This window comes from Pleurodeles waltl, chromosome 7 (assembly GCF_031143425.1).
Source record: "Pleurodeles waltl isolate 20211129_DDA chromosome 7, aPleWal1.hap1.20221129, whole genome shotgun sequence".
NCBI lineage: Eukaryota > Metazoa > Chordata > Amphibia > Caudata > Salamandridae > Pleurodeles > Pleurodeles waltl.
In genome coordinates this window covers 988,526,076-988,670,254 of record NC_090446.1, presented here as the reverse complement: position 1 = coordinate 988,670,254, position 144,179 = coordinate 988,526,076, and positions in this window count along the sequence as shown.

Sequence of the window (144,179 nt, the reverse complement as noted above, 5' to 3'; positions counted from 1 at the left end):
AACACAAAAAACTATTTTGCCCTGGCGCCTAGAGGTTTCTGCCCCCCTGGGGGAAGATCGGCCTAATAACAATAGGCCAATCTGCCCCCTGGGGGGGGCAGAAATGGCCTAAAATAAATTTAACCCCCCACTCCCCCAACCCCCCCCAGGTGCGACCCTTGCCTATGGGGTCGCTCCCCTGCGTGACATTGGCGCCAAAAACAAAAAATCCCCGGTGCCTAGTGGTTTGATTGACCTAAAATTGGCCAATCTGCCCCCAAGAGGGGCAGAAATGGTCTAAATACAATTTGCCCCCCAGGGGAGCGACCCTTGCCTAATGGGTCGCTCCCTATCTCTAAAAAAACAAACAAAAAAAAACACACAAAAAAATTTTGCCCTGCCGCTTAGAGGTTTCTGCCCCCCGGGGGCAGATCGGCCTAATAACATTAGGCCGATCCTCCCACGGGGGGCAGAAATGGCCTAAAATAAATTTGCCCCCTAACCCCCCCCAGGAGCGACCCTTGCCTATGGGGTCGCTCCCCTGCATGACATTGGTGCCAAAAAAAAATTCCCCGGTGCCTATTGGTTTCTGCCCCCTTGGGGGCAGATTGACCTAAAATCGGCCAATCTGCCCCCAAGGGGGGCAGAAATGGTCTAAATACAATTTGCCCCCCAGGGGAGCGACCCTTGCCTAATGGGTCGCTCCCCATCTCTAAAAAAACAAACAAACAAACAAAAAAAAAAATTGGCCTGGCGCCTAGAGGTTTAGGACTATCTGCCCCCAGGGGGGGCATAAATGGCCTAAAATAAATTCCCCCCCCAACACCCCCTTCAGGAGCGACCCTTGCCTTCTGGGTCGCTCCCCCTGCGTGACATTGGCGCCAAAAAAAAAAATCCCCGGTGCCTAGTGGTTTCTGCCCCCCTTGGGGGCAGATTGGCGTAGCAAAAAACGGCCGATCTTCCCCCAAAGGGGGCAGAAATGGCCTAATTACAATTTTCCCCTCCAGGGGAGTGACCCTTGTCCAAGGGGTCGCTCCCCATCTGTAAAACAAAAAAAACAAAAAATCCCTGATGCCTAGTGGTTTCTGCCCCCCTTTGGGGCAGAAATGGCCTAAATATAATTTGCCTCCTAAGGGAGCGACCCTTGCCTAAGGGGTCGCTCCCCACACCTAAAACAAAAAAATAAACAAAAACAAAACAAACAAAAAAAAAAATATCCATGGTGCCCCTCTGGGGGCCCCCCTTTCTACCCCCGGGGCAGATCGGCCTAATAATAGGGCCGATCTGCCCCCAAGGGGGTCAGAAAAGGCCTTCCCAAAAAATGCCCCCCCTGGGAGCGACCCTTGCCCAAGGGGTCGCTCCCTTATGTTCATTTAAAAAAAAAAAAAACATCCCTGGTGTCTAGTGGGCGTTTCAAAAGCCGGATTGCAAGCAATCCGGCTTTTGAAACACTTGGAGAGACTTCAAAGGGAAGGAAATACATTTCCTCCCCTTTGAAGCCTCTCCGGGCCTCCCCCACGTGATCGAAAGAGAAATGCAAAGCATTTCTCTTTCGATCGCGCTGGAAGCTGAGCTTCCATCGCGATGGGAAAGGCTCTGTGACAAACAGCGCGCGCTCGCTCGCTGATGTCACCGGGGGGGGGGGGGGTGGGGGGGTTGGGGTGGAAGGGGAAGGGCTTCCCCTTCCATCCCTGCCTTTGGGGGGGTGGGGGGAAGCACACAGAGGGAGCGAGAGTGCTCCCTCTCGGCTGTGTGCCAAGGACGTAATGGTTACGTCATCGGCACAGCAGCACTGTGCCGCAGGACGTAACCACTACGTCCTCGGCACAGAACTGGTTAAATACTTGACTCAGTGGGTTATTGGGGGGCTTAGAGATGTTTGCAAAGGGTCTTCGTATGACCATCAGACAGCTCATTAGTTGCTTAGCAGTACATAGCTCAGGTCTGCATGCAAAAATGTACTTGGAGTTGTAATTATTGTGATGATCTCCTTTGTTAATGTTTATCCCAGTGCACAATTTTTATTACTATTGTATTTGGGACATGTCTTTGTAGGTCTCCATTACCATTACTTGCCTCTGCCTTTTGTATTACATTTATACTATGCAGATTTCTTTACAAGGTCATCCTTGTGTGGTCAATTCTGAATTGTGTCACAGGCATGTGGTATTTGCAGGCCTGACATGTGAAGTGAACATGGATAGATTCAGTTACTCTATGGCATCATACTGATAGTGTATGAGTTCCATGCCCAGACTGTCAGGACAGTGGGATGGTAGTGTACTGTACAGTTCCACACATTTGATCTGTGTGCCATGTTATCTGGGCCCAAGTGGGTCATATTTGTGATCTTCTGTCTCTGCCACATCTTGTGCAATCCAAAAACTCTATTTTCTTATTGGTTTGATGATGATGCTATTTAACTTTTTATAGTTCACCCTGCATCAATAACATGTTTTTCAGAGGAATTACTATGTCCAACATGACATTTGTTTTCTTCACATATACTTGTTGACCTTCTTGCTGTATTTTACCAACACATCACATCAAAATACTTGTGACAGTTAAATGATGATTCTTTAAGTCTCAACCACTTTTTGTCTTGTAAGTGTTTATGCTTCATTACCAACATGCATTTGCTTTTGTGTATGTACACAGTTGTACTGTGTCCTCATTTTTATGTCTCCTACGGCAGTAGTATGTTGCATTTGCCAGTACATGAACATATTTGTCTTGGATTGGCTCATATAAAATGATTTGCTTTCTGATATTGTCACCTACGTATTTTATATATGTATTTTATTTTTGTCTAACACACAGAAAATATATGTGGTGCAACTCTCTTTCAAATCTGCATGGTTCTCCCACCCTTAGTCGAGACACATGCACCCCTTTCTACTTCATTAGCCTCTAAAGTTTCATTTTCCTTCCAAGATGGCGCTCATTTTGTTTTAAGTGTCGCCATAGTCCGTCCTCTCTTTCTACTCCTTAGCTGAACTTAAAAACAGCAGCTGATTACCGGCGCGCGATACACATGCGACGCCGGTAACAGACTTTCCAGCTCTTCGGTTGTGGGTCGGAGGTAGGTGTTTTATTTTCACTGCTCGAACTTATAAACTTCGGAGACACGCTACTGATTGTATAGCGGTCTCCGGTGGTATTTAGGGCATGGCTCACACATTTATACACGACTGTGCGCCATGCTTCCGTCTCTTGCTGCCGTGCCCTATTTAAATTCCTTTTTTCATCTTGGGCAATTTCATCTTTTACTTGCCTTAGTTCCTCATTACCTTTGATTCAAAATGTATATTTTTTGCTTAACGGTTTACGCTTTCCTGAGCGAGCCGTCCTTGCCCTGATTTAATTTTATTGTTATCCACACCTGTGTGCCACACAATCCACCCTTTAAATTACACATTAATAATGTTAAGTATTAACCTAATGTCCATCACATTAGTTTCTTAATTTTTCAGTGCCTTCTGAGCAGAGGGACATTTCATTTTTACAATTGGGACAGTGATTTCACATTCTGTGTTTCTCTAACAACCAGCAGGGAAAAGAAGCTTAACACATTTTCTTATCCTGGGGGGGATTGATATGCTACCTACTTATCTCCATTTCGGCTTTCTCTCGGGGTTTAGACCTAGTTGCATCCTAACTGTCCCTATCCTCGTTTCCCCTACTCTTGTTCTTATTAGTTAGACCTGCACTTTTATGCCTGCTTAATTCCCTCTTCCATATTTAGGCTTATCATGGTCTTCAGATACACCTTCTATCGCTCGGCATATCATCCTTTAATATACTAGCGGTTCATTGGAATTCTGAAACACCTTTGGGTACTTCCATGCTTTGGAGGTATGCTCTGTTCTACTTTTTACATTGCCCCTCATGCGCACGTCCCTTTTTTCTTTCTTCTCTTCTCTCTTGACTACTATTAATTCTCTTTCTCATAATCACTTTCTGACACAGATTCTTTCTTTAACGTTTCGCACAGCACAAGTACTGGGGTTCTCTTTCTTTGTGATTATGCTTCTACTTATTATGGCATGTCCTGATTGGCACTCTTGGTTTAAGACTTTTGACACAATTACTATAGTAATATTTTCAATTCTCATAGGCGTCACGAAAAAGGCATGCTCACCGTTACGGCACAAACATGACATGTTATCTGTCTGTAATTTTGGGCCTCTCCACTCACTCACAAGATTTATTCTTGTTAGACATTGCAATATTTGCAGACATTAGGAACATCTGTGATTGACGCTTTACATCAGTATATGTTCACAGCCTTGAAAAAGTCAACTCTGACGAAACGAAACACGTGTCGGCTGTTTGTTTTTCCGAACATGAGAATTGCATTTGCCTTCTGATACTGTGCCCAAGATGTCCTATTGGGCCAGATGTCACTTACATCCAGAGACATTATAGAAGAATAAAGTGAAACTTTCACATATCTGCGATGTGCCGTGGTTTTCTCTCTTGCTATTTAACTTGTATTTAGCTGTCACTGTTTACTCATTGCAGGGCACTGTGCATGTGTGTCAAGACTGACATAGGTGAGTAGCATGCTTACAGATAACTGACCATGGTAAGTGGAAGGTTCAATGACTGGGGACAGTTGTATTGCCCTCTGCCTGTATTATGGGGTATGGTCATTTGAGAGATAGGGTGTGGGTATGTGATGAGGCTTTACTTGATGACTTATTGAACCAATATGTTTGCCTATTTGTATAGACAAAGACTGACATGTACCTTACTTCATTAGTCTGTGGGATGCTTGTTATTCACACCTATGCTGAAGCCTTAAATTGGGAAGCATGTTGTCAACCTATGTGGAGGAGAGTTCAGTAAATGGGGTTGGGAGTTTGTCTACTTGTATAATTGTACAAACATCTGACCCAGATTCAACAGTACATGTGAGATGTGTAAGCAACAAATTTCACAGTTAACTGTTCAAATTATCTGAAAAAATGACTTGCATACATGAGATGTGGTTTAGTTGTGTTTATTTACAAGTGTGCATGGATATTTAGGGAATGGGATCAAATCATTAAGAGCACACTGTGAAAGGTTTGGTCATGGTTGATGTAGTCATCAGGGTAGCTGCTGCAACATTTGGAGTCTTAAGTCCAGTGTCCTTGTGCCATTGGAAAATGGACAGTGGTTGCAACACAGTCAACAGGGTGTGTCTGTGACAAACAAGGGGAACCAGTGAGTAGAGGATCACTTCCTGACAGTGGTTGAAGTCTTGGCATCCTCTCCTTCTGGATATTTTGGTGAACGTCCAGATTTGCTGGGGGTTCTTCAGCTGTTGACAGAGGCTGGGGTGTCTGAGGAATGTCTTTCCCCTTGCAGAGCCTCCATTCCGCTGGCTGCCACAGATGTAGAAGGGGCTGATGTTACATGGCCAATGAAAGGGGTCTGATGTTGAGGACATAACCTACTCAGGGTGGTAATAATGCCTTTCAGCACCCCTGTAAGGAAGGCCATATTAGCATTTTGGGCCTCCCACGTTTGCATGACTTGCAACTTTTGCATGATGGTTGCCTCTCTGCAGCTGCTTAATCTTCCTCATCATGGCAAGTACTTGGCCCATCATGCCTTGGGACTGTTAGAAGGCTCCCAACGCCTGGGAGATGGTGTCCTGGCCAGTTATAACCCTAGTATCCTCAATTTGCTGGCCTACACCATCCCTCCCACACACCCTACCCCCACGTTCCTGTACCATTGGCACAGTTTGCCCACTCCCACTGGTACTAGGTCCTTCATTGTCAGGGTTTTCTAGTGATGACTCTGGTACTTGCACTGGGAGACACATGATTGCTGTATCTGCCATTAGAACAGAGGTATGGGGGTGAATGGTTGCTTGGGATGTTGATGCAACAGGGCTGAGAGGGATAGATATATGCAGGGTGAGGCTGACAGTTGTAGACTGGCCAGGTGTGCCAGATGAGCCAGAGTCATCTTCAATGACCTCTCATCCATGTGTGTTCTCCTCAATGAGGGTTTCATCCACAGGGGAAATGGCTGTCTCAGGTGTCCTCTCCCTGGTCAAAATGGGTAGGTGAACTTCGAAAGGGTATATGTTTTGAGCCATGTACAGAAAGGCTTATCTTGATTCCCTGATATGACAGTGAAACCTGCTTTCAAATCTGGGGAACAGCTATATGGGATACAGGGAGTTCCAATAACATACAACTTGCTACAGGATATCAAGTTAGCTTGGCAGTTGGAGGTCTGTTGATAGACTCATATATTGGCTGATGTGTAGCTTTATAATGTTCATGTTACCTTCCAGTTAGCAATAGTTCAATATTGAGATACCAGACAGCTGCAGAATGTGAAGTGAAAACTGATCTGTACATCAGTTTAGGGGTAACCAGTCGACCTGGCCATATATATCAGGTTACATCTAGTACAGCATTCTGCAGGTATGTGTGTTTCTCCCAGGTGAATAGCTATAATTGGCTTATGGGATGTAAAAGGGCCATTTTATCATAGGATACAGCAATAGCTGTGTGTTGGTGGTATGGTACTGGCAGATGCCCATGGCATTGATGTAATTGCCCTAGACAAAGGTGGCTCCCAACCTTTTGAGTTCTGTGGACCCCCACTTTATCATTACTGGAACCTGGGGACCCCCAATGAATCATTATTAGAGTCCAGGGACCCCCCACTGAGACATTACTGAAAGCTGGGGACCTAATCTGTTAATATTATTTAATATTCTTAGCAGTCACGGACACCCTGAGGGGGCTTTGTGGACTTCGACAGTGCCCCGGACCATAGGTTGGGAACCACTGCCCTAGACTGTAAAATTGTGGATCATTCAGATGGTCGATTGTAAAATTGACTTCCAGGGCTATTTTCATTATGGTATACTGTTCTGGTTTTCTTAATGGTAGAACAGTGCCTGTTGGGAGTTGTAGTACTGTCAATCCCTGTACTACCCACACCATACACAGACACTGTGCCACCCTGTGAGTTTAGTTCACATGTGATATGCTACAGAGTGATATTTGGACAGTTGCACATAGGGGTGGTGAGTGTGTTGGCTGCTAAGATGACAAAAGGTGCTCAGTGAGCATGCAAGACAGAACTTTAGGGTGACATTTTCAGTGTTGTGTTGTGACTTACCTGACTCCACTCCCCCAGGTATTCCTGTCAAGCCCTCAGGATGCAGGATGTCCAAGACCTTCTCCTCCCATGATACGAATGTTGGGCAGGACGTGGGGGCCCACTGCCAGTGTTGACTACCACCAGCTGGTGCCTGGCGGTCATGGAGCCTATCTTCCTCCTGAGGTCATTCCACCTCTTCCTGATGTCCTCCCTTGTGCATGGACAGCTGCCTACAAAATTTACCCTGTCAACTATATTTTACCACATCTCCATTTTCCTGGCAATGCAGGTTTATTGGACTTGGGCTCCGAGTAGGTGTGGCTCTACTCTGATAATTTCGTCCACCATGACCCTCAACTCATCATCTGTGAAGCGGGCATGTTTTTGGGGGACATGGTAGTGGTGGACAACACGATAAGGAAAAATAAACGGGAGATGGGGTGTGGTGCTATGTTGTGAGTGGGTGACGGGTGGTGCCTGATGTGTGGCAAACAAAAACGTGTGATATATGATGTGTAGGTATGGGATAAGTGGTACTTTGAGTGTTGAGGGGTGCCTATTCTATGGTTCCTAATTTGTGTGATAGGCCTGTATTTTGCTGTGTGTGGTGGTTTTGATGCAAAGGTCTGTGGGGTGTGACAGGGTGTGTTTAATAGTGCAGTTTGTAAATGTGCAGAGTGTGTGGATGTTTGTCAGATGTGTGGAATTCAAACTATCCAATGCTATGTAGTGTATTGCTGTGTAGACCGACGACAGCTGCGGTTTGCACCGTGATCGGTTTATCACCATGGGAGAAAACGCTATTGTACTTTGTGGGTCTTAATTGGTTTGAAGGATTTTTGATGGGCTGGCAGTGCTGGTGGTGGAACCTTCTCTTTCCCACCCTCCAGAGTCCTGGCAGTGTCCGAATTGTGGCTGGGTTTAGGCGGTCCTGGCTGTGTAACTCATAATATGGCAGTCTGTATTTCTGCCACCATGGCCGTCTTACTGTCACACCTCCAAACTCATAATTAGGCCCTAAGTGTCCTGCTTAAGCTATGAGACCCTTTTCTGTAATAGACCCACAAAATATAAAAAATGAAAAATAATTAAATGACAATTATGCTCATGCTTCATGTTATTTGTTTGTAGGGCTGTGCAAGGAGTTCCTCTCCGCTGGCAGAGCTAACGGAATTTTTGGAGCTCCATGCTCCTCTTGGATCACAGAATTGTCCAAAAACTCCGCTAGCCCTGCCAGCAGAGCTGAGCTCATCCAGTGCGTGCTGCAGCCCAATATGGGTTGCACAGCACAAGAGCAGATAGTCTGTGCTTATGCAGTGCAGCCTATAACTGGGCTGCAGTGCGCACTGGAGCAGAGGAGGGAGGCAGCCGCTGAGAGGACTCAAAGCCACCGGTAAGCCCTTGTCTCTTTTGTTGTTGTTGCTTGTGCACACTAGTGCACAAACAAGAACTGAAACAGCCCTGGCTTGAATTCAGTCCAGGGCTGTAGGCACTTAAAGTTCTATTTCAGGCCTCTTGTGCAGTGGCCTACCCCGTGTGTACTGCACACAGGACAGGCAGGTGCACAATAGGGCTGAAACGGCAGCTTTCACTGCCTACGGCCATCCTGATTGCACCCATTATGGAAGCTCTAAGCAGAGTCGGGCCTGGATGACCAGGCCGACCCTGGTTAACGTTTTCTAAGCAGAGTCGGGCCTGGATGACCAGGCCGACCCTGGTTAGCGTTTCCGAGACAGACACATTCAGGAAGACTGTGTAGGGCACAGAACTCCGGCTTTGCAGAATTCCACAGAATTTCTTTTCAACTCTGCGGAATTCCGCGAAGCCGGGCTCTGTTCACTCCAACCAGGCCTATAAGTTTGACTAGAAAAAAAATATAAAAAATAAGTGCTATTCAAAACATTAAAACATAAAATGTAAAAAAAAAATGTGTGTGTGTTAGGGTCAAAAAGCAATAGGCGAGTTACTGCATAATGTGATTTCCATCATGTATGCTCTTCATAATGCCTTAAGTTCTCCTTTAAAGTTGGACAGACCACTGTTGTGTTAATCGTTTTTGCAGAAAGTGGTGTGGCTGGAAAAGTGGCTGCAGCTTAAGGAAAACTGCAATGCCATGGCAATGTGGGGCATTTTTGTGTTTCAGAACTATTCCCCTCAAAGTAGGGGGTTGTTTCTGAAATTCAAAAAAATCTATGGCCCTGGAAAGCCCAACCTTGAATAGGGAGGAGCTTCCACCCCACTCTAGGAATTTAGCATGGTGGTGAAAGAGTCACTGGTGAAAGGTTTCTAATGGCATAGTCAGCTGAGGCATGGTGTTAAAAAACTTGGCAATTTCCACATCTCTAAACAAGTCAAGGGCACCTGTAGTTTGACATAATGCAGTTCAGAAGGTTAGGTTTGTTTATTCGAGTCTTAATAATAAACTGATATGAGGCATGGGTTCAGGAATTCAGTGCAGTTTATCTTGACCACTTTTTTCATTGTTTTTTTCAGGACCGGGGCCCCTAGGTGTTTGCGGTCCGCCTCTGTGACAGTTTTCAGAGGCAGGGAATGCAAGTATGTTTGCCTGGATTCCTCACTGGAGTCAGAATACGGTTAGGTGTATACCCCCCTAGGTGTTCCAGAAAGACACCGTTAATGGCCTGTTGGGTATAAACTTCTCACCCCCCTCGGTCTCGTAGGGACAGCATTGGTTTGGGTGCTTCTCCTGCTTGGGTTAGGTGGGCTAGCATCCTCCCCGACTTATCTCCGTCCAGGGACCATCTTCTATTAGCGGCTGTTTTATTATGTTTATCTAGTTTGAGCCAAAGTTCATTCGATGTACGTTTCAGTTGCTCCCATTCCACCCTAAGCGCAGGGGCCACAGAAATCCCAGACCCCAGTTTCTCAAGTTCCCTTTCTCGATCAGATAATTTAATTTCAAGCACCCAACACACACCCATTGAGGTAGCAATGCAAACCCCCCCCCAGAAGACCACCTTCATAGCATCCCACTCAATTGCTCGACTCCTAGCAGTATGCCTTATCTCATTAAGATATTGTGCTAATGTCTCTTGGACTGTTGCTCGGAAGGCGTGATCTGTTAGTGCTTCTGGTTGTAATTACCATAAGGGCACCGTAGGGGGTTGTTTCTTTAATGTATAAGTAGCAAGAAGTGGGGAATAGTTAGAGAGGTACCTCTCAAGATAACGCACGTCATTGTTGGGAGGGAATAGCATGAGTAGGCACATGTGTGCGGTGATGTTGTGCCACTCATCTATCAATCCAGTCGTGTGTATGACCAGGTGAAGTGAGGCAGTCAAGCGAGGTTTAGTATTAGTTTTAGGTCCTTAATGCCATTGAGCATGAAGTTAAAATCTCCCGCCATAATTATTTCAGTTGAGGACAGAATCTGGGCTGCCCTCAACAGTGAGCTAACAAATTCTCCATCATCGGTATTTGGCCTATAGACATTAACAATACATATATGATGAGCATCTAACCATCCTTCCAGTATGACATAGCATCTCTCCCCTCATCTAATAGCGATCTGTATCGTTTTAAGGAGATTCCTGGTGCGACCCAATAACCGCTCCCCTCGCTGATTGTGAGTATGATGTGGCAAAAATATGGCCTCGCATTCTTCTCTGCAAGTATTTAAGACAGTCTCCCCAGAGGTGTGTCTCTTGTAAGAGAGCTATAGCCACCCAGCAGAGCCTCAAAAAGGTGTTGATCCTGCTTCGCTTAGTGGGGTTATCAAGACCTGGCGCATTCCATGTCAAGATTTTGTAGCTGGTCCGTAAGTCTGCCATGTGTAGTTAGGCAGTGGTGGACAGAATGCTAGTTTCTCCAATGGGCAGTGTCCCCCCATTGGACGCAATGGCATACCATGCCCGGCATGGTGTAACAACAGGAACCAACCTGCATCTGTTAAGAAAGAGCAGTATAAGCCCTTTTCAACCCTGCGGATGAAAACTCCCTTCCAATCCCACAATCCCCCCACACACAGGCAGTAGCTGCAGAACCCACCCGGTATACCAATTACCAAGAGGGCCAGAAACCCCGCCCCAAGTAGCCCTCCCGGAAACCTGAACTATAACTATGCAATAAAAAGTGTGCTATTAGAAAGTCTGTCCACGACCACTAGTGTTCCTTCGTTATGAGCCCAACCTGAGCTCAGCAAGTCTGGAGCACTCCGGTACTGAACTGTCCTGTCCCGAGCATTTTGTATGTCGCCCCCCTCTGCGCCCGTCCTATGTTACTAGTACTCTGTTGACCTCAGTTTGTGGTGGTGCTCGGTCTTGGCCATCAGTTCTCCGAGAAGAATGGGAAGGCTGCCAAGCCTTTCCCTGTTGAGGTTCTCTCCAACCAAAAGAATGGTCCCATTGTGAGAGGACTTGTGCTACCACCCAGTCCAATGCCTCTTGTGGATTCTCAAGAAGAGCGCCTTCTTAACTGGTTAAACCCTAAGTTTAGCTTAGAAAAGGAGACTATATTTGATATTATTCTCTCTCAATCTCTCTGTGACACTCAGGAAATCTCTCCGGAGCTCCTGGACTCTCTTTGTGTATTCTGGAAATATAAATATTGACGAACCCTCACATTTAGGGGGGCCTCGGGATCTTACATGTTGTAGGTTAAGATCCCTATCTCTGTAGTTGAATAAGTGCTCTGGGGCCCCACCTCTGTTTAGGCCTCAGGATGTACTCAGCCTGCGGCTACGCATGGTCTCCATCACAAGGCTAGCAGCCTCATCTCACCTACCGGATTCACCCAACCTGCGTTGCACAGTGCTCCAATGTTGGTCTCCTCTGAAGGCGGGCACCACAGTAACCTGCCTGACCGGGTTCTGTCTCCGGCCACTGCTTCTCATTGTTCTCTTCCTTCACTTGGTCCGCCCCTGGGCCTATGTGATCTTCATCGGGGGGGAGGGAGAAACTGACTCAGGTTCAATGGGGGGGTTGCAGGCAATCTATTTGCCATTTTTTAATAAGTCAGAGGGCCTGGGGGCACAGGATTATAGTGAAATATTAAACTCCAGGTGGAAACTTCGGTGGGATGCGTCTAGGCAGCCATCTTGCTAAGCCACTCACCTATACAATGTATTGAAGATGTGAACTTTGGACAACTAACTCACAGATTATACATTTTAGTATTCGTTAGTTGAAAGCCCTGGTCCAACAGTACCTGAGGAATGTCCTTTTTCACTTGCTCTCCTTTTGAATTCCACACTCAACACCAGCTTCACTTATGTGTATATGTCCAGCGCTATCCATCTATGTTGTAACTGTAACCTGCGACGAACTGCCAACATTCTTACCTGCTCTCTGAGGGGTCTGACCTTCCACCCCTTCCTATGAACTGAGTGGACCTATTCAAAGTGCTGATAAGGAAGCACGCACCTGGCCTCACTCATGGAGTTGCTATTTACCTCTGCCCAGTGACAGTCTGAACAGAGATGGTGACAAAAACGTAATTCTCTTTGCTTCTATCATGAAATAGAAGAAGAGTCTTTCTCTTTGGCATTGTGCTTTGTCAATTAAAGTGAGATCATGCCACCAAATGTCATTTCCAGTTCTTATTTGTCCTGGACCACAGATGTTTACTGACTTGGTCTACCCATACGTGCTCCATTTAGTTGTAAATCTTCTACTAATGCCCTGAAAATATCAAGAGGAAATCTTACCAAACCTCCTTATTTTTAAGATTCTTAGACACAAATGCTGCAAATATAGAGACAACCAGGTTTGGATTGATCCAGGGTAGATGCCACCTCTTCCAGCAGCTCGTATTGAAGTTGAACCTGAATATAAACCCTGCAAACCAGACCACACCTCTCCTCGGTTTCCTCTTTCATTACTAAGCCTATCCTTTTATTATGGTATCTCTCTTTCTTTATTTTTCCTAGCATCATGTTCCATACTTTCCTAGATTATAACATGACGGTTTGAATTCCTTGTGCTTTCATTTCTCCAACTTCCTTCAACTCCTCGGTACACCGTCATCTCCGTCAACCTTCATTTTCCTCTGTTTTCCCATCATAACACCCATTATGACTTCTTCCACCCACTTCTCTTCATTACCTGCAGCATATTTCTACATAGTCATCTGAGTCTTCACTCACATCCTTGTATCCCTCATTTTTAGGTCGAGCACAGCAGCACACAAGCGCTGCTTCTCCAACTTGTTGGTATCTATGTGGGCTTTGAACCACACCTACTGCACTCCCATCACTTTCACTCGTTCATGGGCTTGCCTTTCAAAAGTCCTTTGTTATCATTGGTAAATGCTGTCTGTACATTTGTACTCCTTGGGAAAGTTTTGTTACAGCCTCGGCCATCGACCCTGTAACATGGATAATTGCACGTTTGCTGACATGTTTGACTGCAAGCTAACTTCTTTTTCTTTTTGTGTCTCTCCTTCGTGCTCATGCTCATGGCGGCCATGGCGCTTTGAATGATCTCGCTTATGTCAACTGTTTTACTTTACATTTTCAATTTATGTGGCAAGGAAAGTCCAGTTAGGAATTTACAACGCTAATAGCTCTAACTCGAGCAAACGCAAGGCCCATTGTGTTGCAAATGCTTGTTCTCTTTTGGTCTCCCGCACCTTCCTTCCCATTACTATCATTGTCGTACCCTCCCCTTGGTGAGCAGCAGTGCTTGAAATGGAAAAATAGAAGTGTGGGTACGCTGTATCAGAGTACCTGCTTGTTTCTGAGAAGTGCCGGTACTCTCCAATTGAAAGTGTTACGTTTTTCTTGAGAAGTGCAGGTACTCTCCCTCTCAAAATAAAAAAGTGCTGGTACTCAGTACCGGACAGCACCGGCCCATTTAAAGCACTGGTGAACAGTATGGCAAGGAGATATGGCATGTCAAATGCAAGCCCATTTGCAGGACTTAACTCTGTGCTTCTTTAGAGGAAGGAGGGTTTTTTGTCCTCATAGAGAAGTGAATGCACAATGTCCCCGAAAAGGGTGTCCTACGTAGTGAGTACAAGGCCTGAAGTCAGGGTGTGGTGACACTGCTATCTTGGGAAACGCCGTGAACAACGACTCGTAACAACAAAGTCGTGGTTAACGAAAGTGGAACAACGCTTTCCTTAACCACGACTTCGTTGTTTTGTGCCTTAACCACGCATGTGCTGAACAACGCATATGCATGGTTAAGGCACAGAACAAGGGAATCGGCTGAGGAGGATGACGCGATGAGTCAGGTAAGTGGGGCGGGTGTGGGGGTTTTAGTTATAGGGGCAGAGTGGGGGGTCAGGGTATTTTTAGTTTTAGGGGCAAGGGTGAGGGGTTGGGGTTTTAGTTTTAGGGGCGGGGTGGGTAGTCGGGGTATTTTTAGTTTTAGGAGTGGGGGCAGGCGTGGGGGTTGGGATTTTAGTTTTAGGGGCGGGGTTGGGGGTCATGGTATTTTTAGTTTTAGGGGCGGGGATTGGGGATTTCGTTTTAGAGGAGGGGGTGTCCGGGCGATTTAGGGGCAGGGGCGGGAGGAGAGGGGTATTTTTAGTTTTAGGGGCGGGGGTGAGGGGTCCGGGTATTTTTAGTTTTAGGGGTCGGGTGGGGGTTTGGGGTTTTAGTTTTAGGGGTGGGGGGTTGGGGTATTTTTTGTTTTAGGGGTGGGGGTGGGGGTCAGGGGGTTTTAATTTTAGGGGCAGGGGTGGGGGGTAAGGGTATTTTTAGTTTTAGGGGCGGGTGGGGGGTTGGGGTATTTATAGTTTTAGGGGTGGGTCAGGGGGTTGGGGTTTTAGTTTTAGGGGTGGGGTGGGGGGTCGGAGTATTTTTAGTTTTAGGGGCTGGGGCGGGCGTGGGGGGTTGGGGTTTTAGTTTTAGTTTTAGGGGCAGGGTTGGGGGGTTCGAGGTATTTTTAGTTTTAGGGGCAGGGGTGGGGGGATTTTAGTTTTAGGGGAGGGGGCGTCGGGCGGTTTAGGGGCAGGGGGGAGGGGAGGTGTATTTTTAGTTTTAGGGGCGGGGTGGGGGGGTCCGGGTATTTTTAGTTTTAGGGGCGGGGTGGGGGGTTGGGGTTTTAGTTTTAGGGGCTGGTTGGGGGGTTGGGGTATTTTTAGTTTTAGGGGCAGGGTGGAGGGTGGGGGTCAGGGGGTTTTAGTTTTAGGGACAGGGGTGTGGGGTCAGGGTATTTCTAGTTTTAGGGCGGGGGTGGTTTTAGGTTTAAGATGTGGGCGCTGGGGTACTTTAGGTTTCAGGGATGGGGTGGGGGTTGGGGTTGTTTTAGGGGCAGGGTGGGGGTCGCGGTAATTTTAGGGACGAGGTGGGGTTTGGGGTAGTTTTAAGGGAAAGGGTGCAGGGTTGGCGTGGTTTTATGGGAGGGGGTGGGGGGGTCACAGTAATTTTTAGGGGTGGGGGGCCAGTGGGCACACATGCTCGAACCATTCATGCCTATCACTAATGCCTTTACCAGGAATGCCTTTACATAAAAAAATCGTTGTTAAGGCATTCATGGTTAAGGCATTAGTGGTAACAATGCGTCGTTGTTCCGACCTCCTTATTCAGGCATGCGTTGTTCCAGCATGCGTTGTTACGACATACATTCTATGTCGGAGTTTTAGTGGTCCAATTACTCTTTACTGTTTTTTAATGCCTTGTTACTTGGTAGCTTCCCCCTTCATTCTGCGATCTGCTTTTCAGAATAAAGTGGACACTGTGGTTCGACCCCGATCCTTGGTAGCCTAGGAGCATAAGTTGCCTTTTATCTTAAAAAAAAGCATGTTGTTCAACCCCTCACCTTGCTGTCCGAGTTGCTGTGTGTATCCTTTCTGTGAATTAAGTACGGCATTACCCTATTATTTTTCTTTGGTGTTCTCGTAGCCATGTGCCCCCTTAAACAAGACGAAGGGAGGCATGTCTCCCTCCAATTCTCTTCGGTGCCCTGCTGGTTCCCACTGCTAGCACTGATGTCAGAACTCAAGTAGATGGTGACAATGATGGGAAGGAGCCACTCAGCTTATTGTAGAACAGGGACAAGCAGGTAAACCGAATCGTGTTTCACCTTCTCACCCACCACTGACGCTTGTGGCTTCTGCAATCACTCTATGCTGCGCAGTCATCATACTCACTTGGTGGTCTCGATGTGTTTTAAGCAGCATCCTCCTTAACTCTGAAAATGACCAACTTCAAGCTCGTCTAAGGATTTTGTAACAGCAGGAGGAACAATGATGAGGGGAAGTCTACAGTGGGTAAAGTGATTCTGGTTAAAACATCTGCAGAAAACAAAAGCTCTAGCACAATCCATTTGCACCTTTACGAAAAAATACGCAAAGCACCTTTTATTCGTGAAAACAGCCGCAATCGGTATTATAAACGTTGTCTCTGAAACACGTCTAAGCTCGTTGCATTGACTTCTTATGGCAACTCTACAAACCTGATGAATGATAAATGTAAATGAGGGCGGCCTAGGCGCGCACAGCATATTAAATCAATCAAGGCATTCCTTAATGTATGCTTATTTGCATCGCAGGTATGGATACGTATTCGCTATCTCATACTATGCAAATTGCTGAATGTTTATAAATACATGCATTATTCTTTCAATGTAGACTCATCGTTTGCCTAAAATATTTACTGCTCAGCATTCACAAAGAAGCAGACAGACAAGGATCCGTGGTTTAGATATGAATACATACATCGTATGTATACATACATACATTTGCATTCATTTAAAATAGACGGCAAAGTAGTTAGCTTAATTTTCACTGTATAATATACCCCCTCCTGCTGACGAGAGGGGTATAGTAGGGCTCTGACGCTACAGTGCATTGGTTCTGATAATTCGTATCCATTTATTTAAGACTTGTGCTCTAAGGGAGAGAGACGACCACCCTAGCACCCAGGCTCCTTTCAAAGCAATTACGTCTATAATTAATTTCTAAAGCACCAAGAGGCCCCATTAGGGGTGAACACTAATACTACTGCTACCGATAATAACTAATAATAATAATTATAGTAATAGGAGGGTTCAGCCTGCTCAATCAGGCTGCAGTTGTGACTCTCGTCTACTACTAAACATTCCTAGGTCTAACTTTTTTCAGCATCACTTCCCCAATCACAGGCCACTTTCATGCATGCTTTACGCCATTCTATCAAAAGACCTCCTAACCTTAGTGGTCGAATGTCCACAATGCTAAATCAGATGGAGGCGCAAAGCCCTGATTAGGTGTAGCTGCCTTCCTACACACACTGAGTCCACCTCTTCTTGGAACTTCACTGACAAAGCTATATTTCTCCAAATTCATCACTTTCATTGGCTGTTGTTTTAAAGTTGATTTACTTTCATTTATTCAACTTGTTTTAATAGATAATACTAGCACTGTCACCTTCGCTTAGTTTCCACCTCTCTCAAATATCCTTTTGCACAGCTCCTAAAAGATTTGGAATGCCACCTAGGTGGACAATGGCAATATTATATCAACATTATTGTAAATGTCTTCAATGACAGAGAAAGACACATTCCGCTCTGGACCTCGGTTTCCTCACGACAACTCCTTGGATTGTTAAGCTTTTTTCGGTCACCTCTCGACCTTCCTGTTTGAGAGTTGATTTTAAGGTGCCCATTACCGAGGGTGCTTTAAGTAGCCTCCTTACTCAGGCCTCACAAATGCAGTATTCAAAAATGTTTAATTTTGATTGGCCACATAGTATTTCAACCTTTTACTACAGCTTAGTTATTTTTGCTCTGTATCCATTAGGAGGCAATTGTCATTTTAACTGACCTGACCTCTTACTAGAAAAGGTGCCAGGGGGAACCTAATGCTAAAATACATGAATTTAACAAACATACTCACTGCACCTCGCTCCCATACAGGTTAATACTTCTAGGTGGGGACGAACACTATCTCAGACTACATGGACTGATTACTAAATGATGGGAACTCCTTAGCATGGAAAAATAACTACAATACTGAAATACAAACAGTTTTTGTCAACATGTGAGGATCTTGCTTAACATTTCTTTTGCAAACATGTAAAGCACTCACTTGCACTATGAATCCATGGGTCATCAGCCTTACATTGAAATAAGACTCCCCATCTCTATCGACTGGTAGGAAACCTCACATTGAAGATCCAGGGACATAGCCATCAAAACACAGTCTTCTGGGGACGTTGCTGTTTCTAGTTTTGCCCTCTTTTTTCCATATTGCTCCTGAACTTTACGCCCCACCCATAGTGTCTTCTCCTCTTCCTTCCTAAAGTCCTCTTCGTCTATCCTTACCCCACTGGCCAATGGTTGTAGGTCAATATATGGGTCACAATTGATAACAATAAATAGATTTGTGCTATAAAATAGATTACATTTAGGTCAGTTTATATATATTTTCCCTCAATACAAGTCTATTGAAAATAATCATATGACAGAAACTTACTATTTTTTAGGGAAAAAAAACATATCCAATGATCAGGTAGTAAGAACTTCTGGAGGGAGTGCAAGCTTTCCTTGAAGAGAAGAACTCATTCGTGAATAAAATGCTGACTTCATTATTGTTCTAAAAGGAGGTTACATCCTTCAGAAATGTCCAAAAGTACTATTCAGAATAAAATAATCTCTGGGCTACTAGAGCTATGAAACTTAGCAACCATAAAAGAGGCTAAAGAGCACTTCAGATCAATTAGAAATGATTTCCATATTTGATTATAAAATAATACTCATACTTTCCTTATCTAATATAACAGTATCATGATTTACTGATATATGCATAAAAACAATAACACTGAAGTGCAGAAGAATGTATGATTATGTTTTGATATTTTGTATATTGTCTGTTTGGCCAGAATGTCTCCTGCATGGAACACACACATATTCCCCTACCCTAAGTGCCTGACATCTCGTAGAACTAGTATTATAACTTTTTTTGGGGGACTGGTGTCGCAGTGCTTGGACAATGTATCGAATAAAAATGTTGTGATACCAAAATTTTGTGTCATGAATATCGGGGTGTCAAAAATAGCACTGACAAGAATATCAAAGTTAAGAATATCACTATAAGTGTTGTATTTACTATTGTAAAAATATTTATTTAGAAAATATTGTTGTGTATAATATTATTTGTGTTATTTTGTATATCTTTTATTGTAGTGTATTTGATTTAGTGAGATTATTTACCAATTATGAAATGTTTAAAATTTGTATTTTTAGTTGTTTTGGTATGTAAAAATAATGTACATATACTTTTTTGAGTAGCAGGGAGTTGTGTTATAGAGGATATTGGTGGGGAGATTTTTTTTAAAATGGAATACTTTATTTTAATCACAATGTTAAATATTTTAATGGAATGCAAATTAATATTGTAAAATTTATAAAATAAGTTGTTACATTCATAATTTCTCGAAATAATATGTTATACTTTTTTGAATGTATATATTAATAATTTTAAATGTAAACACATTATTCTGAATATTTAAATATTTATATAAATATATACATTTTGCTAAACATTTAACTTTAATAATGTATAATATTTGTAACTTTAGTTTTAGAAAACCATTATATTTCATATTTTTTAAAGTACATTTTTATTTAGAACTTTTAAATTATTTTTATGGATGTTTTTAAATACTGAAAATGATGATGTAATTTTAAATAACTTGCTAAAATGTTTAATTTTTATATTCATATTTATTTAGAAAAATAAAATATTTTATGTATGAATTAAGAAAAAAGAATAAATATCTATTACTTTAGATTGGAGTGGGAATAGTAGATATCACCCCTTTAGTGACCAACACCTTTCCCTACTTGGTTTACATTGGAGTGGGAATAGTAAATATCACCCCTTTCGTGTTCAACACCTTCCTTCCCCAAATTGATTGGAGTGGGAATAGTAAATGTTACCTCTTCAGTGTCCAACATGCTTCCCTAATTGATATTGATTGGAATGGGAATAGTAAATGCCACCCCATTAGTGCCCAACACTTTCCCCAAATTAGTATATATTGGAGTGGGAATAGTAAAGCTGATCCTTTTAGTGCCCAACGCTTTCTACAAATTGTTTTAGATTGGAGTGGTACTAGTAAATGTCATCCTTTTAGTGCCCAACACCTTCTCCAAATTAGGTTAGATTGAGATGAGAATAGTAAATATCACATCTTCAGTGCCCAACACCCTCCACAAATTGGTTTAGATTGGGGTGGGAATTGTAAATGCCACCCCTTTAGTGTCCAACACTGTCACCAAATTGGTTTGGAGTAGGGTGGGAAGAGTAATTGTCACCTCTTTATTAACCGACACCTTCTCCAAATTGGTTTAGATCGCAGTGGGAATGTTAAATGTCAACCATTTAGGTCCTCATCACCAGGCTGGTGGTCTTGAGACTGCCAGCCTCACGGTGGTGGTCAGGTCTGCCGCTGCTCTGGCAGTCTGACTGCCACATTAAGACCCTTGAGGTCAGACCACCAGGGTACCGCCGTCTTTGCCGGGATCAGTGATACCGATGGGCTGACGGTGCCGGAGGTCAGAATCAGCCAGGGCAAGCGCTGCATTCAGCGCTGCCCTGCTGATTACGACCTGGTTCTCCGGAAGCCTTTTCATGGTGGTGTTACCACCATGAAAAGGCTGGCGAAGTACAGGTGCAGGGGGCCACAGGGGTGCCCCTGCACTGTTCATGCACTTGGCATGTGCAGTGCAGGGTGCCCCCTGCCCAGCACCCTTGCAATATTCACTGTCTGCTGTGCATACAATGTACATTGCGAGGGTGCTGGTGCACCCTGCAGGTAACAGCATTGCCGCTGACTCAATTACAAGCCAGAGACAATGCAGTCTCCTCTTTCCTGCTAGGCTGACTGGTGGAAACCTAGGTTTCTGCCAGTGAGCCTAGCGGGAAAGTCCTAATGGGTCAGGAGGGGAGGTAGCCAGTATGGCAGCAACCTCCATGTCGGAAATTTGGCGGATGGGTCATCCCATCCACCAAACTCCTAATCAGGCCCTTAAGTCCTCATTACGAGTTTGGTGGACCTATGGCAAGACCACCAGAGTGCGGCCCTCAAAAGATCGCCATGTTGGCGGTCATACAAATCGCCATATTACGAGTTACACATCCAGGACCGCCAAAATCCAGAAACAAAATCTGACACTGCTAGGACTTTGGAGGGTGAGAAAGAGGCAGTTCCATCACCAGCACTGCCAGCCCATCAAAAATCATTCGAACCTATTCCAACCCACAAATCACAATAATGGTTCTTCCATGGTGGAAAACCAATGGCAGTGCAAACCGTGGCTGTTGGTTGTCACCACAGTAATACACATCACCACATTGGATAGTTTGAATTTCACACACCTGACACACATCCACACACCTGGCACACCTACAAACTGCACTATAAAACACACACACCCACATCCCACAATCCTTTGCAACCAGAAAACCACACACAGAAACAGAGCACCAATACAAAATCTAGAACCATAGATTAGGCACCCCTCCACATTCAAATTACCACTCATCCCACACCTGAACATCATACACATCGCACTCATTTTACCCCCACACATCCAACACCACCTGTCACTCACTCACAATGCAGCACCCACACCTCATCCCCTTTTTTCCTCTGTTACGTTTTTTCCACCATCACCAGGTCCCCACAAATCATCCCCACTTCACAGATGATGAGTTGAGGGTCATGGTGGACGAAATCATCACAGTAGAGCCACACTTATTTGGAACACAAGTCCAGCAAACTTCTATTGCCAGGAAAATGGAGATGTGGCAAAGAATAGCAGACAGGGTGAATTCTGTAGGCAGCTATCCATGCACAAGGGAGGACATCAGGAAGAGGTGGAATGACTTCAGGGGAAAAGTCCATTCCATGGCTGCCAGGCACCAGATTGTGGTCAGCAGGACTGGCGGTGGTCCCCCACCTCCTCCCCCAATGTTCTCATCATGGGACGAAAAGGTCTTGGACATCCTGCATCCTGAGGGCCTGGGAGTCAAGAAAGTCACAACACTAGTAATGTAACCCTAAAGTACTGCCTTGCATGCTCACTGATCACCTTTTGACAACATACCAACCAACCCACTCACCACCCTTGTGTTAACAGTTCAAATAACCCTGTCTGGCATCCCACATGTCAACTAAACTCACCTGAGGGCACAGTGCCTGTGTATGGCATGTAACGTACTGGGACTGACAGCACTAAACCTCCCAGCAGCCACTGTTCTACCATTAACAAAACCAAAACAGTGTACCATAATGAAGATAGCACTGCATGTCAACTAAACAATTGACTATACACAGCTGAATGCTCCACAATTGTACAGGCCAGGGCAGTGACAGCAATGCTATATGCATTTGCCAGTACAATACAACCAACACTGTGTCCTCTGCTAAACTGGTCCTTCCAACTCCCATCAGCTGTTTGAATGTACTCACCTTGGGGAACAAACATTTATGCAGTGTGCTATACTTGGTGTAACCTCACACATATGGCCAGGTAAAATTATTACTCCTAATTTGATGGACAGGTCAGTTTCCACTTAACATTTTGCAGCTGTCTGGTCATTCAGTATTGAACCACTGCTAGCTGGGAGGTAACATGAAAAATAAAAAGCTACACAGCAGACAAGATATGTGATTATCAATAGACCTTCAACTGCCAAGATACTCTGACATCCTGTAGTGAGGTGTATGATATAGGAATTCTCTGTATCCCATATCAGGGGATTAAGCAAAGCCTTCCTATATATAGCTCAAAACACATCTACCTGTCAAAGTTTGTAACTACATTTTGCATTACAATCTGTGACTGTCTATACCACTACTTCAACAAGTCATCTAGCCACTGGGACCATGGAGAGGACCCCTGAAACAACCACTTCCCCCTTAGATGAAGCCCTCAGTGAGGAGAAAACCCCTGGATGTGAGGACAATGAGGACAACTCTGGCCCATCTGGGATACCTGGTCAGTCTATAGCTCACCCTGTCTACATCGATTCGTCCCAGCTCTGGTGCTTCTACATCCCAGGCAACCATTCGCCCCCAACCCTGTGTCCAGAGGACAGTTAATGCCAGTATGTGCCCCCCAGTAGAGGTACCGGAGTCACCACTAGAGAACACAGACAATGAAGGACCTGACACCAGTGGTAGTGGGCAAACTGTGCCAAGTGCACATGCACCTGGGGTAGGGTGCATGGGAGGGATGTGTGGGCCAGCGGAATAAGGTTGGGAAACAACTGGCCAGGACACCATCTCCCAAGTCTTGGGAGCTTACCAACAGTCCCATGGCTTGATGGGCCTGGTATGTGCCATGATGGGTAAGAAAAAGCAGCTGCAAAGGTTCAACCACCAGGAAGTTATGCAACAGTGGGAGGCGCACAATGCCAACATGGCCTCCCTAACTGGGGTGCTGAGAGATATTAACACAAACCTTAGTAGGGTACGTCCACAGCAGCTGACCCTTTCCATTGGCCATGTAACACAAGCCCTTCATCATCTGTGACAGCCAGTGTAATGGAGCCTCTGCCTGGGAAGAACATGCCTCAGACACCCCTGCAACTGTAGCTGAGGAACCCCCCGCAAACCTGGACATCCACCAAAACATCCAGGAGGAGCAGATGCCAAGACAAAAACCACTGCCAGGAAGTGATTCTCTATTAATTGGTTTCCCTTGTGTGCTACTGATATACCTTGCTGAATGTGTTCAGGTCACTCTCTATTTTCCAGTGGTAGAAGGACACTGGACTTGAGACTCCAAATGTTGTAGCAGCTACCCTGATGATCACATCCACCATGACTGAACCCTTCACTGTTTCCACTATTTGAATTGTCTGAATAATTTCTTTTACCAGCACATTTGAAAATAAACACCACTAACCTACATAATATGTTTGAGAGTCATTTTACATCTACATAAAACAATGAAAAGTGAAATGTCTTGCTTACACATAATATTCACAAATGTACCTAATCTATTGAGTCCTATCTCACGTGTACTTTTGAATCTGGGTTCAGTTTACACACAAGGATGCAAATTGACAACCTTCAATCCCCATTTATTCCACTTTCCTGCACATAGGTTGACAACATGCCAATGATTACACAGTGAAGTACATCTGAACAATTTTGGCATCCACCACAGGTGTGAATATCTAACATCCTACAGACTACTGAAGTTATGGACATGCCAGTCATTGTCTATCCAAATAGGCAAACATATTGGTTCAATGTATCATCACATAAAGCCTTACCACATACTCATACCATACTTCCAAAATGACCATACCCAATAGTCAGAGGTCAGTACAAACGTCCCTAGTCATAGACCCTTCCACTTACCATGGTCAGGAATTTGTAGGCATGCTACTCACCTTTATTAGTCCTGACACACTTGCACATTGGCCTGCAATGAGGAAACACAGTGACAGCTACATACAAGTACTACAGGACCACCATCAAACCAATGGGAAGGTTGGAGTCATGGACTGCATAGGATGACATGTGTCATAGACAGAAGACCACACACATGACACCATTGGGCCCAGACAAAATGGCACACAAGGCTATTGTGTGGAACAGAACACTGCCATCCCACTGTCCTGACAGTCTGGGCATGGAATTCAGATACCACCAATATAATGCCATGCAGTACCTGGATGAATCTGTGTCCACTTCACATTTCTGACCAGATAATCCCACCTGCCAGTGACACAATTCAGAAATGACCACATGAGGAGGGCATTGTGAAGAAATCTGCAAAGTGAAGTTGTACCACAAAAGATATATGCATGTAATGGAAATAAAGACCGATATAGACATGTCTCAAATACAATGATAATGCAGATTGTGCATTGTGACAAACATTAACAAGGGAGATCATCATGATAAAACATCATTTACTATGTTGCATGGACACCTGAGGTATGTACTGCTATACAGCTAAAGACCTGCCTGATGGTCATATAAAGACCGTTCCCAAACATCTCTAAGCCCCCTATTACGCCACTGAGTCAAGCATTTCACAGAACAACACATACCTACAGTAGGTTGAAGTACTGATTGATAAGATCTGCACGGATGTCTAAACCTTCATCCTCATCACTGTCATCCTCCCTTGGCATGTCTGCATCGTCACCTGGTGGAACTGCTGGCTCCCCTCATCTGGGATGAATGGGATCTGATGTCTCAGGGCAAGGTTGTGGAGCATGCAGCAGGCCACAATGATTTGACACACTTTGGCGGTTGTGTAGAGGAGGACTCCACCAGACTTATCAATGCTTGGACATCCTAACATTTGTCAGCAGACACACATGACATATATAACTTACCAAACAGTTAGGCCCTCTCTGTGTACTGTTGTGTCATAAGCAGCAGGATATTGCTGTTCTGTATGATGATTAGTCATAGCCAGCACTAAAGACTAGGACATTGAAATGTCTCCTAGCTTGTGACACAACTTTAAATTAACTTTCCATACCATCTAAGGACCTTAAAATGGCAGCTGCCTGACCTAATGTACTGGACATTAGGAAATGACCTACATCCTCTGGCGGAAGTAGTCATGGCGAAAGGCGGATACTACTGCGGTGGACATTGCCATTGCCATAGCTACCTTTGGCAGTCTTGGGCCAATGGCGATATCTGCCGGCAGTGACGGTCTCTTATGTGGCGGACATGACTGTCATCTCAAACTTCATCTCTTGCTTGACTCGACACTGCTGGCAGAAATAACCCCACAATCTGAGCTGCTGTGTACTGCCTCTTGGAGCAATCATGCCACGTCCTACAAGCGATAGGGCCCCTGCCTTTTCACCCGAGGAGCTGGTAAAGCTGGTGGAGGAGGTCCTACCCTTGTATGAACAGCTCTATGGTGCACCCGAGGAGCAGGTAAGTGCACCATAGGCACATATGTTGCATTAGCTCAACTATTCTTTGTTATACTGAGCAAGGCTGATTGGCAATGTTTCTGATAGTGTCCTCAAAGTCTTTAGGGTGCCAAAGTTGTGGTAGAATGTGTGAGCTCATGGGCATGTACTTATGTTTGTTGACAGATTTTGAGTCCTGAGACATTGTGGAGATTGTTTCATGTATGTTCCCTGACCCACCTTGTGAAAGTTGCACATGGTTAGTGGACTTATTATACCAGACTACCCCTGATTATTCATAAGTGTTTGCTGTCTGGTCATAGGTGATGACATGACAGGTGGTGCTGGGGATTTATGTTGTCTGCCTGTTTCCACCTCGCATATGCCCTGTGTGTAAATGCTCATCTATCAGTGGAGGGGATGTTTAAGACAGTCTGTGTTTGGCTTGTTGTACTAACTTGTTAGTAATTCTTCCTGTTATAGTGTGGTACATGTTTACATAATAATTTCTTTGTCAATATCATCCATGCACATCAATGCCAATCATAAAAAGAGAATTTTGTGAGCCATCGCCAAGAAAGTGCGTATCCTGGGGGTCCACAGCTGGCGGAGCACCCACTGTAAGAAGACTTGAGAGGTCCTTAGACGCTGGGCCTGGAAGACCGCAGAGGCCCAGCTTGTAATGTCCTCCCACGTTGGACCCTGACCCCTTAATGGCCACAAAAACATCGAGTACACTGTTCCAAAAGTTAGAAGCAGGGAAACCTAAATCTTTAGGAGCGAGAGCCCTCACACATCCAATCAGATGTCATGCTTCATCATCGGGGATGCTCCTCATCAGACCAGCGCTGCAATGTCTGACGGGCTCCCCAAAAGGGGGCTCTTTGCCGGAGATCTTCAGTAGTGACTGCCATAGTAGAATATACTCATGGACAATGCATATATGCAGACACTAATTAAACAGGAGAGGGAAATCTAAAATTGGCTCTAAACCTCAAAGAACATCACTGATTTTATTCAGCTAATATAAGGTAGTAGGCCAAGGTTACAAACAAAGTGAGAGTGATGGTTGAGAAATCATGCTCAGTCACTCTCTGAATATGTAAGAGGACGGAATTTATCACAGAACCTCTAACCAGGGGTCAACATGTTTCACGTCGGGCGCTCCAGCCGGATCCAATGACGCTTCATCAGGACCAAAAAATAACTTCTCCTAAATCAAAAAATTATATATAAATTTAGACACCAATAAGTCTCACTAGTTAATATACTAGGGAACAGTCACTTACATTTAAGCATACTGTGCGTCCTGTAAAAATTAAAAAAGAAAGATGTCCTGTAAAACAAAAATTTGTTTAGTATACATCAAAACAGCATTACATGATGTTGTTTACCCAAACCATGGCAAACAGTGCAAAAAAGGGTGGAGACAGTGCTCAGTGGTAGTGGGAATTGTTAAAAATCATGTCAAGCCTATGATAGTCTGGACAGCTCTTTCAGAACATACTCAAAATAAACTCAACTATAAACAGAGGTCAATGAGACTCACCCACTATCATGATTGTTGCATGACAATTATAATCTCAACTGTAGTCAGTGAAAAAGAGAACAAGTAATGATTATCAGCCTATTAATGGAGGGTAATTAGCCAAAAGAAATTGCACCCAAAATATAACACACTTATAAGTGTAGCTCACCAAAAAGCAGAAAGGTGACTCAACATAATGAACATCTCTGGGACTAGCACATCAGAGTAGCAAAAGTAAGTGTGAAAGCATCGCGCTTGTAATAGCCTAACGTGGTGGCGCCAGCCGCCCAAGTAATAAAGAGACTGGCGTGGCTAAATTAGCTTAAAAAAATCAGTACTCACAGATTTGGCAACAGGTCCGCACTGTAGGACCTACCCTCCGGCAGTTCTCCCAAATCCTGAATTCGGAGCGCTGTCGAAGCTGCTTATACGCGACAGAACGTTGAAGTAATGCGAAATTCTGGCTCGCGAGTCTAGAAAGTAAACAACATCAAAGACGGAGGGAGGAGTAACCTCTCTCCGTCTGGTTGAAAGGACATAAAAACAGGACTAGTGATGTTAGTGTGTACTGGCAATAACAGTCAACACTCGCAATAGGCGTGGAACATGAATAAGGCAAAAGTATGAAAATAAAAGCAACATTGTGCATAAAGGACAATGCGATGTTAAGGGACTGTAATTAAACAGTGCCCAAACAAAATTGTGCCAATCAAAAATTGCCAAATAGTTAACATAAGTTGAAAAGCAAGTTTCTTTTGTTTTCTATAATGTATAATTGGAGCAGTCCAGTCAAAGGACCATGATAACAAGGTATTAAGTCCAAAGAAACTATACAAAAATACTCCAGTGGTACACATGAGAAAGGATGGATATTCAAGGAAAACATACTGAGAGAGACTGATCCATAATCAGTCACCAGTCAAAAGTAACTATACAGGGATAACACAGTGATGAGAATGAGATACAGATAAAAATGATGAATGCAGGTAATGGTTACTTTCGGAGACTAATCCATGGTATCTCATCGTTCAATCCATGTATGTTGGTCCTTAGTTTAAAGACCCAATGCTGTTCAAGCCTAAATAAGGAGCATAAATTATCTGACCTAAATTTAGGAGCATCCAAAATCATCCAGCATAGATCGTCAGGGGTGTGGGGAGCTTCTAAAAAATGTGCACAGAGTTTGGTGGTGACACGCCCACACCAAATGTTGCTCCTGTTTTCGTTATTTCTTGTTTGCACTGATCTAGTAGTCATACCAATGTAACACAAGTCACACAGGCAAGTGATCGTATAGATACAGTTGCGAGTGTTACAATTAGTATGCTTAGTGAGACGGCATCTTCCAATAGGTTCCAAATCCAGCGTCTCCAGGTGTTTAGTCAGGGGGCAGACATTGCATTGGCCGCATGGATAATGCCCCACTACTGGAGGAAGGTTCCACAGAGTCATTTGTGTGGTGATGTTACGGTCAGCTAATGGGCGAGTATGTACCACCATGTCTTTAATGATAAAAGTCCTCTTAAATGCAAAGAGTGGTCTAGGAATGCTGACACCACCACTAACTAGGATGGACCATCTTTTGGCGGTAGCCTACCCTGAGTTGGATGGGCATTTGAAGGCAGCACGGCAGCCACAAGGGGGTTAGTACAGACCAAACTCACTTTTTTCCCTTTACCAGGTGATTGAGTGATGTACCAGATTATTAGCTCTGACAATGTGGCAAATGCAAAGTGTTGCAGATCTCCTGTGAGCACATTGATGTACAGTAGCCATCTATAGCACACAGATGTATTTAGAGACATGTTACTCAACTATGTAGTCCATCAGTACAATAGCACATAATGGTGCACACATGACTCTGTCATATGTGCACCACTATACAGCTTCTTCTACCCTGTTGATTATAAAATCACACCAAATGGTCAATCATCCCAATGTCATGATGGTAAGGTACGTAGGTCTTTGCTCTCTGTCCTCTGCAATGTGTCTAGATTCCTGTATATGTGCAACACAGAGTCAGACATATTCAAGTCATCAATAGTTTACATACAGTTTCTGAGAAGTAACAGCATCATGTGAGGCTGTGATGTCCATCTGACATGTCACATGATATACAAGGTTCATACCTCCACACCTCTTGCAAAGTAATGCCCTTGGTAAGTGAGGGATGTACATCGACTTTTGTGATGTTTCATCACAGTTAACAATGTGCATGTTGCATACCATTAAGTTGTTGCCACATTTCTATTGGGACACATATATTTGTGTTGGAGGTAGAAATGTTACTACCATGCCAATGTTCTTTAATGTGGAAAACTGACCAAACAGCATTGTCCTCTGGCATAGTGTTGTATGCATGATACATGGACAATAGTAGCCCATTCACAGTGATATTCATTAAAGATATTTGTCAGTATCATGAGTCAATTGAAATGTTCATTTACGAATCAGCATTGGAAATAGTCATATCTATCTGCAGTTCTATTGAAGGATATGTCAACAGAGTCCTAGATGTTTGTGGAACTATTTTTGGAAATGACACCTATGTGGTATAGGTGTGGTAGTTCATATACACATGTGAGTATTATTGTAAGTATATCCGGGGTTTTGGCTGGCATCATGGTTGTTGTACCTGTCATGTTAGCGTTGCATGTGCTTTGGCTCTTAGAATTCTCCACAGACAGATGTAAGTCTTGCCATGCCTGATGTGTGGGCAGTGATGTTGTTACTCAGCCAGTGGCCTATTGATGGACTAATTAGGTAGGTTTGATAGTCACCTTCCTGCACAGTACATTGGTCCATTTGTAAGGTATACATTGTTGACAAGTTGTGGCTGTGTGTGGGGCATTGGTCTGAGCTTACTTTACTCTTCCCCCGTGACACCCCTAGAAGGTCTGTTTCCCTCATCAAGGCCATCCCTTCCACCCCCAAGGTCTCCCTACACCCTGCCAGCACCCATGCCCCTCCCCCTGCCAAAAAGAAGTCCACCCTCCCAAAGAGGTCCAACGCCCTCCCAAACAAAAGCATAAACCCCCTCCCAAGCCCAAGCGCAACTCCCACCTCCTCCCCACCCCCTTGAATCCCTGAGGTGCCTGCCTGCCCCCTTGATGTCCCTACCTGAGGAGGTTACATGGCAGACAGGAGTGAATACCCTCCAGGAATGTATTACTCTGTTGGATCTGAGTTGCCAGATGGCATTCACAATGGTCGACTGAACCACAGAAATCGACCTCAGGAGGTCAATAGCCTCCTCACTGAGGGCAGCAGGACTGACAGGGGCCGGGGTAGAGGTGCCTGCGGCTAAGTAGATGCTCACCCTCTTGGGTGAGCGGGCACGGCCAACTGGACAGGGAGCTACAGGGAGGGTGGTGGTAGCAAGATGAGTGGCAGACATAGATGGTGCTGGGGTGGTCCCAGATGGGTCTGCCACTTCCAGGAAGTTCCAACTTGAAGAGGATTCCGAAGATGAAGAACTGGATCCTGTATCCCCTGTGGAGCCATATCTGATGCCTTCCATTCACAATCCCAATAGCATACCTCCCATCATTCAAGTCATGCCAGTGCTACACTTCCTAGCCACTGGGTCCTTTCAGAATAGAGTAGCCCTAACAGCAGGAATGTCTCAGCCCATGTTCAGTCTGGTTTTGAAGGTTGTACTGTCCGCATTGTGGAAACACCTGGACAGCTACATCAGGTTTCGCCAATGTGCGGATTTGGCCTGTGTGAAGGCATAGTATTATACTTTGAGACATATTCCACATGTGGTTATAGCCATATATGGCACTCATGTAGCCTTGGTTCCCCCCAGTGCCACTTAACAGGCACATAGGAACAGGAAACACTACCAATCCACAATGTCTGAGTGGTATGTTTGGCAGACCAGTACATTTCCCAAGTATGTGCAAAGTATCCTGGATCCGTCCATGATTCCTTCATCATGTGAAACACCAGTATCCCACTGCTGATGACATAACTCAATACAGAGAGGACCTGGCTGGTTGGTAAGACACATATGTCATGTGTGTCTATAAAGTGTTTTGTCACAAATGTGCATGTCCAAGATATTTGTTTGTGTTGTTGCAGTTATTCCTTACAGGTGACACTTGCTATCCAAACCTTCCTTGGCTGTTGAAACCAGTGAGATACCCAACCACGCCAGGAGAAGGCCGCTTCAATGAGGCCCACAGAAAGGACAAGGTGAGTCCTGGAGCGAACCTTTGGGCTCCTGAAGGCAAGATTTCACTGCCTGTACAAATCTGAAGGAACCCTCCTCTACTAAACAACAAGGTATGTCAAATAATTGTTGCCTTCTGCATGCTCCACAAACACAGGTTTACAAAAATATAAGATATTTATCTGGTTAAATTAAGGTCAAAACAATAAAGATTCAATAAGCACAAGTTGAGATATCACTTTTGCACATTTAAAAAGAGTCTTAAATCTTAGAAATCAACAGTTGTCTCTTGTTTGCACAAAGTACCTGGTTTGGGTCAAAATTACCAAGCACGGAGAACGCAGAGGAGGACATGCGTTGAAACAAAAGATGTGCTTCAGATTTTCTGACGTGGCACAGATGATGTGTCATTTCTTTCCACGCTGTAAGGGGCTTTACGTTGATTTCCAGTGCGCAGTCTTGGTTCCTCACTGCGATGCGGGGATCTTTGGATGCCCAGGGACAATGTTGGGAAAATCCTGGCCATGCGCAAAGAAGTCACAGGTGTTTGTTGGTCTGGTAGATGCTGCATCCAATTTTCTGTCACATGGCAGACGCTGCGTTGATTCTTCACTCAGGAAGACGGGTTGTGTTGTTCTAGCTTGGCTGTGCGTCGATCCGGTAGGGTCGTACGTCAAATTTCTGGTTGCAACTCAGATGCTGCATTGATCTGCGTTCAGGAAGTCAGGCTGTGTCGTGGCGGTTAATCTGTGCAGTGAGTTTCTCATTGCAGGGCAGGCTGTGTGTCGTTTCTGGCACGCTGTGCATTGATTTTCAGTGCACAAGGAGTTTCCTTGAAGAGATGACGTCTTTTTGGCCCTGAGGCTTCAGAAAACAGGATGCAAGCTCAATTCAAGCCTTTAGAGAGCACTTCTCAGCAAAGTCAGAGGGCAGCAGGGCAGCAGGGCAACAGAAGGGCAACATTCCTACACAGCACAGCAGTCCAGATGAGTCATTTGGGCAGTCAGGCAGTTCCTCTTGACAGGTTGCAGGTTCAGGTCCAGAGATGTCTGACATGAGGGGTCAGGGACCCCGTTTATATGCCCAAAAATGCCTTTGAAGTGGGGGAAACTTCAAAGAGTGGTTTTGTAGTGCACAGGGACCCCTTTCAGTACAGGTCTGTCTCCCAGGGTCCCAGCAGGGGGTTTGGCAGTGTGTGAGGGCAGCCACTTGCCTGTGACATATAAGTGTCAGGCCCTCCACCCTCCCAGCCCAAGAATACCCATTCAGTATGCAGATGAGTGCTGGTGTGACTGAGTATCCTTTGTTTGTGGTTGTCTGGGTGAAATGCACAAGGGAGCTGCCAACCAGCCCAGCCCAGACGTGGATTGGAGACAGGATGTAAGGCACAGATGGATTTTAAGTGCAGAGAAATGCTCACTTTCTAAAAGTGGCATTTCTAAAATAGTAATATAGAATCTAACCACACCAATAAGCCTGTTTTTGTATTACCATTCTGGCCATACTAAATATGACCAGGTTACCCCTTTCTGATCAAAACCTACCACTCAAACCAGTAGATGAGGGTAGCCCTAATGTTACCTTATGAAAGGAGCAGGGCCCACAGTAGTTGAAAACCAATTTAGGAGTTTTCCACTACCAGGACTTATAAACCACACATGTACATGTCCTGCCTTTTAGCTTCATACCACCCTGCCCTATTGGGTTACCTAGGGCCTACCTTAGGGGTGACTTATATGTAAAAAAAGGGTAGTTTAGAGCTTGGCAAGTAATTCTAAATGGCAAGTCGGAGTGGCAGTGAAACTGCACACAGTGAAGGGCGTGGCCAAGGTGTCAAGATGGCGGTCACACTTTCATAGTGCTCTGGACCCCTCTGTCATCCGCTTTCTGTAAGTAACACTATCTGTTCCCATCGGCACCATCGCTGTTCTCCTGAGGCTCTGCTGCTCCACCCGGGAACAAATAGTGGGCTCCCCGACCCACCTGGCCCAAATACGAGTGGGTTCCTGCCGCGGCCGCCGGATGAGGCCGGGGCGTGGACTGCCGGGGGCTGGGGCACGTGGGGTGCACCTGGCCGCGACGGCTTTGGTGTGGCAGAAGTGCGCCTCACTGTCAGGGGCGTGCTGCAACTGAAATCAGCCCGGGGAGGCCCGAAACCTGCGACATCATCGCCCCCTTCCCCCCCTCCCGGAGCAGAGAGGACGGGAGGGAAGAGAAGGGATTCCTCTGGCCCGTGGCCCGGACGTGGGCCGAACAACAGTCCAGAGCTGCCGAGGCCCTGGACCCGGGACAGAAATAAGTGCCTCGCCATGGAGCGCGGGGACGCCGCTAAGACCATTAGGCGCCCATTGGCCTGCTGAGAAGGAAAAGAGTTGTGCCGCCGCTGGAGACTGAATAAGATGGCGGTCAGAGGATAAGGCCAGGGTGCGGACTGCTGAGGGCAGGGGCGCGGCAGTGGATCGGACGCGCCCACGCCCCTTACCGCGGCGCTTCGGACCAGCGAAGCAGCGCGCCTCACTGCCAGGGGTGCGCTGCGACAGAGATCAGCTGGGGGAAAGCCGAAGCCTGCGGCCTCATTGCCCCTTCCCCCTCCGGGGTGGAGGGGACGGGTGAGAGAGAGGGGAAAGGATTCCTCCGGCCCATGGCCCGGACGCAGGTCAAACAACAAGGATCCAGAGCTGCCTGAGCCATGGACCTGGGCTATAAATAGGTGCCTCCACGCTGAGCGCGGGGGCGCCCAGAACGCTTCTGTGATTGGCACGCGCCCATTGGCCTGCTGAGATTGAGAAAGAGCCGGGCCGCTGCTGGAGACTGAACCAACGGGCAACTTGGAATAGAGGTGGGCCGTGGGCTAGGGCGACCACCTGGGGGTCGGGACACGGAGCCAAAACCACTGGACGACAGGGAGACACCCTCGTGATCTTCTCCTCACCCCCTCTTACCGGGGTGGGAGCCAGGCCTTGGAGGACGACGCGCTGTTGATCGCAGGGACTGGCCTTCTTCTCCCCCCCCCCCTCCAGTCTCCTCTCCACCCAACCCCGACCGGGTGTGGAACTGGAACCTAAGGTCACCCCTGGGGACGATTTGGAACACCGGTGGACACGAGGGCAACCCCCAGAGTGAGCCAACCACCGGCGGGGAGCTACACTGGCGAATGGAGGGCTGTGATTTTTCTGAGCTCTCAAAATTGCTTGATTGATCCACGATGTATGGAATGGCGTGGCGGAACTAGAACCGGACCCCAAAGGAAATCACTCCTGGCCCTGAACTAATGTGCGATGGCCTCATTGGGCTGCGCTGTTGAACCGGCTGTTGCAGCTCTTGTGGGGCTGGAACTGTGACCAGACACCATGGGCAAGGATAAGTCAGTGAAACAAACAACGGCACAAACGGGCATAGACCAGTTCACCACAGGCACAGCTGGGTCCCGGACAGAAAACCATGCCCAACCCGGACAGAAAACCATGCCCCAAGTGGAGGTGGTGAGCCACAGACGACATCCGGTTATCTAGCGGTGATCCTTCAGGCGATCCAGGCTTCCCAGGTGGCTGTAGAATCAAAGATAGGAGAAGTTAGGATGGACGTGGCCCTGGTCCGGCAAGATCTTCGCAATGTCACGGCCCGAATTACAGAAACCGAATCCAGAATCTCCGCAGTGGAAGATGATGTGGCCGCTCTCAAGGCCCAAGTCTCAGCGCTGACTACTCGCACCTTGGAACTGCACCGGAGAGCCGAAGACGCTGAGAACAGGTCTAGACGTAACAACCTTCGCATGGTGGGTCTCCCTGAAGCCACCCCAGAGTGATCCCTGGCCATATACTTGGAAGACTGGTTCCGCTCCTGGATGCCGGCGGACTGCCTCACGCCGTGGTTCGCGATCGAGCGTGCCCACATGTCACTGTGGTTAAAGACAGAGATGCGGTGCTGCAGGAAGCGCGCTCCAGAGGGGACCTTCTCTGCAATGGAGCAAAGGTCCTCCTTTTCCCTGACTACACGTATGAAGTACAACAGCAGTGCCGCTCATTCACTGAGGTGACACTAAAACTGAGAACAATGGAAATTCAGTACCGCCTCCTATTTCCGGCAAGACTCTGTGTGGTCTACAGTAATAAGACCTACTTCTTTGAACAGCCGGCTGCGGCGTGGACCTGGCTGACAGAGGAGATCCCGCTGGGCACACACAAGCAGGGGTCGAGATCGCTGCCCAAGGCACTGCCAAATCACCAAGGAGGGCAACAATCTGACCGACGCCAGCGTATGCGCTAACAGCGACGTAGGGTGCGACGTGGATCCCGCTCAGAATCCCCTCTGAAAACCCACCGGGTGAAGACGAGGAGCCCACAACCATTAGAGAACTCTGAAAACACTCCGGGGAGCCAGGGCCCACAGAGTGTGACCCAGTCCCAACTGGGGCCCCTAGAAGACACCGACTTATCCCGCAGCCCGGTTTTGTGATCCTACAAACGAGAAACATTTCTGGAAAAGAAACAGACTGTCGGGAGGACGAACACTATGCCAACTCTAACTACTTACCGTTTACTGTGAATCTATACTTGATCCAACACTATGGAGGGGTCTACCACCACCACCACTGCCCTACCAGTTGACGGTCCACCTCACCAGTTCTAGAAGTGAGATGCTATATATGGGTGACAGATGCTTCTGGGGGGAAGTATGGGGAGGGGCGGGAGTTGGGGGCACAGGAGTTCAGGCCTAGTTTCAAAGGCCAGTGTTAGGGTTTTTATGCTAGTGCAATGTTTATGCTTGTTCGTTAGTACACAGAGGCAAGAGACAAGCTTCTCAAAGTTTCTAAGCCTAATAATGAAGAGCTGTGATATCGACTATGAGAATTTTCAAAATCACCCACCCCCATGAATCAGACACAGGATATCTTATGGAACGTCAATGGTCTCCTTGACAAGATCAAACGTACCGCAGTGTTCGCCTTCATACACAGATATCGGCCAGAAGTACTCCTGCTGCAGGAGACACATCGCCTAGGAGATAATTGCCCCTTCTTGACCCACCGGGGTTTTGATAGGGTATATCACGCGGGGTTCACGTGCGGATCGCGGGGGTAGCCATATTACTACACCGTACATTCCCCATGACAAACATCCAGATACGGAGGGACAGACAGGGACGCTATGTGGCCATCACCAGCAAAGTCGAAGGTTGCCACAATCAACATAGTCAGTGTTTATGCTCCTCCCTCCTTGATCAGTGAAACTCTCCAGGCCCTCACCGAGCTACTTTCAGACTTACCCCCTGGGCTTACTGTGCTGGTAGGCAACTTCAACGCAACCACAGACACAACCTTAGATGTAGCCGGTCCACTCTCCGCGTATAGGCACACATCAGCAGAGAGAATCACTGGATGGCTCTCTGCAACGGGACTCTGCGATGCCTGGCGGATATGACATCCTAGACTGTGACAATTCACTCACACCTCAGTGGCCCATGGCTCACAATCCAGAATAGACCTGGTGTTACTCCCAAGCACAGACTGCACCGCCCTTTCACACATTGAAATACTAGCTAGAGGAGTCTCTGACCACGCCCGCTCCTGTTCATTATGGGCCCCGCTCGGTCTCAGTCCCGTCCTATGTGGCGACTAAATGCGTGGTACCTCCAAGATAAAAGTTACACTGAGCAGCTACAACAGGCACAAAGAGAATACTTTCAATTGAATGAAGGGTCAGTGACCTCTATAGGTGTTCTATGGGCGGCGGGCAAGGCAGTGATGCGAGGCACGGCAAAAAATTTGATACGAAACCAGGAACGCACCAAAACCCAGCATATTGCACAGTTAGAGCTCCGGGCGATGTGTCTGGAAAACGAGAGTGCAACAAACCCAAGCAAGGGGATGACGCGACAGCTCCTCCTAGTCCGGGAAGAAATCCGAGATCAATCCCTAGAGGCTGCGAAACACATATGGAGGGCCAGCACGGAGAAAATGTACGGGAGGGGGGACAAAACCGGGAAAATGCTGTATTGGCTGGTTTCCCGCCATCATGCCTCCATGGATTGTCCCCGAAGTTTGCGATGAAGAAGAGAACCTCGTTGCAGGACACCCCGAAATTGCAAACGCTTTTGCCAGATACTACCGTGCACTGTACCAGGCGTCTGCACGGGTAGACCTGCGTCAGGCCTGCCGACTATTAGATGAGGTTCCCCTCTTGCAGTTACCCGCAGCGAAGGTGCAGATCTTAGAAGAACCCATTAGCGCAGAGGAAATTGGGGTGGCCATCTCTGCACTAGGTACGGGAAAGACGCAGGGTCCCGACGGGCTCCCCTCGTAATACTACAAAGCATTTACAGAAGACCTAACTCCACACTTGATGCGCCTCTTTGCAGACGTGGAGGAAAATGGATCCTTCCCCCGAGAGTTAGACACCGCCACGATTGTAGTGCTCCCCAAAACCCAACCCCCTTCGCTACACTGTGCGGATTATAGGCCGATATCATTGATCAATACCGAAATTAAAATTTTCGCCTCCATCCTCGCCGCTCGTCTCAAGAGGGTTCTGCCGCAACTAATCCACCCAGACCAATGCAGGTTTATGGCAACCCTCAATACACAACACTGTATCCGTCGACTACATGTGGCTCTGGCGGAACAACGGCGATTGCCCCAAGATCTCGCCCTTTTACTTATTGACTTCGAAAAGGCCTTTGACTCAGTTGACTGGGGGTTCCTTTTTTTGGTGCTCCGACATGTGGGCCTGGGACCGAGATTCCGCCGTCTGGTCCAGGCGTTATACACTAACCCTACGGCCTGCGTTCAGGTCAACGGGGTCTTATCCTCTACTTTTGAGGTTCACAGGGGCATGCGGCAGGGATGCCCCTTATCCCCCCTTCTATTCACCCTGGCCATTGAGCCTCTGGCTCAGATGATCAGGACAGACCCAATATATTGTGGTTGGAAATGGGGCCCCTCACGAGAAGACAGGATAGCGCTATATGCCGATGACGTCCTGTTATACATGGAGGAACCCAGTATAACGGGCCCGAGAAGTCTCTGCCTCCTACGGCACTATGAACAAGCATTGGGGCTCAGGATGAACTCCACCAAATGAATTCTGATCCCACTTGACTGGCAAGACACTGGCTCAGCTTTAAATACCTGGGCATCTGGGTGTCCCTTCTACCTGAAATGACGTGGGCCAAAAACCTAGTCCCGTTACTAGCACGCATCAAAACAGACCTGCAGAGATGGCATACCCTACCGCTAAATGTGATGGGCAGAGTGGCCCTATGTAAGATGATGATCTTGCCAAGGCTCCTATACACATTTCTGAACTTTCCCCTCCCAATTCCACACTCCTGGTTCAGAAATCTCGAAAAGCGTCACGCGACGGTTCCTCTGGAGGGGTGCCAGGCACCGAGTAGCAACACAACACTGCCGAAGAGGGGTAAATGACGGGGGCCTGGGTGCCTCGGACCCCTACCTGTACTATTTAGCCACCCAATTGATTGTGATCCACGATTGGTTCACCGGGGGATGGGATGACCCGGCTTACCGGATAGAGTTGGGGATCCTGGGCTTCCCACGTATTCTTGATATGCTATACGGAACACCACTTCCCTGAGACATGGAAGAAATAACTAGGGTGTTTTTTTTGGCGTGGCGCGCTGCATTACGGTATACCCACTGGAACGCCGTTGTCACCCTTCAGACCCCGCTGTGGAGAGGGAGATGGTTAAGCGCCCCTGCAGCGCTGGAAGGATTCGCAGAATGGGACCTGCTGGGCATTTCCTTGGTGGGAGACGTATGGAAAGGGGAAACTATGAAATCATTTCAAGACTTGCAGGTAGACTTTCAGCTAAATCCGACACAATTCTTCAGATACCTCCAACTGAGACATGCCTTGAGGGTACACTTGCCCACTGTAGGCCCCATGCCAGAATTTAATCCACTTGAGGCCAAACTGCTCATGGGGAACCTGGAAGGGAAAGGTATCTCTCAAATCTATAAAATGCTAATTAACAACACCCCAGGTAATTTAAGCCCAATCAGGACCAGATGGGAGTCATGGGTTGGGGCCCTGGAGGAGGCGGAGTGGAGGGAGGCCTTGATGGCGCCCAAGGTGCTGGCGGTGTCGGCTAGACTTTGCGTAGTGCAATTCTATTATTTATATGGAGCGTATCTGACGCAGTCCAGACTGCACAGGGCGGGACTCCGTCCCCCTGCCAAGTGCCCACGATGCCCGAGCGAGCTGACAAACTTTTTCCACATGGTATGGACCTGACAAGTGATACAGAAATACTGGGACAAAGTGATCCGGGAACTGGGAAGGGCCCTGGGACAAAAGGTACAGAAATCCGTGAAATTAGTCCTACTAGGGGTAATGGAGGAGATGGGGGAACATACGCAACGCGCGCCCTGGTTGCCACAGCCTTGTTAGTCGCCAAAAGAGACATTGCTGCTTGAACTCCCCCGAAGGCTCGTCACTCCGGAAATGGAAGAGGGGTGTTGATTGGTGTGCAAACCAAGATAATTTGGTATATGAGTCCAGGGGCTGCCCACAGAGATTTGAGAAAATATGGGGACGATGGTTAGACTTACTGACATAGAATAGAAGAAAATACGGAAATGAATGCTGTAACACAACCTGATCTGTTGTCTGCTTTATGGTCCACAGTGCCATTGATTGTTAATACTGATGATGAGTTGAAGATGGAACTCCATATGGCGCATGTGTCTTCTGCTTTGTACCTTTCCTCCCCTTCCCTTTCCCCTTTTAAAACAATGGAAACTGTTTATAAAAAAAAAAGAAACTGCACACACAGGCTTTGCAATGGCAGGCCTGAGACATGGTTAAGGGGCTACTTAGGTTGGTGGCACAACCAGTGCTGCATGCCCACTAGGAGCATTCAATTTACAGGCCCTGGGCCCATGTAGTAAACTTTACTATGGACTTACAAGTAAATCAAATATGCCAATTGGGTATGAACCAATATTCCCATGTTTGTAGGGAGAGAGCATATGTACTTTAGCACTGGTTAGCAGTGGTAAAGTGTGCAGAGTCCTAAAACCAACAAAAACAGTGTCATAAAAGTGGAGGTAGGCAGGCAAAAAGTTGGGGGATGAGTACCCTAAGGCTGTCAGGTCTAACAATGGTGTATTGTATGATTGATGCCTGGCATGTCACTTCCTATTTACCACCATCTGTGAGGTGTTGGTTAGCTCCAAAGCCAATGAGTCAGGTATGCATGCAGATTGTAAGTTGGTATTGTTTATTGAACAGTGTGGTGTACAGTGTCATGATTTGTTACTGCACAAGCAGAGTCACACTTGTACAAATAATTTGGCGAAGTGATGTATGTTCACAAATATGTCCTATCCTTTATCTTTGTCAAATGCAGATTATCTGAGTATCTGTTTGGCTCATCCTCATTGGGAAATCACAGACAGTGTCAGAGGCAGATGGGATTTGCAGTCAAACATGAGAAGTGGACATGGATGAAATCAGGTACTGTTTAGCATGAGTTTGTGGAGTGTCACTTATGTGGGCAGACTGCCAAGATACTGGGTTGGAAGTTTGTTTTCCTACCAAGAAGGCCTGTTTGGTACTGGAGGTGGTCAAATGGTAACATGTGCGTGTCCATATGTGTCCGACATGTCATTATGTACAATCAGAGCCTCTACCATCACAGTGGTTTGTGTTGTGTGTGACTTACCTTGTACATAGCTGTCAGTGTGTTACTACTTTACAGAACAATGTGCCTGTCTTGGAGGACTGGCATAGATGAGTGGCAAGCCTACAGGTACCTGACCATGGTAAGTGAAAGGTTCCAGGACTGAGGACAGCAGTACTGATTTCTATCTGTATCATACTGTATGATTATTAGGAAGCTAAGATAAGGCATTACCTGGTGATACACAGGACCAACCTGTTTGCCTTCTGGCTTGTAGAAAGAGTAACATGTCCCTAACTTCTGTATCCTGTGGGTTGGCAGTGTATGGCACCTAAGCGGACATTCTAAAGTCACCAGCAGTATCACTCTATCTACTGATTTCAAATCTGATAATGAGCGTGTGGAGATGTATAGTACAGCTGATTTTGGGCAGGTTTATGTTACAACCCCATATATTATGTTTCCTGGTTATACAATACATGTGTGATGTCCATAACAAAGGTTGTACAATACAGATGGACATTTTGATACAAGAGTTGTCATACATGACAGTTGTACATGGTTGGTACATGACACTTATGCAGGACCTGACACCTGTGTTTAAGTGGTATTTATTGGGGAGTGCAAAACAACATGTGTGAATTGAAACAGAAATAACAGTAAGTAAACAGTGAATGGTTCAGTCCTGGTGAATGAATTCAACAGGGTAGCTCTACAACATTTGGAAACACTAGTCCAGTGTCCTTGCACCACAGGAAAATGGAGTTAGGTTTCATAAAAGTCAACAGGGTGTGTCCGTGGCACACAAGGGGAACCAAGCAGGAGAGGTTCACTTCCTGGCAATGTGTTTGTTCTTGGTATCTGCTCCTCCTGGATGTCTGGGTGGACGTCCACTCTTGTAGGGGGAATAACTCTGCTACACAGGGTGGGGGTCTGAGGCATGTCCTTCCTCTAGCAGAGCCTCCATTCTACTAGAAGCCGTAGATGCTGAAGGGCCTGATGACTCATTACTAGTGGAAGAAGCCTGATGTTGGTGCTCGCCCTGTTCAGGTTAGTGTTGATGTCCCTCAGCACCCCAGCAATGGAAGCCAGAATGGCATTTTGTAACTGCCACTGCTACATGGCTTCTTGTTGGTCGTTCCTCTGCAGCTGTTGGATTTTCCCCATCATGGTGAGTACCTGACCCATCATGCCTTGGGAATTTTGGTAGGCTCCCAAGACTTTGGTGACGGTGTCCTGATCAGTAGTGTCCCTTTGGGCTCCCATCCTCTGGCCCACACCATCCCTCCCATGCACCCCACACCCACATGCCTGTGCCCCTGGCACAATCTGCCCACTCCCAGTGGTGGCAGGACTATCATTGTCAGGAGTGACAAGAGGGGACTCAGTTACTTGTACTGAGGGGCACAAACTGATAGAAGCAGTCCCTGGGATACCGGTTTGGGGGCGGATGGTTGTCTGTGATTTAAATGAAACAGGGCTGGGAGGAGTCAATGTGGGCAGGGTGAGGCTGACAGTTGTAGACTGACCAGGTGTCCCTGATGTGCCAGCTTCATCCTCAGTATCCAAACATCCAGGGGTGTTGTCCTCACTGGGGCCTTCATCCAGAATGGTTGTGGCAGTCTCTGGTATCCTCTCCATGGTGGCAATGGCAAGGTTACCTGTGGGAAAAGTGGAACACACAGTTGCTGTAAGAGGCACACAAAATTATGTTTAGGTTTGACTAGTGGTGATGTTGTTTGTGATGCACACACTGCCTTAACATGATCCCCAGAAATGACAATGACAGCTGCTCCTAATTCTTAGATAGAACAAAATTAGACTCAGCTATTTCACTACTCTGCACCATGCTCAAAGCTGTTAGACTATGTTGTTAGTAATATCACTGCTGACACCCTCTTATGTCGTCTGATTACTGATATGGGTGATTACATTTTTGGCCTAGTGGAGTTCATGGCATGATACCTGGAACAAAACAGCTGAACAATGCACATGTCAGAGTTGGCACACAGTATAGAAGTAAGCAATTGACATTGCCGTCTAACTGGATGTACTACAAGTGCATCCAGTTTAGCACCTAGTTTTCCACCCCAGGTGAGTAAATGTCAGTCTTAGGAATCTTTTTTGCTAAAGGCAGTTTGTGGGGCACTCAGCTGTAGCTGTAGTTTGTTTGTAATGGTTGCGGGAGTGGGCCATTTCATTGCTGTCATTGTCATAAACTGTTTCACAGTGGAACAGTCATGATAGGTTACATTGCTTGTTAGTTTCACATGCAGGATATCTCATATTTAGAGCACTGGTCTGGTTTACTTTATGGTGGAATAGTGCCATCCGGGAGTTGTAGTGCTGTCGGATCACAGTACTTAAAATGCCATTTCCAAGGGCTGTTGACTCAGGTGAGTTTAGTGGACACGTGGTATGCCAGAGATGGGTATTTGTACATTTGGCACAGAGGGGTTGTGGGTGGTTTAGTAATTGAGGTGGGGAAAGGTGGGGAGGGAGCAAGCAAGACAAAATATTTTTCTGACCTGAATGTTGTGGGGACTTACCCAACTCCACTCTCCCAAGTATTCCTGTCAGGCCCTCAGGATGCAATATGTCCAAGACCTTCTCCTCCCAAGATGTGAAAGTAAGGGGAGGAGGTGGGGGCCCACTGCCAGTTTTGAATACCGCCAGATGGTGCCTGGATGCAATAGAATGTTCCTTCCCCTGAGGTCGTTCCACCTCTTCCTGATGTCCTCCTTTGTGAATGGATGGCTGCCTACAGAATTCACCCTGTCGACTATTTTTTGCCACAACTTCAATTTCCTGGCTATTGATGTTTGCTGGACTGGTGCTCCAAAAAGGTGAGGCTCTACCCTGATAATTTCGTCCACCATGACCCTCAACTCATCATCAGTGAAACATGGGTGTTTTTGTGTCGACATGGTAGTGGTGGTAAAGACGGTGAAGTACTGTGACAATTAGAGATGTTATGAAATGTTAGTGAGGAGGTGTAGGTGCTCTGATGTGAGTAGGTGATAGTTGTTGTGCATTATGTGTGATGGTAAATTATGTGTTGTTTATGTTGTGCAGGTGTGGGAAGTATGCGTGGTGAAATGTGTATGGGTGCCAAATGTTTTCTCTGCAAAATCTGGGATAGTTATTCCTTCTTTGTGGCTGTGAGTGGCATTCTGTTCACAAAGGATTGTGGATTGTGAAGGGGTGTGTTTAGATATGTCGGATGTGAGGATGTGTGTCAGGTGTGGGGTATTCAAACTGTAAAAATGTGGTGTGGTGTTCTGTGTGAAATGAGTTCAGACCGCCGAGGTTTGCACTGCCAATGGTTTTCCGCCACAGAAGAATCGCTGTCGTGATTTGTGGTTCATAATTAGATGGGAGGACCTTTGTCTGGCTGGTGGTGCTGGTGGTAGGACTGCCTCTTTTCTGTCCTCTTGTGTCCTGGCGATTTTAGAATTTTGGCTGTTTTTTGGCAGACTTTACAGTGTAACTCTTAATACAGCAGTTGGATTACTGTCAACATGGTGGAGTTCTGGCAGCCGCTACCGCAGCGGTCTTCCCAAAAATCCACCAAACTCATGATGAGGCCCACAACGTCTAACACCTTCCCCAAAATGGTTGAGTTTGGACTGGAAATGGTATATGTTAAACCTTTAGTGCTAACACCTTCTTCAAAATAGTTCACAGTGTGAACACTTAATTTACTCTTGTCAGTGTGAAATACCTTTGTTAAATTGTATTTCTATGTAGTTGGGGTAGTTTACATCATTCAAGTAGTATTGCTTGTGTGTAGAAGGATAATCTAGAAAGTGTTTACTAGTGCATTCGTAATAAACATAATTATTATTTGCATATTTTCCTGGAATAAAGGCATATAACTCATTTTTTAATTTTTATTTAGTTTTTCCAAGTTCATTTAATTGATATTTTTGCTTTTTTAAGTACATGTTTCAAGTTAAAGAAAAACAGTTATATATTGATAATGAAAACAATTTGAGTACATTTTTATTATTAAACATTGTAATTTATATTTAAAAAGAATAGCATGTTGTACTTTTGTAACATGCATTAAACTGTTTCTTATACATATTTGACATATTTTTTCAGTATATATTGAATACCTGTATATTATTGTTATATTATTATAGAATTTATACTTTACAATTTTTTACATTTTTTTACAACATTTTCTGTCATGTTTTTCATGTTTACATTTTTTTAACGTTTTTGCATACATTTCTTCAATATTTCTTACTTATTTTCCTATTCATTTCCATGGGGCTAATTTATTTTACCACTACCTTCTGTTTTGCAGACTGATTTTTTAGTCTATTTTTCAGGATCCACTTTACAGTTTAGTGCTGTTGTTTGTCAGAGCCGGTAAATCCCTTTTTAAGGTTTTGTTTTAGGCTTTTGATATTGTTGTTTGTGGGTATTTTGTACATGTAGTTAATTGTTGTATATTTCGCTTGTGTGTAGGTTTGGGTTTTCATACTGTTTTAGTAATGTACTGATATGGTACATTAAATTGTGTCAGTTGTGTTATGGTACTTGCTTCATGATAATTCACTGAAATCTTTATGTATTTTTGGGAATGGAATGCTTTTTGCGGTTGTGTTGTCTGGTTTACTTACTGAGTTTTTCGCTACGAACGTGTCCTACTGGCATTTGGATTTACCTTTTTTTTAAAGGAAATCTCGTGTGGTTTATTTTAAACAAATAATTACTATTTTCTTTTTTTCAGGTTTCCATGAGAATTTATTTTTTAAAACACTTTTTCAGGTTTTTATGGTTCCTAGATACGCTGGATTGCTTTGATGGTTGTCTATTTGATTAGTTATATTGTTGCATTTTTTGGGGTCTTTTTGAAAAATATTTTTCCCGTTTTTGGTGGATTATACTTCTTGACTATGTGTATATTGAGGCTCATCTGCAGCTACAGAACAGTAAGTCATATTTATTGTGTTCGTTTTGGGTAGGAAATGTTATATTTTATAATAATAAACATTACAATATGTAAGTATTATGTGATTGTTATCTGGAAATGTTTATTTTATGTCTCTTAATTGACTTAATAAAATTATTTTTGTATTACTTTATTACTGTATCAGTCATATTTAAGATTGCACTTTTATTTAATGTTTTGACTAGGGATGGGTGATAAATTCCATTCCTCCAGCGGAGTTTTGCCAACTCCATGATATGCTTGTAATGCAAAGTTCTGGCAAAACTCCGGCAAACTCCACATTGTGGAGTTTTTCTTGCACACCGCTCTCCAATGTTAAGCTAGCGAGAGCAAGTGAGAATTGGCATCTCCTAAAATGATTTTCGGCACTGGAATGGCACCCAATTAAATTTTCTCAACTTGGGCTGTCGCGGACGGTTATGACCATTCAGGATGAGAAAGCTGCCACTCAAGTAGAAAATCTAGTTGAGCAGCATCAAATAAGCAGAGCTCTCTGGTGTACCACATGGTGCCTTTGTGCTGATTTTGCAGTGTGGAACAAGCCCCCAAGGCTAAAAACTAGCACGAGCAGACAGCGACAGCTGCTGCAAATGTCAAGGGGGGAGCCGAGGAGCGGGAAGAAGATGGGACAGGGAAAACAAATCATTAAAAAAACACTGATCATTCCCGCCATCGCTGCCTCCTGCTGCCTCGCTCCTCTGCTCTTCTGGTGGCCCAACATTCAATGGGATACCAGCACCTGCTCCACAGAAATCCTGGTGCTGCTCTCATGCTATACCTAGCATTAGAACAGCATAAGGATGTGTCTGAGTGGCTTTGTCTGCCACTCAGACAGTGCACTGGGGTCTGTGCAGCTTCTCCAGCCCAGCTGTGCAATACAGCAGAGTTGCAGAAGCCTAATGGGTTCATTATGACTTAGGTGGACGGAAAAGCCCATCCACTAAAGTTCTGACGGGGAGGTTGCGTCAAGTGCGGCTGCCTCCCTGCTGGCCCCATTACAAGTTTCCAGCTGGCCTAGTGGGAAATGCACTACAGCATTATCACCGGCTCATAATAGATCCAGCGGCAATGCTATAATGTGTAGGGTGCACCTGCACCCAGAGCAAAGTTCACTGTCTGCAAAGCAGACAGTTAATCTTGCGACAGGGTGGCCAGGAGGGCCCCTGCACTGCCTATGCCAAGTGCACGGGCAGTGCAGGGGCCCCCTGTGGCACCCTGCACTCCGTCTCTGCCAGCTTTTACATGGGAGAGTTACCGCCATGTAACCGCTGGCGGAGAGGGGGGTCATAAACCCTTGGGTGGCGCTTTGCAGCGCTGCCCTTACAGATTAGGACTGCAAGTAGCACCAGACCCTCCTGTGGAGGAAAACTGATGGTGCTGGTGGTCTGACAACTGTGCTACCCCCACGGTCGTAATGTGGCAGTCAGACCGATTCATTGGCAGCGGTCCGACTGCCAGGGTCGTAATGACGGCCTAAGTGCGCATGTGTGCTTGGCCAGCCAAACACACATGTGCACTTAGTGTACTCCATTCCTCCTCCCTCTTCTCATGGCCCAGCCCCACCTCTCCCTTCACATGATGACTGAGCCAGCAGCAGAAAAATACAAATGATAATGAGATTCTGCTGCTGGCTCTTAGATGAGCTGCCCCTGTGGCCAGCACAACATACTGATTTCAGCCAGCTCATGGAACTTCACTGAATATTACAGAGTTTTTATGTAACTCCACGGAATTCCTTGGCCCACCTCTAGTTTTAACTGATGTAGTGAAATATGTGTTTTATTCATATAAAATTGATTTGTCATGTTGGTTAAAAATACTATATATTCTCTGGGAGTTTTGTAAGTCAATAATATTGTATATTATGATTTTGGCTACTATTTCTAAGCAACCTACTCCTTTGTTGTTTATAAAGAGTTTTACTTTAAATTATAGCATATCTTCTATTCTTTTGGTTTGTATGGTAAGTTTAGATGCAATTTGGGGTACAGAATGCTCCATTCATAGTTGTTGGTAGCTTTGCTCTTTTTTGTAATGCCTCTATAAACTTATAGAGTGTAGGTTTGGTTCAACCCACTGTGGATTATGCCATCCTTCCAATGCATTGTTTGTTTTGGCTTCCTGTGCCTAGGTACTATTGAAGACATTCCACAAGGTATTTTGATTTTGGGTTAAACCCAGAGCCACCTGCCTGATTACAATACAGCTTTCCTCCAGCTTTTCGGAAACGCTGGAAGAAAGCCATCACCGGGGCCAGAGGGGGGTCCCTGCACTGCCCATGCAGATCGCATGGGCAGTGCAAGATACCCCTGCCCAGGACCAATGGAATGTGTGCTGTCTTCCTTGCGTACAGTATGCATTCCAATGGTGCTGGTGTGCTACGATATTGGCCTCGACTCCTTTAAAGCAGCATAGACCAATATCGTATCACTGTTCCCACTGGTCAACCAGGTGGAAACGCGTAATACAATGTTCTCGCTGGTCAGCCTGGCAGGAACATATGCTTGAGGAGGATGCCAGCAGTACGATTGTTGCATCCTCCCCACAAGTTTGGCGGTCAGCTCTTCTGACAACCAAACTCGTAATCAGGCCCTTAGTAATTGCTTTCCATTATAGGATGATATGATTATTGCTCTTTCTGTCATTATATCTGAAAACTGTGTAATTATATAAAGAATTATAATTTTACAGTGTTTATATGCTTGTTATTTACATGCAAAATTATGCAAATGCATATATTATTAATACTTACATGTATGTTCTTCTTAGATGTTTCACACTTTTTTGCATCTTTTTCATCGGGGTGTTGTAAAGTGGAGCACGTCTTTTCAATTTGGTTGGACAAAAAAAAGAGTGTCCATTTAATTATAAATGTTTTTTTCGTGGTTTGTAGAGGTTAAGGTTGTTAGGTTTTATTTTAATCAGTTTTAGTGTGAACTTCCATTTTGTAATAATTTACATATACTTACTTTTAATGTATTTTTTGTGGTTTGTGATGGGTGTTATTTTTTGGCAGGTTAGCACTTTCTAGAAGTGATAGTATTTCCTCTTAGTAATTACATGTATAACGAAAGAAGTTGGAGAGTGTTTTGTTAATGAATTGCTATTTTATACGTTTTAATTTTAAATAAGGTAAGCTTTAGTTTAAATATGTTTTACTTACTTTGCAAGGTAGTTGTTGAGATGTATATATTTATTTTTTGAGGACCTGGTCAGAGAATCCAGCAGAGTTTCTACATCTTGCAGCTTTTGTCATTTTTGCAGTATTAAGTTGCTAAAATGTGTGTGCCTTTTATATTGGTGATTTAATTATTTGTGGTTAAGTTTGTTTATAGTTTGATTTTATTGGCTGGCTTAATTTTATTTTGATTTTGATTATCTTATCACTTATGTCCTTCTATGGTGAATGTTAATTTAGGTTTTGTTTATAATGTTTAATATCTAGTTTGATAATTTTGAATATACTTTTATATATATGTGTGTGTGTGCGCACGTGTGTATGGATTTTTGTTGTATAAATGCTTTTAGTTTATGTAAATATTTTTTTGCTCATATTGTTCTGTATTTAGTTATATATTTTTTGGGAAAAGTATTATACTTTGATGATGTAAATATTTGTTTGTCTATTGAATTGTATGCATTGTTTAATGTTTATTATTTATTTAACATAAAAAGGAGTTCATTTTATGCTTATTAATGATAACGAAATTATTTTGTCAATAATCTTGCATTTAATATTGTGTGAGGTGAAATCTTTGCCAAATCATATCTTTATTTAAAGGTAATGATATTCTTGCTTTTGATATTTGTGTTTTTTCGATGAAGTAAAAATCAATGCTTTTAACAACGATATTTGAGGTCTCGCTCTTTGTGGTTTCATTAGTTAAGAGTAGGAAGGCAATATTTTTGTCAATAGTATTTTTTCAGATATTTTGGTATATCTGCGTTGTGTGCATTGATATTATGTCAGTGATCCAGTATTATACTAGTCTAGCATAAGCACAGAGGCCTAATCCAGACCTTGATAATGTGAAGTTCAGGACTTCTTGTGACCTGGTAGGTTGCACCAAGCATGTTCTCTTTGAAGAAATACAGAAAACCATTGTGATAATGGATGCATTGCATAAGGTATTTGTGGCAGCAAACCATTTTCATGATGGCAAACCTTTTTTCTCTTTGTCAAAGAAAGTGCAATTTACTGATACTTCTTGTGTAAATTTCTGCTGTTATTTGGGGCCCAGAACCTAGCACTGACAACCTCTGTCCATATCGAATGTGTTTGCATGTACAATTAATATGTGACACATGACTTTTAGTAGGACTTTGTGTGTGTCAGAGAGAGTCTAAGTACTGAAGCCATTGGGGTTAATTTTGAATACCCCTGGTTGCAGCATGGCACACGAGGGAGGGTGAGGATAGAGTCCTCTAGCATTGACAGTGTATTGCCTGCCTTCCTGTGGCTAGAGGGTGGGGACTCCGATGTTGAAGTGAGGAGAAGCTAGCCAGGGCTACCTTTAGAAATTCCATGAAGACTTTGCTAGCAAGGAGCTGCTGATTAGTTCTTCCTGGGTTCTGCCAATAGGTGGATAGTAGAGTTGAGGGTGGGACTGCGGTTTCTGTGATTCAAGGTGATAGAAGTTCTGATTACTGATGACAGCCAGATTCAAAGATTTCACTCTTCACTGTGCCCCTCTTGTGAATACTCATGCTTGAAGTCAGCCCCAGTGCTCCTTGCTGTGAGAAGCATCACTTTTTACAAAGGCTGTGTCTTGTGAGCAGCATGGGAATGTCATTCGAAAGGGAAGCTTTCTGAACCATTAGATAGTGGATCCTCATATCCTGTCTAGAACATTCATGTAGCAGTGGGATACAAACCACCACACTTTGTGGCAGTGCCACGTTCTTCTTGATCAATGGAAGGCTCCCCAGAGCACTCAAAGATATGTTTTGTAACCAGGGATGGTGTCTACCTAACAGAGGTGGAGTTTCTTCACCTGAAAACAACTTTTTATTCTGGGTGAGCTGAGAATCTCCCTGGAACACCTCCAAGCCTGCCTGCTCTGAAAAGGAATGAGTGTGCCTATCCCTGCAGGAGAAGAGATTGTCATGAAGGAAAGGTCCAGCATATTCCCACCTTGAAGATCCTTCAGAGGAAGCTGACAACTGCATTGTCAGCATTCCAGCAGTGACCAATGCTGGGAAATGGTCTCCCCAGTCTCTCGGAACAGTTTTTTTGCGGAGCTGTGAATAAGAATTTGCCAGAAAGAGTGACTGTGTAGAGGCCAGCAGCCTGCTGTGGGTTGAGTGGGTGGTGCTGTTACTACCAACATGGAGCTTCACTGCTGCAGAAAGACCAAATTCCACGGAGCTCACAGCTTTCCCGGACATCTATAGAATACTCGGCCTGGAGTCAGAAATTATTGCAAGCTGAGTGCCAGTGTGCAGATAAACCCAGAAGAACTCCAGCTGTTGAAGATTCTGTATTCAGTTTTCACTCGCCTCCCTGAGCCAAGCAACTAATATCATCCTGTAGTGTAGCCATTTTTAATATAGCTTCATGCAAGTTAGGTTAACATATTAGGCCTCTGTGCACTTTGCCCTAGATACATTTTATTCAGCCTCGCACTTTTATTTTACAATAACCAGTTGTACGGTCTTGTTTTATTTCTTTCTTTCACACTGTTTAGCTTAGTTCAGCACTGTGTTCTCAAACAATGCATTCTTGCTCACCCTGTGCTTCAGTCAAGGCTACAGTCTGGTACATTGCCGGTAAATGTGGTAGAAGTTTAGTCTCTAGTGTTCGTAGAAAATACACATCCTTACGTTGGGACATTTCCTTAGAACATCTGCGTGTTAGTTATAAAACCACTTTCTAGTCCTAGTACAGGTCAGAGGGAGATTCCAACCAGGAACCTACAACTAGATGCTGACTGCCCCGTTGCAGATGCTGATGCAGATTACAGGCCTTTGCTCAGGTATGAGGGTTGATGTCCTCCCGGGGGAACCTGAAAGGCAGGCTTAGAGCTTTACATGCTGTGCTCAGAATATAACTTAGAGAGATCCTAACCTAGTTGCACTATGATAGCCTTATTCTTTTGCTTCACTCTCATCGTTACTATTTTGATCCTACTGTGTTGTGTAGTTCTGGTTATTGCAGCTCACGCTTTGCTATCTAAAATGCAGTTGTTTTATTAAACCAATCTTTAAAACTTAAACTGCCTTTGCCATTTATAAATGAGACCGTACCGTGTATGAGAGAACCGGTTGTGACCTGAGTGACCACGACTTCCCTGAGAAGTACTAAGATGTCATGCGCTCGGCTGCCCAATTGTCTCTTCCCTTTGGGAGAGATGAGGCACTGCTAGTTAACTGGAGCAAAACCCGGATTTAGAGTGACAAGGGTCCTTTACCGTGGGTCAGACTCAGTCCCCCACACTGTGAACGATCTTGCCGCTCAAAATCCAGTAGTCTCATTAGGATAATGAGAGCCTACGCGACAATCCTGTGTGCTGCAAATGCTGAGATTATCCTGAAAGCCTGTGAGAGTGAGAAAGCCACTGCTACCTACTGCAAAGTCCAGAGAGGCAACACATATATGACTTAGCTGCACCTGTGGAGGAAAAATAATAAGGCATGTCCATGAGCCTTTCATTCCCCACTTGAGACTTTTGGAGCAAAAGCCACTAGAGAAATTTAACTGATTTGCCTACATTAACATGAATGAATGAACAGGATTTCAGAAAGCAGTTTGTCTGAGGAATGTCCTGGTGCTAGAAGACAAATAGAAAAGAGTTAGCACAATTATACCTGAACAAAGAATCAAGTCTTGAGTTTTTTTCCTAAAAGAAGACTCCGATGACAATGATCGAAGCTCAAATGGGAACTTGTCCCAGGCATGAGCAGCTAAAAATGTAAAGGAGCAGCAGCCCCTCATAGCCTGCCTTACTCACAGAACCCCAGCTAAGGTGCCAACATGGTTGAACGTTTGAGCTATCTGCAGCTGTGCCTAATCCTTGACTATAGTAAACAGGGTCAGTAATAGCAGGAGCTTAACCCAAAGGGAAGGAGTACATTTACTAAGACGTGCGGTTTTAAAGGTACTTACATTTACTAAGACGTGCGGTTTTAAAGGTACTTACATTTTCATAAAGATACTCACTAGGCTGGGCACCACTTTTTAAAAAAAAACATTATTTTTCAATTTTGCATACAAAGCTAACATCATAAGAGGTCACATAACAGTAGCATTGTACTTTAAGAACAGTATACAGTCCAGTAGCAGCATGCAGCACATCCAGACAGGGGCTATCTTGTCAAGGAAGAGTCCTGGAGTTGCCTCACGAGCCAGATTATTGCGTGCCTGCCAGTCTTGTCAGACTACTTCTGCACACACAGTTTCAGTGTGTTTTCTTCAAAGTATATTCATACTATGAATTGGAAACCATATCTACCATGTGGAGAAGTAGGCATGCAGTCAATGGCTGCCATAAGTCTATTGGGGGAACAGTTCAGCATCTAATTCTAATTGCGACTGACAATGCACCAAATCTGCAAGCCAACATTTAAATTTAGGTGCTGTTCCTCTTCCCTATTTACAGATCACCAGTGTTGTTGCCGGTAATAGTGCAAGGGCAGTGAATTTCTTGTGCGGTGCAGCTATGTCCTTGACATAGCCAAGCAGGCAAACTAAGGGGACCAATTGCACCTCTAAGTCTATCATAGCGGACAAGAGTGTGGTACCCCACTTTCAGAGCATTTCTACACTAGAGCATGTCACAGCTGACTGGAGGAACCCCACCAGCCATCATTTCATAGCCCATATATGTGTAGGCGCACCAGGGTGTAGAAAAGGTGATGTTGACATCTATAGTGTATTATACAAAGATGACTTCTGTAAGAGACTACCATGTTTAGACATTGCTACATTGCCATATCTTCTCTGACATTGTGCAGCTTCCAAATCAGTCTCCCATTCCAATTTGGCCCTCTGAGGAGCCTCCCTAGACACTTTCTGAACTGCCGCCCAACAGAGTGAGGTAATGAGTTGTTTGGTGGAACTGGCAGCTAGGAGGGTGAACAGCATAGTGTAGGCTGGGGGATCATTCAGGAATCAGGGGAAGGTGCAGCTTCAGCCCATCCTTTGGGGCTGAGGGGCCACGCCCCCTCACCTTTTGCCCCTCATGAAGAGCGCCTGTTAGGCTGATCAAAGGTCAGCCTGACAGACACTCTTCATTTTCAGATCAGGCAGCCAGGAGCTAGACATGTGCGATTTGCGCCGGCTCCTGGCTGCCTGAGCTGAACTTTGCTGGGCTGAAGAGGTCACAGCTCCTATGGACGTGACCTCCACAGCTTAGCAAAGGTGGCTCGAGGCCCTCCCCCTCGGTGACGAGGAAAGCATCACCCATTGATTTTGACCTGGGCGCTTCAGTTTTAACCTTGTCACAGAGTGGGGTGGAGTCAGCAGTCTCACTGACCCCATCCTTCTCTGTGACGAAGTTGGGACGGCTGCTTTCCCTCATTGGCTGACTAGATGTCAGCCAATGAGGGAAGGCAGCAGTCCCAACCCTCCTGGGACCTTAGAGGCTGAGCTGAAGGTAAGAGTGTGTGTGTTTTTAAATGAATGGTGCATGCGTGTATGTTTGAATGTTTGATAATGAGTGTTGTGAATGGATGTGCGTGTGTGTGTGTGTGTGTGAATGAATGAGTGTGAGTATGTATGTGTGTCCCGCCCGCCCCCTCCCTCCTAAAATGACCAGCCACCACTGGCAAGGTAGTCTTGCAACTCCATGAAGTTTACAGTTGGTAAATATGTTAAGAAGGGAGCTAGGAGAGTTGCCCAGGAATTCTGTTAGCAATGAAAAAGAGCCCTGCCTGTATAAACCACCCCAAGTAATCAGGCCCTTTGCTTGAAGTTGGAATATTAGCAGTCACTCATGAGTGACTTACAATAGTGGGCTGAAGCATGGCAGGAATTCACAAGAGGAATCAGATCCTTACCTACCCTTCTGTTCAGCCTTTTCCATGCCCGAATAATGCAGTCAGCTGTTGATACATTGATAGAACAAACAACCATGCATGGGCAGACAAATGAAGAATGGGAAGGGCACCAGGGCTCTGCTTTCTCTATCCATCGCCAAGTGATGTATGAAGAGCGTAGGTTCATACCAGTGTAATGTATGATGTTTGTGAGCACATAAGTAGTAAAGTTCAGTGTCAGAGCCTCCGAATCCCCCACAGTGGAAAGGCAAAATTAGTGTTTCCATTTAAGACTGGGACGTTTCCCAGCCCATTCCAGGTAGACCAGCTACGACCTGAGTGCAGAAAAGAAAGTCACAGTTAGCGGGAGCCGAATCTTTAGGAATAGATACAACAGTTTTGGCAGGAGCACAATTTTTATCAGCCTTATGTGCCCTGCAAAGGATGACAGTAGAGAGGTCAATTTAGTGATCTGTTCTATAATGGTGTCAAGAGTGGTGCTGTAGTTCACCCGTATGATCAGGTCCCTGTCTCAATTTAGCCAGATACCCATGTAGTCTCATTTTCACACCACCTGAGGGGGGAGTCCAGTATGAACTGTTGTGTGCTGGCTTTGAAGGGCAATAATTGGAAATTACCCTAATTAATGTGAATTCCTGAACGAGTATCGAATTGTATGTCGTGGACATGCCCAAATCATCAAGAACAATATGCATCAACAATATACCATATCCTCCCTCCGCTTCCACACTAATGACCCAACCCCGCTAGGATAAAGTGTCCACCCAAATACAGTAAACTTGACCAACAAAGAAACAAAGATGTATTCCATCTGTGAACCACGTCAGTGTGCATTGTTTGTGATTATCCCTCTGGGAACACACCAGAGAGCCGGGAATGGACCTTCGACTTCCATCAAGTGTGTTGAAGGAAACCATATTGACTTCCTAGCTCATTGCAGTATCAGTAAAAGTGATAAGTCTTTAGCTTTTTTTTCTTACTGCTATATTGCCTTCGGCATGGGTAATAACTGCAACATGAACACATTGGCAATTATGGAGTAAGTGACTAGACGAGGTAGCGGCTGCAAAGTGAGCTAGACGAGTGATCAAACATAAGGGCTGAGGGCTGTGTGCTGGGGGTCAAGTACAATTGCAAACAGAGAAGCAAAGCTCCACCAGACATTTAGTGAGGGTACACCATCAGGAAGGAGGAGGAGCCAGATACTGATGATGTTCTTCCCTGGCCTATGTCAGTGTCCAGGAGGTCGTGTACAAAGTCCTGGACCTGCTGTGGGGTCTGAAAATGTGATGTCTCCCACGGAAAACAATCTGAAGTCTTGCCAGGTAAAGCATTGCGTACGGGATGCTTGCATTTTGGAGCCTGTGCTTGAATTTGCACCACAGCTCTTGCACCGCCATAGTGAAATCCAGGAAGAGAGATATGGAGTAGGGATGGGCAGAACTCACACAAATACACTCTGCAGAATCCTACTGCATTACGTGAAAACTCTGTTAGATTTCACAGAGTTTTGCAAGCAGTTGGAATTGGCACATTATGCTGCTTGCACTCATTTTTAGTGCCAGTAGCTTGTTCTGCAATGGAAAATCAGCACCGACTGCACCATGTGGCACACCAGAGGGTGCTGTTTCTTTTCTGCTGTGCAAGTAGATTTTCTACTTGAGCAAAAGCTTTCTCACCTCAAACAATCACAACCGCCCATGACCTCTCATGTTGAGAAACCCTCGCCAAGTGCCATTTTAGCACCTGAAAATCATGCTAGGGCCAACTCTTGCATGCACTTGCTAACTTAACTTTGGCAAGAAGCGCTCAAGAAAAAACTCTTCCACACAGTGGTTGGTGGAGTTTTGCCATAACTCCAGGTTACAAGCGTGACATGGAGTAGACAAAACTCCACAAACTCCGCTGGTGGAGCGGAATTTATCCCCTGCCTCTAATATGAAGTTACCCTCAAAGGAGAGGAAGTCCTTTACCCGGGCCAGTCTTAAGGCAGCGGTGTGATCTCTATAGTTCAATAGATGGATGACAGTGAGGTGCACAGGTGCTAAGGAAGGTGTTTTAGTGGTAAGTGGTCAGTGTGCCTTCTCTTATACCATCATTTCAGAAAGGCAGCCACACCAGAAAGGGACAATAGCAACTTCTCGACGTAATCTCCTAACCTGCCAGTACTGGTGGATTGAGGACCATTCTGGTTGATCCATGCACTCTCCGACTCATCAAAACGAGTGGCCACTCCATTTTCAGAACATTTTTGGGCCAGGTGGCCAATGATTATGATGGATGTAAGCCTACAACCGCTAGATCCTCCCAAGAGTGCCTCCATCTTACCGACTCACATTCTGGTGCCCCTTGACTTTTGAGTTCTAAGCTCTTGCCTTAACTAAGAAGACTCTGACTGCTTGCCCTCGCTACCCTGAGAGTCAAGTGCTGAAACGCTTGCTCTTGGCCTAATTCACTGAGCCGTAGCATGATGGACCTCTGGAAATTAGAGGGAAACAACCACTGTGGCCACCTCAAAGAGTTTGGACGGTGACCCTATACCTTTTTACATCTACCAATCTCAAATATATCCATTATTAAGGATTACTGTTTTTGTCCACAGTAAAGTACTGCCACATTTATAAATAAGTAATTGGAGAAGCAACTAGGAACATCCACAGATTTTCAGTACTCAAGGCAAAGAAGCATTTTGCGAATGGTACACTCCTCAACCCCCAAACAATTTTTCAGATCGCCTACAGTATGCCACTTACTATTTGCGTTCAAAGACTAGTGCTTCACCTCACGTTGCAAGAGTGCCAGCCTGAATACAATTGTGGAGAGATACAAAACTGACATATATGTTGATGAGAAACCACAAGCAGTCTAGGAGGGGAGCGATTTAGGTGCTAAGCGAGCGCCTCCTTTGGAGTTTGTGTGACAATAAGGGGACACTCCCCCTCCTTCTGACCTTGGGCAAGTCGCATTTCAGGTGTAGGGCCGCCTTAGGGTATTCCCCCACAGGTAGGCCTTATACTACTTGTACTTTTATATAACCTTCAGTCCTAGCGGAGTAGTCTTTCTCTTGTCGTAATAATGCATGACTAATTAGGGATCCTAGGCCCTGAAGAATGCACCTATACTTTCCTTGGCTCTTTGTAGCAGGCAGAAACATGTTGGCCAGTAATTATTAGATAGGTGACCCAGTGAGTCATTGTTCTCACCCTCTGTTCTTAACCTGTCCTGCTGGTGAGGTTCCTAACCTCACCAGCAGTCACCACAAAGAAAGATGTACTATTACACAGGTGACTGACTAGGTGTTTTTATATCTTTCCCCAGCGTAGCTGGATCCCATATACTTCCAGACAATTTGAATTTTCAGCATGACACTATATAGTGTGTGAGACCACCTAGTCCGTAACGGAAACTTCCCTTCTTCCCCCACCACAAAAAAAAAAACACAGCAGGTAATATGACACTTGTAGTCTGAGAGTAGGGAGCCCTAGGTAAATCCTTCTTTAATGACCCCTTCTTATAATTGACCCCCATACTCCTTGTGTTTGTGATGAGAAATGTACCTTTTACAAATATAAAATCAAGATCAATGTTCTTAACTTAAGAAAACGAAATGCACCACACAGTGTTTAGAGACTACGGGGGTCATTCTGACCCTGGCGGCCGGTGGCCGCCAGGGCCACCGACCACGGGAGCACCGCCAACAGGCTGGCGGTGCTCCCACGAGCATTCTGACCGCGGCGGTTCAGCCGCGGTCAGAAGCGGAAAGTCGGCAGTCTCCCGCCGACTTTCCGCTGCTCGGGGGAATCCTCCATGGCTGCGGAGCGCGCTCCGCAGCCATGGGGATTCTGACACCCCCTACCGCCATCCTGTGGAACAGGATGGCGGTAGGGGGTGCCGCGGGGCCCCTGGGGGCCCCTGCAGTGCCCATGCCCATGGCATGGGCACTGCAGGGGCCCCCGTAAGAGGGCCCCGCAAAGTATTTCAGTGTCTGCCATGCAGACACTGAAATATGCGACGGGTGCAAACTGCACCCGTCGCACCCCTGCAACTACGCCGGCTCAATTCTGAGCCGGCGTCCTCGTTGCAGGGGCATTTCCTCTGGGCCGGCGGGCGCTCTTTTGGAGAGCGCCCGCCGGCCCAGAGGAAATGTTAGAATGGCCGCCGCGGTCTTGTGACCGCGGTGCGGTCATTTGGCGGCGGAACCTTGGCGTACGGCCTCCGCCTTCCGCCAAGGTTAAAATCAGGCCCTACGTGTCTGTCAAAAATAAGCATCTGATACCAATAGTACTTCAGTCACCATTTGTTCATGTGTCTGGCTGCACTTGGTATCTGATAGATATACAAGTTGTGTCTTCAGATTTTTTATTGTCTGCACTAGGCACATACTGGAGCGTTCTAGCTTGTGTTTGTTTAAGCTAACCCCAGGATACAACTTGCGTAGTGATGGTATCAAGCTCTTTGTTTTCAAACAGTCAATATATTTGAATAATCTAGTGGTTTCAATCCATTTGAATATCTGGCTTTTTGTGCTTGCTTGAGTTAAGGAGCCGCATTTCATGGGATGTTTGTGTGCACAGAGGGGTGTCAGTCGTACCCTATAGTATTGTTAAAGCATTCCAAACCGTATATAACGATGTCACATTTAAACGAATCACAGATAATTGTTTTATATGTCGTCTCTGACATAAATTTGATGAGTTAAAATATAAACGATGACTTTTAAGAATGTGCATTTTCTTGAACAATCTCATCATTCCTTAATTGTATTTTAATAGCTTGGCTGGTACGTATTTTTGTTCGTTATTTCAGCTTATACAAAGGAATATATATTTATAAATTCATGCATTACATTTTAAATGCACGTGTGGGTCTGTATATTGTTTTCTATCCTTTGCAAGGCCAAAAGCACTTTTCTGGGTTGTTCTATTGTTTGATTCATAGATCAATTTATGCCTCTGGAGAGGTCGTGAGCATCCCAAACTGTAACAACTTCCTGGGTGCCCTTCTGAGTGCATGGATAAAAGGTTGTTGGGCGTGGTTGGGCCTGTATGGAACATGCTGGATGAGGTGCGTGAGTTTTGAGACAGTGAAGCAATAGTGCTTCGAATGTTGCTGCTCAAAAACATGGCATGTTGCAGTGCATGTGAAAACAGAAACAATCACACAAGAAGGTAATTACCATCTTTAGGTGTGGGCAGTCATATTCAGCAACTGCCTTTGTTGTGCATCCTTAGGATCCTCTTTGAGGCACTGTTAAACCACCAAGGGAGTACAGTATGAAGTCTTCTCAGGGACAACAGAGTACCATGTGAAAAGAAGCACTGGTACCAAGGGACTACCATTTGACACCCACGACCCCCAAGAGCAACAAAATACTATGCTATTAGAAGCACTGTTAAACCACCAAGGGACTACCATTTGACACCCACGACCCCCAAGAGCAACAAAATACTATCCTATTGGAAGCAATGGTAAACCACCAAGGGACTACCATATGACACCTATGACCTCCAAGGGCAACAAAGTACTATCCCATTGGAAGCACTGTTAAATCACCAAGGAAGTACCATATGACCCCACCACCCACACCAGAGCAACAAAGTACCATCCTATTAGAAGCACTCTTAAAACACCAGGAACTATTATATGACATCTCCCTAGCACTGATGGAGGGCGATCCCATTGTGTGCATCTTCAAAGGAGTACTTTATGACATCTACCAGGAGCCAAATTAAAATCATTTCACTGGAGGTACTACTAAACTATCATGCGTCTATTGTATGACATTCCAGAGGAGCACCATTCCATCAGAGGCATATTCATCCCACCAACGGAGTATTACATAAAGTCTACCTAGGAGCAACAGATGACCATTCCTGTATCGAGCACCGCCAACGGAACATTACATGGAGCCTACACTGGAGTAAGAAAAGATCATTCCATTAGAAGACCTGTTAACTTGGGAACAGAGTACAAATGCTTCTGGAGTCACTATTTAAAGGCCAGGGCCAGAAAGTACTTGGATCAGTGGAATCTATACGGCACCTTAAGAATGGCAAAGAGCCCATCACTGAAGGAACTATTAAGCAACAGAAGCGATTGTTAGGTGAAAGGTGAAATGCTTTCTGCATTCACCCAAGAGAGATGAAGACTAATCTCAGGAAACATTGTTAAGCATCCACTCAGTACGAGTTGGTGCAACTCCTGGAAAAACTATTAAACACGCACTTAATAATATGTAAATTAACATTCAGTAAAGAGAGCCCTTCATCAGCTGGCATATCATGCTAAAGACTCTATAACCCCGAGAATCTACAGCTATAGGCCCTCATTACGACCTGGTTGGTGGGTGATAAAGTGGCAGTAATACTGCCAACATGCTGGCGGTAAGTACCGCCAAATTATGATCATAGCGGTGATATCTCAGATAGACAGCCAATGTACCACACCGACCGCCAGGGCGGAAACAACAGTCACCACGGCGGTAGCCGCTTACAGCCAGGCAGAAGACAAAGTATTGCCCACCATATTAAGACACAGGAAACCACCAACTTTTCCAGGGCGGTACCAACGCTATCAAAAGCTTGGCGAAAACAGAGCACAAAAGTCAAAGGACTCACCATTGGAGACACTGGGAAGAACCACGCCACCATGGAACCCGAACTGCAAGTTTTCCCGATGATCTTCTACATCATGCTCCACCTGGAACACCAACGCCAGCGAAGACGATAACGGTGAGTACAGCCGCCTAGCACACAAGGGAGGGTGGGAGGAGAAAGAGAGTGACACACACACACTCACAAAACACACCCTACACACACACCATACACACAACAATATGCATAACAAAAACGATTTGACCACGAAAATCTGCAGAATGATAGCAAGGCAACCAGAATTTACAAAAATGTTTGTGATCAGTCTAGCAATAAATTCAACAATCCGATTTACAAATTAAACAGATCTGTACACGTGTATAAAAAAGGGACACTGCCCAGTCCATAGTTCACAGGGCCCACATGGACACAGTGCAAAGTCCAAGGCCCCACTCGAATCCTGCCCCAATCCGGTGAGAACACGGCAGGGGCATCAGTTGGCGAATAGGCAGGCACCTCAGGGGGAGGAGGGGCACCTCAGCCAGATGCGGAAACAAGCCCACTGGTTCTGGAGGGGGCAACATGCCCTGTGTTTGGTCCTGAGAAGTGCAAGGCCACAGTCTCACGAGTGGGTGACTTGCCCACTGGTTCTGGAGGGGGCAACTTGCCCTGTGCTTGGTCCTGGGGAGTGCAAGGCCACAGTCTCAAGAGTGGGTGACTTGCCCACTGGTTCTGGAGGGGGCAACATGCCCTGTGCTTGGTCCTGGGGAGTGCAAGGCCACAGTCTCTCAAGGGGGTGACTTTCCACTGGTTCTGGAGGGGGCAACATGCCCTGTGCTTTGTCCCGGGGAGTGTAAGGCCACAGTCTCTCAACTGGGTGAGTTACCCACTGGATCTGGAGGGGGCATCACTGTGGGCCTCTTCTGTTGGGGGACTAGATAGGGATGGCACCTCCTCTTCAGTGACATTGGCTGGGGTACCTATGGGAATGTAAATGATGTATTATGCTTCATGTGTATGACATTTGTACATCCCTGGCTTCCCCTCTATGGTTGGTATTGCCCTGCCAGCTTTTACTTGTGTATTTTGGTGTATGGTGGGATTGTTAGTTTCCCTATGCTGTGCATGTTTTAGTAATGAGTGTCCATGTAGGGCTGTGAGGGGTGTCCATGCATTGGTACAGCATGCAGGGCTTGGCACTGGGATTAGTGTGATGTGATGGTGGAGTGTGTGGGATGTGGTGGGGTGATGGGACTGAGGGTGAGGGTGTGTGATGGCATGTAGGTGGGGGGCCGATAATTGTTGAAAGGTGACTTACCAGAGTCCAGTCCTCCTCCAACTCCGGCCAGGCTCTCAGAATGCACATATATTAGTGTGTTTTATATGTCTTAACAGTGAAATGCTGCCAAATTCGTTTTTCACTGTGCAAGGCCTATCCCTCTCATAGGTTAACATGGGGGCTGTCTTTAAATATCCTTAAAGCGCAGATTCCCTTTGAGAGCAATTACAAAGGTGGAGTTTAGGGTCTCTGAACTCACAATTTAAAAATACATCTTTTAGTGAAGTTGGTTTTTAAATTGGCTGTTTGAAAATGCTTTTAGAAAGTAGGTATTTTCTTGCTTATACCATTCTGTGACTCTGCCTGTTTGTGGATTGTCTATCTGGGTCAGTTTGACAGTAGGGCTGTTCACACCTCTCCTCTAGACACTGACACAAAGGGCTCTGAGGTGTAGCCTGCATATCTTGCTTAGCCATCTGTGTGGGAGGGGAGGAGAGGAGTGGTCACCCACACATGAAAGGACTGTGCCTGCCCTCACACAATGCCGTCTCCGACCCCTTGGTGAGTGTCTGTGGCCTGGCCTGGACAAGGATGGATCTTACAAACACTTGAGACTGCTTTGAAGTTGCCAACTTCAAAGGCAGAACTGGGTATTAGAAGAAGACCAAAAAACCCAGACTTTTAGAATCCTTCTGGAATCAAGAGGAACCTCTGCCAAGGAGAAGAGCTGAAGAGCTGAAGGAGGAGTACTGTCCCTTTGCTGTGTTGCTTTGCTGGACTGGCCTGCAGTTGCTGCTCCTGCCTGAAAAGAGTGCAAAGGGTGAACTTTGCTGTGTGTCCTGCTGGAGAAAATTCTCCAAGGGCTTGGAGTAGAGCTTGCCTCCTGTTAGAAGTCTCAGGGACACCAAAGACCTCAGTTTTCTCGACCTGCAGCCCTGGGAACTGTGTGTTTTGTGCTATTCAAGAGGAGAACCCACTGCAACGCCGCCAACGATGCCGCTGGCCTGCACCGTGACCTGCCGATGCCACAAGGAGTTGCATTGCCCAGCTTCGAACTGCGACCCTGGTCTCACCGACGCCGTACCACGACCTCTGGGTCCCGCACTCCAGCATCGCCTGCTCACACCACAGCCTGGGCATCCCCAACAACGACGCTCCTGCTGACACCGGCACCGCTGCCTGCACCGTGGCCTGTGGACACCGCTCATGGGGTACACGAAGCACGTCCCATCCCGCACTGCAGCCCCGGTCCACCGATGCCAGCACCATCGACTCCTGTATCGTCCCAGGCATCCTGCCTGCACCGTGGCCTGTGGACACCGCTCATGAGGGTCACGAAGCACCGTCCCAATCTGCATTGCTGGCTTGGGCCTACCGAAGACAATGATTCGGCAATGACGACACTGCTGCCTGCACCGTGACCAGTGGACACCGCACATCGCACCGTGCCACTTCGCACCGCAGCCCCAACGCCATCCAAGCCAGCGAACCTGACTTCATCAGCCTGGAGTTTGATCTGCAATGCGTGTGACCTCAAGGGCCCGACGACTTCTGCACCGACTCCGGAACCGACACCACGACGTCAGTAAAGCCGCTCTCCAGAGCTTACTGCAAGGATCACGACGACCTGCAAATCCAAGGTACTGTTTGCGGGTCTTCCCAACACCGTGATGCCTCGGCCAGCCTGAACTGTTGGTTTTGTTACTCACGACACCGTGATAGCCCCAGGTGGTGCTCTTTACTTCAAGGAACTGTATTTTTGAGGAAATCTTATAGAATTCATATTTTTGTTACTGTATGTTGGGTTTTTATCGTATTTGGTCTTGTTTTAAATAGACAAATATTGGCTATTTTTCTAAAACTGGTGTGGTGTCCTTTTGTAGTGTTTTCACTGTATTACCATGTGTTATGGACAAATGCTTTACACATTGCTTCTGAGATAAGCCTGACTGCTCGTGCCAAGCTACTAAGGGGATGAGCAGGGGTTATCTGAGCAGGTGTCTCCCTTATCCTGACTAGAGTGAGGGTCTTTACTTAGACAGGGTGCAAACTGACTGCCAACTAGAGTCCCCATTTCTAACACTCACCACCTCAAGTACTATTTCATTGCCCAGTAAATTAACTCAGAGGCAGCTCCACAGTGCTTTACATAAGTCTAAAGTAATATGACCACAAATTATCCAGGTGGACAACAGGTTTGTGGAATCGAGCATCTGTGATATTAGATAGTTTACATATTTTAGGCAGTAAACCTCAATTTCCATATAAATACTATAGGGCAATGTTTTTTTGTCTGTGGTACACTAAGCAAATGATCCAATTAGAGCAATGTTAATAGGGTTGTCTGAATACCTTATTTCACTAATGACATTATTAAATAAAAAGCGTGCAATGCTTAATGCCTGTCTATGCAAACACAAAACACGGCTTAAAGACGACACTGGGTCCTTAATGAAGGCGCCTCTTGACCAATCAGAATAGGCATTCAGTGTGCTGCAAGCTGGTCGAATGACTCATAGTATCAAGCCAGATGTTGAAAATAACGCTTTGGTGTTTCGCACGATTGCCGTCCCTCCTGCACAAATAATACAAAAAACGCAGAAAAAGAAACGTAGGCAAACACGAAACATGCATAAGAAGTGCAAAACCCATAGGTAATTATTTGTTAATTCATTAGCAATGACGACTGGAGAGAAACCTGGGTGACGCCTCGAAGTGTAATGGCCTGGTTCTTGCAATAATCACATCGATTGTGGTGAAGCAATGGTCTGGAAACGGCAAGTTATTCGTCGCACGGACGGATGCCAGGCTTCTTGGCTGAACATGTGCACGTGGTCATGCACTCGACTGTCCCTCCCTCGTGAGATATTCACGTGGCACAATGAGATGGAGTAATAATGGATTCGGAATAACTGGTGGCATTGTGAAGATGTGCAGGCACATTCACGAAACACCCTCCTCGAATATGTTCAATCAGCTGAGGTTCTGCCATTAAAGAATCAGGAAGTTTCTGGATTCTTATGAAAGCCATATACAACCAATATTGGCTTGAGGGTAGTACCATGTCACCAGAACAACTCAATTGCACTGTACAGTTAAGATACACAATTGTCCTCTCTGCATACACGAGTCTCAGTTCACTTATCACACCTGCTGTGTCCACCGCAGGTGAGGCGGGTGTATATGGTTAAGTTTTGATGAAAAAGAGGTTGTCCAGGTTTGGGTTAAACTCCTGCTTGGAACTGAGCTACCCTTGACTAGCAGAATGGAAACAATATGTTACACGTGTTAGAAGTGCACCTTCTAAAAGAAGTGAACACCTTACTCCATCCACGTTCTCGTCTTCTGAGCATCTCTTCACTGACCCTCTCCTCTCAGACTGTAATTTTGTTTGGACCAATGCTTGCTCGACTCTTGCATGTGAGATGGGTACATATTATATTGCTACTTCCTGGTATTTATGTATGGTGTGCTCCAATGGTACTTATTTCATGCATGGTCCTTTGTGGCCAAACTTAAAATTGACCCTATGTCATGTGAGACAACAAAGATGGCAAGTCCTTGATTTTTAGCCTTCCGGCCTTTACATGCTAATCATTTTAAGCCCAGAATGCAAGGCACTATTGCCTAGAAAGCCAAGAATGGCTAAAGGTTCCCTATGCCAAGGGGCTACTGTCAAGCCATGCTACACGTAGCTACCTAAACTTTGAAATATGCTCTTTTGACATGTGAGGCCAGGCCCCCTTTATGTAAATACTATCACAAAAATAAAATAAAGTAACAAACAAATATAGAGATTGTCAGCAATCCAATGACACCTAGAGAACAGCAAGAGTGAGAATGCTGGAGTTAAAATGGTTACCACTAGGGGTTTCTGGGTGCTGCAATAGCTGGAGAGCTGAGGAGTACCAATGATTTATCTGCTGTTACTTTATAGGAATAAGTATAAATCAGTAATATATGTAACAAGTCTGTTCAGCTAATTATCCCCCTTTCTCTTTTTCATGTCTTTCTCTGGAAGCAATCTATGTTTACTATGTTCCTCCGTTGTTTCTGTTTTTATCATTTCTGTTAGTCTACAGTGAATGAAAGTGGTTTACCAAAACCAAGAGCTGAAATATTATGGGTCTCATTTACAAGAAACCGGTGCATCATGATCAATATGCCAGTTTTCTTGCACTGCCCTGTGCCCCCTAACGATGCCATGAGAGTGCTCTATTTACAGTACAGTGATCCATGGCGCTCAGTGTCACAGTTGCGTCAGAAATTCTGATGCTGTTGTGGCGCTAAACCATAGCACTGCTGGATTACTGTCAAAATGTTGACGTTAGACAAGCAAAGCATTGAAAAGAGCACAGTGTCAGTTTAACACTTGCCTTGAGAAGGTGTTAAAAAAATGACGATGTGATGGGGCAGAATGGTGTAGTGAAATCTTGTAGATTTCACTGTGCATTTCTGCGCCCCTTTTTGCAGGAGAATGCCTTCCTTTCATATATTATACCTGGAGCAGGTATAATGTGGCACAAGGCTTTGCAAACTGGTGCAATGCTACCACTGCACCAGTTTGTAAATGTGGCGCTGTGTGGGGGACTGCTTGCACCACCATAGCATAACAAATGACACAATGGGGGGCAAGGTGCTTGTAAAAGAGCCTCTAAGATTTCATACAACTTCTAACTAGATACATACATTGGGGCTCATGCACATGCCCCTTGCACCACATTTTGTTGATGCTACAGTGGCGCAGAACAGTCCTCCATCCTGCTCCATATTTACAAACTGGCACAATGGGACCATTGGACCAGTTTGTAAACCCTTGCACCACATTTTACCTGCACAAGGTACAATGTATGCAAGAAAGGCACTCCCCCACTAGAAGGCCTGCAGGAATAGCGCAGTGAAATCAACAAGATTTCACTGCATCATTCTAGCATCATTTGTTAAAGCCTACTCAAGGGCAGGCCTTAAAGTGATGCTAGGCTGTTTTAAATGGGCCTCCACAAGCTTTGCTGGACTACCGTCAACATTTTGGATGGCAGTCCTGCAAAGCATCACAAGTGCATCAGAAATTCTGATGCAGCTGTGCTAACGGGCGCCATGGTGCACTGTATTGTAAATACAGTGCTACCATGGTGTCCTTAGGGGGGCATAGGGTGGTGCAAGCAAACTGGCATATCATAATCGAAGAACCAGTTTGTTGTAAATAAAGCCCATTGTATCTATCTAGGAATACGCCTTAGAGCAGGTGTATGTCACAATTTTGTGATTGAAATATTGCTCTGCAGATACATTTTGACCATGATATTGACCAAAATATCATCAATTTATGTGTACATTTACTATTATTTTTTAACTCTACTATAACAATACTTTGGAGTCAACATTATTTTCACCATACATCTGCAGATGCATACCATCTTACTAGCCTCTTTAGAGTACTTGCAGGCATTGTGTGATCAATATATCTGGGATAAAGTACTCCCCACGGTACATCATAAGGATATTGCAAGTCACAGTTGAATTTCATGGGCAAGTAGAGAAACGAGTTTCAATTACATTTATAAGGTCATGGAACTTCAAAGTGTTTTGCAATATCCATATAATGTGCGGCATGCAGTACTTTATTCTATATAAAATATGGCTGCACCATTACCCTTCACACAAACTGCTTACATCCTTGGTGTGTTTATATTTTGACAGAGTTGGCAAGACAACCTTTTGCTTTAACTACTCAAGGCTGAGATGAGATCCCACCTCGGATGGCACAGGCCATCCTTCTCTTTCATTCTGCCACAGGATTATTATCAGCCTTCTGACTCAAGTAAGTGTTAGGGTATTTGGCCTGTGTTTCTACATAGGTCAGGTGGTTAACTGACATAGCCACAGCCCCCTGGCACACAGCACAGTCATCCCTACCAGGTAGCATGAAATAGTTGAGGCACACCAAAAATAGTCCACTTCAGTTGAACATTGCTTGTGGACCAGGTGGTCCTGTCCCTGTTCCCACAGCCCCTGAAAAGCAATAAGACAACTGCTAAAGGGGGGCATACAGGTGGACATTCTCTCTCAGCCTCACAGAAATAGCAACATTGCTACCAGGAGGCTGTAACATTGTCTTCAGGAACTCTCTCTTCAAAGTTATTTTCAGATTTTCACTGTGGTACTTGTTGGCTGTCAGCTGTCAATCCTGTGCCCTTGTTTAGCCTTCGATGGAGTTTACTTTTTTAATTTGGCTGCATTTTTAAACAACCTAATCCTGAGTAGACCTGATCCCAGCATGCAGAAGGCCACCACTAGCCTAACACCGTACATGAGGAGAGTCTCGATCAGAAGGACTAAGGCCTCCTAAATGTCATTGGTGGGTTTGTCTTCTATATGGCACATTTCCTGTATGTTGCATTTGTCAGAAATCCAGTTCTGGGCTCTTCCCCTCTCATCACTAAAGGAATTCTAGGTAGTTAACGTATCTCCACTAATATGCTGAAAGTCAGTGGGTTGCCAAGTCTGACCTGAGGTTATAGTCAAACATCGTAGAAAAACCTTTGAGGATTGGGGCCCCAATGGGTGCCACATTTTCCTACAGATTGCAGCAGCATGCCTTTTTCAATAACAGATACCAAAGCATGGGGTTGTGAGTGAGAATCCATACCCCATGGGAGTAGAGTTGGCTGCCTGCCTTGGTCAAAGAAGGCGACCCCAGGGGAATCTGTTGGACACTACAGTCGGATACATGCAGCATGCAGCTATTTACCCCACTCTTTCACCAATGGGTTGGGCTGGGTGCCTGCTCTCCCCATGAGAGGGAGGCCAGGTGTGTCCGCAGTGTGGCACCTAACCAGGACTGCAGATACTATATTGTGTGATCAGGATCTGACCTTAGGGGGACAAAAAAGTGAAGCCCTCTGTGTCATCCCCAGTCATGCCCTGGAAAAGCCCTGGGAGATTCATGTTTAAATGACCCTTAGGCAAGAATAGTCCTGGGAGAATTGCAGGGCACAGAGTGCTTTGAAGTGTTGATTTTCAATGTTTCCTCCTATTCAGACCTTTCTTACAATTATCCACTTCTCTATCAATGCACAGGGTAGGTGAGTCATTGACAAGAGTCACTGAATACATTTGCAGCATTTGACCACCTGTAGGTACAGGAGAGTCAGCAAGAAGGCAGTACTACCCATCTTCCACCCCCATGGTGATACAAGCAAACACCAATTGGGATTTCCCTTTTGGTGTCAAATACAATAATTAAAATGAAGTTTTCAGGAGCCCCACCCAGCTGCATCAGGTGGGCATATTGTTGCCACACTACCAGAGGCAGGCAGCTCTGCCACCGGCGTACTCAGGTGGCTGCACAAATGGTGAGGCAGGATCACACACGTTTTCAGACCCCTGCTGGGCAATCAGATACAGGGGAACAAGGGAGGGTCACACCACCTGCATGTTGGCCATTTGCCATTCATCATGGTTGGCGATAGTCAGGGCTCAACCCTGGGGCCTTGAGAGTCACCAGCCTAGGTGGCAGCCCAGAACCAAGCCTGGAATTGATGCAACCCACTGGGGTGCGAGTATGGACGTCTGTGTGGCCAGGTGCAGTGCCCTTCCTTCCCTCAAAGGTATAACTTTATGAGACCTTTGCAGATTATGCTTGGAGCTTCTAGTGGCATGAGAATTGTCCCAGTGTAACTCCTATCCTTCTGCTTGGAGTGTGTCACTCCTTTGTTGCATGAAACCCAGCCTCAATGGGGTCAGGAACTGCAGACCTAGGCAGTAGGGCCCTTCAGTGTCCAGACTGGGATGACACAGCACATCTGTTGCTTGCAATCATGCAGAGTGTGCATGGGTTCCATCATGTGAAGTTTTTCTGTTGCACTGGACCACTTCCAGGCCCAACAACTGGAGATACAACTGTGCACCTCGTCCACCAAAATGCTCCACAAAGCTCACCCCTGCTGCACCTGGCAGAGAGCCCCAGGCTACATGTAATCTGGTCCTATGGTGTATGTTGGGTGCTCCAGGAAGGAGTCCACTTCACACCCATTCCTCACTGCATCCACTCATGCCTCCACTGGCATGAAAGGAAGGCCGAACCCTGTGCCTTGATTCCATGTTGGTGGCAGCCAAGGTTAGGCTTGTGCCATCACTCAGGTTTCTATACTATAAACCATTTTTCCGCAGGTTCATCTATGGAAAACCTTGTAAGCAATATAACCTCCTCAGTTATGTTAAGTTTGAATGTGTTCTTGGTGCTCCAACACAATCATTAATGCCCCCAGTTAGGCTGATCAGAGGATCTCTAAGTCATCTAATCAACACAGCCTTATTCCCTGTACTTAATTGGAATTCCTAGTTCATGGGAAATTGCAATCTGTCCTCCTTAGTGACAGGGCTCAGTGAGTTCTGAGCACCTATCAGCAAAGAATAGACACATGTTGATCCAGTCAGTGTAGCACACTTGGTTTCACGCACATCAAAATGCATGACAAACTGTTATTGCTCAATCTTGCGTGGCTAAATCCCACTGTTGCCCCCAGGAAATTGTACACCAACCCCTGTGAGTTGCATAATTAGCAAGCATGGAAACATCATTTTCATTGTCAGAATTAAGAAGACACATTACTCCACCAACTAAGAACAGCCATGCACCACCACGTACGGAAAGAGCTATCAATTTCCAAATGCTTTCCATGTCTGGGCTGGGTAAGGTTTCCCAACTTGAGTCAAATTAAGCTTTTGCCTGTCTGTGAATTCTGTTAAGTTTCAGCTTTGCAACAATACTCTTCTCTCTCACCCCCTGCAAATCCAAAATCTTTAGTCTCCTGGAAGCTGCTATGTGTGCCATGAGAATAACACAGCTTGTTCAGTAAGTGGTATTTCTTGTGTTCAGAACTACAATGGTATAAACTCTCCATTTTATTTCTTGATCAATGAAAAACATTCTTAGCAAATTATTTTGCTTCAGTTTGACATGCACCAGTATATGAATTTCACCTCTAGTTGTGCAAGTTGATTGCTTATTGCCATCCCTCTTAATCATGGCCCAAGTTCTAAAAATCAAACACATGGAACCAGTGTCCTATTCTATTATTCATAGCTGAAGTATTTAGTGATCACCCTGATTTGAACACTTATATTTTTCAAAAAAATACTTCAGATGCTCAGGCCACTGTCAAGAAGTTCAAAGGAGCATTCACTATTTGACTGTACCAACCCTTTGAATGTACATGCACATGGACAAGCATATGCTAATTGCAGGATCACCTAGGTAACTATGCCTGCTGGAAGAAGAAGCTGTGTGCCTGTCCTGCTCTGACCAATGCACTCCTGAGAGCCTGTGGGACCTGTTGCCTGCTGAGGCAGGGCAGACAGGACAATCACACAGGCACCAGCGTCCCAGCCTGCTCCAAAATGACAGCAGTGACAAACCAAGGTGCAGCCTGAATGAGATGTAGAGCTTTCTGGCCTCACCACACTCATGTCGTATGCGGGGACTCCTCACAGAAGTCTGTTCCAAGATTCTGAATAAATACAGTGGGTGAAGAAAAGTAATGATGTGACATACAGGGCCAAGACTACCAGACAGCATCTGGGCTAGCACCACTAGACCCCATCCATTCTGACCAAACCACTGGGGAGAAAGCTGGTGGGTGGCTCAATCGTTTTCTCTGATGTGTGGGCAGGCCCTTTCTAAGGGTCTCCTTGAAAGGCACACCCTCAAGTTGGGAAGTCTCAGATAACATGTTAGCTCTTTGCATGAAACAACAGCTGAGGGTGGCAAAGTAATCCATTCCTAAAAGAATCATGTTGATCAGAGTGTGGTGCTATTTAGACAAATCCATGAGCATGCCACCCTACCTAGAACATCTGCTTCATGCCCTTGCCTGTTCACTGGGAAGGCGGGCTTGTGGAAGTACCCCTGGGGGAGAGATTACTTCAAATGAAGACCTTTTTCCCTTGGGATGCCCATGTAGAGTGGGCAGGAATCAAAGCATCATCTAGGGAGGACAGGAACCAGATAGAAAACAGTTCCTGAGCACTCTTTCTGTACAAATCACAAGAAAGGCCTTCTTGTAATTGGTGCACTCTGGGTGCCAGAGTGGGGCATTTGAGCATCACTGTATGTCATCCTGCAGCCACAGCTAGGATAGAAACTTCAATCTGCCTAGCCATAACTTTCTTATGGTGTATGACCAGATTGCTGTCCTTGAAGTCAAGAGATCTGGTTTACCAGTTATTCTAAAGAGAGAAGGATTTGGTCTATTGGTCGTTTTCAGGGAGGAGGCAGGCTGCGGACACCCTAGGCTGATAACTGGGGCATGTGTCTAAAGGTTTAGCTAGAGTACTGCTTTTTGTCACAGATGTGCTTGCAAGTCCCTACTAGCTTCTGAAACGGTGCAAGGGCAACTTTGGGCCACATGATGTAGCCTGAATCCAAGTCCCCTCCCCCTGGCAGGCAGACAGTGCCTCAAAAAGAGCTTTACATACATCTTTCAACCTTGGAAGAAGCTGAAGAAGCTGGGGAGTCTTAAATGGGCCTGCAGAACCCTATCATTGACACTTTGTGACACCACAGGCCACAAAATTAAGCCAAGGCACAGAGGAATGTCCCCAATACCTGCTGGAGCTCCGATTGGGTCATGTCAGGACATGTCAGAGCTTTCCATGTTTCTGGATCTGGGGTGTTCTTACTGGGACTGTGGAGCTCTGTCCTGGATACTCTATGATATGGCAGGCTGATAAATGGAGCCCACCCCCACATGAATGTGCCCTAAGGCTTCTGGAGCTTTGACATGTAAGAGCTTTCCAGGTTCCCAGAGCTATGGTGTCCTCCCTCTACCTGCAGAACCCCATCATGGGCATTTTTGTGACACCATGGTGCAGCAAATAGAGCCCAGGCCCAGAATAACACCCACAAAGTGTGCTGGGGATTGTCTGAGAGCTTTCATAGCTTTTCACCCTGCTAGAGATAGGGGCCATCTCACCACAATTGTAGCACATATTTGATACTCACACATATTGCCCAGCCCACCTCATCCCGCATGCCCTCATGCACATAGTTGCTACTACGTTATGTCAATACTTACAGTTTAAAGCCCTCCCTTTATCATTTACTTCAAATATGTCTTCACCATTCTAATGCTGCATACTCTCTGCCATACGGCCGGAACACCTCCGCAATAATCACCAAAATAGTACCCTTCACTCTGCACAGGCCACACCAATAAATGCTCTTTCCATCAGATATTCATGATCCTGCACATTTTATAAGGTGAGGTAAAAGTGCTGGAGGGTGTACTAGTGGCAGCAATTAAATAATAATACGGAAAAGAAATGACACCTTGAGGTATATCACATATATCAGAGATACTGAGAAGTAGTGAGTCCCCAGAGGGTTTGTTTGAGCACACCATGAAAAGACATTCTCCATAAAATGGTGAAACCATTGTTGACTGGCATGGAGCTTTATCTGCAATATCTAAACTATTTGGTGTACGTGTGTGTAGCAAATCTGCTTTTTCTGCATGTGCACCTCAGTCTTTTGCATTTTTTCCTGGATCCTGTTTTTGCTGGCTTCAGGACCGTGTGTACATTACCACTGCTAAACAGAAGTAAAGTATTGGAAATCCCTATCTGGCCTATTTAACCTATCTACAACTCCTTTGTCAATGAGGTTGAAAGGGATGTATGATGGAACAATGCATGAGCCAACCATGTATGCCTGAACAATGGGGTTGGAAATACAACTGTGTTGTTTACATGAATGCCTTTACCACACATGATTTTACAACAATTATTTGTTGTAAAGGCATGCATAGTAAAGGCATGTGTGGAATGGCATGCTTGTTTTTCACATGCCATCCCCCCACCCGCCCTAAAATTACAACTACCCCAACCCCCCACCGCCCCTAAAAACCACCCCGATACCTCCCACCCACCATGAGCCCTAAAACCTACCCTGACCCCCCACCGCCCTAAAAACAGTTGACCCCACCCCAAAAATACCCGCCCCTAAACACAAAATAACTTGAACCCCCAACCCCACTCTAAAAATAAAAATACCCCGACTCCCCCACCCGCCCTAAAAATAAAACTACCCCAACCCCCACCTACCCCAAAAATAAAACTACCCCAAACCCCTACCCATCCCTAAAAACTGCCCAAACTCAACCACCCACCCTGAGCCCTAAAACCTACACCAACCCCCCATTCGCCCTAAAAACAACTGACCCTCATCACGAAAAATAAAAACTACCTTGTCCCTAAAAACAAAATTACCCGACTCACCAGCCCTCCCCTAAAAACAAAACTACCCTGACCCACCCTAAGAAATAAAACTACCCCACCCACAAAATAAAACTACCTGACCCCCCTACCCACCCCAAAAAAACTCTCTAAAAACTACCCCTATACTCCCACCCACCCTGAGCCCTAAATGCGTAGTTGTTGAATGCCATACCCCCAGCCACCCTAAAAATATAAATATCCTGAACTCTCCAGCCACCCTAAAAATAAAACTACACAACCTCCCACCCGCCCTAAATACAGCTGACCCCACCCCAAAAATAAAACTACCCTACCCCTAAAAACAAAATCACCCGAGCCCCCACCATTAAAGTAAAACTACCCCAAGCCCTCACCCGCCATTAAAATAAAACTACCTCGTCCCACCACCTACAAAATAAAACTACCCGAACCCCCCACCAGCCCCAAAAATAAAACTACCCCAACCAACCCCAACCACCGCAAAAAACTACTCCTATACCCCCACCCACCCTAAGCCCTAAAACCTACCTCAACCCCCCACCCTAGCTAAAAACAACAGACCCCCACCCCCAAAATACAACTACCCAGCCCCTAAAAACCTGCCCTAAATACAAAATTACCTGACCCCCACCCCTAAAAATAAAATGACCCCAACCCCCAACCCGCCCTAAAAACCATAGTAACCCAAACCCCCACCCGCCCTTGAAAAAAAAAACCAACCACCCTACCCCTAAAAACTACCCCAACCCTCTCCCAGCCCCACTTACCTGGCCGCGTCCTACCCTGACCCCTCTCCCCTGCCCTAAATACAAAATGACCCCTACCCCCCACCTCCACCCCTTAAAACCTGACTCCTCACTCACCCTAAATACAAAATTACCCCGACCCACAACCCACCCCACCCCACCCTTAAAAGCAGAATTACCCCATCCTGCCGCAAAAACAAAACTACCCCATAGCCCCACTTACCTGATCGGGTCCTCTCCCTATTCTGACTCCCTTTTTCTCTGCCTTAACCACGCATGTGCATTGTTCAGCACATGCAGGGAAGGGAAAAAAGGCAGGGAAAAAGGGAGTCGTTTTTAACACAAGCTTGGTTCCGCCTGCGTTAGCAACGTTGTCTTGGTTCCGGTGTCGTGGTTCAGGATGTTTACCGGTTTTAAAGTGCATCTATGGAGTGTATAGTTAAATGTCACATTTGGGTACACTGTATATTCACACCACCCACATATGCGAAAAAATAGTTAGGATTGGGTGGTACATTTTCCTCAATGACTGGCAGAATAAATATGGCACCCCAATAGTATAAGTATAGTTGATGTGTATGGATTGGACCTGAAGCTTTCCATTATACTTTTTCCACTGCACAATTTTTGTTGAATTTGTCAGAAATTATGCCAAAGAAAAAGTTTGCAAAATTTTTAAAACATGGACTTGTTCGAGCAGAGGATGTCTTACAGGAAACAAGTTTGAGTAGAAAATGTGTTGCACCAGAGCTGGTGCCATAGCTGGTATCTCAATTCACTTTTGAGTGCAAGGAAAGCCCTTATGTTCAATTTTCCTTACAAATGCTTCAGATTGCATTTCATAGAACTGATCTGTTTAAGGTAAGGACAATTCCACCCAGAAGCCACTATGCTTCCCTGCTTAATGATTAATGTGTGAAAGACAGTTGTCTGCAGGATTGCTCGCAAACTGGATGAAAAGTCAGAGGCATTGAAACCTCCAAGAAGTTGGAAGCTGGGAGTGATGATCCTGAAGTGAAGACGGGAGATGCAGATTGACCCAGAAAGAAATTGGTCCATTTTTCGAAGGTGAAATACTTAGAATGAATAAAGACTGAATGGGCATTGAAAAATAGTGCAAATACTTTGTGATGCAGTGAAAGGCAGGGTAGGCCTTCCTTAAATAGTGTACCAACAGGAAGAGGAAATGACACAGCAATCACATGAGCCCAGCCACAACATATTGGGAAACAGGAATACAGATCTCTGTGCTCCTTCATCTTGGAATTACACAAAGGAACATGAAAAACGTGGCCTAGTTTCTAAGGCCTATATTTATACTTTTTAGCACCTAATTTGCACCGCTTTTTGACGCAAAAGCGGTGCACACTGACAAAATACAATAGGATTTTGAAAGATTGCCCCGCTTTTGCGTAAAAAAATTGTGTAAATGCGGCGCTAAAAAAGTATAAATATGGGCCTAAGTTTTTTAAAGGCTACTGTTGGCCTTCAGAAAAGTGATAGCCCTCCATGCCCAGGAAGGCCATGTGACTGCTGGTGAGTCTCGGCTTGCCTTCTCTCCACCTCCCAGTGAAGCTTAACTCAAAGATGGAGCAGGTGGGGAACTGACTGAAGTGCTTCCTGTCAGAACCTCAGAAGCAGAACGGGACTCAACTTTCAGCTTGCAGGTTAGCATGGACCACCAGTACCACTGAACCAACTCTTGTGGGGGCTTGCAGGAACCACCAGTCTCCAGTGGGAACACACCAGCACTGTGACCTTGGCACAGAGACTATCAGTTTGCACAAATGCCTCCCAAGAGTGGATGAGGGCGCAACAATAAGGTACAGATGGTTTTGACTTGCAATTGTGATCCCATCTGCAACATAAATTTTAACATACTTTTATTTTGTGTCACCTTTTATTATGTTCCGCAGCAGACAGTCATAGGCCAAAAGTGGCCTCTTGAAGCGGGCAGCAAAGTCTTGCTGAAAAACTGCACTGGACATAGTTTCACTCCATTCAAGAGATTAGGTCTTTGGGACTTAGATATCTCTTGAATGGAGTGAAGGTTGTAGAAAGTTCAAGTTTTATGGCGGCAGAGGTGGCAAAGGAAAAAAAAAGTCTTCTACCAGTCCAGAATGTATGTACTCTGTGGATTGTTAGAGGAAGAAAGACAGAGGAGCACAGTCAACTCTGGGAATTATTGATTGACTCCATCTGTATCTATTGCTGAATGAGGCATATCTATCTCTGGTTTAAAAGGTCATTGATACCAAGGCAGACTTTAAAAGGATAGGTGTGATATATTCACAAAGACGTAGCAGCTAGTTTGTCTTCTTCTTAAATTAGCAATGAAAACATAGTAAAAATATATGCACCTAAAGAGGAGAATAAGAAAGCAGGATTTCCCCACAACACCTAAGGCATGAATATTTTCTCTCTGGTAGCTTCCATGTAATAAGATAAACATAACAGTGACTCTAAAATTAAGATCTGGGGTCTTATGTAAGACTGGCTAGAGAGAATACTTGATACAGCTACCTTAATATTGTGTGATCTGCATGTTTATTTCCACTTCTGTAAGAAAATCCAGAATGCCAGAGACCACCCTCACCTGGCTCATTTTAATCTCCAGCTACACTGCTAACTAAATGAGAGAAGCATTTTGTTGTAGTTGAGCAGGACAGGCAGCTATACTACGCCATCACCATGACTGGCTATCCATCTTAAAGGGTACATTATAGGGCCAGCAACAGAAAAAAAGCAAAACATTGAGGACACTTCTTTTTTGCACTGCGTCTATCAGAGCTATTCAGAAAAGCATCTTACACTTGAGACTAAATTTACATTTGCAATTTACTCTTACACTATTTAGTAGCTCTACTACTTTTGGCTACTCACAAAATCTGAGTGTAAAGTTACTTAAAAAGTGTAACTTACGTGTCTCCACCCGCTCAGTTGAGAGAGTGGAGTCAGAATAATGATAATTTATTTCCACATAGATACATGTAACTTGCAACTGTATTTTATATCTGACAGAAGCTCTGCACTTGGAATAGAGACTCTATCCCAGGTATGGATTTTCAGCATGGCAATGAATAGGAGACCTCCACACTTGGGTCAGAGACTCCACCTTGAGTGTAGAGATTCCACATGGTAGTGAGTAGGAGATCTCCTTCCTCTGGAAGGAATCTCCAGTAATGAGGCGGAGACCTCCACATGGTAATGTATAGCAGAACATTGCTTAGCAGGAAATTAGATGCACCCGGAGGGAATCAGGCACATTTAACACACATTCCCCAATGACCACATAATACTACTTACCTGATAGTTGTGTTTCTTTCTTCTTCATTTTTGGACCACCACTGCGTCACTGAGAAGCCAGTGTGCCATACATTTGTGGTTTCAAACCACAAGCAACTAAATGAGCTGCCTCGCTACTCCCTCAAAAGAATCCCGAAGGTAGCCTTATGGCGGAAGTTTACTGATTCAATAAATGTATTCGGGGAGGAGGTCTAGACAGACAGGTATATTGCGAAGAAATGCAAGAAGAGAGGAGGCAGGTGAAGGACAAACACTCCAGGATTGAGCTAAGTAAACTTCTTCCCGGGAGACCAACTGGAGCTTTCTGTCTCCTGTCTCCCTCTCTCCCCCTCAAGAAGGTCTGTCCTCTCCACCATGCACCCCCATGAGCTACCACTTCAAGACAATACTAATGTGGTGCCAAGTAGGATCATAATCACCCGAGCCCCCTATTTTCCATTGCAGGCAATTTTCCCAGGTCTATTAATGACAAGATAAGGCCGTCCTGATTTTTTTTCTTTAAATTATAGCCCTTGTAGTCTTAAATTTATGGTGGATTAAACTACAAGTTTAAGAAAGTTTGAAGACAAAAATGGCACAGGCTGAGCTAGTCATGCATGGTCCTGGCAGTTAGGACTCTCTATCTTTATAAAAACATAATCTATAAGCAGTTATATATCTTTGATCTTCACTCACACCTAATTCTTAGATGCACATCACATATATTCCCCTCCTAAATGTCCAGTAACACTAGCACTAAAAGTCTATACGTGTTGTGTAAATGTATATTTTACTACTATTTATACTATACAAAGTATACTATATATATTATTTATATGGATTGATTGTTTCAGTTAGGGCAGATGATAGTCAATCACACAAGAGGAGATGGGAGGAATCCTTGTAATTTGTCTAATTACTGGCAATCACTCAGCGCAGCCCATCGTTCTTTTGCCCTCCATGCCACCTCAGTTCATCCCCACCAGGTACAGTCCATCCTGAACAGGCAGACGTGGTCCTTCCTGAACAGGAACACAAGCAACCCAAGACCTGTTTCACCCTCAGTGGGGCTCGCCAGTTGGGAGTAGCATTGTTCCACTGGAACAGCCCTTGTAGCAAGGCAACACACAGAGCAGGTCTTACTTAGGAAACCATTTACACAGATAGATAGGACCCTATGCTAACAATTAAACTAACATCTCATAGAAGATTGTTCTGGTTTCATTTTGGTATCCAAATCAGAAATGCCAATATGTGTTTTGCCATGTCTTTTAATAACAACCAATAGAGAGTTGTTCTGACTTCTTTATAGTATCTAATCAGAACTGTCAATATGTGTTTTGCCATGTTACTTAATAATAGCCTGCAGAAGATTGTTCTGACTTGTTTTAGGTATCTGAATTAGAAATGTCAATATGTGTTTTGATTTTAAATGTACTTAATTCTTACCTTATCATGTATGCTGATACACTGAAATATAGTAATGTTTTTATTTTTTTAATTTAAGACCCTGTGTTGTCCCCTCTACCACTTGCCACTACATCGACTTCTGCTCCAAGCAGTGCTGCAGCTCCGGGACTGGCACTGCACAGCAGGCAAATGGTAAAAACTGGTAAGTTTAAAGCCTACTTTTCTTCACAGGCCGCTAATATTTCTATTTATGTCTTACTGGATAGCTATATATCTTTACTCACACATCCCTGTTGGCACCACGATCTATCAGCATATTTCTGTTCATGTTATATGTCATCCACTGAAGGCCATGATATTTGGCAATGTCGGTGTAGGCTTTGCTTGTCAATGAGCACTGAAAGCATGCCCATAGCATTGCATTGTTTGATTTATAAACGCTTACTCCCCTATGCATGTCTCTCTCCTGTCACCTTCTGCCATACAGCAGCCCCTGGAGTTAACCTTAAAATGTTCTCTACTCTTACACTAGAGGACACCCTGCTGGCAGCAATAAGATTCTTTACCATTCGTCTGTCAGGTAATCTGGGAGCATACTGTAATTTCTGTGTCTCTTCATCTGTACTTTCAGTAACTCTTTTTTCTCTTTTTTGTTAGTATATTACATTTTATAATGATTACATTCATGGCAGTGAGTATGTTCATGTATGTCTCTTTAATGTATATGCATTTGTGCTCATGACTTCAACAGTTTGACAATACTATCTGACCCTACATCCTATCTCTGTAACTGCTAGATCCATATATAATTAGGGAACATGATCTACCAAGACCCAGGTTCAGCAGCTGACATCACCGGGGATCGCCAACCCAATCATCTCTATGGCTGGAGCTGGTTAGTTTACACTGTTGATATATAATAAACTAATTAATGTTTTAACAAATGTTGTCTTAGTCTCACATACTGCTAACTTTATTCCTTATTTCCTTATTTGAAAAACAATGTTAATTAAAGTAGTGTGTTAAGAGTTTAAAAAATAAACTGGATGTGATGTTCTTCATCTATTGAAACCTTCTTTCAGGTACTGAGGACATTGAGCTGGACAATGATGCTAAAACATCTACAAACAGAGGATGGTGGGCCATCTGACCTTCCTTCAAGCAACAATATCTGGGTTTACTACTGCTCACCAAAAAAATAAGGAGGAGAAGAGCAGAAGGTGATCCAGGAAAAATGTTCCTGCTAAATCCCCTCTGAGGATTGCCAGCCCCAGCCATTACCCATGTAGCCATGGATGCTATAGCCACCTATACAGCATTCACCTCCAGACAGCACTCAATCACAAGTATCTCTGTACAATCTCCTACACACTCATTTCATGAAGGTGCATCTCTGCCCGGCCAATTGAGATGGCCATGCATGGCTAAGGTTGGCATGTACTCATGCAGGCCACCGGGAGGATAGTTTAAAGTGCTACAAAATTATGTGAAGTTGGATATTCATGCAATAGAAGCTACTCTGCATGAGACTGCAAACCCATTTAAAGGAATACCTCAGATCAGTAGTTCTCAACCTTTTGACTTTGGTGGGCTCCCACTTTATCATTACTGGAACCCAGGGACCCCCACGGAATCATAATTGGAATCCAGGGACCCCCCACTGAGTCATTACTGAAAGCTGGGGACCTAATCTGTTAGTATTCTTAAATTTTCTAAGCCGTCACAGACCCCCTGAGGAGGTTTTGGGGGACCCCCAAGGAACCGCAGACCACAGGTTAGGAACCACTGCCTCAGTTGATTGATAGGTGGATACGTACCTTGGATAACATTGCAAAATGTTACCAAGATATGGCAAAGATGCACGAAGACCATCTAAGAACATGTAAGAGAATGCTAGACACCATGCCTTGGCCAGGAAGATGGTAGATGAAATTGGCAAAAAATGTGACTGTCAGTCTTCATGGTCGACACATGCAGAGTATTATATGCAGACACCTGCACCACCAACGTCACAAGTTCTCGGAACATGACCATAAATACTCTCACTACCAACATTACATAGGTGGAGCTGTGGGAGACAACACCCCTAATAAGTATGTTCACTTATTATTCTCACCATTTTTGTATAATAAAACTAAGGGGGTCATTACGGGGGCACCGCCAACAGGCTGGCGGTGCCCCGCTGGGCATTCTGACCGCGGCGGTTTGGCCGCGGTCAGAAGTGGAAAACCGGCGGTCTCCCGCCGGTTTTCCACTGCCCAAATGAATCCTCCATGGCGGCGCAGCAAGCTGCGCCGCCATGGAGGATTCTGACACCCCATACCGCCATCCTGTTCCTGGCGGTTCTCCCGCCAGGAACAGGATGGCGGTATGGGGTGTCGCGGGGCCCCTGCAACTGCACCCGTCGCACCTTCCCACTCCGCCGGCGTCCTTGTGGGAAGGGTGTTTTGCACTGGGCTGGGCTGGCGGGCGGCCTTTTGGCGGTCGCCCGCCAGCCCAGTGCAAAACCCAAAATACCCTCAGCGGTCTTTCGACCGCGGAGCGGTATTTTGGAGGGGGAACTCCTCCGCCGCCCGCCAGGGTGAGAATCACCCCCTAAGTGTGTCTTTTACCTATGTCAGCCTTTCATCTGTGTGCACTTTTTCTGTTTATAATATATGTTAGTCTAATTTATTTTATCTTCTTTGCTCATTTTCAAAGTGAACGTTATTTTAAAATTGCACATAGACATAAAAATCATCTTCTGAATCACAAAACATTTTAATCCATAAAGAGTCCAAAAACAAAAGTGCACCGTCAGAAAATAAAGTCAGATCCCCAGGCCAAAGGACTCATCCAACTCAGGTTCCTATGTCGGGAACAAAAATTCACTGGTCATCCTCACTCTTTGTTTTTACAATAATGGTCAGATCCTTCTACAATGCAGGCATACTTCGGCTGGCCTTGGCAGGACCAGGCACCCCATGGCAAGAATGAACACGAAGGGTAGCATGGAAAATAATGAGGAAAGATGAACTGGATGACAGGATTGTAGTGGGGCATGTTGGGCAGACAGACAAGACATAATTGCTGTAGTCAAGGAGGTCATTGCACCAGTAAAATGTTGTATCTGCCCAGATCTCCGAGCATTCACCCCTTACCAATTAAGTCCTGCATGTCTCAAGAAAGCACTGCTGAAGACTCTGCGCATTTGGTTGAGGTCTCCTTAAATGTACCCAATGAGCTTGAATCTGTGGAAGGACATTAGTCAGCACAAGAGGGGTGTGGTGTCAGGGGATGACGTGTCCCTCAACTCTACTGCTTCTGTGTGGGCACTGGGAGGAGACGATGAGGCGTGGGATACAGCTGAAAGCCCCAATGAAATGGGGGCCTCATCAGTGGCTGTGGCGGGGCCTGATGGTTTTGGGGCCTGTTTGAGGGGCTTGTTTTAGGCACAACATGGTTTTTCTTCCTCAAGGAAGAGAACCAACAACTTTCTCCCCTGGGGCTGGTGTTGCCAACATTCACTGTCCACCAAAGTAATTTATCGGCCTCCTCCAGAGTGTCTTCAGAGACAGATCAAGTATCTCTCTAGGCAGGGGCACTACCCATGCTGGTGATGGATTCCTCCTCCTTTCTAGTTGTAGTCAGAGTTTGTGACCACCCGCACGCTGGGGATATCTCTATTTTACCCCAGTCCTCCTGCTCTGTTCATGGTTGGCCAGCTCATTATGCTGAAAAGGATGTAAAGGAAATATCCTTTGTTAAAGCATTGAATCAATAATGTATATGTATACATTTGTAGCTGAAGATATGGAGACCTTTCCAAACTTCTCATTATCCTGTGCTTCCAAACTAAAATGTTGACAATACAGCTGTGGCATCACCCTTTTAAAGTAGGTATAAGGTAGTTTAGTAATGTCAAAACTAAGTTTCATCTGTAGCAAATGTAGATTTACAACAGGTTCCACACAGCGCATAGCTTTAAGGATACTTTTTTCCCACCAGTTTACAAAGAATTTTAAATGAGGTATAACTTGTGTGGATTTTTTCATTTCAATTACTACACAGACTTAGTAAGTGTAAGACAGGACATTCTTGGTGTTGTTTTCCTCCAACATTTTGCTGACTTAAGTTTTGCTGGCCTTAGGACCCTGCACAGTTTACCACTGTTAACCAGTGCTATAGTGCTTGTGCTCCCTACCTAAAATGTGGAAATACTGGCCTTCACCAAATTACCACATTTATTTATTTTAGGTCCCTAGTAAAGTGTTACTACATGCTCACAGGACCTGTAAATTAAATGCTACTAGTACTCTCTGTTCCCGCCTGCGTATATGATAAATTGAGCTTACAATGCCACTCCTACAAATGCTTTCCTTCAACTCCCTCTCTCCCACTCCTTTGGGCCCAATGATTTACATGGTTTAACGCTATACTTTTTGACCTACTGCAAATGTAATTGCACTGATGTTGCTTATGGCTACCACATTTCTGTTTGCTTTATTGCATTGTCTGAGACATGCTTGTCAGTCACATATGTAAAATTCTAAATAAAGGTTTAAAAAAATGGTACTAGTAGGTCTGCAGCACTGACTGTGCCACCCACTTAATTAGTTCTTTAAACATGTTTCAGATCTGCCATTGCAGCCTTTGTTTGCAGTTTTAAACTACCATTTCAACCTGCCAGGCCTAAATCTTCCTTTGTAATGCATATACGTCACCTCCTAGGGAAAGCCCTTCACAACCCAGATGGCAAGGTGCAGTGGTGGTGAAAAACCCTCAAGTCTGTTCTCTCCAATAGAATAACATTGGGTTACCTCATTAAATTTAAGTGATAACTTTCAATTGGGATCAAGTAGGAATGTCAAGTTTGGTGTCTGAAGAATTGTAATTTAAAGCCTTCTTTAATGGGAAAGTCGGAATTTAAGCCACAATTCTGAAAATGCCACTTTTAAAAAAGTGTCAATTTTCTTGTCCTAACCATTTGGTGCCTGCAGCCTGTATCCTGTGTTACATGGCTAGGTGTAGCTGGCAGTTGGTATTTGTGTACTGTACTAGACAGTAAAACACAGGAAGAATAGGTGTTGGCAGGGGCTGAGCATGGCCAGCAAGATTGGAGGGGTGTGAATTTCAGATTTCCTGACAGTCATGCTGGTTAAAATACATTATATGAGAAGCAGAGCAGGACGGGGGCTTAAGGAGCAGTAGGAAAGGTAGAACAGATTGTGAGGGGTACTTCAAACTAGGGGTGGGTGAAGGTCGCCAGCAGAGTTCACAGAGATTTTCCCCACTCTGTGCTCCCCGTGGAGTTCAGAACAACTCCTTGAAGTGACGCAGAGCGTAGCTTTTTCTCTTGCTCGTGCTCGCCAATGTTAAGTTGTGGAACGCAAGTGAGAGAAATCGCTAAGTTGGCGATCGTGAATGAGATTTCTGAATGCGAGCAGTAGGCCATGATCGCTCGCAATGAGAAAGCTGCCACTCGCGTTAAAAAAGCTGCACTCGAGTAGAAAATCTACTCAAGTGGCAGAAATAAGTTAGGGCCCACTGGCACTCCGCATGATGCAGTTTGCGCTGATTCTACAGCAAGGGAGAAACTCCTGTGCTGAAAATCAGTATGAACAGTAAGACTTACCCAAACTCTGCCGCTCGCAGAACTCCGCGTAGCGTGGCGAAGTTTTTTTGTCACTTCAAGAAGTTCCACACAGCAGAACTCCACAAACTCCACCCAGGCCTACTTCAAACTCAATATTTTGTGAAATATCCAGCTTTTAAGACTGTTAAACAGACACAAGAGTGTGTGTGTGTTTCTTCTGTGTGTGAATGTAAGATATCCCAAGTGAAGTCCAACAAACAACTCCCTATTCCTCATTTAGAGCACCTGTACCCAACTATTTAATAGATAATACATTTATTAGGGGTGTGTAACACACCAAACACCCCCTGAAGCCACGCCCTTGGGTGTTGGCAAGATGGGCCATCTCTGACTTGATTGGATCTGTCACCTACCACACTTGCATATCATAAAGGATGTGCTTCAGCACACTCACAAAGGATTTCACACTTTTCGTTTGTGCCCTCAGACAAGCTGGGGCCATGGCTGGGAGGCAGGAAATTCCAGACATCTCTGTAGGGGAAGGGCTCCAGACGTTTGTCTAGTTTTAGTTATAAATAGTGGACCCTAAGACCCAACTGTTCCGTTACCATCTGGACTTGTGAAAAACTCTGAAGAAGGACTGTTGTGCTCAGTTGCTGTAAGAAGGACTTCTACTTTGCTGTTCTGCTACTCTGCTGCTCTGCTGTGTGAGTGAGAAGGACTGGCCCTGCATCTTGACCTAGGACCATCAGAATGACTTCAAGGGCTAACTGACTGGACTTCTGATCACTCTCAGCAACAGAAAAGACTCCAACTTCCTTGAACCCTGTTCCTGGACTCTTCCTACTGTGAATCCTAACCCCCAAGTGGTGCCAACCCAGTCTAGAACCCTAGGAAGTGGACCTGAAGGTGCTCTTCCAGCCCAAGTAGGGTTTAGGCAAAGCCAGTGCAGCATGACACATCACCTTGAAGCTCCGTGTTGGAACCGTGATGTGCAATGCAACCCCGGTGTAGGAACCACCGCTGTGTGATACATCCTTAATGCAGGACCCCGCAACACAACCTAGCAGCTCTTCAGAACTGCCACTGCATCCTCAACACAGGACCTCACATCACAGTCTGCAACTCCTTGAACTGCTACTGCACAAAGCAGCCTAGATGCAGGACCTAGCAACGCTGTGCAAACTATGATTTAGGGGCCTATGTTCAGTAGGCCTAACTTGGTCCCTCTATCCAGTCCACTCTCCAATGCAGTCGGGCTGATCTTGTGGCTTTGTCCCAGTCAGACATGACCAGATAAGCACTTTTGGTGCTTTGTGCTTTTAGGCATTATTTTTAGCTAAACTTTTAAAATTGCATATCTCTCGTTCTACTGATTTGATTATCATCATTTTGTTGTCAAATAATTTCTTGTGTTATGTTTATGATTACTGTTTGAAGTACTGCAAAAATACTTTACACATCACATCTAAGTTAAGCCTGACTGCTTTTGTGGCAAGTTACCAGAGGTTTAAGAATAGGTTAATTTGATATATGCTTGTGTTTCACCCTGACAGGAATGGTAGTTGCTGCTTATGTAAGGTTTCACCCCTCTCAACCAGTAACTCAATTTCCCCTGGTGAGGTTGTTACAAACCTCACAGTGAACATCTGGAAGAACTGCACTGTCAAACAATCACACCGCTATGTGCCAAAGACTAATATACACATGCAAACAGTTTCTCTGCTGCTTAAACTCTTGCAGTTCAATGTGGGGTGTTAGCCGGGCAGCTTTGTGGACCAGATTCAAGGTAGCCTGGCTGAAGAGGGGTGATACCCCGAAACCGGTCCCAGGATACTTGTTTCTGGTCCAGGGAGAACCTTGCCTGGCAGTTCGGGATGGACTGTTCCCATGGGGAACAGGGTCAAGACTGATTTGCATATGCCTGGGTTCACACTGGAATGACATGGTGAGCAAAAAAGCTGATGGATTAAACCCATATCTTTGATCGGGGGGTGAATGTTTTATCTGGTCTACATTCCGTTCATCAACTGTTCTTTTTGCATTTGTCACCCCAAGTGGGAAGGGTATGCCCAGACGTGGGTACCGTGCTCACTATGCCACCAGATTCAAGGTAGCCTGGCTGAAGATGGGTGATACCCCGAAACCGGTCCCAGGATACTTGTTTCTGGTCCACTGAGAACCTGGCCTGGCAGTTCGGGATGGACTGTTCCCATGGGGAACAGGGTCAAGACTAATTTGCATATGGCTGGGTCCAAACTGGAATGGCACGGTGAGCATAAAAACTGATGGATTAAACCCAGATCTGTGACTGGGAGTGAATTTTTTATTTGGTCTACATTCCGTCCATCAACTGTTCTTTTTGCCTTTTAGGACCCTACCATAAAGTGGTGTATTGCAGGAGTTCTGTTTGTGGCAGGGAGGACATGCCCCCAATGTCCTGTGCCTTAATATGGGCCCAGTGACATAGGTCCTCCCGTCACTTGTGGCACTGCTTCCACCGTCAGTTGTGGACATCCACTGCACTGCACTGCATATCAATGTTCCACCACATTTGGCCTGGTGCTGTACTGCTTAGCCATGTTTTAGATCCCCCATAACACTGAGGGTACTTGTCCACCACTCCTTCCATGATGATCTTTCATTCAGATTCAGAAAAAGGGGAGCCTTCTTTTAAATTCCCTCAACCATATTAGAAGCAATGATTGTGCAAGGAAAAGCAGGATGGAGGATGATGTTTCTTGGAGGAGAGAATGGCTCAGAATGAAAACATAAAGGCCAACTCCCTGTTCCTGGACGTCATTTCCTATTTTTTTGTGGCAGATAGAAATCTCCACTCTCACTGCAGTGGAGAACCTCTGCATATGGGCTGAGATTCTGTACATGTAGTCCAAGACATAGGAATGTTAAAGAGTAATAATAAGATATATCTTGGAGGAGAGAATGGCTCAGAACAAAAATAAAATGACTAACTTCCTGTTCCTGGATGTCATTTCTTGTTATTTTGCGACAGGTAGAGCTCTTTGGCCCAAGTCTGGCATTTCTGCCCTACGGCTCATATTTATACTTTTGGTGCAAAACTGCGCTAATGCAGTTTTGGATCAAAACGTTTACCTCTTGCTTACGTCATTCCAAAGTGCCAGCCGGGTGCCAAATAGATGGAATGCCACAAGCCGGCAGTAAGCTTGGGCTAGCGTCAGAAAAAATTACATTAGCCGGGTGGGGGTGGCGGTGGCGGTACGGGTGAATGGGGTTTTGACTAAAAAAATGACGCTAGACTAGTTAGAGGCCAAAAAATGCTGTTAAGCAGCCTAGCGTCATTTCCTGATGCACAACCATCCATAACACATGGTTTCTGTCTTACAAAAGAAAGGAGTCATGCCCACCACCCCAATGGCCAGCACAGGGGAACAGTGTCCCCTGGGCATGGCCATTGCACCCAGTGCCATGCAGGTGGCCCCATTTCAGGGCCACAATGGCACTTAAATAATTTAAAAAAAATACTTACCTATACTTACCCTGCTTACCTGGGATGGGGTCACCATCCTCTTGTGTCCCTCTGGTGTGGATGGGAGTGTTCCTGGGGCTTGGGATGGGCACCTGTGGGCCCATTTCATGGTGTTTGGCCATGGAAAAGGGTCCACAGGTCCCCTAACTCCTGGTCTGACCCAGGCGTTAAATAATGGTGCTAAGCAGGCTTAGCGCCATTATATAGGCCTGCCTCCCATTGTGCATCATTTTTGCACGGGAGGACAAATAAAGCGCTACGGAATTAGAGTAACTTTTTGGACGGGAATGCCTACCTTGCATCTCATTGATGCAAGGTGGGTTCACACATTCAAAAAATGACTTTAACTCCTACATTTTGATGCTACACAGCTCTAGAGTCAAAATATAAATATGGAGGTATGTTTGTGCCATTTTTGTATAAAACAATGATGCACAAATGGCACAAACAGAGCATAAATATGCCCCTAAATGCGGAGACTTCATCCCTTGTGCGAAGGACAACCTCTGCACGCAGATGGAGATTCCATACATGTAGTCATGTTAAAGAGTAATACAATTTAAGGACAGGTGGTTTCTAGACCTGATATAAGTGTGCTTATTTAGAATTTGAAAATTTTTCCCCTAGTCCATGAGTGTCACACATGAGATTGTGTTTGAAAGTTGGTCTGCATAGGTGATACAATACTTACTGACCTATAAAGACATTTTTCTGTCCACTTGAGCACATCAAGTTAGTTAGAAAGTTTATACAAAGTAAACAGGGTTGACTGAGGATGGTATGTATGGAAAAAGGGGCATATTTATGAAAAGTGGTTCTGCACCTAGAGCAGCGCCACTTTACTTGCATCCCTTAGCGCCCCCTTGACACTACCAATGGTAGTGCCGTATGCACCATGGCGGTAGTTAGGGTGACTAGTGTCATGATTTGAGATGCTAGTCCGGCGCTTTGCAGGACTAGCATCACAAATTATGCCACTAATCCTGCAAAACACCCAGAGGGCCACTGTAATCAATGGGAGCCTCTTTTTAATGCCGCACTTAGCAGGCATTAAAAAATGCTGCACACCCACAGCAACACCCATTGCACGTGCCTTCCACGCAAAGGGCTGCGTGTGAAGGGGCTGTATATACAAGGTGGCGTTAGCATAATGTGAGGCCTCCCCCTCATTTTTCCAAAGTTTCCTAATTATAAATCTAATGAGTCAAATCTCAAGTGAGTAAAGTTCAAATGAACGCAATCTCAAATATCACGCCAGTCTTTAAAAGTCCAATCATATCCAAGATTTATTGGATCACATCTTCAGATTATCAGCATGCTTCATGAAGATACACTTCGAGGCAACACGTGTTTCGTCATGGGAGAGTCCAATGGTCCCCAACGACTTCTTCAGGGCTCTAAATTGTGAATACATAATTTGTATTAGAAACCAAAATGCTCAAACTAAATGATATTTAATTGCAAAAGCTAAGGGTACCCTTTATATAGCAAGAAGACAGAAAGCACCCAGTGGTGTGAGAGGAATAGTGATTCTCCTAGTTAAGAAAAAACAAAAAAAAAAAAAAACAACTAAAGCACACCCACATTAGTAATCAATCAAGTTAACCTATACAGATGGTCTCCGTGTTACCAATCACCCAATAAAACACAAAGAAACGCAAGTGGTTAACCAAATACAAATATCACTGCAAATCAATTCTTAGTTTACCACACAGAATACTCTATGCTAGTGTCTATATTTAAAAATTCACCAAGCAAAATATTAATGGGAATTTATCAAAAAAAAAAAAAAATATTATTATTATATTTTTAAATTTAATCCTACCCCATATACTTACAATCTCATATAATTTTCGAGTTACTTCAAAAACTTAAGTAATGTCCTTATTTTTACTGTGCAGTACATCAGAAAAGCATACCTGTTAGAACAATGAATAACACCAAATATAACTCTATACGTGTCCAGCAATCCCAATTTAAAAACACAAAATGATTTAAAGACGTGAGTCTTACATCAAATTCCTTGGTTCTTAAAGCTCATGACTTGATAGCCGTATATTTCAAGGCTAAAAGACAAATATGATTGCCAAATATGTAGTCTCCGTTTATCAGTATCCTCAATTATCAAAGCCCAGATAGTCCAGAGTAACATCTTAACAGTCCTTACCTCCTAGAGTTCCAAAAGATCCAGAAACAGCGTTCCCATGTATGGAAAGCCTTAGTTGCGACTGCGCACCAGCGCGTCTCGCATCAGCAAAGGTTTAAGTATGTTCCCAGAGCGCGAAGTCACTAATGAACCAGTTACGTTGTTCCCGTATTTAGAATACGCTACGTTGCGAGTACGCAACAACGCGTTTCATGTCAACAAAGATAGAAAGAGTTTCCGGAGCGCGAGTTCACCGCGTACATCAAAATCAATGACGGACTGCAAGCTATTACCTCTACAGAACGCGGTTACGATGTTTAACATCAAAAACCAAGTATACAAATCAAATTGATGCGCAATTACTATAACGATTGTGCAGGTATAAATATAACCCTTATAAAAGTAAACAAGATGAAGAGCAAAAAACTAATTGGAGCTTACCATGGCAATTAAAACACGTCCCCATCTAGGAATGGAATTTTTTTTTAACTGCCATATGTTAGGCACATAAACTATTCCAGGCTAATTCATCAAAATATTAAAGGCTGCTAAGGATATTGACAAAAGTCGTTGTCTACATCATAATCACAACAATCATCTTAAAACCAAAAGAGTAAGAAAAATCAAGGAGTTGAAATAGAGAATGATAGGAGACAGGACGTAATTAGTCGAAAGGAATGATATCCTAAGGTTCCCCATACCTTATCCACTAAAGGGATAATAGTGTGAGAATTTTGGTTAATAATGACAACATCTATATGAATATAATAGAACAAGAGACAAACCAAACATCTTCAACATGACTCATGTTTAACATATTCATGTTATCAGTGATCACCCAAAAAGAACTCTAACTCTCTGTCAGAGTTGAGGCCTGATTCTACAGCCTTAAGTCTCATTATCCACATTGCCTCTTTTCTACGTAGCATCAATTCACGATTACCCCCCCTTGGATCGCGAGGAATATGTTCCAGTCCAAAAAATTCAAAATTCTTATACATTGATTGTGAATTACATGATAAAATGTGAGCAACTAATGGATATCTTACATCACCATTCTTAAGACTACGCATATGTTCTCCAATCCTTGCCTTTAATGGGCGTATTGTACTCCCTACATAGATACGAGCACATTTGCATAGTATTATGTAAACAACATGAGTGGTGTTACAGTTCATCATGGTACAAATTTTGTAAACTTTCCCTTCCAGAGAGAATTCTTTGATCTTATGACAAGCCCATCGGCAAACTCCACAACTACCACATTTGAAGAAACCCAAGATCTGTGCAGATAGCCAGGTTCTATTAGGAGATACGGTGGTAAAGCTAGGACTCAAAATGTTCTTTACCTCTCCGGTATGTAGTTGGCACTCTTACTGGTATTAAATTACTGATCGACTCATCATGCGTTAACAAATGCCAATGTTTGGCCACAAACTTCACCATGATCAAAGATGCATCATTGAAATCTGTTATAAGACGCATCCTGTTAGATTCATCTACCATTTCCTTGGATTTATTAGTTTTCAAGGTGTCATTCCTGTTAACATTTTTACTTATCGCCACCTTGTAAATACGGTGCAATGCATAGCGCCACCAGAGCGTCATGAAAAGTCATGCTCCGGTTGTGCTGGGGTCTCTTAAATATGCCCCAGAGTGTTTAATGACCACTATACATCTTTAACAACTATCAAACTGCATAAATGCAGTAACTAAATTAGCAGCTCCAGAGAGAAAATAGTTAACTAGCTGATCCTGTAGCTGCACACCCTGACCTCTATTCAGGGCCTTTGCTGGTTCTTTGAATGTGGCCCTATGTCAGGGTCAACAGCTATATGTAAGCCCCATTGTGCTGTGATGCTGTGTAACATAAAACAGGCTATAACAATCTTGCACACAATTTCTGGAGAGTACACTAGCAACTCCTGGTTCAGTCAAGACCTCTGAATCATGACTTCAGGAACCCAAAATCAGGGCCCGTGTACCTATATGTGCCCTATTGTACCTCTGATGAGATATTTTGATTGAATGTTTGTAGGGTGTGAGTAGATGGCAAGAGAGAACATACTTGTCATCCCCTACAAAAAATAAATGTTTTTTATTTTTTAATAAAGGGACATCTTTTGTAATTGTACTGTATTGTTCGTAACAACATACAGTGTGTGCCAGGGCAATGTGTGGGGATTGTGAAGTGATGAATAATTATTTTTGATATGCCTCCACAGATGGAAATGTAGGCCTCATGTTAAATGCTGTAATTTAACAACAAGCCATGAGTCAGAAATCTCCAGCAACCAAACGATGTGCAAGAGTTTATGTTTGAAAAACAAAGCTGTCATGTATGAGTCTGGGCAGCATACATATTAGTGAAGGAGACAATCTGCACTTTGATGGAGTTCCAGTGGTGTCTGTTGTCCAAAAGGTGTACTTTGTGGCGAGATGGCTGAAGTGCCATGTCTTTGCATTGAATGGCGCCTGGCACACAAGTGAAGTGGGCAAAGGCAAAGAATTCCCTTGCCTCCATATCAGTAACTGTAGCATGGCGATAGACTGATGCACTCTTCTATTGATGCATCTCAGTACCTGATGCTAGCATTCGGACTGGATCATCTATGAGATGCCAACATTGTCAGAGGAGACATCTGAAAATATTTGGTTTCCATGAAAACTAGTGCAGCCAGTATTTTAACATAGGCTGTGATAGTCTCAGAGCAGGCTGTAGGTGAATTCATCTCAAATCAGGTGGGAAACTGTATCTAACAATCACAGCTTCCCTGGACTTACCAAAGATGTTGATCATTTCCCTGTAAATCCTCTCTACTACTCCTCAAAAGAAGGGGCAAATCTACAAAGAGGTTTTGCAAAAGAGGTTTAGTGTGTATGTACCTTTTGTATGTTGTCAGCTTGGCTGCTATTGGTTGTTGTTGAAATTAGTTTTGTCTAGAGATGGGCGGTGAAGTTCGGAATAATCACTCATTTCAATACCAGATGGGTTGCAAGTGTTGTAATCCTTTTAATACATATCACACATTCGGAACAATAGCTAAACTGGTCAAACACTAATTTCCCCTTTTTCAAACACTAAACAGCCTTTTAGTGGAAGAGTATCCATATTGTTTCATTTAGATCTGGAGTGAAAATAATATTTAAACATATTTTAGAATAGTATTTAACATAGTATGTTCAAAATGATTTTAAAATACAGTAATCATAACTGTATTTACTTTCCTTTATACTTTACGATACAGAGATTTTCACCTATACTAGTCTCCCTATCAAAATGAGTTTATTAAACTTGTAAAGCTTTGTTCAAACATTTTAATATATTTAAAAAAATACATTTTATTTAAATATATTGAATGTACAAGTACTGTAAAAAAAAGCTACAGTAATATTACAGAAATGTATATATTTATGTTTTTATCCATATTGATAAAAAACGGACATTAAAACGTTTCTTAAATAATGTACAAATATGTATTGTATATATTTTGGTATTAGAATATATTTATTTATATTTTAACTATTTAAATACATTAATTTTTTTTTTAAATTACTTAATCTGGGGTTTTCTTTTAACTTCTTAGCTGCTCTAATCCCCCACCTCCCATAACCCCTCACCACAGTGCAGAGCCCTTTTTTAGATTTTTGGGGTAAATTCCATATAAGGTATCCACGCCAAATTTGCATCCTTTCTTTCTAACATCCTGGGGATTCTAAAGGTACCAAAAGTTTGTGGTTTCGCCTGGAGGGGAAAATAGGAAAAATATAGCAACATTTTGAGTTTTTTTTTTAAAAACAGTGAAAAGATGTTCCAGATAGATTTTTTCCTAAAAGTTGCGTTCCTGAGCGGTATGCTCTGCTAAAGCCACCATCTTCCCAGCTTTTATGACATGCAGAGTTGAATCAGAAAACCTAATTATGTACCACAGTTTTGCCATTTTTCTAAGAGGTTGCCCCTTTTCCCTTTTTTGTGCTCTCAACCAACTACCAGTTTGTGGTAGAAACCAGTGTGAAACCCATGGGTGATCCAGAAAGGCTATAGATTTCTGAAAAGTAGACAAAGTTCCAAATTCAAAAAAGGGTCATATGTGTAGATTCCCCAAGGTTTTCCCAAGGAAAATAACTGTTGAAATAATGAAATATTGAACATGATTAGGAAAAATCTGCCATTTGTAATAACATATTCATCTGTAACTTTTTGGTACAATGGCCGATTTACAAAAACAACATACCATTACAACCACTAGACCCTTCTGGTTGCAGGGATATGTAGGGTTTACAGATTCTCAGAGAATCCAAAGTACCTAGAGCCAACCGCTGAGCTGCATCACACAATGGTTTTTCATTGAGTATCGAATATAGACCAATTCATAAAGCAAAATAGGCAGAGTGAAAAGTGAATACCAAGAAACCTATGTACTTCTGAAATAGGCATAAGAGCTGAAGTTTAGGAGCAGTGGTTATTTTATACATCTCTGAATTTGTGGGTACCGGTACTGGTGTAAGATTTAGAGGTATTTTTGAAAATTTCATTTTCTACACTTACATAAAATTGAAAGAAACAAATGCAGTGAAATCCAATTGGTAATAAAGAATTTTCTACTATTCTGTGCTCCCACAATTCATCCAATAAAAACACTATCTCAGTTGTGTGGGTAGGCATGGTGCCTGCGAGAGGATACATCCCAAAACACAACATGAACGCATCACACTTTTCCATTGAAAACTGACCCTTTTTTTTTCTCAATGAGGTAGCTCTAGATTTTGGACCCTAGCTCAGCCAGCACCTAGAGAAACCTAGCCAACCGGTACATTTTTTAAAACTAAACTCATATAGTTACCCGGGGTGGGCTGATTTGCATGGGTCTCACCAGGTTTGTTAACCCTGAATCCTTTACAAACCTCAAACTTTGACAAAAAAACATATTTTACTCATATTTCTGTGATGGAAAGTTCTAGAATCTGTGGGGAGCCACAGACTCTGTCCACCTGGCATTATTTCCCCAAGTCTCCAGATAACAATGGTATTTCACTTGTGTGGGTAGGGCGAGTGCCTGTGAAAGGAAACAGTTCAAAATATATCATGAACTCATCACATTGTTCCACCGAAAACTGCCCCTTTATTAACAATGTGGGTGGCTTTGGATTTTAGACCCTACCTCAACCAGCACCTAGAGAAAACTTTCCCACCAGTACATTTTTTCAAAATAGAGATCTAGTGGTATCCAACCTCCGCTGACTTGTGTGGGTCTCACCAGGTTTTTTTTTTATAAACAGAGTCCTCTGCAAACCTCAAATGTTGACTAATAAACACATTTTCCTCACATTTCTATGATGGAAAGTTCTGGAATCTATGGGGAGCAACAGACTCCCATCCACCAAGCATTCCCCCCAGTCTCCCAATAAAAATGGTACCTCACTAGTGTGAGTAGACATAGGCCCTCATTACGAGCCTGGCGGTCTGTGACCGCCAGGCTTGCGGTTGGCGGGAGCACCGCCGACAGCCCGGCGGTGCCCCGCAGGGCATTCTGACCGCGGCGCTTTGGCCGCGGTCAGTGCAGGAAAACCGGCGGTCTCCCGCCGGTTTTCTGCTGCCCGTTGGAATCCTCCAACGCGGCGCAGCTTGCTGCGCCGCCTTGGGGATTCTGACACCCCCTACCGCCATCCTGTTCCTGGCGGTTCGCCCGCCAGGAACAGGATGGCGGTAGGGGGTGTCGCGGGGCCCCTGGGGGCCCCTGCAGTGCCCATGCCAATGGCATGGGCACTGCAGGGGCCCCCGTAAGAGGGCCCCGCTTGTATTTCACTGTCTGCATAGCAGACAGTGAAATACGCGACGGGTGCAGTAGCACCCGTCGCACCTTCCCACTCCGCCGGCTCGATTCCGAGCCGGCGTCCTCGTGGGAAGGTTGTTTCCCGCTGGGCTGGCGGGCGGCCTTAAGGCGGCCGCCCGCCCGCCCAGCGGGAAACTCAGAATGCCGGCCGCGGTCTTCAGACCGCGGTGCGGTATTCCTGCGGCGCAACTTTGGCGGGCGGCCTCCGCCGCCCGTCAAAGTTGTAATGAGGGCCATAGTGCCCGCAACAGGAAAAGATCACCAACGCAAAATAAATGCAAAACATTTTTCCACTGAAAAGTGACCTTTTTTCCCAATGTTGGTAACTCTAGATTTTGGACCCTAGAGAAACCTAGCCAACCAGTAAATTTTTAAAAACTAGACTCCGAGCGATATCCAAGGTGGGCTGACTTGCATGGGTTTCACCAAGCTTTTTCACCTAGAATCCCTTGCAAACTCAAACTTTGACTAACAAAAAATACATTTCCTCACTTTCCTGTGAAAGACAGTTCTGGAAACTGTGGGGAGCCACAGGCATTTCCCTTATCCTCCCAATAAAAATGGTACCTCACTTGTGTGGGTAGACCTAGTGCCTATGACAGAAACGGGCCAACGCAAGGCCATTGGGGATCCTCTGGTGAAGGCTCCCATTGACCTGGGTTTGAGCCATTCCTCAAGCGGGCACTAGGCCAAGCCATACAAGTGGGGCAGCATTTTTATCAGTACAAGTGGGGTAATACGCAGAAGTAGGTATTTTGTGGACTCCTGTGGATTCCTGGACTTTCAATAACTGAAATCAAAGCCAAATTTGTGGTTTCAGTCAGAGTTTGAGGTTTATAGAGCATTGTGGGTTAAAAACCCTTTGCGATCCACACAAGGCACACCACCCAACACTCCCTTGGTTGTCTAGTTTAAAAAAATTTATGTGGTTTGTAGGCTTGCATAGGTGGCAGCACAGCACGGCCCCAAATACCACACCTACTCCTATTGCTTATTTCCCAACATAGAGATTTAGCATCTTTTGTGCTGTTTTCTGTTGGGCTATCCACACAAGTGGGGTACCGTTCTTATCTGGAGACATGTTGGAGCTTAGGGTGGTGGGAAACCTGTGGCTCCACGCAGATTCCATGTCTTTCTGTCAAAGAAATGTGATGAAAATGTATGTATCTTATCAAAGTTTCACATTTGCAAGAGCTTCTATGTAATAGTACCTTGTAAGAACCATGCAAGTCATGTACCCCTGGACTCCTCAGTTTGTCTAGTTTATAAAAGTGTGCAGGTATAACTAGGTGCCAGCTGAGCTGGGGCCCAAAATCCACAGCTATCCACAATGAGAAAAAAGGAGGCCTTAGCAAAAGCCATTGTGCTGCCACAGATAGAAATCTGGTACTTATTATTTAATCTACCACTCACTCCAGAAATTCTGGTTTCAAAGCACAAATACTTACCAACGTATCTGAATATTGAAACCAAGACTTCTGAAGGTGACCCATAAAGCCACATCAACGCACCAACCATTTTATGGTCCATTCACCCACGATTCAAGCACCACACACAAGACTTTTTTATGCTGCTGTCCACAGGCCCAATCCACTTGATCAATGCACTCACATCAACATACAACTGCCATGTAAAGGAAAAGGACTATCACATTCATACCCCACAGGATGGAATCAGTTTGATTACATTAGATCACCTGTCAAGTGACTGCCTCCATCTTTCTGAGCATTACCGAACACAGACCTAGCAAACCTTTACTAATGGCTCCCATGGCAGACACATGATGCTCATGAAGACATATCTTACATGCACCTTTAGCGCACTCACTGTGGTAAATACAGCTCCTTTCAGTTTGTGGATGCAAGTTAGGGGTGTCCGAGTATGCCTCTAAGGCTTCATTCCTCGAACTTAGTGAGCATATCTAACTTTGAAACTAAGGCAAAGAAGCTGGGGAATACTGGTAATGTTGCCTAAAGAGAACATCATAAACTATTAGCAACTGCAGTTTTCGACACACAGGGTAGTCAGTGAGAGCCTAGCATATGTCCCATCCACAGTAATGTGCGGTGCTGTGACTGTAATGCACTTATCATACAGGAAACCGATGGGGGCATGGCCAAGCCATCTAACATGGCGGACGCGAGGTTCTAGAGCTCCACGTCGCGCCCGGCAAATCCGACAGTTTAGGAGGGGGCCAGGGAATGGCACCGCCCAATGGGAAACTAAATCTGAGCCCCTACGTCCCTGCAGCTTACTGGGGCTGAAATCTGCCCTCTTGGCAGAACCGCGGCGGTGATACGTTGCACCTGGGTGGTCCGGGCCTATGGGGCTGAACTGCGGGACGGCACTGCTGCACGGAGAGGCGCGGCTCCTGAAGTAAAGACTGCACTCCGAGGATGGGACGCCCTCAGGGCATGATGCACTGCTGGCAGCTGCCCCCCGAGGAGGTAAGGACGTGCCCCCGGGGGAAGGGAAGCACAGAGTGGAAGCATGGTCTTTGCGGGACCTTATAAGGGCTGAGGGCAACCTCGAGCCGATCCAGTGTAAAGTCCCAGGGAGCGGACGGGACAAAAAACCTCTCACCGCAGCGAGGGGAACAGGGGGGCACCCTCTGGAGAACTGAACCCTCTGCCCAGTTGTGAACGTGAAGCTACCTACAGGAGGTACTTGGAATTTGCTTGGGCTCCCGGGGAGCAGCCGACCTGCGCCTGCACTTATCTGGAGTCTGCCTGGCCTACTGCGGACCTGTGCGCTCCGGGTATGCCCCACAAGATCGGAGGGAGTATCGCTTGGCTGGAGGTGAGAGGGCAGTAAAGGACTGGGCTGCTCGTGCTGTCGGTCGGTGGAGAGCTGTTGACCCCGACAAGGGGGCCCGACCTGTCCCATCACATTGGACCCCCGAGCGGAAGCGGGGCCCAGTGTAATCTCGCCATTCAGCCGCCAGTGCACAACGAAGAGATCCACGCACAGAGGGCAACACCCAGTGCAGATTGCTACAGAGTCGGCCACGCCAAGGTGCTCACGGCGTGAAACTGGAAATGGGCCCTGGTGACCCTGGTCGCCACATGGATGCACCCCCTGGATGGCAGGTTACCTGATCGGTGCCCTTGCCCTGACTGAGACCGGCCAGAAGTGTGAGCTGGAAATGGGAACTGGCGAGGCAGTGCACAGCGGTCTGTGGACAGACGGAGATTACTTGTAACCTGGATTATGGCCGGGACAGGGCGCTTACGCTCTGGTGCCAGTGCTGGGAAATCACAGGACATGGTGGCGCAAGATAGTCAGAAATTGAATGCGGTCCTCGCTCCAGTGGAACGCATTGGAGACCCGCTGGAGCGAGCCCGCACTTCGCTCGAAGCCAAAATAGACAGAGTGACGATTGATCTTGTCCTACTACATGCTGACCATCGCAAGTTAGTGGACAAAACTGGCGAGATCGAGGTAAAGGTGGACGAACTGGTACCGACTACCTCCCGCCTGAAATCAGAGATGGAGGAGGTACAGACCCGGGTGGTAGAGTTGGAGCGCCGAGTGGAAGATGCGGAGGGCCGCTCCAGGAGGAACAAAATCAGAGTAGTGGGCCTTCCGGAGGGCGTGGAGGGCCAAGACCCAGTGTCCTACTCAGAGAACTGGTTGAGGGGCCTGGAGCCAACGGGCAGACTCACCCCCTTCTTTTCAGTGGAGCGCACCCACCAGGTTCCCACGCGGTAGAGGCCACTGGGGAGTCCTCCTCGCCCCTTCATCATCCGTCTCCTCCACTACGCAGACAGAGACATTATATTGCGAACTGTGAGAACCGACTCACCCCTCCGAGTGGATGGAGCACAGGTCTTGTTGTTCCCGGACTACACTCTAGCGATGCAAAGAGACCGGGCTTCCTACCCACCACTGAAGTGCAAACTCAGGTCCCTCGGTTTGAATTACTCTCTGCTGTTCCCTGCCAAGCTACGTGTTGTGGCGGAGAACAAATCTCACTTCTTCACCATGCCTGAGACGGCATGGGAGTGGCTCGAATCATCAGGACTGGACACGAGTGGAGTCGCTGAGAGGCCAGCATCGATCACCCGGGGCAGGCGCAACAGGACCAGGCGGGCCCGAAGGAAAGATGAAATCCAAGCCAGCCGTGTGACACGCGCACCTGATCTGGAACAATTAATACAAGAGAGGAGAGAGGCAATCCAGTCTGCTGCGGTGATAAGCACGTCCCCAATAGTGTCAGAATCGGACACCGAACGGTCACAGCCAGCAAGTGACCGACCTGCTACTCCAGACTGCCTGTCGGAGTTGAGCCTCGCCGGGGGCCCTCCTGTGACACCTGCTACGGCAGACGAGCTCTTTTAAGGGACTATTGGGTGATACGGCGTAATTATACACTGTTGGAACTCCATTGTTGGTGTAATAGAACCCCATCAGTATGTCTGAAGAAGCGAACCGTGGGCGGGTCTGGTCTGCGGAGGAATGTGTTGTATTTTGGGTGGCTGTGAGCGCGACTGCCGACGCGCTGCCCCCCCTCGCACGCTGCGTGCGGCATGGGAAGCAGACGCAGGCGCTCCAATTGCAGAGGCACAGTGGGGGCTGGCTCTCTCGGGGCACCTTAGTATACCCTGCAAGTCCAGATTTTGCCTCATACAATATTACATGGTCCACAGGGCCTATCTCACACCAGCCCGTGTGAACAAATACTTTGCCGTCAGGACGCGGCCTGTCCTAGATGTCAGGAGATCGGTGCAGACTTGTTACATATGGTGTGGTCTTGTCCTAGATGATGCTCCTACTGGCGAGAGGTAATTGATAATCTATCCGACTACACGGCCCATCGGATCCCTTTTACTTGGGAGGCAAACATACTGGGACTATTCCCTAGAAGCAAGCGACATAGAGCGGAGGTGCGCTTCACGGACCTGGGGCTCATTGTGGCAAGGCAGCTGTTGACTCGTAGGTGGAAATCACCGGACCCACCGCCCGTGCAAGCCTGGAGGCGCTCTCTTGAGGTATGGGCGGGAGCAGAGGAGGCGGCGCTGAGGAGTGAGGAAGTGCCGGGTCTGCGCCAATTTCCGATGTCTACTAGCTGGGAAGAAATCATGATAAGATTGCGGGGCATGGGCGGGAATCCTGATGAGGGAGGCTTGGACTAGTTCTCCTGAGTGCCATTGGGGGAGTGTTGCAGGATGCTAGGAGATTAGATGTGTGAGTTGATGAGCCTTTATGCACTACTAGAAGACTGCAAGACATAGTTTACTATGCCTGGTGCCCGATCTAACCCCTCCGCTGAAATGTTAAAATGAAACAGCTTGGCTCTCCAGCCTGATCGTGAAGCAAGTATGCAAAAATAATAATGTAGTTATTCGCAACCATTAGTTGTTTTCAGTTTGCACGGTTAGTTCACTTAGGGCCAGATGTAGGAAAGCATTTGCGAGTTGCAAACGGCAAAAATTGCCGTTTGCGACTCGCAAATCGCATTTTCCTATTCAGAAATGCATATTGCGAGTCGGGACCGACTCACAAAATGCATTTCAGAATCGCAAATAGGAAGGGGTGTTCCCTTCCTATTTGCGATTCGGAGTGGTATGCAATACCATTTGCGACCGCATATGCAGTCGCAAATGGTGTCGCAGTTACCATCCACTTGAAGTGGATGGTGACCCACTCGCAAATTAGAAGGGGTCCCCATGGGACCCCTTCCTCTTTGTGAATGGACCCAAAACTATTTTTTCAGGGCAAGTAGTGGTCCAAGGGACCACTACCTGCCCTGAAAAAATACCGAAACTAAAGGTTTCGTTTTTTTTTTTAAGTGCAGCTCGTTTTCCTTTAAGGAAAACGGGCACACTTAAAAAAAAGAAAAACTGCTTTATTTAAAAGCAGTCACGAACATGGAGGTCTGCTGACTACAACAGGCCTCCATGTTTGCGAGTGCCTATAGTCGGTATGGGGCCGCAATTTGCGACCCACCTCATTAATATTAATGAGGTGGGTCTCTGCGACCCCATACCGACTCGCAGACGGTGTCTGAGACACCGTTCTGCATTGCCAATTGCGACTTGCAATTTGCGAGTCGGAAGGAGTCGCAAATTGCAAGTCGCAATTTGCAATTTTCCTACATCTGGCCCATAGTGTCAATAACATCTGTCTACTCAACAATGACACTCAAACTCATGACTCTAAGTTTGTAAAAGCATTGCACAAGTGAATATTGCCAAATGACATGCTTACCCCCTAGATGCTAAGCTCAATGCCTCACGCTAGACCCACAAGGCGTACTAAGAAAGTACTAGTAGAATATTCTAAAGGGACAAATGCTGTTGGTCTTAGTTGGTAGATGGCCTAAGGTTAAGATTAAACATAAGAGTGATTCGCATGGTGTATCGTAACTTATTTATAATGTAATGTTATGTAATACTGTAATTGAACAGTGGTTAATAATACTGTTGCTGCATAACGCACTGAGTTAAAACTCTGATGATTCATACACACGATGTAATGTTGTAAAACTTTAATAAACAGAATTATGAAAAAAAAAATCATACAGGAAACCGAACATCTATAAGTTCTGATGAATTATGAACATGGCAAGCAGGTCACGCTTTTACCCATGCGTGCCATAATTAATTCAGTATCAGGATGAGTGCGGCACCAATTGGTTTGAATCCGTAGGTGATGATGAAATCATGACGTGTATCTACACTTACTTTATTATCTGCCTTCTACCTATGCAATAACCCTGTGAAAGCACACCTACTGTAAGCTTTCCATACCCATTACTGTCTCTGTTCTCTGTCCTCTGACTAATCCTGTATACTTGCAATGTGAACCTATACAAATGTCTTCCATCTCTAGCTACTTGAAGCTCAAGAAAATGTGTCTTTCGTGCATCATCAGCGCACTTACTGTGCTCAGTTCAACTCCTTCCAGTTTGTGGATGCAGGTTGGAGGTGTCCGAGTACGCCTTCCAAGGCCTCTTTCCTCGAACTGAGCGAGCGAGCATATCTACTGTTATGACTAAGGCAAACATGCGGGTGGATACTACCTACGTTCCCTGAAGTAATAAGCCAAACAAACGTCCTGTGGGACTCATTCACCTTTGGGTCTCAAGTGAAAAAGGACAGCTGACATATTAAGGTGCAGAACTATCTATATACCCCAATTTCACTGTGGCATTGCAGAAGTCCAGAAGAACCTTTCTTGAAGTTAAAAAAAAACTTCTCAGAGCAAACGGCGTACTGTATGCAATGTTATGTCCAGCCAGCCTGTGCCTGCAGCTAGACAACCGAATCATATTATTCACATTGCCCAAGGATTCATTGAAGCACATTAAGACTAATCTAAAGAACTGCAGCATTACCCCTCAATCCTCAGCAGAGGTAGGCACAGCTTCTGGAGACCTGTTCAGTGACGTGCAGTAGTAACATTGCTTCACTAAATTGCTACACTATTTTGTACTCCTATGTGCAACCCATAATGCCCAGCATAGGATGCAAATGCACACATTGCCTGCTGAAAGATTGTCCTCGAAGAGACTATCCCTTTGGTGGAAAAGCCTTTAATCCTGGTGTGTCCTGGTGTGTGCTCAAGGCTTAAAACAAATTACCATAGAGAATTATTGACTAGTGGGTGGTGGTAATGTCTCTGGTGCACGACCCCTTAAGTGCCAAGCACATGTGCTGTTAATTTGCTGATATTTGGGTTCCTTAACTAAAGGTTTGGGTTTTTAGTGAGGGTGGAATAGTTTTGTTTGTGCTGCTATTCATCACTTTTTTTCTAAAACAATATTCAGGAATTTTCCGGAATGACAAAAATGGGCTTATAGCTGTACAATGCTTAATTTATGTCTACAGAACATCTAGATTAGGTTATCAATATATATTGTCTTTGTATGGCTTGTGACCTTTTGTCTTGAAGTAATGTGAGATGTTTGATAAAGGCTATTTTATCATTTTATTAAAATACATGAAAGGAATTGTATAAATGAACTGTTCTTCCAGTGATTGATTAATAGTGTCACTGTTGTATTGATGATCGTGTATTTTCTCCTACTATTGTACCATTTTTTCTTATTATGCCTTAATTTACCCAGTCATACTAGGGTTATTAGGGTAGACCCCTTTTCTTTTGTATCTATGGCATACAGCACATTTCTGTTCTTTCTGCTTGCAGTGGCACTGTTTCAGCAGCCTAGTGTCAATGCAGGCACCATTGCACCATGGGGCATGAGTGCCTGCACTGCATACAGGATAGTTTTGTGCAGGACGTGACACCTTCGTGCACAAAAACAGTTCTGGGAGATTTTTTTCCCTTTCTATATGTGCTGCAGAATTCAGCACACATAAAGGAAAAAACAAGTAGAAATAGTGCTATTTATTTTGTTTGCCCCTCCCCTGGAGAAGCTGAAGGTTTTGGCGCATCCCCAGGTTTACAAGGTCTTGGAAATCTGGGGATGCCTCAAATTCATGGGCCTTCCGTGGGAACACCCACCGCAATTCCCATGGAATTCCTTCCTAAGGCAGAGTAATGCAATGCAGCAATTTGCGCTGCCTTGCCTTCATCCACATTTATGAAGTCATTCAAAGTCACACAAAGTAGCTTTGTGTGGCCTCAAAAATATGATTTACTGATTTGTGCCGCCATTGCATCACCAAAAGTAACGTAACGGCTGCACAAGGGCCTCATAAATATGGGCCTATATTTCTCACCCAGCTACTCCTATTTGGACTCTATAGCATGCCTGGTCTCTTCATGATTGCCCTGCCACACTCCCTGTGCTCTATGCTCCTTTCTTTGTCTCACCTAAATTCTTCGAAAGCATAGATCATGAGAGTGATCAAAGTTTATTAATAAATTAGTAGCATAGAAGTTAGCAAATGGCAAATTAAAAATGTTTATTTAAAAGCCTACCAGAAAAAATAGCTTAGAAATTAAAAACATGCAAGTTGAAAATGTTTTAAATTGTAGTGGACATTTGTGTCTGCCACTCCTATTTTTGTCACCACGTTTAACATGAAGGCATTGTGCATTTATAATTAAGGGAATTGTTAATCAGAATCAACATGAAATGATTAATTCAAGTAGAAATAAATGCATGTTTAAATTTGTTCTAGCACATTAAAACTAATGTTTGCAATTACATAATTTGCTTTGCATATATAAATTGTAAGGTGTGCAACGAAAATTGATTTTTTATTGTACTAAATGTATTAATATGTATTAAGGCTTTTTCTATCTTGACAAGGCCTGAAACATTCATTTTGCAGCTGTAATGGAAAATAACTTGCTTATTCTGTCCCCTCTGACCTGAAATTTTTCCCTAGGTTGCTAACGTAATGTCGAACGCCCTATTGTATTGAAGGTAGAAGAACATCTTTATCACTAATAATGTTGCAGTATTTGTTCTAGCTGTCAAACAAGATAGGAAACCTGTAGTTCTTATGAGAAGCATTAGAATAGTTCATTGTGTATCATGAGAAAGGATCTCAAGTAATGAATTATTAGAAAATGTAGGGCCAGATTTAACAAATTGGCACTACATTGCATGTAGCGCCACATTTCTTGCAAACCCCTGCACCCCCCAACTGCCACCATGTGTGTGCCTTATTTCAAATACGGCACACCATGGTGCAGGGTAGGTGGCAATTGCATCAAAATTTCTGATGCTATTGATGTGCTGTTCAGGGTTAGCACCACAAATTTGGTGCTAACCCTGATCAGTACATAGGGGCCCACTGAGAACAATGACATGCCCCCTTTTAACGCCTCCTCTGAGAATTAACAATGGATTTTTGCTGAAAAGATTCTGAAAAGTTGCAAACTTGGAGGTGCCATCTACAGACACTGGATGTTGAAACTGTCACCCAAAGTGTGCCCACCTGAAGGGCAACTCAAAGGAATAGTGCATATTTTAATCAGTGAAAGACTTTGAAACTGGAAGCAGTTTGTCTCGAGATCTCCTGAGAGTTAGTTCTATGCCTGTCCTGAAGCTGTTCAGATCTCCGTCCATTTGTGTCTGATCTTACCCCCTCATCTCCATGTCCTCTGATGATTTTCTCATCGTAATCTTAATTGCCCCAATTGTTATTCTGTTGCAGTACTAATATACCCCCTTAATTCTGAACTGCTGATGTGTCCTATGTGCAGCCCATGTTCTTCACCATCCTGATGTTGCTGTCAACTGATGCCAGAAGAAGGTGACCATCCTGCCTGATGAATTACTACTGTCCGCTGTCCCATGAGGACAGGTATAACTAAATGTGGTTTCTGGCTCCCTTTTTAGCTTAGTCACTAACACCAGCATATTTTTAGAGTTAGTTGTCCTAGTTAGATGATTTTTCCAAATTAATTTTTGTCTCTCTTTTATTTTTGCTTTTGTTTGCATGTGTTAGGCCCTTTCCACACATGCAAGTCCAAATACATGTTAGTTGTAGGATTGGCCCAGCTCTGAAATCTGAAATTGATTGCTAACATTGTATTTTGATGATTTATTGATGTCACCATCACCTGCTTTGAAATCTGATAATAATGTTCATATTGTGTTGCTAATCTATATTATAATTTTTTTGGAGTGTTTAAAGGTACTAATGTTTAGTGGGTCAAATATTTTCAGACGTTTTGGTCAGCCTATGGTTTTCATATGTGTTTATAACTTAGTTTTGCGCACCATTTACGTGACATTGATTTTTGGTTTGTAATAAAGTTTGGAAACTTTATTCAGTTTGGCGTTTTGATATTCTGTCAAATTGTTCATGGTGTTTAATATTGTTTATGGTTTCATGTCAATGATTTGTGATTGTATGATTCTGACTACTATCTCCTTCACCAAGTCCAAAGATTTAGTCGACCTATGGAGGTGAGAATAGTGATGGTATTTCACCAGCATGCTTACGGTTTCTGAACCCAAGGCGGGAAGAACACTTCCGCTGGCACGCTAATAGTCAGCATTACCACAAGCAAGGGGATTGCAACTTTGTCTGAAGAGGTAATTTTAGCCTAGCATTAAACTCAACACTAGACAGCAGAATTAGATGCAGGGTGGGGGGATCATCTCAACGCGGTTTGTACACTATTTCAAATAGTTGAATCTGACCACCTAGTTGAAGGATGGCAGGCAATAGAGGACGAAGCTGTGGCATACTAATTCCACTCAGTCATTCAAGATACACATTCTTGGACAAGCTATTGGGTACAATTGACTGAAACTATTTCTTGGTTGAAAGACATACACTGCATACCAATAACTCTTTCAGACTATTCCCCTGTAACTCGGACCGTTGAATGGTGTGGTCCAATATGGAGACAGGAATTGGTGCTCACCATCTCAGACATTAATGGACACTGTTTATAAATAGAATATTTCAATTTGAGTATAGGGTCAGTCCTCTACTTCTCAACAGTTGGGGAGGCATGCAAAACATGTGTAACTGGATATCAATTTCCAAACAAACAGGTGTCCTCAGTTCTGCACGAGTTCACTTACACACAATTAGGGGCTAATTTACAAGCCCCTAGCACCTCTTAGCGATGCCTTAGCGTAATTTTCTTTATGATAAGGCAGTGCTAAGGAGGCCATTCCCCTGCATCATATTTACAAAGTTGTGCAATGCATGCATTGTGGCAGTTTGAAATCCCATGAATCACATTATGCCTGCGCCAGGTATAATGTACGCAAGGGGGTGGCATTCCCCCGCAGGGAGGCCCAGAAAAATGGTGCAGTGAAATTTACAAGCTTTCACTGTGCCATTTTTTCCACCATTTTTAATGCCTGCCAAAGGCAGGTGAAAAAAGTGACACTCCTGAATTGACCTATGGGCCTCCATGTCCTTTGCTGCACTAACGCCCAAATTGTTGGTGTTAGTGCAGCAAAGTGCCACAATAGTGTAAAAAATGTAGACACTGTTGTGGTAATGACTGCCATGGTGCACCATATTGTAAATACGACACAACCATGGTGTCGTTAGGGGAGGCAAAAGAAAAGTGGCGCGACCAATGAGCCACTTTCTTGTAAATATTCCCCTTAGGCTGTAACTGACTGCTGCTCAACAGACCTACGAAATGACCCAGAGAGTTTGAAATCTAGCAGGAATTGAAGATCTTCTTACACAGTTTAATGAGCTGGGAGACCGAGAGGTTGCGCTTTTTGGTAATCATGCACAGGTGCACACTTACGGACTGGGGGAGCATCAAACCTTCTCCTGGATGCTAAAGGAAACTCGGGTACAAACTGGGGTGCTGTTCTTGCGCTCACAGGCAGTGTACCTTGTAGTTGGCAATGAATCAAAACATCACAGTTTTTACAGTTACTATGAGACTCTTTGTACCTCTAAAATGCAAGTTACACAAAAAGAAATTGAGCAGTACTTTGAAGAGGTTGTTTTGGTATGGGTGGAGAGAGGTGAAGGTGGCTTCCTAACCGCCTGATCACCTTGATCAAGGTGCAGGTGGCCATTGATGGTTTCGCCAGCGGTAGGGCCCCCGGCTCTGATAGCTTGACAGTGAAATTCTTCACAGAATTCAAGGTACTCAAAGCACTCTGATTGCTAGAGCTCTACCAAAAGCCATTTGATACAAGCTATGTACCACCTACCACAACTGTAGCATTAACACTTATAATGCTAAAACCAGGAAAAGATTCTAAAGAGATGGGCTTTTTTCCTTATTGAATGCAGATCTAAGTCCTAACACAAGTATTGGCTAATCGGTTGAATGTATTAGTGGACAGGTTGGCACTGCCAGATCAATCAGGCTTTTTTCCAGGCAGAGCTACTTCTAACACCTTCTGTACATGATTTGTGATGAATTATAGAATTTGGCCAGAGATCCAGGCAATCTCAGTGTTTCTCCACACCAAGAATGCCTTAGATTCACTTGAATGGCCTTTTTTGTTCACAGTCCTGCGCAGGATGGGTCTGGACCACACTTTTATTGGATATGTGGAGTTAGTGTGAACTAACCCAGGTGCCAAGGTACGGGTGAACCAGTGCTTAATTTGTGCTTGTTGTTTCAAGTGCGGAGCACCTGCACTTATTTTTGAGGGCCGGCACTTATTTTTCTGCCTCAAGCATTTACTGCGAGCAAAAGACACAGGAAGAGAAGACGAAAAAGCGCCACAATGGGAGAAAGCAGAAAGCTGCAAGAGTAAACTGAAGGGCAGGGAGTGGCTTTAAATGGATTGAAGAGGACCAAGACGGCTTCAGGATTTCGCTGCCTTAGTATTCTGTTTTCGCACATTTAATTGCAGCAGCCGCATGTTTCAGAGAAGGGCTTTGGGCACTAGCATGTTTTTATTTACAAATTAAGCACTGGGGTATACTGCTATCTCACACCAATCCTGAAGCTAGGGAAAGGCACGCAGCAAGGGTGTCCTCTTTCACTACTGGTATTTGCCCTGGCGATCAAACTCCTAGCTTCCCATCTGTATGAGTGACATAATCAGCTGGTATATTATTCACTTCTCAAAGATATTTACTATCAATGTATGCTGACAATACACTACTATTCATTAGAAACCCAGAGAGAAAACTTTACCCCATCATACCAGACATCATCAGACATCATCAGGTATGGCTGATATTTGGGCCTGTGCATTAACTGATAGAAGTCTGGTATGATCTCTCTTTCAGATAAGAGACAGAATTACCTCACAGTTCCCACTTACATGGAGGGAGGTTTTGGTACGGTATTTCGTATCTTCGTCAACAGACATAGGGACACAATATTAAAAGATAATTATGACCCCATGTTTGAAACATTTGCAACTCAGGTGTAAATCTGGATTACCCTCCCTTTATCTCAGTAGGTAGAAAAGCATGTTTAAGGATGCTAATCATTCCCAAAGTGATTTTTTGTTTGTAAATATACTCAGACATCCCAGCAACCTTGTTTAGTGAACATCACACCCTTCTTGCTAAGCATTCATTGAAAAGGCAAGGTGCCTTGAGTGAGCTGGAAGCACATCACACGATCATATGAAAAAGGAGAATTTGCCGTTCTCGATCCAGAGAGGTATTTCCAGATAGCTCAGGCCCACTATGCAATATACAAGGTCAGTTCAAGGACTCAGCACCACATTTCCCAATTGAAAGATATCAATTGAATGCAGTGGTACTAGGGGGCATATTTACAAGAAAGTGGTGCTTCGGTCCCGATGCACACTTATCTTGCATCACCCCTGCCCCACCTAACAACACCATGGATGAGCCATATTTACAATATGACATACCATGGCAGTCGTTAGGAAGGACAATAGAGTCAAAACGCTTGACGCTATAGTGATGCTTTGCTGCACTAGCATGAACATTTTTTATGCTGGTGCAGCAAAGCACAGGGAGGCGCATTGATTAAAATGGGTGTATCATTTTAACGTCTGCTCTAAGTAGGCGTCAAAAATAATGAAACAAAATGGCACAGTGAAATGTTGTAAATTTCACTGTGCCATTTTTTGGGCCTTGCTTCGTCGGAACACCCCCTTGTATACATTATGCATGGCACAGGCATAATGTGGTGCAAGGGTTTATAAAGTTTGTAAATACAGTGTGGGAAAAAGGCCCCTTAGCAGCCTTAGCATCAAAGAAAATGAAGCTAAGGTGGTGCAAGGTGGTGCTAGAGGCTTGTAAATATGCCCTAGGTACCATGTCCGCTACTCCATTGCCCTGGTCCATTAAATATATCGAGACAACCCGATACACCCAACGGCATTTGCCACACTTGTAGGTGTAGAGCCTTCTCAGATGTATACTCGCCTGAGATGCCTCTCATTAATAACAGCCACAGCTCCAACAACAGAGAGATCGGTGCAGAACACATTGATACATTTATCACTCATGAAAATGTGCCACCTTTTCCCAGAGAATAGCTTTCTCATCATGGACCAGTTGGCGCATTGAATGCATTGTACCTGTTGGCCTATTTGAGACGATGGCACGCTGCCACTAAACAATGGGAAACCTTTCCACAGGAGCCCCGGGAATTCCCCTGTTTGCTACAGATGTATATATGCACCAACAGTAGGGTTGGGTGGCACGATTGTATAATCTCAACGTTTGTGCCGCCTTCTTGCCATTTTTAATGATGCAAAAAGGAGCAAAACCAGCACCATATTTATAAAGTGACGGTAGAGCAGGTTAGCCCACGTTCCAATATTTTGCATCATTTTTCATGAGCACCGCTTCACCTTGGGTTGTTTACCGGCAATGATATGCAAGGTATGCATTCCCCCTAACAAATTATACTAGCCCACAAGCGCCATATCTACAAGCCAATAGAAAAATAATGCATCCCTAGGATTGCCCAGAAAAAATGGTGCTAACTCAGATTAGTGTAAACATTTTAACTGCTGTTCAGACGGGGCTTTAAAGAGACACACAGGCTCAAGTACATAAGTAAAACAGACAGAAGTAACTCTGGCAAACAACTGGACAACATGGATCTGTTATTGCTACAGCTCAGCACACGAAGACGATGACAGCAGCGAAGGCAGATGCCACCAGCACCACCACAGCACCCTCAACCACCACCACTGCAACCACAAAGGAAGGAGGGAGAGAATATATTCGCCAACTCACATCCATGCTTGGCCTAAAGGAAGAAGAGGTCATCAGACTCTACCGTCTCAAGCGGGAGTCCATAGTAGGACTGCTCTACCACATAGCTCCTGACATCAAAGCAAGAGTGGAAAGTCCTGAAAACCATACCACCCATGACCAAGCTCCTTGCAGTGCTCCACATGCTGGCCTCTGGATAATTTCAGACCACGGCAGCACGAGTGGGTGGTATCTCACACCCATCCTTTTCTGCCTTCCTCCCTATGGTACTGGACGCAATCATCCACTTCACTCCCCACCACATCCTGTTCCCCAGCACCCTGCAACTGCAGCAGGAGACAAAACAAGGATTCTATCAAATTGCTGGGTACCCACGTGTGCTAGGTGCATTGGACTGCACACATGTCCAACTTGTCCCCCATGCTGCTAGGGAACACCTATTTAGGAACAGGAAACACACACACTTAATGAATGTGCAGGCCATTGTGGACCATCATGGGATATTTACCAACATCCTGGCTAAATATCCAGGCAGCGTGCATGATGCCTATGTCTTCTGACACTCAATCATAAACCAATGCTTCTAGGATGGACAATATGGCAATGGCCTACTTGTAGGTAAGCCAGCATACACTACATAACACAGACAACACACTAAATATGTGGGACAAACAATTCATATACCACACTACACATACATGGACATGGAAGCACAGATGTCCATAGAACAACACATTTGCCACATGCATCGCTCCACCTCATTCAATGCACGTCACCCCCAGATATGGCCACATGTACAAGTCTCTTGCACCACCAAATTGTTACTTTTAATGATGTTCTGGTGGAGCAATGCCCTCTCTACATTTAAGAGGCGGTGTCAAGCCACTACATGTGTTCACATGTTGCATAGAAAATATGGCCCCTTCCAACATATCACTAAATGTGGAATTGGTCAGCAATGGTGTGAGAAAACAGGGCTGATTGCAGAGGCCCCCTAACTTTTTGCCCCCATTTTCCCCTTTTTGCTGGTGTTTTCCTGACTCTGATGGTGCCCTGGGTACTGCTAACCAGTCCCAGGGCCTGTGCTCTGTGTAAAATGGATATGCAAATTAGGCTAATTATAATTGGCTAAGTTAACCTACCTATAAGTCCCTAGTATATGGTAGGGCATGTAGGTTTAGGGACCACAGCATAGGTGGTGCACACCTAGGTGCACTGCTGAGGTGCCCAGTGTCATTTTAAAAGCAAGCCTGCCTTGCTGGCTGCTTTTAAATTACAGTTATATGCAAATTCGACTTTGGAATTAAAGGTACTTCCAAAGTCTTAAACTACCTTATTTTTACATATAAGTCACCCCTAAGGTGTGCCCTATGTGCCCCTAGGGCTGGGTGCCATGTAACTATAAGCAGGGACTTTATAAAAATAGATTTATAAGCCCTGGTGAGGTAAAAACAGCCAAATTCGTTTTTCCCTCATTGAAGTAAATGGCCTTCATAGGCTAAAATGGGCAGACTTTATTTTAAATTTTAAAGTCTCCTTAAATGTTACATACCAAAAATTTGGTATCAAATTAATTGTTGTAATAAATCCCACAACTTCCAGTTGTTGGATTTAATATAACTTGTTCAGGTAAAAAGTTTAGACTTTACCTAAAAAGTTGCCAATTTCAGCTCTGCATTGTTTTTGCTGCTGTGCTCTGATTGGCCAGCCTGCAGCAGCTTCTGCCAGGCTACCTTGATGAGGTGTGAAGTGGCCTGACTTCACACAAAGGAATGTGCTTGGGGGAGAGAATCTCCCCTCAGCAGATGGTGAGGCAGGAAGGGGGAGGGCGGCCAAACTGGTCTTCAAAGGCAGAGAAGGACATTTGGAGCACCCAGCAACACCCCCACATCCTGCAACCCCAGACAATTAGGTGCCCCCTTGATTAGATTAGGAGAGGGCAGGAGAGGGGTGTGTTTATGATTTTTAGCCACACCAGTGGGTGGGCTCAGCCAGATCTATCCTCCAAAAATCAGATTAATCCATTTTGGATTTTTAGAGACTGTTGCCTTCTGGGATGGATTTTTGCCACACTTCCCAGGAAGTGGTCATCACAGGGGGACGACCCTGTCCCTGATTGGAGAACCAGGACCCCCCTGCTTTTCACCCAGGAGCAAGGATAAAAGTGGCAGACCTGCACCCACACCTCAGATCCCCTCCAGAATTCAACAAGAAAGGAACTAAAGAAGAAGAAGGACTGCCCTGCTGGACCCCTGGCCTGCACCTGGAACCTGCACTCAGAAGGACTGCACCAGCTGCACACTTGGGCTTCACCACAAGAAGGACTTTGCCTGGCTTCAACTGGTTCAAGGAGGGACTCCCTGTTTGCTACAGGTGAAAAATTGCTAACCAGAGTCCCCTGCACCAACTCCTGAAGAAAGCGACCAGCTGACCACTGTCCAGTGGCCAAAAAGGAGTTTGCTCCAGGTGCATTCTGGGAGTTGAAGTCCGCACCCCCCAAGGACCATCACAGAACTTCTGGACCCTTGGGGTGAGCTGTGGACCCCAAAAGAACCTTAAAAGAACATCTGGGTGAAGCCCCAGAAGTTTGGAAAAGATTTGAGAATTTTTGGGAAAAAAGCTCCAGAGAGGGACCGACCCACCGCGGAAATTCTAGCCGGCTTGCCTCAACCGCGACCCGGCCTGACTTCGTGGTTCGTCCCGGTAAAGAAAAACATCCAAAAAAGAGACTAAGTCCGAACGTAAAAAGTTGACCGGGACCTCCCAGCCATCGTATCCGAGAAGGGCTCCATGGACGTCGGATCAAGATCCAGGTTTACCCCGGTCGAAGGATTTTCATCTCGAAAAAACGACTAAGTCCGAAGGTAAAAATCACCACCGAGGAAACCGACTTCGCGTATCCGGACAAGGGCTCCAGGAGGTCGGATTCATCTGGCAGGTTCGTCCCGGGGAAGAAAAACATCAAAAAAGAGACTAAGTCAGAAGGTAACTTTTTAACCGAGGCCTCCCGCGACTTGTAGCCGAGCAGGGCTCCATCGCGGTCGGCCTGAAAGTTTGACTTTGCCCCGGTCCTGGTGCAACCAGATGACCCGATTGGCGCTTTTTGTTTCTAAGCGCTAGAAAATAATAATACTTTAAAAATTCATATCTCCGGTTCCCCTGAACCGATTTTAATCGTTTTTGTGTCATTTTAAAGATAAAAATATAAGCTATTTTTATAAATTGGTTTTGGATTTTTAAACTGTTTCCTGTGTTTTATTTAATTACTGTTTTGTGATATTTGAATGCTTTACACTTTGTCTCCTAAGTTAAGCCTTGACGCTCGATGCCAAGCTACCAAGGGTAGAGCTGGGATTAATTTACTGAGACCTAACTGTACCTATGTGGAGGTTAGTGGCTTGTTGCTAGGTGTAGGTACCTACCTGCCCTACCAATAACCCATTTTCCAACATAATTGGAAGCAGCGACGGGATCCTGTACTTGTGTTCAATATCACGTTACAGTTTTAGGTAAAACAAATTAAAAATCCTTTAAATTGTCCTAGTGCAAAAATTGTTTTTAATTTTTAATTTGGATTAATTTCAATTATTGAATTTTTGTAATTTTTCTAAATTCTTGTTCCCAATTTTTGCAAAAAGTTTTTGTTGACACAAAACTAGGGAACCATGAAGCTTGATCTGGCTAGCCTACCCACACTGACAGTAGTCCAGCTTAGGGGGTTGTGTATTGAAAGAGGGTTGCCTGCAACCACTGATCTCAGGAAGCAAATCCTGATCACATCCCTGACAGCATGGGCTGAGGCCCAAGAGGTAGAGTCAGAAGAAGCTCCAGAGGAGGGAGAAAGAAGGGAGGATGCAAGCTCTAACCACTCTGGGGAGGGAAGGCATCTGAGCCTAAGTGAGGATGAGGAAGAACGGTCCTCAGTAAATACAGTCACTAGGGGCAGACCCAAAGCTAGTGGTGGGAAGGGGGTCCTTTCAGGAGGAGAGAACCCATCCATCAGAGAAAGAGAGCTGGAGGCCCAGCTAGCATACATAGCTTTGGAAGCAGAGAAGCTGGCCCTAGAAAAGCAAAAGTGGGCATACAAAGAAAAAAGAGATGGAAGCAGCGATAAAGAAGCTGAGGTGTCCATGGGTGGGGGAGTTTGCCCCAGATTACCCAAGGGGGTAGTTCCTGCTTATGTAGAGGGGGATGACATAGATAAGTGGCTAGGGGCCTTTGAGAGGGCACTCCAAATGAGAAGGGTTAGGCCTCAATACTGGGGTTCCCTTTTGTGGGAGTTGGTCCCCAACTCAGGGAGGGATAGGCTTCTGACCTTAAGGGGGGCGGAGGCAGATTCATACCCTAGTATGAAGAGGTGCTTAGCCAAGAAGTTTGGTCTGACCCCAGAGCAATATAGAATGAAGTTCAGGGACACCCAGAAGGTCAGTACCCAGTCTTGGGTTGACTTTGTGGACATTTCACTAAAGGCACTAGAGGACTGGATTATTGGTAACAAAGTAGATACTTATGAGGGGTTATACAATCTGATCATGAGAGAGCACATCTTGACCAATTGTATCCAAGAAAGGTTACGCCAGCATCTAGTGGACTCTAAGCAGACCAACCCTAGAGAGCTAGGGGAGGCAGCTGATGAGTGGTTGAGAACCATGGTGGTTGTCAAGTCCCAGGGGGGAGACTCCAAGAAGGGGGGGACAGGTCCCCAAAAACCTAAGGAGGGAGGTGGTAAGCCCACCACAGGGACTCCCTCTGTACCCCAGAACCCTAAGAAGGAGGAGAGTAAATCCCACTCTGACCAGCAGAGACAGTTAGACCCAGGGTTAAAAAAGCTCTTGGACAATAGGGCTTGCTTTGACTGTCAGCAGACAGGTCACTTCAGAGGAGATGCAGCCTGTCCAAGGAAGGTGGTTAGCACTGGGCTGTCCAGTGTAGCCATAGAGGAGGATTCCTCAGATGATGAAGTCCTCCTAGCATTGTGCTGGGAGACAGGACCAGATGGTAAGCTGGTGATCCCTGAGGGTGGGAGTAGGCACTTCCACCACATTCAAGTGAATGGGATCCCTACCACTGGCCTGAGAGACACCTGTGCCAGTCACACTATAGTGAGTGACCGGTTAGTGACCCCAGACATGTATGTCCCAGGAAAGACAAAGAAAGTCAGGATAGCCACAGGGGAGGTCACCTCCAAACCTGTAGCCATAGTGCCTCTAGAGAGGGAGGGTATCCTTGACTGGATTAGGGTGGTAGTCAGTGCTGACCTTCCCCTAGATTGTATCCTGGGCAATGACCTCCCAGAGGTGAGTCTGGTCACAGATGGGGTGCTCGCCCAGGGCACCCCCCCAACCCAAAGTCCTGGGGAGTCAGTCCCTACAGTTAGGAGACAGGGGTCCCCAAGAAAAGGAAAGAAGAAGAGGAAGGGTAGGCCACTCTTAAAGAGAGTTCCAGGGAGCCAAGGGCCCTCTGCCCCAGTAAGGGGGGAGCCCAGAGTTGGCACTGGTGAGGCCTCACCTGACCCCAAGGAAGTCCTGAGTAGTCAGGCAGCTGTCCAGATGCAAGGTGTTGCCCCTGCACTGACAGAAGGGAGAGTGGAAGGAGGGTGTCTGCCACAGGAGGTGGTAGCCCCCCACTCTAGACAGCAAGAGGGGTGCCAGGACCCCAAAGTTGCCCCTAAAGCAGCTCAGTCACCTGTCAGTGGAGAGCTTAGGGTGTGGTTCTGGGTACTGACAGCTGTCAGTAGCCTCTGCTGGGTGCTAGCCTTCCTGGCAGCACTGTACTTGGCCTGGGAGGCAGACCCCAGGGCCAATAGCAAAATAGGCCTCCTGACCCTATTGGTCATGGTGGGGTTGCTCAAGTGTTGGGTGACCTCTTTGGGTAAGCTAGGTGTTGCCCTAGCAAAGTTTGGAGTAGGGGAGGTGGGCACCTCACTACCCAAGTTGGCAGAGAGAGAGGAGGAAGACCCTCCTGGAGGGAAGTTTCAGTTAGAGATGGGTTCTTTCATTGTTGGGGTGGGTTCACTACCCAGAGGGAGTGACCCTGACAGGAGGATGTAAGGCAGAGTAGGCCCTGCAAAGGGACAGCCAGTTTTCTTCACTGTCTTCCTCGCCTAACAAGCCAGGAAGACTCTCCCAGGGTTGGGCTGAGTCTCCTGGGCGTGTGGGCTGGGGGGGGGTTGTGTGAGAAAACAGGGCTGATTGCAGAGGCCCCCTAACTTTTTGCCCCCATTTTCCCCTTTTTGCTGGTGTTTTCCTGACTCTGATGGTGCCCTGGGTACTGCTAACCAGTCCCAGGGCCTGTGCTCTGTGTAAAATGGATATGCAAATTAGGCTAATTATAATTGGCTAAGTTAACCTACCTATAAGTCCCTAGTATATGGTAGGGCATGTAGGTTTAGGGACCACAGCATAGGTGGTGCACACCTAGGTGCACTGCTGAGGTGCCCAGTGTCATTTTAAAAGCAAGCCTGCCTTGCTGGCTGCTTTTAAATTACAGTTATATGCAAATTCGACTTTGGAATTAAAGGTACTTCCAAAGTCTTAAACTACCTTATTTTTACATATAAGTCACCCCTAAGGTGTGCCCTATGTGCCCCTAGGGCTGGGTGCCATGTAACTATAAGCAGGGACTTTATAAAAATAGATTTATAAGCCCTGGTGAGGTAAAAACAGCCAAATTCGTTTTTCCCTCATTGAAGTAAATGGCCTTCATAGGCTAAAATGGGCAGACTTTATTTTAAATTTTAAAGTCTCCTTAAATGTTACATACCAAGAATTTGGTATCAAATTAATTGTTGTAATAAATCCCACAACTTCCAGTTGTTGGATTTAATATAACTTGTTCAGGTAAAAAGTTTAGACTTTACCTAAAAAGTTGCCAATTTCAGCTCTGCATTGTTTTTGCTGCTGTGCTCTGATTGGCCAGCCTGCAGCAGCTTCTGCCAGGCTACCTTGATGAGGTGTGAAGTGGCCTGACTTCACACAAAGGAATGTGCTTGGGGGAGAGAATCTCCCCTCAGCAGATGGTGAGGCAGGAAGGGGGAGGGCGGCCAAACTGGTCTTCAAAGGCAGAGAAGGACATTTGGAGCACCCAGCAACACCCCCACATCCTGCAACCCCAGACAATTAGGTGCCCCCTTGATTAGATTAGGAGAGGGCAGGAGAGGGGTGTGTTTATGATTTTTAGCCACACCAGTGGGTGGGCTCAGCCAGATCTATCCTCCAAAAATCAGATTCATCCATTTTGGATTTTTAGAGACTGTTGCCTTCTGGGATGGATTTTTGCCACACTTCCCAGGAAGTGGTCATCACAGGGGGACGACCCTGTCCCTGATTGGAGAACCAGGACCCCCCTGCTTTTCACCCAGGAGCAAGGATAAAAGTGGCAGACCTGCACCCACACCTCAGATCCCCTCCAGAATTCAACAAGAAAGGAACTAAAGAAGAAGAAGGACTGCCCTGCTGGACCCCTGGCCTGCACCTGGAACCTGCACTCAGAAGGACTGCACCAGCTGCACACTTGGGCTTCACCACAAGAAGGACTTTGCCTGGCTTCAACTGGTTCAAGGAGGGACTCCCTGTTTGCTACAGGTGAAAAATTGCTAACCAGAGTCCCCTGCACCAACTCCTGAAGAAAGTGACCAGCTGACCACTGTCCAATGGCCAAAAAGGAGTTTGCGCCAGGTGCATTCTGGGAGTTGAAGTCCGCACCCCCCAAGGACCATCACAGAACTTCTGGACCCTTGGGGTGAGCTGTGGACCCCAAAAGAACCTTAAAAGAACATCTGGGTGAAGCCCCAGAAGTTTGGAAAAGATTTGAGAATTTTTGGAAAAAAAGCTCCAGAGAGGGACCGACCCGCGGCGGAAATTCAGCCGGCTTGCCTCAACCGCGACCCGGCCTGACTTCGTGGTTCGTCCCGGTAAAGAAAAACATCCAAAAAAGAGACTAAGTCCGAACATAAAAAGTTGACCGGGACCTCCCAGCCATCGTATCCGAGAAGGGCTCCATGGACGTCGGATCAAGATCCAGGTTTACCCCGGTCGAAGGATTTTCATCTCGAAAAAACGACTAAGTCCGAAGGTAAAAATCACCACCGAGGAAACCGACTTCGCGTATCCGGACAAGGGCTCCAGGAGGTCGGATTCATCTGGCAGGTTCGTCCCGGGGAAGAAAAACATCAAAAAAGAGACTAAGTCAGAAGGTAACTTTTTAACCGAGGCCTCCCGCGACTTGTAGTCGGCCTGAAAGTTTGACTTTGCCCCGGTCCTGGTGCAACCAGATGACCCGATTGGCGCTTTTTGTTTCTAAGCGCTAGAAAATAATAATACTTTAAAAATTCATATCTCCGGTTCCCCTGAACCGATTTTAATCGTTTTTGTGTCATTTTAAAGATAAAAATATAAGCTATTTTTATAAATTGGTTTTGGATTTTTAAACTGTTTCCTGTGTTTTATTTAATTACTGTTTTGTGATATTTGAATGCTTTACACTTTGTCTCCTAAGTTAAGCCTTGACGCTCGATGCCAAGCTACCAAGGGTAGAGCTGGGATTAATTTACTGAGACCTAACTGTACCTATGTGGAGGTTAGTGGCTTGTTGCTAGGTGTAGGTACCTACCTGCCCTACCAATAACCCATTTTCCAACAAATGGGTTTTACATTGTCCATGCCACCATCAAACAACTGGAATATTGGCACTGACCTACGTTTAACACAATTGTGAAACCTGAGGCTGCAGCAACAAATAATGACACCCTAGTGGTGGCATCATCATTTACCTATCAAGAAAATACATGATACTCTCATGCTGTATACTTTTCCTATGTGTGGTGCATAGTGTAGCACACATTGAAATAGGACGTCACCATTGTTAGATCATGTGTAGGAAGGGACAGCTCACACCACAGTAGTAATTAAACCTCAAAGCTGTCATCTCTCTGCCATGCTACAAGGGTGCCTACAGTGGACTTTGGCAGCTGAACTACTCCTAGAACACTTGTGTAGTTCAGAAATGCACAAAATCAAGGAGACATGGCACATTTTTGGCCTGTACTCGTGATGTAGGGCAGTGCAAAGAAGCCCCTCATGACTTGTCCTGTCCCACAGGTGTTTGTAAACATGTAACATACATGGCAATACATCTCAAACAACTATGTCACACTGTGCATAATCCCTACATGCACATATGCATGCTAGCAGGAAATTGCAACACCAACCCTTTGTGCAAGGAAGGTCTTCCATGTTCAAGGGGGTGGGATTAACATGCCACACACAGGACACAACACCTGTCTCATAGCACACACCACACAAAATAGGTACAGACTTAGCCAACATGACTCTTCTGCAGGTCTTAAGTAATGAGACTAAGGGACAAATACATAAAACACCACACATATTCTGCAATAGTGAACTGTCATGCCAGAAAAAAATCCACAATCACCATGTCCCTGAGGCTCAACTCATGACTGGAAAGTATATCACCACACACCAATACAACCATGCATGCAAACAGGAACATACACAATGCCAGATGCAAGTCAGAATCACCACTCTAATTAAACAACAGTGTCTGGTCATTTAGCAAGAAACAGTAATTCCTGTCTGACACTGTTTCTCCCCTTCCATTGCAGTGGACCAAGGTCGCCATATGTAAACCCACATACAGATCTGAGAAGGCTTGCAATGAAGCACACAAAAGGACCAGGAATGTGGTGGAGAGGGCATTTGGCATGCTGAAATCCAGGTTAAAGTGCATAGGTCTAACTGGAGGAAATCTATTATAGGCCCCATGCTTTAGAGCAAAATAATACTAGTTTGTGCAATTTTGCACAACCTCTGTGTACGCACTAACGTCCCCTTGGATGAACAGGTAGAGGTCCCCAGTGAGGAGGATGAGGACAAGGATGCACAACTTAATAATGGGGAACAACAAAACTCTGCTGGTGCAGAAGGTACATTATTGTGCACAACTTCTTCAGTTAGAGACTGTACTCCAATCATCATTGAGTAAAATTTTGTAAATAAATCACTTTGACACAGATTTGTCTTGCATAACTTCTTTTTACCTTCACACACCTTATCAACTCACCCACATCTTGGAAAGAATGACTAGGCTACTAAAATGGAACAAATAACTACACACAATGCACTACTACATGTGAATATGCGGGTGAAATTTAGGCATAGCCTGTTGTACAAATAATGTAGAATGCAATACACATATCACACAAGTTTTTAGGTTGACATTTCACAGCTGCAACACAGGAAAACATGTGAAGACTGCTGTTCAGATGTTTGGCATAGGTAGGACAAGAGTAGTCAGTACCAACAACAGTAGGTCTGTGTCTGCTCTGTAACACATCAATGTCTGAATATCACAGTTCAAGGCGACAACTTTCAACATAGCTCTCAGTGACACTCACATGTGTGACTAATAGAGAGGTAAATACAGAGGACAAAACACCTGAATGCCTTGGTCTGTCAGACTCTAACCAGTTAGTATTTTGCATGCATTAAATGATAGAAGTCTGATATGATCTCTCTTTCAGATAAGAGACAGAATTACTCCACAGTTCACATTTACATGGAGGGAGGTTTAGTACGGTATTTCGTATCTTCGTTAACAGACATAGGGACACAATATTAAAACAAGACACAATCCCTTAGCAAACTGTAAGTGTCAATAAGGACACAGACATGTTGAAACTTGCATGTCCTACTCATAGCTGTCAGGTGTATTCACACAATATAAATACACTCATAGTCATGCGACAAAGGTTGGAAAATGCAGCTGTGTGTGAGTGATCATGCCAAACGAAGAAAAGGGGAAAGACAGCAGAGACACTCCTTTACTTAACTTTGACATCCAATATGTTGAGGTGACTTAAACGCAATTCAAGTGCTGTGGCTGGTATTCAATGATGTGTGGGGGTCAGTTATCTCATGTTGCAAACAATGAAAATGGTATGGCAAATATTGCTTAGCCTGTAGAAGAAGCAATGTCCGTTAGCAAAATTGACAAGTATGAGTTACTGTGACATGCATGAATGAAGGGACAGTGAGGATAAGGAAGATGAGTACGAAGGAAAATCTGCAGAAACTGTGCCAGCAACGTTGACCTAGAAGCATACATCACACAATCTGGCTTCAATGTGTGTGAATGATCCACATTGTCAAATACTCACTGTACAAAACAACATTGTAGCCATGTAACACCAGACACATATTTACACACATTGTGTAGGACGGTAAATATCCCAGTCACATTTCCAACAATTACAACTGTGTGCTTGGCCAGCACAAACAGGTGTGACAGAAGCTAGTTGCAGCTGAAACTATCTGTAATCTGCATCTACAGATATGACCAGATTCCACTATCTACCAATGACCTAAAAATGCATCAGAGGAACAAATCTCACATATATAGACATAGTCATGTGATTCTCTAGTAAATGATGAGAGAAGTCCAATACAAACAGCCTGTAAGTCCCTAGTGTATTATAGGGCAAGGCAGACATCACCAACCTGTAAGTTCCTAGTACAGTGTAGGGCAAGGCAGACATCAACAACCTAAAAGTTAAATACCATAATTAGGACTTCTATTGTGCACTTGGATCTCTGCAGTTGACTGTACATTGCAGTGCTTAATTTAAACTTGAGGATGCTAACCCCCCTCCTTTCATATGCCCCCGGGGGGGCTACATCCACTCTATACACTATCAGGGGCCTGCCGCAATGTACAGTGAACTGTGATGAGGGCACCACAATCATCTTGTGCACACACCAACAACAATGGGGGTGTGTGGGCACAAAAAGTACCACTGAAGCACTGATGAGTGCCTTGCCATCACCGTCAGAGAGCAGCCCTGCCATGCAGATTGTGTGCTAAAAAGGCAGTCTTGCAAAACAAAAAGGGTGAGTATATGTATAGTCAAATTGTAGGTGCTAACAAAAATATCACTAAGATAATTCCTACATGTTCCACCTAGGTGCCCAGGCTTGGTGTGGCCTATAAAAAACATTCAACATATGCCATGGTGTCTTTTAAAATAAAAAACTCTGAACATTTAATTACAGTACACATGTATCTACATAGGGGAACATGTTAAACACTGATGTGAGCACACAGCTTTGTTACGATGGCGCACAATTACCCATGATGGATTTGTAAATTTGTAGGAGTTACAGCCTTAAACACACCACTGTAGTATACATTACTGATCACGCATGAAAAACACTTTTCGCTCACTAGCATATCACATACATTACAACCATGACATGTCAGTACACCATACCCAAGAAATTGCATGCATGGGGAACTGTAAGTTACACATGTTGGACTACATCATGATGTCTGGCCCTTGGGACACACCATAGATTGTCACACACTCGCACTGACATAGGTCTGGGTTAGCGGATCATAAAGCAGGCCAAGTAACTAGCATCCCTAGGTAAAAACCTGTCAATTGTAACATACGCATGTACATGTTTTGCACATGGATCAGCTATCAGAAGCTGTGTGGCGAAACAGACATTGGAAATACAGAAATGGCATTTTGTCAGACCAACAATGGAAGTTCCCTCACATAGGTACACTCACAATACAGAGATTGCAGATATGTGAAGACATGAATGTGGGAAACTGTATCAGTCCTCTTGTGCATCCCACAGACAAACATTCATATTGAAACACTTTTCAGTGTTTGTGGTAAGAAGACTACAGGGCAGGCATACAGATGTAGCCATAACGTTCAATATGAATGAATGATGCATCCATGTGTGAAATTTGACACTGAGTGCCCTGTCAGTCATCTCTCTAAAATACACACATGCCCATCATGCGTAAAAACAAATGACGCATAGGGTAATTTGAGACCATTGTATATATGAAAATGGACGCATCGCACCTGCATGTCTAGTCTAAATTGTTATGCCCTGTCAGCCATCCTTCAAAAATACACACATGCTCCCCACACATCAAAAAAACGAAGCATGTCATAAAAACGTGACTCATATGCCCAGGAAGTGATGCAAATGAACTTCCTTTCTGCACTCATAGAAAAGTTAACTTACTTTAAGGCCTGGGCGAAAAACTGTGCTCCGCTGGTGGAGTTTGGGGAATTTGGAAGCTCCACATTCCACAGAGAACGCAGAGTTAGAGATAAACTCTGCAACGTAGCAGTTTTTTTCTGTTTTTCCCCAGTTGGCCCACGTTTATTGTCATTTCACACGAGAAGTGAGACGAGAGACTTCTGGTCTCTCACGAGCACAAACAAGATTGTTACCCGCTTGCGAGATTTGGTGCCGCACCAGCGTCTTCTGGCGCATCTTTTGTGACTTAAGCGTGCGTGAGTGAGTGTGATCGACTGCTGCTGCAATCTGGCGATGCTAAGCAGCTGAAATTTACAACTTTGAGTGAAAAATCTTCTCTAATTGACCGTTAGCATTTATATTATTGTGCAAGGAGTACTATTTTTTTTCAACAACAGGAAATGCCCGAGACTCCAAATTCCTGTTCCTGTCCAGCAGGCTTCTCCCACTGCTTTGTCCATCTCATGGCCACTTTTCACCTGGATTTTGAGACGGAAGGATCACTTTCTTATCGCCTTGATATATCATTAGATTTAAGGACTTTGTTATTGTTAGACCTGACAGCCTTAGGGTAGTCACCCCTAACTTTTTGCCTGCCTCCCTCCATTTTTTTGGACACTGTTTTTGCTGGTTTATAGACTCTGCACACTTTACCACTGCTAACCAGTGCTAAAGTGCATATGCTCTCTCCCTTAAAACATGGTAACCTGGAATCATACCTGATTGGACTATTAATTTACTTATAAGTCCCTAGTAAGGTGCACTTTATGTGCATAGGGCTGGTAAATTAAATGCTACTAGTGGGCCTGCAGCACTGGTTGTGCCACCCACTTAAGTAGCCCCTTTTTCCTTGTCTCAGGCCTGCCATTGCAAGGCCTGTGTGTGCAGTTTCACTGCCACCTCGACTTGGCATTTAAAAGTACTTGCCAAGCCTAGAACTCCCCTTTTTCTACATATAAGTCACCCTTAAGGTGTGCCCTAGGTAACCCCTAGGGCAGGGTGCTGTGTAGGTAAAAGGCAGGACATGTACCTGTGTAGTTATATGTCCTGGTAGTGTAAAACTCCTAAATTCGTTTTCACACTACTGAGAGGCCTGCTCCCTTCATAGGCTAACATTAGGGCTGCCCTCATACACTGTTGAAGTGGCAGCTGCTGATCTGAAAGGAGCAGGGAGGTCATATTTAGTATGGCCAGAATGGTAATACAAAGTCCTACTGACTGGTGAAGTCGGATTTAATATTACTATTCTAGAAATGCCACTTTTAGAAAGTGAGCATTTCTTTGCACTTAAATCCTTCTGTGCCTTACAATCCACGTCTGGCTGGGCTTGGTTGACAGCTCCTTGTGCATTCACTCAGACACACCCCAAACACAGGGTACTCAGCCTCACTTGCATACATCTGCATTTTGAATGGGTCTTCCTGGGCTGGGAGGGTGGAGGGCCTGCTCTCACACAAAGGACTGCCACACCCCCTACTGGGACCCTGGCAGACAGGAGTAAACTGAAAGGGGACCTGGTGCACTTCTTAGCCACTCTTTGAAGTCTCCCCCACTTCAAAGGCACATTTGGGTATAAAACAGGGCCTCTGCCCTACCTCATCAGACACTTGCTGGAGAAGAAACCTGAACCAGAAACTACATCCTGCCAAGAAGAACTGCCTGGTTGCTCAAAGGACTCACCTGTCTGCTTTCTACAGAGGACTGCTGCCTTGCTGTTGCCCTGCTGCCTTGCTGAACTCTTGTCTGGCTGTGAAAGTGCTCTCCAAGGGCTTGGATAGAGCTTGCCTCCTGTTCCTTGAAGTCTCAAGACCAAAAAGACTTCTTCCTTTCACTTGGAAGCTCCGTGCGCCGTAAATTTCGACGCACAGCTTGTTTCGCGGTGAGAAAAACACCGCACACCGACGCTGATCAACGCGACGCCCTCGGGACAATCGAGACTTCGACGCACAACCTCGCAAGGACAACGCCGCTCGACTTTCCAGGAGAAATCGACGCAACGCCTACCGTGAGTGCGAAACTTTGACGCACGGCCTCGCAAGGACAACGCCGCACGACTTCCGAGGAGAAATCGACGCGACGCCTGCCGTGAGACCAAAATTTCGACGCACGGCCTCGCAAGGACAACGCCGCCCGACTTCCAAGGAGAAATCGACGCGACGCCTACCGTGAGATCGAAACTTCGACGCGCAGCCCCGCAGAACGACGCGCAGCCGGAAAACAAGTCGGAGAATCCACGCACAGACCCGGGACATCTGGTAATCCCCGCGATCCACGAAAAGAGACTGTCTGCGCGCCGGAAAACGACGCCCGACTTCCCCGCCTGGAAAAGAACGACGCAAGTCTTTGTGTGCTGAGGAAAAATCGACGCACACACCCTTTTTCCACGCATCTCTTCTCCTGTGGCCCTCTGAGGAGATTTTCCACTCCGAACCAGGTACTTGTGCTTGAAAGAGACTTTTGTTACATTCTAAAGACTTAAGACACTTTATATCACTTTCCTGTGATATTTCTACAATTTTCCATTGCATCTTTATTCTTTTTGACCTACAATTATCCTGATAAATATTATATATTTTTCTAAACACTGTGTGGTGTATTTTTGTGGTGCTATATGGTGGTATTGTATGATTTATTGCACAAATACTTTACACATTGCCTTCTAAGTTAAGCCTGACTGCTCGTGCCAAGCTACCAGAGGGTGGGCACAGGATAATCTTGGATAGTGTGTGACTTACCCTGACTAGAGTGAGGGCTTTTGCTTGGACAGAGGGTAACCTGACTGCCAACCAAAAACCCCATTTCTAACATTGGTGATCAGCGGTGAGGATAGGACTTGTATTTGTGCAGTGACATACAGTAGCTAAGTATTTCACTACCTACCCACAGTTGAAGGTCAACTTGGTTTTTATCTCTTTTTAAAAATCCGTTTTTTTCCTGACAATTTTCAAAAACTAAATCCTCACTCAACATGTCTCTGACTGGGTCTCAGACAGGGGACTTTGACCTAGTCCAGTTGGATACATACACGGTCAAACAACTAAGAGGATTCTGCAGGGCATTAAGGGTACCCACCCAAGGGGCCTCCAGAAAGGAGGACTTTCAAGTGGCGCTGAGGGCCTGGGCAGAAGCCCATTTAGAGGATGATGAGGAAGGGGAGCCAGAAAATGGCCCCTCAGAAGGATTTTCACTATCTATGGATGGTGTTACCACTGCAATTGTGCACCCTTCCAGACCAGGGAGCAGTGTCTCCATGCAAAGCCTGACCGCAGAGGAAAGGAGAGAGGAAAGGGAGTTCCAATTGCAAATGGCAAAACTGAAAATTGAGGCGCAACAGGAGGAGAGGAGGGCAGAAAGAGAAGCCAAACAAGCTGAGGCTGAAAGAGCAGCCAAACAGATTGAAGCTGAAAGAACAGCCAAACAGATTCAAGCAGAAGCTGAAAGGGCAGCCAAACAAGCAGAAGCTGAAAGAGCAGCCAAACAAGTGGAAGCTGAAAGAGCTTTGGCTGAAAAGAAACTATTGTTGGCTCATGAACTGAGTCTCAAGGAGCTGGAGATCAAGGCAAGACAGTCTGAATCCAGCAATAATGGTGGCAGCATACAGACAGGACCTGCTGGAGAAAAGAAGGTTCGTATACCCAAAAATGTGGTGCCCAGTTTTGTGGTGGGAGATGACATAGATAAATGGTTAGCTGCTTATGAAGTTGCACTAAGGGCTCATGAGGTTCCTGAAGGGCAATGGGGGGTAGCTATGTGGGGGTATGTGCCGCCATTGGGGAGGGACACACTTCTCACATTGGATCCACCGGATCAAAACACATACCCACTCCAGAAAGCCACTTTACTTGCCAAGTTTGGGCTGACCCCTGAGGGATACCGTCAGAGGTTCAGGGACAGCACCAAACAAACCACACAAACATGGGTAGATTTCTTTGATTTCTCTAGTAAGGCACTGAATGGATGGGTGCGGGGCAACAAAGTAGCAGATTATAAAGGTTTATATGACTTGATCCTGAGAGAGCATATGCTTAATGTTACTTATACAGATTTGCGCCAGCACCTAGTGGATAGTAAGCTGACTGATCCCAGGAAGCTTGCTGAGGAGGCGGACCTCTGGGTTAGCACCAGAGTGTCCAAAAAGGTACCTGGGGGGGACTCCCACAAAGGTGGTCAGGGTTCCCAACAGAGGAAAGAGGGGGGAGATAAACTTACAGATAAGGAACTCTCTAAAGGCCCCCAAAAGAATTCCCAGGGAGGGGGTGGCAACCCTTCCTTTTCCAAATTTGGGAAAAAGCCAGGGACATTTGACAAGTCAGGAAAAGCTAGCCCCAAATGCATGGAGTGTTACCAATATGGTCACTACAAAGGCGATCCACAGTGCCCCAAGAGGGCACCGTCCACTACCGGACAGGCACCTGGGTTGACTAGTGTAGCACTAGGGGGGGAGATGGACCCAACTAGCTTTGGGGAGCAGGTAGAGATTTCCCTAGTGTCCCTGGGAGAAGGAGAAATGGTGCCCAAGGCCCACATGCCCAGAAATACTTCCAAGTACCGGCAGTGGGTCACCATTGATGGGCAGAGGGTGGAGGCTCTGCGTGACACAGGAGCCAGTATGACTACTATCAAGAGTCAGCTGGTGTCAGCAGAGCAGATAGTACCTAATACATTCCACCAGGTCAGAGTCGCTGACAATCGCGAGAGTCACCTACCGGTGGCTCTGGTTCCCTTTGAGTGGGGGGGGGTCTCTGGTACTCTGAAAGTAGCTGTGAGTCCTGCCATGCCTGTAGATTGTCTGTTAGGCAACGACCTTGAGCACACTGCTTGGAAAGAAGTGGAGCTCAGGTCTCACCTGGAGATGTTAGGGTTACCTGAGTGGGTCTGCATGACCACACGGTCCATGGCTGACCGAGAGGGAAGTCAAGGGCATCTGGAGCCTGGAACGATGGCCCAGAGAGCTGCCAGGAGGAGGGACCAGGGGTGCGGGAAACCGGCCCCAGCTGTTCCCACAGTGGCTGACGGGGCTCCTGAGGAGGAGGCTTCCGAGCCAACTGGGGAAGACATTGCCGCCCTAGGTGACTTACCTGAGCTTGCTGGCTGGCAAGTTGAGGGTGGACCCACCAGGGAGGAATTCTGCAAGGCGCAGAAAGAATGTCCCACTCTAGAAGGTGTGAGGAAACAAGCCTCAAACCAGGCAGCCGGCGACGCCTCTGGCGATCACCACCTATATTGGGAGAATGATCTCCTCTACAGTGAGCCTAAGGTTCCGGGCTTTGGGGCAGCACGTGTGCTGGTGGTCCCCCAATGTTACCGAACCTTCCTACTGGGTCTGGCTCACGACATTCCCCTGGCAGGACATTTGGGGCAGGGCAAGACCTTTAACAGGCTTGTCACCCACTTTTATTGGCCCAAAATGAGGACACACTCAGATAAGTTCTGCAGGTCCTGTCCTACCTGCCAGGCCAGTGGTAAAGCAGGAAAAAGGGTTAAAACTCCCCTGATTCCACTTCCTGTCGTTGGCACCCCCTTTGAAAGGGTGGGCATCGACATTGTTGGTCCCTTGGACCCCAAAACTGCCTTAGGCAACAGGTTCATCCTGGTTTTGGTGGACCATGCCACCCGTTACCCAGAGGCAATCCCTCTGAGGACAGTAACTGCACCGGTGGTGGCCAGAACCCTGATGGGGATATTTACCCGTGTGGGATTCCCCAAGGAAATAGTGTCTGAGAGAGGCACTAACTTCATGTCTGCATACATGAAGTCTCTGTGGGATGCGTGTGGTGTAACTTACAAGTTCACCACACCCTATCACCCCCAGTCGAATGGTCTTGTGGAGAGATTCAACAAGACCCTGAAAGGCATGATTGGTGGCCTCCCCGAGGCCATGAGGCGTAAGTGGTACGTCCTCTTACCATGCCTTCTCTTTGCTTACAGAGAGGTCCCCCAGAGAGGGGTAGGGTTCAGTCCCCTTGAACTGCTTTAGGGGACCCTTAAGCATTGTCCAGGAGGGATTGGAGAAAGCTCCAAAGACACCCCCTCAGGATGTGGTCAGCTATATGTTGGCCCTCCGCAACCAGATGACCCGCTTCTGGAAAGAAGCCCAAGATAACCTTGAGGCCAGTCAAGAGGTGATGAAACAATGGTATGACCAGAAGGCCACCCTGGTAGAGTTTCAACCTGGAGACAAAGTGTGGGTAATGGAGCCAGTAGAGCCCAGAGCTCTCCAGGACCGCTGGTCTGGCCCATTTGAAATAAAGGAGCAGAAAGGGGAGGCCACTTACCTAGTGGACCTCAAAACCCCTAGGAATCCCCTAAGGGTGCTCCATGTGAACCGACTAAAAGCTCATTTTGAGAGGTCGGAGATCAACATGCTTCTGGTCACAGATGAAGGAACGGAAGAGGAGAGTGAACCTCTCCCCGACCTCCTCTCTGCCCAAGAAGGTGATGGGTCAGTAAGCGGGGTCATTCTGTCTGACTCCCTGACTCTAAATCAGAAAGGAGACTGTTATGAGCTGTTGGAGCAGTTCTCCCCCCTGTTCTCCCTTACTCCTGGGCTGACCCACCTCTGTGTTCATGATATTGACACCGGTGACAGTCTCCCTGTGAAAAACAAAATTTACAGGTTGTCGGATAAGGTGAAGGCCAGCATCAAGGAGGAGGTCTCCAAGATGTTGACTCTAGGGGTCATTGAGAAATCCAGTAGTCCCTGGGCCAGCCCAGTGGTATTGGTCCCTAAGGCTACTGCCCCCGGTGCGAAGCCAGAACTCCGGTTCTGTGTGGACTACCGGGGTCTCAACTCAGTCACACGGACGGATGCTCACCCCATCCCCCGAGCTGATGAGCTCGTGGACAGGCTAGGCGCTGCCCAGTTCCTGAGTACGTTTGATCTTACTTCAGGGTACTGGCAGATCGGCCTAACTGAGGGGGCCAAGGAAAGATCCGCATTTTCAACCCCGGATGGCCATTACCAGTTCCGGGTGATGCCGTTTGGGTTGAAAAATGCCCCCGCTACCTTCCAACGGTTGGTTAACGGGGTCCTAGCTGGCAAGGATGCCTTCTGTGCAGCCTACCTGGATGACATAGCTGTCTACAGTTCCAGCTGGGAGGAACACCTGCTTCACCTCAAGGAGGTGCTTCAGGCCCTGCAACAGGCAGGCCTGACCATCAAGGCCAGTAAGTGCCAGATTGGGCAGGGTTCCGTGGTGTACTTAGGACACCTAGTGGGTGGTGGCAAGGTGCAGCCACTCCAGGCCAAGATTGAAACTATCAAGGCCTGGCAACCACCCCGAACACAGACGGAGGTGAGAGCCTTTCTAGGCCTCACAGGATACTACCGCCGATTTGTCAAGGGCTATGGTACCATTGTAACACCCTTGACAGAACTCACTTCCAAGAAGCAACCTAGGTTGGTGAATTGGACAGAGGCTTGTCAGAAAGCCTTTGACGCCCTGAAGGAAGCCATGTGCACGGCCCCCGTACTCATGGCCCCTGACTACTCCCAGGAATTTATCGTGCAGACAGACGCTTCAGAGCATGGCATAGGGGCAGTCCTAGCACAGCTGAATGAGGAGGGCAGAGATCAACCGGTAGTCTTTATTAGCAGAAGGCTATTACCACGGGAACAGAGGTGGAGTGCTATTGAACGAGAAGCTTTTGCAGTGGTCTGGGCACTGAAGAAGCTAAGACCCTACCTGTTTGGGACTCACTTCCGGGTTCAGACAGACCACAGGCCCCTCAGATGGCTCATGCAGATGAGGGGTGAGAATCCAAAACTCTTGAGGTGGTCCATTTCCCTACAGGGGATGGACTTTACGGTGGAACATCGCCCAGGGGTTGACCACGCCAATGCTGATGGTCTCTCCAGGTACTTCCGCCTTAGCGATGAGAGCTCCCAGGATGTCGGGTAGCTCTCCCCACTTTCAGCTGGGGGGGACACATGTTAGACCTGACAGCCTTAGGGTAGTCACCCCTAACTTTTTGCCTGCCTCCCTCCATTTTTTTGGACACTGTTTTTGCTGGTTTATAGACTCTGCACACTTTACCACTGCTAACCAGTGCTAAAGTGCATATGCTCTCTCCCTTAAAACATGGTAACCTGGAATCATACCTGATTGGACTATTAATTTACTTATAAGTCCCTAGTAAGGTGCACTTTATGTGCATAGGGCTGGTAAATTAAATGCTACTAGTGGGCCTGCAGCACTGGTTGTGCCACCCACTTAAGTAGCCCCTTTTTCCTTGTCTCAGGCCTGCCATTGCAAGGCCTGTGTGTGCAGTTTCACTGCCACCTCGACTTGGCATTTAAAAGTACTTGCCAAGCCTAGAACTCCCCTTTTTCTACATATAAGTCACCCTTAAGGTGTGCCCTAGGTAACCCCTAGGGCAGGGTGCTGTGTAGGTAAAAGGCAGGACATGTACCTGTGTAGTTATATGTCCTGGTAGTGTAAAACTCCTAAATTCGTTTTCACACTACTGAGAGGCCTGCTCCCTTCATAGGCTAACATTAGGGCTGCCCTCATACACTGTTGAAGTGGCAGCTGCTGATCTGAAAGGAGCAGGGAGGTCATATTTAGTATGGCCAGAATGGTAATACAAAGTCCTACTGACTGGTGAAGTCGGATTTAATATTACTATTCTAGAAATGCCACTTTTAGAAAGTGAGCATTTCTTTGCACTTAAATCCTTCTGTGCCTTACAATCCACGTCTGGCTGGGCTTGGTTGACAGCTCCTTGTGCATTCACTCAGACACACCCCAAACACAGGGTACTCAGCCTCACTTGCATACATCTGCATTTTGAATGGGTCTTCCTGGGCTGGGAGGGTGGAGGGCCTGCTCTCACACAAAGGACTGCCACACCCCCTACTGGGACCCTGGCAGACAGGAGTAAACTGAAAGGGGACCTGGTGCACTTCTTAGCCACTCTTTGAAGTCTCCCCCACTTCAAAGGCACATTTGGGTATAAAACAGGGCCTCTGCCCTACCTCATCAGACACTTGCTGGAGAAGAAACCTGAACCAGAAACTACATCCTGCCAAGAAGAACTGCCTGGTTGCTCAAAGGACTCACCTGTCTGCTTTCTACAGAGGACTGCTGCCTTGCTGTTGCCCTGCTGCCTTGCTGAACTCTTGTCTGGCTGTGAAAGTGCTCTCCAAGGGCTTGGATAGAGCTTGCCTCCTGTTCCTTGAAGTCTCAAGACCAAAAAGACTTCTTCCTTTCACTTGGAAGCTCCGTGCGCCGTAAATTTCGACGCACAGCTTGTTTCGCGGTGAGAAAAACACCGCACACCGACGCTGATCAACGCGACGCCCTCGGGACGATCGAGACTTCGACGCACAACCTCGCAAGGACAACGCCGCTCGACTTTCCAGGAGAAATCGACGCGACGCCTACCGTGAGTGCGAAACTTTGACGCACGGCCTCGCAAGGACAACGCCGCACGACTTCCGAGGAGAAATCGACGCGACGCCTGCCGTGAGACCAAAATTTCGACGCACGGCCTCGCAAGGACAACGCCGCCCGACTTCCAAGGAGAAATCGACGCGACGCCTACCGTGAGATCGAAACTTCGACGCGCAGCCCCGCAGAACGACGCGCAGCCGGAAAACAAGTCGGAGAATCCACGCACAGACCCGGGACATCTGGTAATCCCCGCGATCCACGAAAAGAGACTGTCTGCGCGCCGGAAAACGACGCCCGACTTCCCCGCCTGGAAAAGAACGACGCAAGTCTTTGTGTGCTGAGGAAAAATCGACGCACACACCCTTTTTCCACGCATCTCTTCTCCTGTGGCCCTCTGAGGAGATTTTCCACTCCGAACCAGGTACTTGTGCTTGAAAGAGACTTTTGTTACATTCTAAAGACTTAAGACACTTTATATCACTTTCCTGTGATATTTCTACAATTTTCCATTGCATCTTTATTCTTTTTGACCTACAATTATCCTGATAAATATTATATATTTTTCTAAACACTGTGTGGTGTATTTTTGTGGTGCTATATGGTGGTATTGTATGATTTATTGCACAAATACTTTACACATTGCCTTCTAAGTTAAGCCTGACTGCTCGTGCCAAGCTACCAGAGGGTGGGCACAGGATAATCTTGGATAGTGTGTGACTTACCCTGACTAGAGTGAGGGCTTTTGCTTGGACAGAGGGTAACCTGACTGCCAACCAAAAACCCCATTTCTAACATTGGTGATCAGCGGTGAGGATAGGACTTGTATTTGTGCAGTGACATACAGTAGCTAAGTATTTCACTACCTACCCACAGTTGAAGGTCAACTTGGTTTTTATCTCTTTTTAAAAATCCGTTTTTTTCCTGACAATTTTCAAAAACTAAATCCTCACTCAACATGTCTCTGACTGGGTCTCAGACAGGGGACTTTGACCTAGTCCAGTTGGATACATACACGGTCAAACAACTAAGAGGATTCTGCAGGGCATTAAGGGTACCCACCCAAGGGGCCTCCAGAAAGGAGGACTTTCAAGTGGCGCTGAGGGCCTGGGCAGAAGCCCATTTAGAGGATGATGAGGAAGGGGAGCCAGAAAATGGCCCCTCAGAAGGATTTTCACTATCTATGGATGGTGTTACCACTGCAATTGTGCACCCTTCCAGACCAGGGAGCAGTGTCTCCATGCAAAGCCTGACCGCAGAGGAAAGGAGAGAGGAAAGGGAGTTCCAATTGCAAATGGCAAAACTGAAAATTGAGGCGCAACAGGAGGAGAGGAGGGCAGAAAGAGAAGCCAAACAAGCTGAGGCTGAAAGAGCAGCCAAACAGATTGAAGCTGAAAGAACAGCCAAACAGATTCAAGCAGAAGCTGAAAGGGCAGCCAAACAAGCAGAAGCTGAAAGAGCAGCCAAACAAGTGGAAGCTGAAAGAGCTTTGGCTGAAAAGAAACTATTGTTGGCTCATGAACTGAGTCTCAAGGAGCTGGAGATCAAGGCAAGACAGTCTGAATCCAGCAATAATGGTGGCAGCATACAGACAGGACCTGCTGGAGAAAAGAAGGTTCGTATACCCAAAAATGTGGTGCCCAGTTTTGTGGTGGGAGATGACATAGATAAATGGTTAGCTGCTTATGAAGTTGCACTAAGGGCTCATGAGGTTCCTGAAGGGCAATGGGGGGTAGCTATGTGGGGGTATGTGCCGCCATTGGGGAGGGACACACTTCTCACATTGGATCCACCGGATCAAAACACATACCCACTCCAGAAAGCCACTTTACTTGCCAAGTTTGGGCTGACCCCTGAGGGATACCGTCAGAGGTTCAGGGACAGCACCAAACAAACCACACAAACATGGGTAGATTTCTTTGATTTCTCTAGTAAGGCACTGAATGGATGGGTGCGGGGCAACAAAGTAGCAGATTATAAAGGTTTATATGACTTGATCTTGAGAGAGCATATGCTTAATGTTACTTATACAGATTTGCGCCAGCACCTAGTGGATAGTAAGCTGACTGATCCCAGGAAGCTTGCTGAGGAGGCGGACCTCTGGGTTAGCACCAGAGTGTCCAAAAAGGTACCTGGGGGGGACTCCCACAAAGGTGGTCAGGGTTCCCAACAGAGGAAAGAGGGGGGAGATAAACTTACAGATAAGGAACTCTCTAAAGGCCCCCAAAAGAATTCCCAGGGAGGGGGTGGCAACCCTTCCTTTTCCAAATTTGGGAAAAAGCCAGGGACATTTGAAAAGTCAGGAAAAGCTAGCCCCAAATGCATGGAGTGTTACCAATATGGTCACTACAAAGGCGATCCACAGTGCCCCAAGAGGGCACCGTCCACTACCGGACAGGCACCTGGGTTGACTAGTGTAGCACTAGGGGGGGAGATGGACCCAACTAGCTTTGGGGAGCAGGTAGAGATTTCCCTAGTGTCCCTGGGAGAAGGAGAAATGGTGCCCAAGGCCCACATGCCCAGAAATACTTCCAAGTACCGGCAGTGGGTCACCATTGATGGGCAGAGGGTGGAGGCTCTGCGTGACACAGGAGCCAGTATGACTACTATCAAGAGTCAGCTGGTGTCAGCAGAGCAGATAGTACCTAATACATTCCACCAGGTCAGAGTCGCTGACAATCGCGAGAGTCACCTACCGGTGGCTCTGGTTCCCTTTGAGTGGGGGGGGGTCTCTGGTACTCTGAAAGTAGCTGTGAGTCCTGCCATGCCTGTAGATTGTCTGTTAGGCAACGACCTTGAGCACACTGCTTGGAAAGAAGTGGAGCTCAGGTCTCACCTGGAGATGTTAGGGTTACCTGAGTGGGTCTGCATGACCACACGGTCCATGGCTGACCGAGAGGGAAGTCAAGGGCATCTGGAGCCTGGAACGATGGCCCAGAGAGCTGCCAGGAGGAGGGACCAGGGGTGCGGGAAACCGGCCCCAGCTGTTCCCACAGTGGCTGACGGGGCTCCTGAGGAGGAGGCTTCCGAGCCAACTGGGGAAGACATTGCCGCCCTAGGTGACTTACCTGAGCTTGCTGGCTGGCAAGTTGAGGGTGGACCCACCAGGGAGGAATTCTGCAAGGCGCAGAAAGAATGTCCCACTCTAGAAGGTGTGAGGAAACAAGCCTCAAACCAGGCAGCCGGAGACGCCTCTGGCGATCACCACCTATATTGGGAGAATGATCTCCTCTACAGTGAGCCTAAGGTTCCGGGCTTTGGGGCAGCACGTGTGCTGGTGGTCCCCCAATGTTACCGAACCTTCCTACTGGGTCTGGCTCACGACATTCCCCTGGCAGGACATTTGGGGCAGGGCAAGACCTTTAACAGGCTTGTCACCCACTTTTATTGGCCCAAAATGAGGACACACTCAGACAAGTTCTGCAGGTCCTGTCCTACCTGCCAGGCCAGTGGTAAAGCAGGAAAAAGGGTTAAAACCCCCCTGATTCCACTTCCTGTCGTTGGCACCCCCTTTGAAAGGGTGGGCATCGACATTGTTGGTCCCTTGGACCCCAAAACTGCCTTAGGCAACAGGTTCATCCTGGTTTTGGTGGACCATGCCACCCGTTACCCAGAGGCAATCCCTCTGAGGACAGTAACTGCACCGGTGGTGGCCAGAACCCTGATGGGGATATTTACCCGTGTGGGATTCCCCAAGGAAATAGTGTCTGACAGAGGCACTAACTTCATGTCTGCATACATGAAGTCTCTGTGGGATGCGTGTGGTGTAACTTACAAGTTCACCACACCCTATCACCCCCAGTCGAATGGTCTTGTGGAGAGATTCAACAAGACCCTGAAAGGCATGATTGGTGGCCTCCCCGAGGCCATGAGGCGTAAGTGGGACGTCCTCTTACCATGCCTTCTCTTTGCTTACAGAGAGGTCCCCCAGAGAGGGGTAGGGTTCAGTCCCCTTGAACTGCTTTAGGGGACCCTTAAGCATTGTCCAGGAGGGATTGGAGAAAGCTCCAAAGACACCCCCTCAGGATGTGGTCAGCTATATGTTGGCCCTCCGCAACCAGATGACCCGCTTCTGGAAAGAAGCCCAAGATAACCTTGAGGCCAGTCAAGAGGTGATGAAACAATGGTATGACCAGAAGGCCACCCTGGTAGAGTTTCAACCTGGAGACAAAGTGTGGGTAATGGAGCCAGTAGAGCCCAGAGCTCTCCAGGACCGCTGGTCTGGCCCATTTGAAATAAAGGAGCAGAAAGGGGAGGCCACTTACCTAGTGGACCTCAAAACCCCTAGGAATCCCCTAAGGGTGCTCCATGTGAACCGACTAAAAGCTCATTTTGAGAGGTCGGAGATCAACATGCTTCTGGTCACAGATGAAGGAACGGAAGAGGAGAGTGAACCTCTCCCCGACCTCCTCTCTGCCCAAGAAGGTGATGGGTCAGTAAGCGGGGTCATTCTGTCTGACTCCCTGACTCTAAATCAGAAAGGAGACTGTTATGAGCTGTTGGAGCAGTTCTCCCCCCTGTTCTCCCTTACTCCTGGGCTGACCCACCTCTGTGTTCATGATATTGACACCGGTGACAGTCTCCCTGTGAAAAACAAAATTTACAGGTTGTCGGATAAGGTGAAGGCCAGCATCAAGGAGGAGGTCTCCAAGATGTTGACTCTAGGGGTCATTGAGAAATCCAGTAGTCCCTGGGCCAGCCCAGTGGTATTGGTCCCTAAGGCTACTGCCCCCGGTGCGAAGCCAGAACTCCGGTTCTGTGTGGACTACCGGGGTCTCAACTCAGTCACACGGACGGATGCTCACCCCATCCCCTGAGCTGATGAGCTCGTGGACAGGCTAGGCGCTGCCCAGTTCCTGAGTACGTTTGATCTTACTTCAGGGTACTGGCAGATCGGCCTAACTGAGGGGGCCAAGGAAAGATCCTCATTTTCAACCCCGGATGGCCATTACCAGTTCCGGGTGATGCCGTTTGGGTTGAAAAATGCCCCCGCTACCTTCCAACGGTTGGTTAACGGGGTCCTAGCTGGCAAGGATGCCTTCTGTGCAGCCTACCTGGATGACATAGCTGTCTACAGTTCCAGCTGGGAGGAACACCTGCTTCACCTCAAGGAGGTGCTTCAGGCCCTGCAACAGGCAGGCCTGACCATCAAGGCCAGTAAGTGCCAGATTGGGCAGGGTTCCGTGGTGTACTTAGGACACCTAGTGGGTGGTGGCAAGGTGCAGCCACTCCAGGCCAAGATTGAAACTATCAAGGCCTGGCAACCACCCCGAACACAGACGGAGGTGAGAGCCTTTCTAGGCCTCACAGGATACTACCGCCGATTTGTCAAGGGCTATGGTACCATTGTAACACCCTTGACAGAACTCACTTCCAAGAAGCAACCTAGGTTGGTGAATTGGACAGAGGCTTGTCAGAAAGCCTTTGACGCCCTGAAGGAAGCCATGTGCACGGCCCCCGTACTCATGGCCCCTGACTACTCCCAGGAATTTATCGTGCAGACAGACGCTTCAGAGCATGGCATAGGGGCAGTCCTAGCACAGCTGAATGAGGAGGGCAGAGATCAACCGGTAGTCTTTATTAGCAGAAGGCTATTACCACGGGAACAGAGGTGGAGTGCTATTGAACGAGAAGCTTTTGCAGTGGTCTGGGCACTGAAGAAGCTAAGACCCTACCTGTTTGGGACTCACTTCCGGGTTCAGACAGACCACAGGCCCCTCAGATGGCTCATGCAGATGAGGGGTGAGAATCCAAAACTCTTGAGGTGGTCCATTTCCCTACAGGGGATGGACTTTACGGTGGAACATCGCCCAGGGGTTGACCACGCCAATGCTGATGGTCTCTCCAGGTACTTCCGCCTTAGCGATGAGAGCTCCCAGGATGTCGGGTAGCTCTCCCCACTTTCAGCTGGGGGGGACACATGTTAGACCTGACAGCCTTAGGGTAGTCACCCCTAACTTTTTGCCTGCCTCCCTCCATTTTTTTGGACACTGTTTTTGCTGGTTTATAGACTCTGCACACTTTACCACTGCTAACCAGTGCTAAAGTGCATATGCTCTCTCCCTTAAAACATGGTAACCTGGAATCATACCTGATTGGACTATTAATTTACTTATAAGTCCCTAGTAAGGTGCACTTTATGTGCATAGGGCTGGTAAATTAAATGCTACTAGTGGGCCTGCAGCACTGGTTGTGCCACCCACTTAAGTAGCCCCTTTTTCCTTGTCTCAGGCCTGCCATTGCAAGGCCTGTGTGTGCAGTTTCACTGCCACCTCGACTTGGCATTTAAAAGTACTTGCCAAGCCTAGAACTCCCCTTTTTCTACATATAAGTCACCCTTAAGGTGTGCCCTAGGTAACCCCTAGGGCAGGGTGCTGTGTAGGTAAAAGGCAGGACATGTACCTGTGTAGTTATATGTCCTGGTAGTGTAAAACTCCTAAATTCGTTTTCACACTACTGAGAGGCCTGCTCCCTTCATAGGCTAACATTAGGGCTGCCCTCATACACTGTTGAAGTGGCAGCTGCTGATCTGAAAGGAGCAGGGAGGTCATATTTAGTATGGCCAGAATGGTAATACAAAGTCCTACTGACTGGTGAAGTTGGATTTAATATTACTATTCTAGAAATGCCACTTTTAGAAAGTGAGCATTTCTTTGCACTTAAATCCTTCTGTGCCTTACAATCCACGTCTGGCTGGGCTTGGTTGACAGCTCCTTGTGCATTCACTCAGACACACCCCAAACACAGGGTACTCAGCCTCACTTGCATACATCTGCATTTTGAATGGGTCTTCCTGGGCTGGGAGGGTGGAGGGCCTGCTCTCACACAAAGGACTGCCACACCCCCTACTGGGACCCTGGCAGACAGGAGTAAACTGAAAGGGGACCTGGTGCACTTCTTAGCCACTCTTTGAAGTCTCCCCCACTTCAAAGGCACATTTGGGTATAAAACAGGGCCTCTGCCCTACCTCATCAGACACTTGCTGGAGAAGAAACCTGAACCAGAAACTACATCCTGCCAAGAAGAACTGACTGGTTGCTCAAAGGACTCACCTGTCTGCTTTCTACAGAGGACTGCTGCCTTGCTGTTGCCCTGCTGCCTTGCTGAACTCTTGTCTGGCTGTGAAAGTGCTCTCCAAGGGCTTGGATAGAGCTTGCCTCCTGTTCCTTGAAGTCTCAGGACCAAAAAGACTTCTTCCTTTCACTTGGACGCTCCGTGCGCCGAAAATTTCGACGCACAGCTTGTTTCGCGGCGAGAAAAACGCCGCACACCGACGCTGATCAACGTGACGCCCTCGGGACGATCGAGACTTCGACGCACAACCTCGCAAGGACAACGCCGCCCGACTTTCCAGGAGAAATCGACGCGACGCCTACCGTGAGTGCGAAACTTTGACGCACGGCCTCGCAAGGACAACGCCGAACGACTTCCGAGGAGAAATCGACGCGACGCCTGCCGTGAGACCAAAATTTCGACGCACGGCCTCGCAAGGACAACGCCGCCCGACTTCCAAGGAGAAATCGACGCGACGCCTACCGTGAGATCGAAACTTCGACGCGCAGCCCCGCAGAACGACGCGCAGCCGGAAAACAAGTCGGAGAATCCACGCACAGACCCGGGACATCTGGTAATCCCCGCGATCCACGAAAAGAGACTGTCTGCGCGCCGGAAAACGACGCCCGACTTCCCCGCGTGGAAAAGAACGACGCAAGTCTTTGTGTGCTGAGGAGAAATCGACGCACACACCCTTTTTCCACGCATCTCTTCTCCTGTGGCCCTCTGAGGAGATTTTCCACTCCGAACCAGGTACTTGTGCTTGAAAGAGACTTTTGTTACATTCTAAAGACTTAAGACACTTTATATCACTTTCCTGTGATATTTCTACAATTTTCCATTGCATCTTTATTCTTTTTGACCTACAATTATCCTGATAAATATTATATATTTTTCTAAACACTGTGTGGTGTATTTTTGTGGTGCTATATGGTGGTATTGTATGATTTATTGCACAAATACTTTACACATTGCCTTCTAAGTTAAGCCTGACTGCTCGTGCCAAGCTACCAGAGGGTGGGCACAGGATAATCTTGGATAGTGTGTGACTTACCCTGACTAGAGTGAGGGCTTTTGCTTGGACAGAGGGTAACCTGACTGCCAACCAAAAACCCCATTTCTAACAGTTATGTTGGAGATTTCACAAGTAAGTTGAAAAACATTTTATAAGGGTGTTGTACACCTTGTTTGTTTGACAGAGGACATGCAGCAGGATTTATCTGTACTTTTATTATTTTTTTTTAATTTATTGTGGTGAGAGGCCTGCAATTGGGGCCTATTTATAGTTTTACTT